This window comes from Strongylocentrotus purpuratus, unplaced genomic scaffold (assembly GCF_000002235.5).
Source record: "Strongylocentrotus purpuratus isolate Spur 01 unplaced genomic scaffold, Spur_5.0 spur5_scaffold_1, whole genome shotgun sequence".
Taxonomy (NCBI): Eukaryota; Metazoa; Echinodermata; class Echinoidea; order Camarodonta; family Strongylocentrotidae; genus Strongylocentrotus; species Strongylocentrotus purpuratus.
This window is the reverse complement of record NW_022145594.1, coordinates 35,542,901-35,677,468: the sequence shown is the minus strand read 5'-3', so window position 1 is coordinate 35,677,468 and position 134,568 is coordinate 35,542,901. Positions and strand designations below refer to the sequence as shown.

The following is a 134,568-nucleotide window of genomic DNA, read 5'->3' as shown; positions in this document are numbered from 1 at the left end:
GTGAGGTTATTGCTAAATGGTAAATGGATTATGTGTAAGTGACAGAAGACATACCTATTTCATGGTACAGGGTGAATGGGTAACTAGCTTGTAATTTGAGCACTGCATATATCATAGTTTTGGCAAAAATTAAAATATTGCCATATTTAAGATATACGCTAACATTTTCATTAACGGTTAAAAGGGTTAACGCTCAAATTTCATTTTTATACAAACATATGTTAATAAATTTGGTGAAAAGTGTTAAAGGTTTGATGTTTTGTGAGATCTCGCTCTCTCTCTCTCTCTCTCAATCTCTCCCTCTTTTCCTTTTATTTTTTTTATTCGCATGAAAAAGATTGATCTCTAAATAGTCTCATATTTCAAACATGCCTAGAGGAACAATTCACACATATACACTGTTTTATGTTTGTTTAGTCCCGCGCGCCTACGTATGTATTACAATTAGAATCTGTCATGTACTATAATTAATCATATTTCCTGTAAGTTCCCACCTTAAATTCTATATTTAATCAGTTTTATTGTGTATACCCTTGTTTGCACTTTCAGTATGCATATGATGAGTGAGCGCAAGGAAGACTATGTTAGTTTCATGAACACATTTTGCATGATATGTAAACTGCCATATGATTTTAATGTTGCGGATATAATCATATCGCGTGATATGCCTGGCCGATGTGCAATTAATGTTTGTACTGGGCGATGTGCCAACATAATGAGACAAACATCGCAAACAAAAAAAATGAAAAAGTAGACTTTGCTCCCTGGCTGCAAAGCATGCACGCACGTTTTGGGACTATCAATCAGATATGATTATTTACGTCTGGGACCGACCTTTAAACGTCACCATCCGAAAGACGTGACTCAGTTTCGAACCCGTGTCCTCGGCTGAATAAGTTTGTAACTTCCACTTTTTAGCTGGATTACAGGCGCACGCCTCAGGCCTAGTGACGGGATGAATGTAACAATGTTCGATGACTTGAATGGGTTATAGCGCGCAGTCTTTACTCCAGACCCGGTTATTTAAAAAAAAAAAAAAAAAATCTTCAAAACTAAGACCCCATAATCCTTTTCATGTGGAATAACATGAGAATCGAGCGTAGTCTTACCTCCAGACCCGGTTATTCAAAAGTTTAAAAAAAAAAAAAAAAAAAAAAACTTTTAAACTAAGACCCCACCATCTTCCAAACTAAGATTCGGTAATAAAGCATTGGTTTAGAGCGTAGTTTTTCTTCCGGACCCGGTTATTTCAAAACTTTTAACAAATCTTCAAAACCAAGACCCCATCATCTTATTTCTGTGGATGAACATGAGTATTGAGCGAAGTCTTTCATCCAGACACGGTTATTCAAAAGTCAAAAGTTAGAATCACCCACAAATGTAATAATGACTTTACCCAAAAATGTAATATATTTGAAGTGATATTTTGTCGAATTTGTTCAAAACTAAAACCCTGATATAAAGCATGGGTATAGCGCGCAGTCTTTACTCCAGACCCGGTTATTTAAAAAAAAAAAAAAAAATCTTCAAAACTAAGACCCCATAATCCTTTTCATGTGGAATAACATGAGAATCGAGCGTAGTCTTTCCTCCAGACCCGGTTATTCAAAAGTTAAAAAAAAAAAAAAAACCTTTTAAACTAATACCCCTCCATCTTCCAAATTAAGACCTGGTAATAAAGTATGGGCTTAGAGCGTAGTCTTTACTTCAGACTCGGTTATTTTTTTTAAAAAATCTTCAAACTAAGCCCTCACCATCTCATTCCTGTTGAATAACATGGGTATGGAGCTTAGTCTTTCCTCCAGACCCCGGCAGTTATTTTAAAAGAAATAGAAATTTAAACATATCTTCGAAACTAAGACCCACCATCTTATTCCTCTTTTTCCACACATATATAAACACATACTAGTGGCATGTTGATATATTTCTGTTTTTCATTGTATGTGTGTGTGCGTGCGTTTGGTGTGTGTAGGAGCGTTTGTGTGTGTTTGTGTGCGCATATGTTTTGTTGTGTGACTGCGTCGCGTGCGTGTACCCTGCAAAAGATAAATAGTGATAAGAGTCTTTATTTGTACATGCGATCAGAACGATGGAAGTAATTTTTACATGGATATTTCCAAAAGACAGGTAGTATGTCATATAATGAACATGATTTTAATATACAGGATGTTCAAGATGGTATTGGAATTGCCATTGATCGAGTTCATTATTTTTGTGAACAGTTTCGATCGTGTTCTCTCTCTCTCTCTCCCTCTCTCTCTTCTAGATCCACCCCACCCTATATATATCTACCCCCCCCCCCCTCTCTCTCTCTCTTCCTCTCCATTTGTTCTACTTGGGATTCTATGAACACGCAACAAGGTTAGAGCCATCTGTAGACACATTTTGGCCTAGTTTTACTTGGTCACAGCATGGATTATATTGTATTATGTTGGTTTGTGCTTGCACACCATAGCAGTCATCACTATAGTGTGCCAAACTTTAACCGGGTTGGCAAAACTCTCCTAATCAATAAGTCGGAGAAAGGTTTCGGAACGGCGCCATCTCGTTCTATATGGGCGATATAGAAACTGACGAACAAAGCAACATCAGCTCGAATAATACATGTACATTTCGACACATCAGTCGGTGTAACCAAAACATAATGGCCCGAATTCGTCATAAGACGCGTTTCGACGCGTTTCAAACCAAGGTAAACTTAGTCTTATGTGTGTCATATAACGCACATAAACCTAGGTTTGTCGACTTACCTCCTTTGTGAATTCGAGCCAAAGAGTTTCATAAAAACGACTAAATCGTTGTGGAAGAAACTTGCTAAATATGTCATGTGTATTATTAATTCTGATATTAAACGTCATATTTACATCAATTAACTTACAAATTATACTCAACCGTTGCGAGAGTATCTAGGAAGGCCAGATTATATTCAAAATTGTTTATTTGTATCCATATACCAATATTATTTTGTATTATTATTATTATCATTATCATTATAACTATCTTTCTTCTTTTTTTTTCTTTTTTTTTTTGTATTTTTATTTCAACATCTTTATTCAGGATAAACATGATCAGCAAAGCTGTGTCTCAAAATTGTCCTGATTAAAATGAGTAAAAACCACGATGAGTATTCGTAAACAATAAGATACACTTCACGGTTTAAAAGAAAAAGTGGATAACAAAAGGAGAGTTCTTTAAATTGTAAATGCATGTAGATCACGAGATAGAACAATTCAGATGAGGACCAATATATGTAAATCCGTGCCATATCAAGAGAAATACAAAAATTGTAGATGAGAATAATAAAGGCAAGAAAGAAAAAAATCATTGTCGCCATCCCGGCCCCTCCACTCAGTGTTATTTAGGGTACGCATATGCGTGTTCCAAGCGCCGCCCCCCCCCCCCCCCCTTTCAGCAAAAGTCCAGTGTGTAAAGTCAATATGGGTCGACCTTTTTATTTTGTTATTCGAGCCTTTTTCGGCACCCCCCCCCCCCCCCCTTTCAGCAATAATCCGGTGTGTAAAGTCAATACGGGTAGACCTTTTTCTTTTGTTACGAGCCGGAGAGTTTGGGAACACGCATGGTATCCCTCCGTTCATGGAGTAGGTGGGGGGGGGGGGGGTTACCATCCGACACGCTTTTACTGTACTCACATCATCTGCATTCAATTTTGAAAAAAAAAATTGTTTGAGCAAGACAGACAAGTACGGTAGCGTTAAAGTGCCATTCTACTTGACGACATGACGAGATATTTCATCTTGTCAAGTCGACTTAATATCCACATAATATCCACATGAACTTTTTGTGAAGTCGACTTGGCAAGATTATTTATTTCGCCATGTCGACATTACTTTTTGGGTAGTCGACTTGGTAAGATAATACATGTCGCCATGACGACATTTATGTTTTAGAAGTCGACTTGGTAAGATAACTTATGTCGCCATGACGACATGAACTTTTTGTGAAGTCGACTTGGCAAGATAATTTATTTCGCCATGTCGACTAATAAAAGTTGATAAGTCGACATGGTTGGTTAAATATCTTTACATGTGGATATTATGTGGATATTAAGTCGACTTGACAACATGAAATATCTCGTCATTTCCTCAAGTAGAATGGCACTTTAACGCTTCCGTCGACAAGCAATGCACAGCCTGATTTAACAATGGATGAGCCGGTATTTTCCCGCCTCCTTGAAAATATGGAAATACTTTTGTCGGTGAAGAACATGAACTTTGTACCGGACCGAGTGGGCACCCCGGGGCAATCTTCCTGTTTGACTTCTTTATGTCAATAGGCGCATTTATACTGTCAAATGATTTCCCTTGTACGCAAAACACGCTCTGTTATAACCCTATGATAATCGCAATGTGCATACATGATGAGGGCATCACCTGGCGTAACCATGCATGTACAAAAGATTTCATGATTGTACATCTCTCTCTCTCTCTCTCTCTCTATTTCATTCTACATCTATGGTCCTTGTATACTATGCTTATAATAATAATAATAATAACATTTAAGATGTATATAGCGCTGGTATATAAGTACAGTTTCTAAGCGCTTTACAAAACAAGTGAAATGAAAAGTACGGTTAAACTAAATATGTAAAGGATCAACAAGAAACGTGAAATGAACAATGCGCTTAATTTGGACGAATTACTTAACTAACAATGTATAACAATAACATGATAATGAATACTTAAAATGTAAATACAATGATTAAGTATCATTAATGAAACTGCAATAATTATGTACATAAGACAATAAATAAATTACAAGAAGATAGGGCATGTGGTTATATATACGGTACGGTGATGGACAATTACTTCGTGTTGAATAGATAGGTCTTAAGTCTACGTTTAAAAGTGTCAAGAGTTATGTATGAATGCACTGAGGAAACTGATGTTTACTTAAATACTTCTCAATGTGTTCCGGTTCTCAACACACAAGACCACGCATTTTCCTTTTCACGTTCACTTGCACAAATGAAAAGCAATTATTACAAATCCTTTAAAGGCCAGGACAATAAAACTTGTAAAGATTTGCTAATATACATGTAATTTAACAAAATATAAAGACAGAGAAAATAGCAATGACTGCTCACTGTGGTTTTAAGTAATATTAAAAGGAATAGCCTCAGCTGATTAGCCTTTATCATTCATAATGTACACATTATACACAGTTACCAACAAAATCATTCATACCCCTTGTAAATTGTTATGTTTTAAGTGTTATTTAAGTTGGACTAGATGAATTAAGCCCCCTGTTTAATACTTTTATATGTAAGCTTTGACATGAAACATTCTCAAATCATCTTAATCGGAACAGACCAATTATACACACACTTCAAGGATTATAAAGTTCTGCACATGTTTAAATAATTTAGTAGTAGTGTAAACTGGAAACAATTGCCTCAACTTTGTCACCGTTAATCCTGAACTCACTCCCTTGCTAGTTAACTACTTTCGAGAATACATTTCTATCATACCCTTTATAAGATTGGATAATGCTTAAAATCACATGTTAATCAAAACAATAATGGTTACAGTGGCGCATCTGGCATCTTGCAGTGGGACAAGTAAGGGAGCGACATGAGCGACTGGGTGTTAGGTAGGTGTACCCCATCAAATTCAACAGCAGAGTTAACCTTATCAAATTGCATATCAAATTACTCGTCTGGTCATGAGGATTTCAAAAATGTATAGTTTGTATACCTCCGATCTTCAATGAGGGCACTATGATAAAAATAAAAATAAAAGGTCAATGTACTTTAGACTGGAGGTATAGCAAACTATACATTTTTTGAATCATGACGAGACAAGTTATTTGATATGCATATCGACACGATTGGAATATATTTGAATTTCTACTCCTGCATGACCTTTGTTGACCCCTTACGAAAATGCCTGGGATTTCCAAGGGGCAACCCAAGTCAAAATTGTTCGGTATTCATTAGGGAACACAAAAACACTTTCAACCCTTTGTTTCCTGAGATTGGTCACGGGACCTACAGGCTGGTCTCCTACTTTGGGGAATACCAAACCGTTAGTTGCTGCTGTGGATTCTTGTCGCGCACTTTTCTGTCGTCATGCGTGTGTTGTAGGAATTAAAACATGAACCATCTATATGGGAAATCCCAAGCCGTAAAGTTTGCTATTGACTTCAAATTCATCCTATGGTAAAATGAGATTCGGATCCTTGCCGTCTCGTAAATAAAAAATGGCAGCCCGATTTGTCATACAGTTGCTCTGCGTGTCATACAATGTATGCATGATACTTCATGTCTGCTCGCTACAGGGTAAGTCTACTCTAATTGAGATGCAAGTAATATGCATGTTTATTTATTTATTTATGTATTTATTCATGTCTTCTTTATAAAAAGCAGGGTAGTAATATCAGATTCGAGCTATTATACATGTAGCAATGCTAAATGAGCATTTTATTTCAAAGTCCTTTGTCGTCATTTACAAATTAATTATAGCGAAAAATTTACTTATAGCACGAACAGGAACCTGATCATACTCTGATGAATCCCAGATTAATGCAGGGACAAGATTGGTGCCTGAATCTGTAAATGACCTCTCGTTTGACCGTAAATTGAAACAAAACACGGCACCCTGGGTGAGTAAGTTGGACAATTTGAACAAAAGAGTTAAGGGTGTAACTAATCAGATTGAGTAATGCTAAGAATTTTACTTCAAAACATTTGAATATTGATATTTGCACAATTAGATGCTTTATTTACACCCTCAATATGATGATGTTGCATGCAGGTGTGTGTAGAACATGTATGAATAATCTTTTAATATGTATGTAGCTTATAATTTGAATTCGCCGTTTGAAATCATTCTTAAGACTGAAAATGAATGATTTTATAGCTTTACAGTAGGCATCTCAACAAATCACGCTACACAATTTAAACATAATGATATGTGATTTTTTTTACAAAATGTTTAAATGGATTTCTATCCATACGAATTTGTGACCCCCGATTTCTTTCACCTAATTTGAAGCTTTTAATCAGCTGGGGTCAGCTGCGCGCACATACAGAACCGACTACGCGTACAATGTCCGCGCATCTGTGCGGCTGAATCTGATTGGCCCTGATTGGATCACTTTAGGTTCGCGACCGTTCTATTTTGAGCAAGGTTGACACGGGGGTGGGCATTGTGGAAGGGTCACGTATGGCAATTAATTGAGACTGTTTATGCTCAGCATGCATGCAGGCATTTTTCTTATCTTGACAAGGAATGTGAGATACAATTCACTCTTGCGCTCTGCCTACGTAATTATTTACTAAAAATTTATTACACTCTTATTTCCATGGCGTCATTTCCCTCGAGCAAGAATGGTACGACCCGGTCCGCTGGCTGCCGTACCTACGTAAATCAATTGGGAAAAGGCGATCGAATGCGGAAAGTTCCCAAAGTCAGACGGAGGTACCGATTAGTTTAGTCTTTTGACGGTGTTTTTTTTTTTCATCCAATGAGAATCATTTATATATCAAAATGTTCAGAATGAACTGAATGACATGAATCTTTTTCCGGTGGTAAAAAATAGCCCTATCCCGTCAAGGAACCGCCAGATACAGCCAGGAGCGTTTAGTCAAAAAGTTCGATACCACATAAATTTTGACCAAATTGATGAAAAAGAATCAATAAATGACGGTACGATAGAACAACAAAATATCGTGATTTTTAGATCACCCTAAACAAGAAAAGTCAAATTTTATAATGCTTTTTCCGGTGGTGAAATAGGCCGAACGGATTAAAAGATATAGATGAAAGGAGGCGATTTTGGCACATTTTTAAAGCTGTTCACGTCGGTGCGCGGTGTGTTTGAAGACTTTGACGCTTCCCAGATAGCAAAATATCTGGGGCCCATCTGGGTTTTGTATGGGCTGACTAAAGCCAACGTGGCCCATACAAAAACCAGATGTATACCAGATGGGCCTTCCCACCCAGAACCCACGCATATGGGCCCCATGTGGGTTTTTGGTGGTTAAAAACGCACGTCGAACATCGAATGGGCCCAGCTAAAAAACAGGTGTATACCAGGTGGGTCTTCCCACCAAGAACCCACAAGTATGGGCCCCATATGGGCCCCATGTGGGTTTTTGGTGGTGAAAATCGCACGTCGAACATCGGCTGGGCCCAGCTGAAAACCAGATGTATACCAGATGGGCCTTCCCACCAAGAACCCACAGGTATACGGAGCCCAAGTGGCCCATATAAAAACCAGATGTATACCAGATGGGCCTTCCCATCCAGAACCCACAAGTTCCAATACATATAGGCCCCATATGGCCCCATGTGGGTTTTTGGTGGTGAAAATCGCACGTCGAACATTGTCTTCGCCCAGCTGAAAACCAGATGTAAACCAGATGGGCCTTCCCACCCAAAACCCACAAATATATCCCAAAATTTGTATAATGAATATGGGGTGCGTGGACATGTATGTTTTTTTTACAATTTATCTGCATTTACAGGATATTTCCTAATTACTGATGATTTAGTTATATGCAATACATTTCGAAAATACTACAAAATGTAAATTGCTAATATTTAGGACATTTCACTTCTTTGTTTAAATGTCATTTAATTAAACATGAATTAGGAAAAACACTAACTATGATCTAAAACAGATTCAATAAAATACAAGTACGTGGAAATGTCTCAACACAGTAAAATAACCAAGTCTTCTTAACACCAATGCCTTTACATTGGAAATTTGAGACGATGTGTTGTTGCCATTGGCAAAATTAATTAGTACAAGTGCTACATAAGCTACTAATTAAGTTTGCTAATTGGAGCTTTTAATTGGTTGAAAGTTGTGCCAAATGGTACGACTGGTCCAGTTTAACCCAACTGGTAACGTCCCTGGAAATTGAAATGGGATAAATGAATTCAACTGGGTAAAAATTTAAACGATAGGAAGCCCATTTAAAACCGCATTGGCCCATATGGGACCAGATCAAACCCACTTGGCCCAAATGGATCCCATATATAAACCCGCTTATAGCCCATATGGGGCCATATAGAACCCACTTGACCCATATATAGAATGTGGTAGGTCCCACATAAAACCCACATGGCCTATTTGGTGCCCAATAGGTAACGATTGTGTATATTGATGGGCAAATATTATTGTGGGGCCCATCTGGGTTCCACGTGGGCCCATCTGGGCCAAGTGGGTCCAATCTGGGCCGCCCATCTGGGGCCCTTCTATAACCCGGGTACAGATTGCTGGGCCCCACAAGGAGCCTATCTGGGACCCATCTGGGCCAAATGGGCCAAGTGGGCAATAGATGGGCTGGCCCATCTGGGCCAAGTGGGCCAGCCCAGTTGTAACCAGATAAAACCCAGATGGGCCCCACAACATTTTGCTATCTGGGTTAAGTGTATGGGTGAAATCCGTGTGTAGAGGTCTAATATATGTTGGAACCATTGTTGACTTGAAACAGGTGTTTTGTGCGATGTACCAGATGGTTTCGTGTACACTGATTTACACAAAACGGTACGCAAAGGAGACAGCGTTGTACTGACATGTCAGTTCCGTGGGACACCTTTAGCTGTCTATTGGAAGAAAGGGGGTGACCCAAGAACAGCACCAAACCTTGTTTCATGGATTCCAACTGATAATGTGACAGGATTATGTGAAGGTGAAAGGCCATGTCAGATCATGGAGATGAATGAAAACCGCTCTTTGGTCATCAAAGAAGTCAGCATAGCAGAACAAGGTCGATACATCTGTAGAGTTTCAAGTTACAAGAGGGGACTGATACACAACTTTACGGACATCAGTGTATTTTGTAAGTAATGCATTAAGCCTTTCACATCCCACACGATTCTCCTAAGGACAATCACACTACTGGTCTAACGTCACTTCGATTTTTAGCCGATTAAGTTTTTTCCTGATTTTCAGATCGTATTAATCATGTTTGTTTTGTTTTACCTGACTGCTAAGAGAGCATGCGTATGCTTTTAAGTAAGCAACCAGGGTACCGACGGCTTAATATTGAGATCCTTGATCTTAATAATTTTACAAGTTTTATAGCGATCATATCAAATGCCATTGAAAATTCTTCAAAAATAAGATGGCAGTCAAGTCGAGTAGTGTGCGCCGGGCTATAGACTCATCTTTCAAGAATATAATTATGCGAAGTCATAAAGAGATGCTTTAGTTATAACACCTTATAAATGTCCATAGGTATATCCAGTACACCAGAATCGACCGCACCTTTCATTCAATCCAACATCTACGCTTGTACAACATAACATAATTATATTCCTTTGTGTAATCGCTACGCTCTCTCTCACGTTTATTCTAGGCTTTATTACTCTATTTAATGTCTGTTTAATAAGATATATGTCAGTCATTTCTAAGATGATTAAATTAATGAAAAGAAGCACAATGGAGGGAAAATGGGGACTCAGAAAGCACTCTTTAAATGTTACCAGATTATTTGCATGCGAAGTATTACGTTAACAATTGCTACGGATATATCTTTAGCAAAAATTGTTCGTTTGTAGTTCCTCTTTTACAGGGGAAAAAATGTATTGGCAACATTATTTCTGATAACATTATAGCTCCCCCGATGGAACCCTTCCCAATCATCAATGAATGTCAAGCGATCTCTCGAAACGACACTAAAACCACATGTACTATTTCAACGAGCCAATCAGTCGAGATAAGCTGCTCAGCTTCAGGTTATTTTCCAGATATCGATCTTTACTTTCTACATGGATCCACAAGTCTTCACACGAAAGACACGATTGAAGTAACAAATCTCGACGGGACGAAAAACAAAACCATATACGCAAACGCTACAGTCAGTGAAATCAGCTATGTTTGTTTCTCGTCTGATATTCCTGGATTGGAACAGCAGAGAACAGCAACTGTTTTAGTTAAACGACCAGAAACCACTTCCCGCATTACCCCAGTTGGAACTGCAGCTAAAATAGGTAACAATCTGTGAATTCTTCCTTTTCATTATTTCAACAATTTAAACAAATGACACAAGAAGAAAAAATTGGAAGAAAATGATTTAAAGGGATGTGTTATAATAAACATCTGTACAAAGGTACACGACAATAAAGCAATTTCACTTCAAGCATTATAATTTACAAATGTTCGTCGAAGAAGAAGAAATCGAGAGCTTCATGATCCTTTAAAAATATATTTTTTTGTTCTCGTTCAATCGCAGTTGTACCAGTTATCGTAGTCATTGCTCTATTGGCCGCGCTTTCTATTTGCGTTGCCATCGTCGAATTTTGGCGTTGGAGGAAACGGCGGAGGGATCAAGGTATGTTTATATGTTGATGGCTCGCCATCACTGGGTGGGGTTATGAACACTCATCGGCATCAATTTTTTTTTTTAATTTGTATTTTTCTACATTGTCATTTTCATATGACGATTAAAATGAAGCTCATATACATGCAGAAATATACTATTATGTTACTTTGTATTTGAAAAAAACCTTTTCTCATTACGAAATAGAATCTGACTTTAAACGAAACATCTTTGAAAGAAAAGATAATTTTAAAATGTTCTGGGGTTATTTCAATAGATTCAAGTCTAATTCGTTAATATCAAGACCAACACATCTTTCAAGTACACACACACTTCTCCGAGTACTTAATTAAAGGTAAAACATTGAACACACCAAAGAGAAATATCTTGAAGTTCTGCCATATCATAAGATCGCACAAGGTAAAATAATTGTGCAGTTATTATGAGTTCATATAACTATAGGCAAGTAATAATAATAAAAGATGTTTCATTTATATATCACATCATATCATACTTTCAATGCCCTTCACATGGAATAAGACAAAATGGGTGGGACGCCCCTGATGAAAAAGGCTTTCGACCGCATAAATTCAACTGAAATGTGTCAGGTTGATTTCCGCTAAAATTTTGTTTCCGTACAGAAGTAGACGACCCGGATTCCATGCCACTGCGACTAGACACACAGATAAATGGTAACTCCTTATATTTATCTACATTTATCATACAAAAATAAGAATCCAATTTCTTTCTTGCAGATAAGCACTTCAATGTTAGTCATATATGTACTTCAGAATATCACAATGCTTGAATCATTGTTATTTTCAGCGATGGTATTTGCTTTTCTACTCTCTTATTTTATGTATATACTATACAAGATTAAGTGTGAAGTTCGTGCAGTTGAGTGTTGACATTATTTCAGCGTAAGTTATATGAAATAACATATTTCTGCAATTTCTGGTGCGACTATGAATAATACTCAACAATTTGTGGGTCGTGATTTCTCTCAGGGAAAGTATCGTTCTTTGAACTCTGGTACCTGGTACATGCCATGGATGAAACAAACTTGAATGCCCTACGGCACGCCCTCATCGATCTTAGTACTCCTGGGGTCGATGAAGAACTAACCGCAGACAAGGCCTATGACCTACTTTGTGACTGGAAGGATGAAAATAGATTCCACAATGAAGGAATGAGGCTGAAGGATGTATTACATGTATATGGACTTGACTGTTCCTGGAACGAGATTTGTGGTTGGTATTGATTTAAATTGATGCTTAATGTAATGATCCACAGTGTAAGAGGTTAATTTAGTTGTTCTTATTTATTTGTTCGTTATTTGTTTTAGAAGGTTTTACAAGGCAAGCAATGCAGAATCAATTGGACCATAAAGTGACATTGATTGAAAGCTTTTATAAAATAGATGAGGAAAAGTACACTAAATACAACTTAAACTATTTCGAATAAATATATCAACAAATGTATAATTTAAAGTATTTTTATGTTTAAGTAAAGAGAATGCGTAAAAATAAATGCGTCTTAGAGACTTATATCAAACATGACAAAAATAATAAGTTTCAATGTTTTTGAATACTCACGAATATTAATACGATATTGTTCAATTTATGTAGAACGGAGATATGATGTAATGTCTGCGGTTTCTGAAGAACTGCTGGATCATGTTTTACGGAGCATTGGTGATAAAACAAAGATTTGCCGATTCCTTCGTGAACTGATCCCCGAGAAACGTGAAACTCGACCCAATGTCTCAGGAAATAAAGGAGAGGTTATTGAGGAATGTATGGTTGTCTTGAGGGAATGGCGTGACAAAGAACACAATGTAAGACAAGTCATTCAACTAAGTTTGGCTCTAGAAAGAGCTAGGTGTAAGCCACTAGAAAGGACTTTCTTTCAGGGTAAGTTCCATGTGTTTTCGTTGAACGTTTCGAATGATACTATATTTGTATGAGAAAAAAATATTGTTTATGTTTCTTGCGTAATTAAAACTGTCATGTCGCTCACAAATATAACAAAACGTGCTCAATAGAGTTTTAAGTAAAATTGTAATGCCCTGAGGTTTATCAATAACACTTAAGGTACACCATCTAATGGATAAAACCTGGAAGAAGATTGTGTTATCTTATTCTTGTGTTCTTTCTCTTATCCTCCCCATCTCCCTGTTTCTCTTGATTCGTTATGATTTCCACTTTGAAAAGGGTGCACCCGTGTGTCGCCCACTAGCTGCTCCACTGGGTGTCAATGTTATTGATATTATTTCAACCTGTTTATTATTGAATTCCCTCTATCCCATAGGCATAATACAGGGACCACTCGGTTCCCGGAGGCAATCCCTTATGGAACAAGCACAGTGTTGCCACACTATGTTCACACAATAATGTGTAAACTGTGTGGACATTATGTGTTCACCTTGTTGTCACCGTGTGGAGTTTCAGACCATTTGGTTTACCACATACTATTAAAAAAAATGACATACCTAACACAGAGTACCTCATATTTATCACAGTTATATATATATATATATATATATATATATATATATATTGAACTATGTGTTGACTCTGTGGTCACAGCATTGTCACAGTGTGGGGTTCAAATCATGAAGTTTACCAGAGAGTCGTACATATCTAACACAGGGTGACACACATTTACCACAGTGTGGTATGTAAAGAACCATGTGTAAACTCTGTGTTCACAGTATTGTCACAGTGTGGGGTTCAAATCATGAAGTTTACCAGAGAGTTGTACATATCTAACACAGGGGGAAATATATTTACCACAGTGTGGTATGGCTTTAACTTTGTGAAAACTCTGTGCTCACATTATTCTCACAGTGTGGGGTTTGGTTTACTACATAATCGGTCATATTTAACACAGAGTGACACAGAGTGTGGTATGCATTTAACGATGTGCAAACTCTGTTATCACAGTAATGTCACCGTTTAGGGCTTCAGATCATGTGGTCTTCCACATTCTCGTACATATTTAACACAGTGTCCATATATTTACCACAATGTGTTATGAATCACTATGTGTAAACTCTGTGTTCACAGTATATTGTCAGTGTGAGATTTGTAGACCATGTGGTTTACCACAAAGTAATATCCACATAGTATGTGGTTTTTTTCCAGTTGAACCGGTTTATACCTGACTATTGGCATATCTCCAGTTGCACCAATTGAAAAATGGTCCATAGGGTATATTTCCAGGTGAACCAGTTGACTCCAGTTAATTTACATAATGGATATGGGGTGCATAAATTACATTTTAATTAAACATAAATTAGGGAAATGTTAACTATAAACTTAAAATATATTCAGTGATAATGTGTTAATTGTTGCAAGGGCAAAAATAATTAGTATAATTGCTACTTACATCATCTGGAGGGTGAAGTACACTATGTGGTGGATGCAACAGTGTGGTAGACTATGTGGTAATTATTTGTATGGTCCCAGAGCGTGCTACCACATGTGGCCCACATGTGGTTCAGGCTGTGCTACCACACTGTGTTTGACGATGTGTGGTTCTCCAAATGGTAATACTGTGATTGTTCCATAATGGATGGGCTTAATATTATTTACATCTCACTGAGGAGTGCATTTTTTAGACGAATGTATACACATACATATGACACAATGTGAGGGACTTAGACAAGAAGAGGGGTTTGGTCATGTAATTATGATGTTCATCTTCTCCTCCTCTCTTCTTATCACTCTTCTTATCACTCTTCTTCATTTTTTCCTTCCAGCGCTGCTGGGTTTCAATGCTCATTATTTGTATCGTTCAGAGGTATTTATACAGTATAAACACTGGATATTTCGCGACTTCTTATTTCTTTTTCCGTAGTTCCTGAACATCTTCTGAAGGCGATATCCCCACAAGAGGTAGAAGGGTTCGTCTACAGACTGACAGAAAGACATTGCAAGAGGCTTGCTAAGGCCGTAGGAATCACCGATGAGAATAGAATCGCCACCATCATGGACGAAAACAATGAAGATCTTGTTCTCATTCAGTCAATGGTCAACGACTGGATAGACGGACAGGAATGCTGCAACTTCGAGAAGAGATGCAGGCTTGATGATGCCACCATTAAAATTGGCCGCCATGATTTGACGGGTAATGGTTACATTAAATAATAGTTTTAACTTGGTTTTAGACAAGTATGTCTATATAGTTATTATTGACATTCAAGTGCGTTATTTATAGCTCGACTTGTTTTTTGGTAGGAACTACCGTCATTCTGTTTCTTTTTTCAGATTCATTTGGGACAACCAGCTTCCGGGTTGAAACAGGAGGTATTTTTGAAAGACCACATCCCAGAGCCGAGACTTTCAGTAAGTTTGATTTTAGTTGTACATTTGAGTACCAAATAAACCCTTTATTTCTCAATAACTGTTTTCTTGTGACAAACGAAAGGAACATTCTCTAGCACTTAAACCATTCAAATTTTGTTTTACTATTATTTGATTTTGATTGACTCACAGATAGCAGCAGTATATTCGATGACGATCTGGCATCTGTGCTGAAGCATCTTCCTACATGTGCGACACCGTTGTTTCTTGAGAAGCTAGGCATTTCAGTTGACGAGCAAGGTGACGATTTGAAGAAGCTGCGATGTTGGAGAGACCAAAATATCAACGAATCTAACAGACATACCCTGCAGGACCTTGTTTTGATTCATAGTTATGCATTGAAGGAGACGAATGACAGTCATGGTAATTGTCTAAAAATAGATAGTAGGTTATAGGTAATAATTCGATAAAAATATGTTTCTTACAAAGCGTTTTACCATAAACTGACCACTTTGCTTGGCAATCATTATTATTAATACTTCATCATTGGATTATTAATACTCCATCCTTGGATGCAATAACTACCCTTTACATTACAGTGTACATTCTCCACCCTGGGGGAGCATTCCAGCTAGTCGCAGACGCTAATCGAACCAATATGCATGCTACCTATTTCACAAATGGGCAGAGAAGAGCAATGCAGATAAAATGCCTAGCTCAAAGACATAAATGCCGTGTCAGGACTCAATACCACGATATTTGCGTTTTCCTGTTAATCAGTTAACCACTCTAATACGACACCTTTGATCATTAGGCCTTGGGAATTTTACCAAAAACTGAGCCTCTGGTTAGATGAATCCTTTGAAAAGTGTGCTAGATTATTGAATGAAACAAATATTGCGTGGAGGTGTATTGGCACTCAAATCTCTGCAAGTGGCCCTTTAAAAAATGGCGACTGGCTGGAATACTCCCCAGGGAGAGGAAAATGTGCAGACATTGTGTTGCGAGTAAAGCCTGAATCCGTTGACCGAGGTAATAATATGTGCTGCGCCTAGAAATAAAGTATTAGGCGCATTATAAATGTGAGCTATTATTATTAGTAGTAGTAGTAACGCAATTTACATTTAAAAGATGCCAATCTACTCTCCACCCTGGAGAAGCAAATACCTTGTCAGCTTGAGCGCATAAGATGGTAACTCAGCTAAAGTTTGGTACTAACAACATATTCCTTGCTCATTCCTTGATTTCTGGACCTCACGAAGAACATAATTAAACATGGCGAGATGTAGTTGTAGAATTACGACAGTGTTATTATTATTATCAAAATTATAATGTTGTTCTTGTTTTTTATAAAAATAATACACTTTGAACAACTAAAATTTGTATTTGCCAATTGATTTGAACTGTGCATTGTAATGGAAAATCCCCGTAAAATTGGGGTTCTTTCCTTATTTCATCAGCATAAAACATGCAGTGATTACTTTAGAACACACAATACTTATGCTTTCAGTCGGAAGCACAAGTTGCAAAGAGTGTTTCTTATTATAATGATGTTAATCACGGTAGAGGTTTACGGTACACCATGTGTAAAGTCCTAGAAGGACTAAGGAAAGTGGATAGAAAATAGAAGTGAAAATAGAAAGGCGAGAAAGTGGAGATTGGAAGGAAGAGTATCTTTCAGAAGTGAGTATAGTCCTGAAAAGGACTGTAAACCAGAAAGTTGTAGATAGGATGAGAGGTTTGAGTAGAAGACTGGATTGAGTTGAAGAGTTGAGTAGAGTTGCAGAGCAGGAGCAGGAGAGTAGACTCGACGTTTCGGAAAGGTTGACTGTCCGTCTTCAGGAGTGAAGACGGACAGTCCTGAAGACGGACAGTCAACCTGTCCGAAACGTCGAGTCTACTCTCCTGCTCCTGCTCTGCAATTCTACTCAACTCTTCAACTCAATCCAGTCTTCTACTCAAACCTCTCATCCTATCTACAACTTTCTGGTTTACAGTCCTTTTCAGGACTATACTCACTTCTGAAAGATACTCTTCCTTCCAATCTCCACTTTCTCGCCTTTCTATTTTCACTTCTATTTTCTATCCACTTTCCTTAGTCCTTCTAGGACTTTACACATGGTGTACTGTAAACCTCTACCGTGATTATTCATACCACCATGCAAACCTTCAAACATCATATAATGATGTTGTATGTATACTTTATATTATCTATTTTCTGTAAAGTATTTGACGTGAGCGATGATGAACTTGAGAACCTGATTGGAAGCATGACCTCCAGGAAACAAGTGGAAGAACTTACCTCAAGACTCGGGATAAAACTCGACAAGGAACAATCACCTCTACTAAAGCTCAAAGAATGGAGGAATAAATGTAATGGAGACGAACGCCGTGAAACGCTGAGAAAAGCTCTCCATGCTATGGAATTATCAGGTAATTATCAGTTTTGATTTTCAAACACCACCTGTCAAGTCAAAATATTATAATGTATTTCGAAAATATATTTAAACTACAAACAAAATTGGAAAATATGAGATTTCAAAATGAGAGAGAAAAAGAAAATTGTATATAATAATATCTGCTAAATGTACAAAATTCTGCTCACTTTTTTTACCGTAAAAGACACGAAATAGAAAGAAAACTATAGACCCACCCCCCCCCCCCCTCCCCCCAATTTTCTCAATCGCCGTTCTATTTTCTTATCTCTTATTGTTAAAGAAATTCTGAAGTGTTTTGTAATTGCAAGGAAAAGATGCTATACCATATTATATGTGGATTGAACTGGATAAGGTTGCGTTGGATAGCAAAATTCATAAACTTCATGAACGGTTTCTAACACATTTGCACTTTTTTATCCGCGTCTTGGAAGATTTCATACTAAATGGTGGCAGTATTTGATATAGGCACAGCCTACGAGACCGATCTTTGGGTCTGTCTGACAATTCTGTAATGTCCACTGGCTGATGTCGATCGAGTTTGTTTTTCTTTCTTTGTTAATCGATTAGTTTCATTGTTTAGTTGGTCTCGTGTGATGTTCGTCTAGTCGGCTGTCGGTCTCTCCGATTTCTCTAGATGTCGTTCAGTCAACTAGAATGCCCTTTGGCGCATGCAATAACTACTGTAGAACTTATCCCCAAACAACGTTCTCATGCCGATCCCAAAACGTCCTGAGTACGTTCAAACATAAATTAGTTGGTGTTATTCTCCCTAGTTTCATATTTCACTCTCCGTCTCTTTCCATTTAGGATGCATCGTTGACCACCTTCCTGCAAAACATGTTGACCAAGCTGAGCTGGTACGTTTGGCATGGACTTTGTTTTCTATCGACGTTTGGCCATTGGCAACGCTTCTTGATATAGACATCAACAAAGGGAAAACGGTCGGAGAACCACAAATGAGGGGAACTGTACATCTTCTGAATTTACTATTGGAGAAGTCGAAGGGTCTTGATGAGCATCGCCGCCGTGATTTCTGTGTTGCCATTAGAAATCTTGGTTACTTGGATGTTGCTCGATCAGGCTATTTTGGTAAGGAATATTAACCGATTTAACATGTTACCTATGTCAAGAAACATTCTTGATTTAAGGTAGCTTAGGAATTTTTGGCATTCAAAGACTTGTCCGGAACGCAAAATGCATTAATGTGGAAAAACACAATTTGTGTCGTAGAGATAGAACCAAATAAATATAAACATTATCAGATGGAGCTGGTAAAATAACGATATGACGTGTATTAGGCTCATTGACGCCAAACTGTCATTCAGATTATCTGAAATTGCACACTCTTATTCACCGATAGCAAGTACATTTATAACTATCGGACGCGTCTATTTAGGACGCTACACTTTGTAATCTAAAGCTATGGTAAGTAAGAATCCCATGCATATATATGAATGAATGTATGTATGAATTCCTATAAAATACGCATTTTAATAAGGAGTTAGCGTTAAATAGATGCCTGGATTCATTTAGATGTTCAGTTTTCGGCTATCATATAGTTTCTAACAATATGGTTTTCCTCGTCACAATTATTTGTAAACTGAAATAACCAGTGTGACCTTCGTTTGTTTCCGTGAATTTAATTTTACGTCTTTCTTAAAACTGAACATTATCTTTCATCAAGTTCTGAAAATGACATTAAAACCTTAATCTATCCTCCCTCTGAGAAAATGTTTTATATAGAGTCACTCTTTCATTTTGCAAGCAAAATATCTCATTTGGATCCATTTCACGAAAATAGCACATTCGTACAAGATCTCTGCTACTTTTCCCCAGCCTGGGTTTTGTTTTCTTTACACATTTAAAACTCTCAAATCCATGCCTGAAGGTTATGACGCGAGCCTCAGTGAACTTTGCAACATGACGTCGGGATTGTCGGAAGCAGAACTTGTAAAATTTGTCGACCATCTTGGATTAGAGAAAGATGTTCTTTCAATCTGTCAAGGAACAACAGGAGCATACGACAACCTCAAACTGATGAAGGTCTGGAGAAACCAGCTTAGACTACAGCCACTTCACTTCAGATTCGAGCTAGCTGTGGGTCTTCGTGCTGTTGGAAGAACCGAGATTGCCAGTAAGATTCTCGCCGGTAAGCACTATTAAGAGAAATTAATGCATAATATAATCTTTTTTATATCATTCGTACTTTTTTATAATTTACTAATTTAACTGTTAATGTATTTCTAAAATATTTAATAACTTTTTTCCAACTGATGTGCTGACTTTGAGTTATTAGCAGGTAACTGATGTCTTGTATACCTGATTGGGAGGGCAAACGCAATCACTGCAAGAACCTCACCCACGATTACTGCATGTAGCTATAGGAGATAGCTCCATGATGACTATAAACCTCTTAACCACTACACACAGAGGTCCCACTAGCATCGTCTCTTACCTTCTCCTACCCTCCAATGTAAATCGAATAGTGCTGTGGGTTCTTAACGGGCAATTATTGATTCTCATATCTTTAAGCATACCTGTTTTTATGTTTTTACTGTGAGAAGAAGATCGAGATACAGAGAAAGTAGGTGAGGAGTAGCTTTATGAAGGCTTTACACGTTTTTAAAATATCTGCTTCATCATAATAAAACATGACAAAAAAGACTATCTTACAAATAAAATAGGTTCTGTACCATTCTTTGAAATTTCTCTGATTTCCCTTAATCTTATAGGTAGGCATCATACTAATGAAGTAGGTTCCAGCGTTGTCGAAAGCATATGCAACATTCTAGAGAATGATAAAATGAAAAGACTCCGTGAACACCTTAGACTGAAGACTCGGGATGACCAGAGTCCTACAACGGTTACACCAACACTTATGACGGAGTGGGTACGAAACTGGTTAGAAGAGTTTGAAAACATTTCAGTGATGAAATTATTCATGGACAAGATTAAGTGTCTAGAAAATACTAGCGACAATGAATCTGAAGTCTAGCCAGCATAAAAACAAAAGTGAGAAGACAGTTAGCAATCTTGAATCTGAGCCTAACAACTGAATAAACATTGACATTTCATGAACTTTGTTTTAAAAAAAATGAGAGTTGTGCTGCATTTTGTTTGCTTCCTTTTTTTCTTCCTCTCTTCTTCTTTTCCATCTTCTTTTTCTTGTTCTTCTTCTTTCGTAAAACCCTTTGGAGCTAAATTGATATATCAAGTTTGGAGATCCACTAAAGGGGGTAGAAAAGGGGTATCGAATCCATGTCGCAGCACTAATGTCCTTTTTGAAGACTTTAATCTATACAGTCACCACACGCCACCCAGGTAAGGTTAATAGGTACCTGCCAAGAATAAATTCCTTAGAAATGCTCGGGCGCTGTAATGGCAGCCGTGCTAATGCCGTTGTAATAATAACAGAGCGCCAGGAGTGGCATAATGTACGCGACTCCACTATTATTAATTTGTAACGTGACCCAATATGATGAGGTTGCTTGATGCCTTATATGAACCTTGTCGAAATGGAATCGTTGATGACGTGCGTCATCATCCGGTATTGATGTTTGGTTGTATGATTTATTAAAATACTGAACTTGGAATTATATTAAGTGTACAATATAGAAACAATTTCACTTGCAGATCAATTTTGTAACAATTATATTAAGGAAACTATCAACATTCATAACAGTAGGAAAGGTGGTGACCACAGGTGCATGCTGCCGGCATTCTCTCTGTATTTTAAGTTTATTTAGCTCAGTCCTGGCATGCTCAATCTCGAGTATGTTCATGTGCATTGTCACATAGCTTGCTAAATTTCGTTGGGGTTGTATTGCAAAGATTGGTTATTTACTTGACAAATAACTTGGGTATTCAAGCATGCACTTTGATGAGAAGGTTAAGTTCTGGGAAGAGGTGAAAAATCATTTGTAAGCGTTATTATTGTATTATGCAAGTGTGGAAGAACATCTGTTAACAAATGTTCCCTGAAAAGCATGGTTCTTCAAATGCATTCTAAATATTGCATGTAACATCAAACAAGTCGGGACGGAATTTAATGCCCCATGTTTGTGTAGTCCCATATCTTTCTGTGTACAGTGCTTGTAACTATACTAAGACTGGGCTAAATGTATTGTGATTTTTCATGACTCCAGAACCTTGCAGTACTCTCTAATACGTATATGCTAGATGATTACCTTTTTTTTGATCGATTCCACAACGTTTCTTTCACAATGATTTTGAATGAACAGAAATCAACTTTATCTTCAATTTAATTACTACATTCCGTAGTATATGTTTTATCGTTATAATTTTTTTTTTGTACATGTTTTGTTATATGCAAATGAAACAAACTGTATGAAGAGTGAACTATTATGTAGTCAACCCTATTTAAACTAATTTCAACGACGCAGCATTTCCTGTATACGATGTAACTGTATAATACAGTATTCTCCAAACTTTTCTAAAAACAGCCCTTCAAAGGGCCCCTCCTTCCGATGAATCGCACAAATCCTTCTCATCTATCAACACGGCGTGGAATATATATATATATATATATATATATATATATATATATATATATATATATATATATATATAGTGTAATATAAATGTATTGTGGGAAAGGAGAACAAATAAGTGCTTTCTCTTTTCATTTAAAAAAAAAAATACTATTCATTCATTATACACTGCCGCTTCCACTTGTAAAGTGACAATTATAATGTCAGTACATTTTTAGCAAGTATGAAAACCATGTGTTAATATAGCATTTATTATGTCAATCGTACTTTATCCTTTTTGTAAATCATTCTAACTCATAGTTAACGATTTTGTATTACCTTAGTTTTATACTTTTTCCTTTTCGAATCTAATATTTGGACAAAGGGTATATATAGGGAAAAGGTCGTGTTCATCCTTTTAAAAGTCGTAATCCGTTCAAAATACATTGATATTTTTGTTCTTTAAAGCCCCACTGTCCTACTTGTAGCTACTTGCTCCCTCTATATAGAAAACTTCCCAAATCGGTGCCTGTTGGTCCCCCATGATCCTCTTCTTTTTATGTTAGCTGAGAGCCGAGTTAATGAGATAGCCACCTGTCAGTGACCGTCTAATCCCTTCTGGCCCAGTAGTAACAACGGTCTTTAAGTGTTTGGTTTTAGAGTGTGACTTTGATGAAAATACTCATCCAGTATATACTCATCTTTTCTTTACTCAGATAATGACTCACAGATTACATCAATATCAAACTCTATGGGAAAGCTTGCCAGACCGGCCAATAATAATAATAATTATCCTTGATTATATAGCGCCTAAAGCAGAAGTCTCTATTGCGCTCTACAATAATGCAGCCAGCTTTTATTCGAGTTGTTTCTTTTTTAACAATCTTATATAAATCTAAACATCAAAATAATCAGTTTTTAAGCTCATTCTTGTTTTTTATTTTTATCAAATGTAAACATTCTTAACATTGCATAATTTCAATCTCAATCGTCAACGTTCACACCTAAGTACATACTGACGTTGTATACAACATTGCAAAATATTAAATTCGATCTGCTTTGATCCGTAACCTGCATGGGGCATTGCCTTTTTGCCCTACTCCCGGACCGATTCCCTAGGTTGAAAAAAACAGAGATAAACTAAATAAGGCAAATGCTCTGGAAAAACCTAATGGCCAATCGTCCCAATCAAAATGATTTATTCGAATCTCTATTCCACCAACAAAAACACCAAACTATTGTTCTTTATTAAAATGTTCAAGTAAAATTTGTGTCGTGTATCTAGTGTCTGACAAAGCTAGAACGGCTACCACACCCATTTCCCTCTCTTATTATGCCTTTCTGAACATTCCTTTCCCTTTCAATACAATACCCTCTCTTGTATTTATGTGTGAAATGATCTTTTGTGGAATTTAATGATATGTTTGTATGACCGATAATATATTTATTTCGATAACTTGTTGCTAGTACCATCTGTATATTCCCAGGACAATGCTGTCGCATAAAGATGTTGTCTGTTTGATGATTTTGCTTGTTCTTAATGATATGTACCCGCTGTCTATTTTACAATTGTACTTCGTTATCTTTATGATGTAATCACAGACACAATGTACAGCCCAATTGATGTAACTTTCTCTTTATAAGTGAACATGCCTTCCTATACTTAAGTCTCTCCTCTCTTCCTTTCACTATTTTTTCTTTCCTATCAACGTTCTGTTATATACAATTTAATTTTCATAATAATATCTATAATGTTCTTTCGGTAACTGTGTTAATTTATTATGGGCGTTCCCAACTCAAGCTATGCTTTCCGGGTTTTCGCCTCCTTCCGTATCTGAATTATTTACTGTATACTCTATGTTGAAATAATTGTTACAGATATCATGTATATATACATTGTGTTTTATATTGTGCTGTTGAGAAGGAAATAAATGTTAATGAATACAAATACAAAATAAAAATAACTTTCACCTGCCTTCAGCTATTCAAACTATCCCGCCTCACGGGATCGTGGCGTCTCGCCACTCCTATAATACGTAATCATTAAACGGATCCGCATATACAGCATTTTCCTGCTATACGTTGTACCGCAGAAAAATACAATGACCTTCAGAGCATAAAGCAAACCATGAAAAACACGAAACCTATAGCTTTGTCTTTACAATACCCACCGACAAATGTATATATTTTTAAAAGTAGTTTAGGATTCATCCACATGTAAAATTTCTATTTTAGGCAATGAAATGAAGTTACTGCTGATTGTGGAAAACGTTAGATACATTAGAAACTCTGGTCAAAAGACGATTATCAATAAAACCTGAAATTTTTGCCATACCTTTATAGATCAAAACGTGGATGGAACGTGTATGTAAAACATGCACAATTCTGACCAGCGGTTTACGTCTATTCGTCAAGTGAATGATTTTAATCTACTTGATACGGCCGATTGCCAGATGGACTGCTTGTCTTTCCTCAACATTAGTACAAACTTGTTTTTACACATTTTGCGTTTTGCGTTTATAGTTCCGATTGCTATTAATATTTTTCTTTCTATTCGTTCGTTTATTTGCTTTGGGGGATTGACGGTTCATCTATGGTGTGCGGTGATGTAAAGGTGTTTATTGTAGCTTTCAAATCAAATATGTGATTTCCGAATGCCAATAACAAAGGGACCATTTACTCTCATATTTCTTCTCGAGATATACTCTAGATATATTCGCATTTACATAACGATATAAGAAGAAAAGGGACATGGTGAATGGAGATATGTAAAAGGAAATGTCACTTTGATAATGCACACAAAAATTTTATTTATTTTGGATTTTGTTAAAATGTCGTACGGTTATTTCGAATCATATCTGAAGAGTATTTTGATTGCCATTAATGGACTGACCTCAACCTAATTTAAAGAGTGTCATATGTAATAGAGACAATCTGGAGCAGAGTAGACTTGAATCCTATTTTGAAAGTGATGTTGGTCATATTTTTGGTTCTTCTTTCTTTTGTAAAAACAACATAATTTTCAAGTTAAATGAAATTGTACTAAGAAGTTACATATTTTCATTATTGAGATGTGTTTTCTCATCAGGTATGCTCATGTTAAAAGAGCATAGGATGCGAAGTGTTGATAGGGGATATAGATAGGTTAGTTCAGAGCCTGCTTAATCTAAAAGAATTGAATTATATTGTGAGACATAAAAAGGGATGCTAAACAAATGTGTAGAAATATAGGTCAATTACTGGAACAAGTTCCAGAGAGTCAGAGAAGGAGGGGAGGAGTTGCAGTTATAATAAGACTTGCAAGTCTTGAGTTGATAATCTGATTTCGATGTTATGTGAAGTGTCAGCCTAAAGGTTAACCTTTGGTGAGTTTTGTGTTCGTCTTTGTTTATATTTCTTTGTTGAAATATCAGAACTTATTGTCTTTTCCCATCACAGGGACTGGTAAATGTGTTTCAAACCCAGGATAAAATGAGGTTGTTGCTGTATGGTAAATGGCATGTGTGTAAGTGCAATTATTTAAGTTACCATGTCACAGAAAAAATAACTCCTTTGTGGTACAAGGTGAAGTGGTAACCAGTTTGTTATTTTGAGCACTGCATATATTAAAGTTTTGGCGAAAATTAAACTAATGCCATATTTAAAATATACGTTAACATTTTCATTAACGGTTAAAAGGGTTTACGCTCAAATTTCCTTTCTAAATACAAACATGTGTTAATAAATTCGGTGTTAATAAATTCGGTTAATAAATTTTGATAAAAGTGTTAAAGGTTTGATGTTTTGTGAGATCTCTCTCTCTCTCTCTCTCTCTCTTTGTCAATCTCTCCCTCTTTTCCTTTCATTGTTTCATTCGCATGAAAAATATTGATCTCCAAATAGTCTCTTATTTCAAACATACCTAGAGGAACAGTTCACACATGTATACTGTTATATGTTTGTTTAGTCCCGAGCACCTACGTAAATATATTGCAATTCGAATCTGTCATCTACTAGAATTAATCATATTTCCCTTGAAATCCAAAAATGCTAAATTTAATCAGTTTTGTTGTGTATACCATTGCTTGCAGTCTCAGTGTGCATTTGAAGCGTGAGCGCAAGGAAAGCTACGTTAGTTTAATGAACACATTTTGTATGATATATAAACTGCCATATGATTAAACAAAATAATGTTCCGGATATAATCATATCACGTGATATGCCTGGAGGATGTGCTCGTTAAGTGTGTACTGGGTGCTGTGCCAACACAATGAGACAAACATCGCAAAATGAAAACGGTGGACTTTTCACCCCAGCTGCAAAGCATTCACGCAAGAGATTCGGGGCTTTCATAAAAATCCTTTTTCATTTGTGTATTCAATAATCGTTTGAAAGAAGCGCGATTCTAAGGGGTTATTTGCCTCTAGGACAAGGAGCACGAGTCAAGCCATTTAGGGGCAAGTGCATGCTTCTTCTTTTTCTTTCTTTTTTTTTTTTTTTTTTGGGGGGGGGGCACTAGTGTTAGTAACTATCTTTCCAAAGTCCTACTGCCCCCCCCCCCCCATATAATTACTTTCCAGTCTCTCTCCTACTTCATCCTTTCTCATTATATTTCACTTGCGCCTTGTAGCGACGTAACTGTCATTTATCTATACCAAAACTCTTCTCACTAAACAGGGGCAGAATATAAATGAACCCGAATCTACTATACAATACTTTGCACAGAATGTGAATTTTCAATGAACCATCATCAAAGCTGTCTAGGGAGAGTGAAAATACATAAAGTAACAGGTATTGAGAGAGAGAGATGGGGGCAAGGTCGAAACTTGTTTTCATAAATACTTTAGCAATGGATCAATGGATCAAAGCGTTACAACTAAGATGAGGTTATTGTTGTTAGTTGCCGGCGTGTTGTCCCTGACTCCTGGTGACCCAAGTCTGCAAGCACAAACCCTAATTTGACACTTTAACAAAACTATGATTGTGCCTTGAGAGAAGCCTAGCCCAGCTACCTACTGGTTGTGTCAATATAGTCAGGAACAGCTATAGTACATGGCCTATTGTAGTCTTATAGTTCAGACTCTCTTTTACGACTGATCAGGGTTTGGGCCTGCAAACTATGGTGACCCCGTGGAAAACCCCTCTAAAGGCCATTCTGTCCTGTGTCAGTGTGTATAACCATTTCACTGACTTGCCTGTTTCTTTGGTTACACCTTTATCCATCTAATCCTCTACCTTCCTTTCCGCTAGGACAACTACCCCCTAGGACACCTACGGCCTAGGATAATTGTCCCAGGGGTTGTTGTCCTAGCGGATGATAGTAGTCCGAGTGGCAGTTGTCCGGGGTAGTTGTCGTAGGGGTAGTAGTCCAGGGGGAGTTGTCCGACCGGAAGTTGTCCTAGGGGGTAGTTATCCTAGATGATGGTTCCCCTAGGGGTTAGTTGTCTTAGGGGCCAGTTGACTGGGGACAATTATCCGGGGTAGGATGTCCAGGGGATAGGTGTCCTAGAACCGAGTTTGGCCGACCCGTTCGCAAAACAGCGAATACAGCTCTGGGCAAGCTTAAACTAAGAATATACGCCATGTTGTGACCAAGTGAAATCAAGTAGGTTGAGCTGAGTTTAAAGGTACTACGTCCCATTTACAGGCCAAAAAAATGAATAGGTTAAATTCCAACGGCATTTGAAAGATGATACTAATTTAGAACTTCCCTGAAAAGGGGGAGGGAGGGGGGGGGGGGGGCTTGAAAATGTCTTTAAAGTGTGAATATAACGTCTAGGCCTATTAGTTGTCGAATCGATTTTAAGAGCATTAGAGCCAGTAAGTAATAGTCTGATTTTCAGACCCTTCTACCGAATGGTCGTACGTTTTATGCTGCACAAACATTTAATCAGTTTAATGTTGGTCATTACAAGAAGTGGGTTAGTGATGTAGACAAAGGCTTATATGTACTCTTTACAGCTCAGTTTATGTACGGTATAACCAAAGAAGAAAAAAGCCAGTCAGTCACTCAATAGTGTCTGACAGTGAAGTCTAGCAAGTAAACGGGTTTCCTAGCATGATTTGAATATTAGGACACTGCTAACGTTTGACATATTCATGATTCCTGCAAAGTTCTACAGAATTTGATGTTGGCTGCAAAAGGGACATAGTATCTTTAAAGAGGACTTCATTGTACGTGTAATATCCAGAGAAAGAGAGCCAGAGAAAGAGAGAGAGAGAGAGAAAGAGAGAGAGAGGCAGAGGCAGAGAGAGAGGGAGGGATCTTTCATTTGCATATGTTTTGAAAAAATAAAGAAAAAAACCTTTCATTTTCACCGTTAGACACGTTTCCACTTTTCTTTTAAAATTATACTCACATCATCTGCATAAAATGTAGACAAATAACCTTGTTTGAGCGTGGCAGACAAGCAATGCACAGCCTGAAATAACAATGAACGAGCGGATATATTTTTCCGCCTCCTGGATCGTGTTGAATGACTTCTGCCGGTAAAGAAGATGAACTTTGTACCTAACCGAGTGGGCCGCCTGGCGGCAATCTACTCGTTTGACTACGTCACTTGTATGAATTCTTTCAATTGAACAAAACAACAACGCGCTCTTTTAAAGCCCTATGGTCTTCGCAATATACGATCTAAACAAATCACGAAACTTCGGATGAGTCCCAGGGAGACAAATTTCTAATAGGAATATGATATAAGTGAGATATTTCATAAAACGGACCATATATTTTGTTATCGTAAAATAAAGCCCCTGGGAATCATTCTAAGATCAAGAGTAATCATGCAAGTTGGACAAACTTCTGGCATAACCATCCACAAGGGTTACGTGATTCTTCATCTCTCTCTTTATCTTTCTTTCTTTCTGCCCATTTATTTATTCTCCTTCTATATTAATGTTTATGTATGACTTATCAGTGTGTTCTGACTCTCAATACACGATACCACAATATGTTGTTCACGTTCACTTACACAAATGGAAAGCAATTATTAAAGATCCTATATCAGCCAGGACAGTACAAACAAATATATGAATCAAATGATTTTATTTCTCATGCAAAACATAATACAAGAATAATTATATTACAACAAAGTATGCAATGAAACGATAAATATAATGGATATAGCACGGGAAAACGAAATATTAGGACGGAGAATACAGCAATGCTTACTGTGGTTTAGTAATATTACAACGAAAAGGCTCAGCTTATGAGCCTTCATCAAAATTATGTTCACATTACCAATTTTCACACACTTCAAACATTACAAAGTTTGGTAAAGTATAAATAATTTAGATGTTAATTGTATATTTGATTACTTGCATCAACTTTGCCACGTATTCAATGTTTCACTTTCTTGCTAATGAATGTATTTATGTCATGCCCTTTATAAGATCGGAATAATGCTGATGATCAGATGTTAATAAAAACAGTTGGTTAGTAGAGTGTGGCGTTTCTTTGATTTAGCGTAAGGGGGAGAAGTGAGCGAGCGAAGGGAGCGAGGTGAATGTTGTCGGTGACGTGTTTTGTGGAGCTTTTTGTATTTTGATGTTTGAAATTATGCATTTTGGTGCATATGTATTTATGGATTGTTTCATCAACTTGAAAAGATCTCCATGGTTTAAAAAAGGTAGGAATTTTGCTCAATGGAAGTCACCTGCAGATTATTCGAGTGAACGTAATCATCAAACAGTTCACTACCCATCTCTTGTTTTTTTTTTTAAAGTCAAATATTTAGCGGAGAATATGGTCATTTTTGCGAGATGTTCAGCTATCCTTAAATTAAAGTGTTTAACGTTACATCAATAACACATCATACCCTTTAACAAAAGGTGAAGTATATATATGTTTTACAACTTTAACAACCACAACCACTACTGACAACAACAACCACAAACACAAAGACACAAATAATATTCTCAATAAATGTCATAAGTATCATTTAAGTATTTCCCTGTCAGTTTTTCGAGATTGATTTCGTATGACGGATGCCCACACCCATTCGTATACGCTAGTGTAAGTAAAGCCTTATACACTGAAGTATGTCTTTTTTTTCTTCTTTGCTCTCAGGAAAAAAAAAAGTTATGTAATAAATCCCCATCCTTTAAGACATCAATAATAGGTAGATAATTATGATAAATTCTAAGTATTTGTCATGGATATTTAGCGCAGAGTTTTTACTATATACATGTGGGTCTTTTGTCCACCTATGCCGCTCATCGATCCATGCAGTTACTATATAATGGTGGGTTGAAAGCATCGGTAAACAAATGCCGCACGAACTTTTTGTCGTCATGCATATATTGTAGTGAATGACACATAAACCGCCAATTTGGGAAATCCCAAAGCGTAATGTTTGCTATTGACTTCATGCTTTGGTAAAATGAAATTCGGATCCTTTTGTCACATGAATAAAAATGGCCGCCCGATATATACAGTTGCTCCGCATGTCATGCAGTGTATTCATGATAGTACAAATTTGCTCGCTACAGGGTAAGTCTACTCTAATTGAGATGCAAGTCATATACATGTACACTTGGTCATAAAGGTGGAATAATTTTGTTTTATTCCCATTTATGGAATGATTTTGACAATGATCTATTTCTAATTGAATACATTCTCAGATTGTATTGATGTGCAAGTTATATGCATGTTCATGTGTGGCCATGCCTTGAACTAGAATTCATGGCCGTACAGAGGAATTATTCCTGTTGGGGACCGGGGAGAAATAGAATGAATTATTGATAACTTATTGAATTTTCTTTGTTTTTGTTATTTGTGGGGGCTGCCCCCTACCCTAGCCCGCGTTGCTTACAGTCACGAATTCAGTGGCAAAGCAACGGCCTCGTTAGTGTGAGGCCCCAGGATCAAAACCGTGTCGATGTGCTATATTAGTGTCCTTTTATCAGGTATTAATCCTCATTACTTTCAGGTATGACTTAAGGACGTAGTTCCCCTAGTTGATAAGCATAGTAGCACTCACACGCTTTAGTAGTCACGCAAAACAAACCCTCGCAATATTATTCAAAAAAATCTGAAAATGTATATTATTATTTAGGTCTATTAGTAAAAAAATCATTGTACAAAAATCTATAAATTGGGATTTAAAAAAAATTATTCCACCATTATGACCAACAGTGTATTTATTGGAATCGAGTTATCATAGCAATGCTGCATCATATACATTTTATTTCAAAGTCCTTTCTCGTCATTTACAATTAAATTATACCGATGAATATTATAGCAGGGATATGGACCTAATCATAGGCTCTGATGAATACTAAATTTTATACAGGGACATGATCGATACATTAATGATTATATAACCTCTCGTTTGACCGTAAACTGAAACAAAAAACGACCCCCTAGGTGAGTAAATTGCAAAATCCGAACAAAAGGGTGTAACTAATCACATTGATTAATGCTGAGAATTTCACTTAAAAACATATGAATATTGACATATGCAAAAGTAAATGCTTATTGTCTACAATAAATGTGGTGGTGATGCAGATGTGTGTAAATCATGTAGGATTAATATTTATGTATGTAGCTTACAGTTTGAATTCGCCATTTGAAATCATTCTTAAGACTAAAAATCAATGATTGTATAGATTTACAGCATGTATCTCAAAAATTCCCGCTACGCTTCATAATGATTTGTGATTTTTATTTGATTTGTTGAATTGATTTCTGTCTGGGGGGCTAATATCTGTGAGAACTATTGTTGTCATGGTACAGGTCTTTTATGCGATGTACCAGATGGTTTCGTGTACACTGATTTACACAAAACGGTACACAAGGGAAATAGCGTTGTACTGACGTGTCAATTTCGTGGGACACCTTTAGCTGTCTGGTGGAAGAAAGGTGATGACCCAAGAACAGCACCAAACCTTGTTTCATGGATTCCAACTGATGATGTAACAGGATTATGTGAAGGTGAAAGGCCGTGTCAGATCATGGAGATGAATGAAAATCGCTCCTTGGTAATCAAAGAAGTCAGCATAGCAGAACAAGGACGATACATCTGTAGAGTGACAATCAGGGGGATACTGATACACAACTTCACGGACATCAGTGTATATTGTGAGTAATGCGTTGAGCCTGTCACACCCTACACGATTCTTCTACGATCTGATTTGTGTAGAGAGTGCAATTATATTACACATATAAATCTCAACAACCACTAGTCTCCTTGTTTAGGTTCTGGATAATGATAAGAATTTAAACCACCGTAATTGTTGTGCCTTTAAACTCTTCTAGTCCGAACGAAAGCCGAATTGGCTGGAAATGCCAGACAGTCACACCACTGGTCTGACGTCACTTAAACTTTTCCTGATTTTCAGATTGGATTATTTATTTTTGTTTCATTTTACCAGACTGCTAAGAAAGCATGTGAATGCTTTCAAGAAGCAACCAGGGGATCATCGAGACGGCTTAATATTGAGATCCTTAAACTCATCAGTTTTATACGTTTTTTTACAAATAACTGATCATATCAAATGCCATTAAAAATTCTTCAAAAATAAGATGGCAGTCAGGTCGTGGAGTGTGCCCCTAATGTAATTATATTCATTTCTTTTATTTCAATTATGCGAAGTCATCAAGATATGTGCTAGTCATAAAGCTGTATAACTGACCATAGGTATATCCAGTGCACCAGAATCGACCGCACCTTTCATTCAATCCAACATCTACGCTTGTACAACATATTACATATATTCCTTTGCGTAATCGCTCCGCTCCTTCTCACGTATATGCTAGGCCTTATTACTCTATTTTATCTCTGTTTAATAAGATATATATCAATCATTTCTAAGATGATTAAATCAATGAGAAGAAAAAACAACAGTGGGAAAATGGGGACTCAGAAAGCACTCTTTATATGTTACTAGATTATTTGCATGCGAAGTATCACGTTAACAATTGCTGCGGATATATCTTGAGGAAACATTTCTCGTTTGTAGTTCCTCGTTCACAGGAAAAACAATTATTGGCAACATTATTTCTGATTACATTATAGCTCCCCCGATGGAACCCTTCCCAATCATCAATGAATGTCAAACGATCTCTCGAAACAACACTAAAACTAGCTGTACTATTTCAACGAGCCAATCAGTCGAGATAAGCTGCACTGCTTCAGGTTACTTCCCAGATATAGATCTTTACTTTCTACATGGATTCACAAGTCTTCACACGATAAACACGATTGAAGTCACAAATCTTGACGGGACAAAAAACAAAACCATATTTGCCATCGCTACAGCCAGTGAAATCAGCTATGTTTGTTTCGCGTCTAATATTCCTGGATTGCAAGGGGAGAGAACAACACCTTTTTTAGTTAACCTACTAGAAACCACTTCCCTGGTGCCTACTGGATCCACAATTCCTTTTGGAAAGGCAAATGGAAATGCAGCTAAAGTCGGTAAGAACCTGTGTATTCTGACATTTCATTATTTCGACAATCAAAACAAGATAAGGAATTGAGATAAATATTAGACGCTAAACGAATTTCATTTCGTGAGACGTGTACTGTTTTTTTAGTTCACGACAATAGATTTCTCTTCGGACAAAGAATGTTTCATGAGCTGATGATTTAATTATATATCTATTTGCAGTTGTACCAGTTATCGCAGGCATTCTTATACTGGCTGTGATATGCGTTTGCGTTGCCATCAAATTATGGTGTCGGAAGAAACAACGGAGGATTCAAGGTATGTTTATATATATATGGCTCGTTATCACTGGGTTGAGTAATTAATACCTATCATAATCTTTTCTTCCAAAAAAAAGAAATTATCTCATAGTGCAAAATGAAAGGAAAATGTTTCTTCTTTTTATGGAGCCCTATTTTCCCATTTTTCTATGACTACAATGTCATTTATTATGACGATGAAGTTTAAATAGATGCAAGTATATCCTAATATATGTTATTTAGTATTTGGTGAACCTTTGAATATCTAGGAATGGAATCTGAAACAAAACAACTTCGAAAGAAAAATATCATTTTCAAATGTTATAGGGTACTATCATTTGGATTAAACCGTATTTGTTTACCAAAACAGCAATACATAGATGAAGTACGTACATTTCTACGAGTAACAAAATAATAATACTATAAAATGGAATACATTACTGTAAGATCGCACAAGGCAAAAGAATCGTAAAGTTATGTTAATTATGTTATACTATAGACAAATAATGGTGACAAAGAATGTTTCATTTATATATGGCATTATTTTGGACTTTCTATGCCCTTTAATTAAGAGTGCAACACCCCTGAGGAAAAAGACTTTTGACCTCATAGATTAAATTGGAATTTATCAGGCTTTTGTCCTCTAAATTTTTTTTCCGTACAGAAAAATACGACCCGGAATCCATACCACTACGGCAAGACCCACAGATAAATGGTAAGTCCTTATATTTATCTATCATACAAAAATTAAGAATCCGATTTCTTCAAACCAACGCACCAACATGTACAAACGCGTACATACACGCACACCAGCGCGCGCGCACACACACTTTTGTTTTGTTAAGTCATTTTGTTTTATTCTTCCAATTGCGTAATACAAACATACAATAAAACGTAAATAAAATAAATAAACGTTTTTTTTAGACATAAACATACTTTAACTAATTCTCATTTGCAGTAAATATAACTGAGCAAAAATTGAAAGTAAACTTAAAGTATGAAAACATAATGTATAAGTCAATTGTACATATTATTCACTTATATACAATTTGAGTTTTTTGTTTACTGGTACTCCCAGCTCCCCCTCCCTCACACCAAGACACACACGCATACACACGCACACACACAAACATGTACACACATACCCCCTCCAACTTGCAGAATTAATCGCTAACAAATTGCTTTGGAAACATTTTACGAACATATAAATCAGAATATCACTTATTATATGTGTGTGTATATATATATATATATATATATATATGTATATATATATATATATATATATATATATACGCATACACACATATATATATATATATATATATATATATAAATATATTAATATAATAAAACTTGATTATTTGCTATTTTCATTGAGGGGATTTGGTTTTCTTTTTTGTTACGATAAGATATGACGTATGTATTAAAGGGAGTGCTGACATTATTTCAGAGTAAGTTTTATGAAATACCAAATCTCTCTATTTTGTATGTAATTTCTGATATGGTAACGAAAAAATACTCAACAATTTGTGGGTTATAATTCCTTTAAGAGAAAGTATCCTTCTTCGAACTGTGGTACCTGGTACAACATATGGAGGAGACAAACTTGAATATCCTACGGGGCGCCCTCATCGATCTTGGTATTCCTGGGGTCGAGGATGAACTCACTACCGACACGGCATACGACCTACTCTGTGAATGGAAGGATGCAAATAAATTAGACAATGAAGGAATGAGGCTGAAGAATGTATTACACGGACATGGACTTATCCTTTCCTGGAAAGAGATGTGTGGTGGGTATTGATTCACTTCGAAATTATCCACAGTTTAACGGGTTTATTTATTTGTTTTTATTTATATGTTCGTTTTGTTTTAAGAGGGTGGTTCTCTTAGGTTTGAAATGATAAACCAAACAACAATTTGTTTACAATTAGTCTATGCAGTATCATGGGACCATTGATTGAAAGATCCAAGAAATAGATGTGGACAAGTAGATTAAAATGAATACAATTTATACCATGTCGAATGATTATATTTACTAGTGTGTACCTTGAAGTATGTATATGTTTAAGTAAAGATAATGTGAAAAATATTGATGCGTCTTTTATAAACAAGAAAAATAATAAATTTCAATGTTTTTTCATTGAAATACTTACGATTATGATTATGATGGTGTTCATTTTATGTAGAACGCAGATATGATGCAAAGTCTGAGGTTTCTGAAGAACTGTTGGATCATGTTTTTTGGAGCATTGGCGATGAAAGAAAGATTCGCCAATTCCTTCATGAACTGACCACCAAGAAACGTGAAACTCGATCTAAGGTGTCTGGAAATAAAAGAGACGTTATCGAGGAATCTATGGTTGTCTTGAGGGAATGGCGTGACAGAGAACACAATGAAAGCCAAGTTATTCAATTAAGTTTAGCTCTAGAAAGAGCTAAATGCAAGCCACTAGATAGGACTTTCTTTCAGGGTGAGTTCCATGTGTTATTTCCGAAGGTTTCAAGTGATGCTATTATTTGTGAGAAAATTATTGTGTATCTTTCTTAAGTAAAATTGTAAGGCTCTGGAGTTTATCAATAACACTCGAGTGACATCAGGTGATGAACTGATCCTGGAAGAAGTTTGTTTGAACTTATGTTCATGTTCTTCTCCCATCCTCCCTATCTCCTCTGTCTCTCTGTCTTCGTTATGCTGTATACTCTGGAGAGGGTGCACCCGTATGACGCCCAGTAGCTGATCATGTGGGTTTCAGTGTTATTAGCTTTGGTTGATATTACTTTAACCCGTTTTCTACTGAATTCTCTCTTTCTCATGAGCATACTACAGGGACCACTCGGTGTCTGTAGGCAATGGGTTAAATTGAATTTACATCTCACTTAAAAACGCATTTTCGAGACATTTGTTTATTTACATACATGGGACAAAATGTGAGGGACCTAACCAGGAAGTTGGGTTGTTTTATATAATTGTCATGTTCTTTATCTCCTCCCCTCTTCCCATCACACTTCTTCATATTTTTCTTTATGATGTTATTGTAATTAGTGTAGTCATACAGAAAAAATTATACAATGTAAACACTGAACTTTTCGCTTCTTCTTATAACTTGTTTGTTCTTATACATGTAGTTGCTGATCATCTCCTGAAGGTGATATCCCCACAAGAGGTAGAAGGTTTCGTCGATAGACTGACAGAAAGACATTGCAAGAGGCTTGCTAATGCCGTAGGAATAACCGATGAGAAGAAAATTAAAACCATCATGGATGAAAACAATGAAGATCTTGTTCTCATTCAGTCAATGGTCAACGACTGGATAGACGGACAGGAATGCTGCAACTTCGAGAAGAGATGCATGCTTGATGATGCAACCATCAAAATTGGCCGCCATGATATGACGGGTAAGATTCCATTACAAAATCAACTTAAACTTTGCTTTTGAAAAGTATGTTTGTATAGTTATTACTTATCATCAAGTATATTTTAGATGGCGCGAAGCGTTACTTTGTAGCACCTATCGTGGTTTTCCTTTTATGTTTTCCAGATGCATTTGGGACAACCAGCTACCGGGTTAAAACAGGTGATAATCTTGAAAGACCACATCCTGATGCTAGGACGTTCAGTGAGTATACTTTTAGTTATATATGTTAGTAGGTAGTGCACTCTTTATTTATCAGTATTTATTTTCCTGTGACAAAAGAAAGGTATATGATCTATTACTTGAACCATACACATTATTTTATGCCATTATTTGATTTTGGTTTACTCACAGATAGCAGCAGTATATTCGATGATGATCTGGCGTCCTTGCTGAAGCATCTTCCTACAGGTGCAATACCTTTGTTTCTTGGGAAGCTAGGCATCTCAGTTGACGAGGAAGGTGACGATTTGGAGAAGCTGCGATGTTGGAGAGACCAAAATATCAAAGAATCAAAAAGATATTCCCTGCAGGCCCTTGTTTCGATCCATAGTGATGCATTGAACGAGGCGAATGACAGTCATGGTAATTGTCTGAAAATAAATGTATTATGTAGATAGTAGGCCATAGGTAATAATTCGATAAAATATGTTTCCTACAAAGCGTTTTACCACAAACTGACCAATATTTGCTTGGCAATCATTATTATTAATACTCCATCAATGGATTATTAATACTCCATCCTTGGATTCAATTACTACCCTATACATTACAGTGTACATTCTCCACCCTGGGGGAACATTCCAGCTAGTCGAAGACGCTAATCGAACCAATATGCATGCTACCCATTCACAAATGGGCAGGTAGGAGCAATGCAGATAAAATGCCTTGCTCAAAGACATAAGTGCCGTGCCGGGACTCGATACCACGATTGTTGCTTTCCTAGTTAATCGGATAAACCACTCGAATACGAAACATTTTTCTCATAGGCCAAAGGAATTTTACCAAATCAAAACCTCTGGCTAGATACATCCTTCGAAAAGTGTGTCACGGTTCTATTAGTAACATCATTTACATTTAAAAAGATATCAATCTACTAAAATAATCTACTCTCCACCCAGGAGAAGCAAATACCTTGTCAGCTTGAGCGCTTAGGATTGTAACATTATGGCAGTATTATTATTATTATTGTTATTATTATTATTATTATTATTATTATTATTATTATTATTATTATTATTATTATTATTATTATTATTATTATTATTATTATTATTATCATCATCATTATAATGTTGTTCTTGTAGCGATCATTCCTATTATGAAATAACACGCATTGAACAACTCCAATTTTTCATTTTTCAAATGATGTAAACTGTGCATTGTAATGGAAAATTGCCATAAAATCGGGGTTGCTTTCCTGATGTCATCAGCATAAAATATGGATTGATAACTTTATAACGTATAATACCGGTCTACTTTCAGTCGAAAGTACAAGATATGACGAGTACCATAAATATTTGATTTTATCTCTTGTTTTTAAGTACTTGACGTAAACGATGATGAACTGGAGAACGTGATTGCAAGCATGACCTCCATGAAACAGCTGGAAGAACTCACCTCAAGACTCGGGATAAAAAACGACAAAGAGCAATCACATATTCTGTATCTCACAGAATGGAGAAATAGATGTAAAATGGATGAACGTCGTAAAACGCTGAGAGAAGCACTCAATGCTATGAAATTACCAGGTATGTTCTTTTCACATCCCACCTGACAAGTCAAACTATTAAAATGTCTTTAAATAAATTAAACCATACAAAACAAGTAGAAATTAAAAAGAGATAAAACAAATTGTGTTAATCATAATATGTGTTAATTGTACATTTGACCGTAAAAGACACGGGACAGTGTCAATTTCTCAATCGCCGCTCTATACCCACCCATAATACCACAACGTTGTGGAACAAATTCTGTAGCCCTTTACAATTGCAAGTAAATGGCGCTACACCAAATAATTTGTGGATTATACTGGATTAAGTTGCGTTGGATGGCACAATTTATAACATTCATTTGATGTAGAGGTGTGGTGGTCTAGTAGATATGTCACACGACTAATGTCCTTTGGCAAGACATCGATCTACATTTGCCACACTCAACCCAGGTAATGTAAATGGGGACGTGGCAGGAATTAATCCTGAAAATGCTAGAGCGCCGTAATAACAATCGGGAGCGCCAGGAGTGTCAAGTCTAACCGACATGAGCGCTATAGAAGAACCCACTATTATTATCATTATTATTATTACAAACGGTTTCCAACACGTGCACTTTTTGAACCCGCCTGTCGAGAGATTTCATATCAAATGGTAACACTCTTTGACGGAATTTGTGTGGCCTTTTAAAATGTTGAATGTTCACTAATTGACTGCCCCAAGGACGAAGCTGTTTTTATTTATTTGCTTATCGATTTATTTTGTTGTTTGTTGGTTATGTGTGATGTTGGTCTAGACGGCCGTCGCTATCTCCGATCTCTCTTGCTGTCTCTAAGTCGACTAGGAAGACCATTATCTACTATACAACATAACTTGCAAACAAAACACCGTTCTCATGTCGATCTTAAAACGTCCCGAGTTCGTTCAAACACACATAGAACGCTATTTATTTCGTGTTATAAATGCTCCCTCGACTCATATTTCACTGTCTGTCTTTTTCCATTTAGGATGCATTGTTGACCGACTTCCTGCAAGACATGTTTACCAAGCTGAACTGGTACGTTTGGCATGGATTATTTTTTATATCGATGCTTGGCCACTGACAGCGCTTCTTGATATGGACATGAATAAAGAGAAATCAGTTGGGGAGCAACAATTGAAAGGCACTGTACATCTTTTGATACAACTATTGGAAAAGTCGAAGGGTCTTTATGAGCATCGCCGCCGTGATTTCTGTGGAGCCATTAGAAATCTGGGTTACTTGGATGTAGCTCGATCAGGCTATTTTGGTAAGGAACATTAACCGATTTGGCATTTTAAATATGTCAAGAAACATTCTTAAAACATTTAAAGGTAAAGATCAGTTTTGGAAACGCCCCCCCCCCCCTCAAAAAAAAATGAGGTGAGGGCTCTTATTACTATTCATGTGAAAGATGATGTTTTGTCTAATACGTGATGATACAAATTTTACCGGAAACCGCCTACTAATTAATATACAGTGTGTATTTGGTAACTTATTATATCTATTTGAACCTTGCTGCAGTACACACCAATACTTATATGCTAGATGATCAACCTTTTCGGATCGATTCCACAACGTTTCTTTCGCAATGCAATGGCATGACCAGAACCGGTCTTTACCTTCAACGTAGCTTAGGGATTTTTGGCACTCAAAAATGTGGAAAAACACAATTTTGTATCGTAGAGATAGAACCAAATAAATATAATCATTATCAGATGTAGCTGGTCAAATATCGATACGACATGTCTTAGGTTAATTGACACCAAACTGTCGTTCAGATTATCTGAAAATGCACACTCTAATTTACCGATAGCAAGTACGATTATACTTATCGGACGCGTCTATCTGGGACGCTTCACTTGCTAATTCAAAGCTATGGTAATTAAGATTTGCATGCATATATATGAATGTATGTATGTATGAATTCATATAAAAGATGTATTTTAATAAAGATTTAGCGTTAAATAGATGCTGGATTCCTTTACATGCTCAGTTCTCGGGTATTATATATTTTCTAACAATATTGTTTGCCTCGTCACAATTATTTGTAATCTTAAATAACCAGTTTGACCTTTGTTTGTTTCCGTTAATCTTATTTTCATCTTTAAAGGAATCGTTTAACAATGTTAAATCTAGAATACACGGCAATACGTGTTATCAGTGTCTGTGATATGGTCTAATAGTGAAGCCCTAAACAAATTGCGCTTTAAAATGATCAAGAAATGCCTCAAAAAGTACAAATCTTTGAGTGACCGGTTTTTACCATACTCGTTTTCTCCAATAGACTGTAGTGTTGTGAAAACCGTTCGGCAAACGGTTTTCAAAATTCATAATTCCAATCATAACTATCTTGATAATCAGACAGGCGCTCGGCTTGTAAAAGTCATGGGGTTTCTGAATGACCTTAATGTTTATAATTATCATTGCAGAATGAGCTAAATCCAGAATTTTGTTTAAGAATCTGAGACAAAGTTACCGGATCCCTTTAACCCTGATGAGGCCGGGCTATTTGAAGTCTTACTACGGCCGGGGGGGGGGGGGGGCATTATGCCCCCCCCCCCCCCAAGATCTCGGCCGTGAAAGGGCCGATATCCGCGAAAATTTGCACGCATGTCAAGTGACGTGTACAGAACAATATGATAATTTCAATTTTTTGAAAAAAATCACTCATTTGCATATTTATGGTAATTTATGCAAATAACGTCATAAAATCACATTTTTACCCATAAATCATATATTATTCATATTTAAGCATTCTTTTTCACTACAAATATTCATAAGACCATTTGGAACAATAATACGACAATTTTTTTTGGAAGAGCCAGCTTATTCCTTATGTTATCTCTTGTTTTGATAATTTCTTATGTATTTCATTGTTTTTTTAACTTATTTATGCTAATGTTTTTTTGTTTTGTTTTTTTCTTCCTACAATTCAACTATTTTGACTCCCAAAACAACCACCTAAACTTTAAACAAGACCCAATAACCAATGTTTGATCTATTTTTAGGAAAAATGACATTCCCATATGTTTTGTACACAAATCACAAAAATGAGCGATTTTCGGGCTGACATGCAAAGACAAAAGGTCACGTGACCTTGTAACTATAGGTCCGATTTTTTTTTTTTTTTTTTTTAAAGATGCGCAAGACTCTTAAGAAAAAAGTCAGCGAGCGGCGAGGCGCCATCCATATGCGTTCTCGAACAATCAGAAAAATCGTGGAGGGGGGGGGGGGCATGATGGCCCCCCCCCGGCCTTATTAGGGTTAAGAGAACTGAAAATTATGTTTTATCAAGTTCGGATGAGGACTTCAAAAGTTTGATATGTTCTCCCTCATGCCAAAACAAATTAATTATTGTATAAAGTCAGGCAGAGGCCATCATGGGTAGAACAGAGGGTCACTCTCTCGTCTTGTGAGCAATTTTTTTATTTTGGATCTATTTTACGAAAACAACAAGTTCGTACAAGATCTTCGCTACTCCCCCCCCCCCCGCCATGGTATTGTTGCTTTACCCCTTTAGAATTCTTACATCCATGCATCAAGGTTATGACGCTAGCCTCAGTGAACTTTGCAACATGACAACGGGGTTGTCGGAAGACGAAATTGTAAAATTGGTCGTCCATCTTGGATTGGAGAAAGATGTTCTTTCAGTCTGTCAAGGAACAACGGGAGCATACGACAACGTCAAACTTATGAAGGTCTGGAAAGACCAGCTTAGACTACAGCCACTTCACTTCAGATTCGAGCTAGCTGTGGGTCTTCGCGCTGTTGGAAGAACCACTATTGCCAGTACGATTCTCTCCGGTAAGCGCCATAAAGAAAAAAATCAATGCATTAGGTATAATGTACTTGATTTATATCGTTTGTTCCTTTTTTAATTTACTGATTTAATTTGTTTTGTATTTCTAAAATATTGAATGACTTGTTTCCAACCGATGTGCTGGCAGGCCTGTGTGCTGGCATTGAATTATTGGCTGCCTGGGAGGGAAACGCAATCACTACAAGAACCCAACCCGTGATCACTCTTAACCACCGGACCACTACGCACCAATGTCCACTCCTCCCCCCCCCCCCTCTCTCTTTCATTACCTCCTCCTCTTCCCCTCCCATGTTAATCGAATAGTGCTTCTTAATTGGGTTCTTAACAGGCACATTTAGTGATTCTCCATTATGTATTTATAAGCATACCTGTTATTAAGATCGAGAGACAGAGAAAGTAGGTGAGGGTATCATTATGAAGGCTTTTGATTCAAGTTTTACAATATCTGCCTCATCGTAATAAAAATACCGTAAAGGGACTTTCTTTAAAAAAAAAGTAAGTACCATCCTTTGGAATTTCTTTGATTTCACTTCCTCAATAGGTCGGCATCACACACCGGAAGTCGATTCTAGGGTTGTGGAAAGCATATGCAACAATCTAAATGAGGACCAATTGGAACGGCTCCGTCAACACCTCGGATTGAAGGCTCAGGAAGACCAGAGACCTACAACCGTTACAGCAACACTTGTGACGGAGTGGGTAACATACCGGTTGGAAGAGTTTGAAAAAAAATCAGTGATGACGAAATTATTCGTGGACAAGATTAACCTTCGGAGAAAGGAGATTGACAGCCTGTTTAGTGCCGGATTTTTCGAACTTGCGGAAGAAGTCATGCTACTCGAGATGTCCAGAATTCTATATGGCAAATCAGCCGATAAAAAATCTGATGATAATGAGTAGTATCAGTGGCATTTATGTAGCAAGCTTCTGAAAGCAAGCAGGCTAATGAGCAGTACCTTAAAAAACCATAGCGATTTCGAATCCGGAAGCAAGTCATCCAATGAGCAGTGTCTCGGAACCCTGGCGAGCCGCTCGTTGCCGTAGCCTGCGCCTAGTATCCCTGGGGTGTAGTGCACAACTTTGTGGTTTACTTGACCAATACTTAGGGTATTTAGGCATACTTTAAGACATATTAAGTAACAATTCAACTACTTCCTTCCTTAATATATTTGTTATACTATTAATTATTGGTTCTCATGTTTTGTTACAATATTCAAATAGAAAAAATGTATGTAAGGAGTAAGAGAAAATGATCGATGGTCCACCCTATCTTAACTGATATCAACAACGTGGCGCTAGCTCTATACGATGTCACTATATAATGCATTGATCTTCAAAATTGTCTACAAACGGCCCTTCGAACGGCCACTCCACCCGAAGCATTGGGAAAACTCTTCGCATCTATCTCATCAATGTGGAATGTATATTACATTGTAAAATATATATGTATCGTGGAAGTAGCAAATCAATCGGTGTTTTCTTAAGTCATTTTGTGTTGTAATAATATGTATACCTTGTACAAATTTGTACCCCGACGTGAATAGTACGAGTATATTTTAGCAAGTATGATGAGCATGGGATAATTATGGCATACTTCTCAATGTAAATCACCCTTACTTTAATAGCTAAAGAAATAGTATTCGTTTCCTCAACTCTATGAACTTTGCTTTTAGAATCTAATATGAGAACGTTCAAAGTGTTTTTTATAGAAGGTCGTGATCAATCCCTTCAAAATTAAAAGTGAACCTTTTTTAGTGTTTGGTTTCAGGGTGTGGCTTTATAATATTCATCCACGATTTTCAGAGCATAAAAGACAAAGTGTTGAAAAAAACACGAATTTGAAATCATCGACAATTGCGGTGTCTCCCCGAACGAACCACAAATGTATTGCTCTGTATTTAACATACCAACCGACAAATGTATATTGGTTAACACGCAGTCTTTGATTGATACACGAACAATATCGTAATTTCAGGCAATGAAAAGTGAAAGTGATTGCTGATTGTGTAAAACTTTAGGGACGTCGAAAACGATGGCGTCTTCTCACAAGACTATTATCAAATATTACCTGTACTATTTGCTATACTTATTAAACAAAAGTTTGTATATGAAATGTTAATTATTATATTCCTTTTACAGTACTGACCCTCTAACATGCAAAAAATCCTGAAAAGATTATCAAACCACACAGATATTTATGGTTTTCTTTGAAGGCGTCACTATACAACACCCTCTAACATTGTAACAGTAAATTCTCCCAACCATTTTTGAATTTTCCTAACTTTTGTTTCATTTATACATTTCATAAGACAGGCTTTTAATATTTGTTCATCCATTTATTGTTTAGAATTGTTTGTATAGAGCCAATTCATCGCTTTGTGACGATTTACATTCACCTCAAATTTAATGAACTTGTTATATTATAGTTGGGAGAAGTGAGGAATCGATCAGATCAGCTTTTCCCAATTTTTATCATTAATAATGGTCTGTTTTCACTCAAACTTTCGGATTATCTTTAATTGTACAATAGCATTGAAGTTAGTACCTTAGCTCCGCTTTCTCTCATCTGAACAATGTTTCTAAGTCACTTTAAGAGCAAAACGTGGACGGCTTGTGTATCTACCACATGCACAATGTCTGACCAGCAGCTTTAATATGACTATTCAAGTGAATAATTTCAAACTACTTGATACGACTGATTGCCTAATGAATGGCTTTTTTACCTCAACATTAGTACATTGTCAAAGTTTTTTGTTAACGAGATATGATTTAGTTCCTGCTTGCTAATACGTAATGTTCGTTCGTTAATTTGCTTTGGGGATTGCCTTTTCCTTTATTGGTTTGTGATGATGCAATGGTGTAGCTTGTAGTTTTCAAATTAAATATAAGAGTGCCAATAACAAATTGACAATTTACTCGCATATATAATCTCGAGATATAATTGAAATATGTTTGCATTTAAATAGTGATTTATGGAAAACGTAGACAAGGTGTATGTATGTATTGTATTGTATTTATTAAACTTCATTGATGTACAACAATATTATGTTTATAAACATATAATCACTTTACAATGTAATGTAACAATCAATATTCTGTTTGGGAACATATACATCATATAATTCAATTTATAATGTAATGTAACATATCAATATTCTGTAAACATATAAATCAATTTACAATGCAGTGTTTATAGCAAAACAGAAGGAAAATTATATCCAGCAGAAACACTTTTTTTTCTTCTTAGTAATAACATGACATAATGCATATAGTAATATAATGTACCATAAACGCCGAAGATTTAGATATATAAAAAACATAATACAGCACTTTTCTAAATAAATTATAACTCATGCAATACAAAATAGTTTTGAGGTACATGAATGCCTAAAATAAATGACGTAATAGTACTTCTACATAACTGCGACCTACTGCAGAACTAAAACCAAAAGCATAAGATTATATATTTCTACGTTGTTATAACATAATTATAGTATCTAAACATTACCCCTCATTGCAATTATGTTTTTGTTGAACAAAGAAAAACTATCTATTACAACTTCATTGTCTAATCTCATTATAAATATGAATTTTTCTTGACTATCCAAATTACTCAGAAAAAAAATCCAGATTACAATTTTTTTCTATAGAAATACTCGTAAATCTTTATACTTGTCACATTTCATAATTATATGGAATTCAATTCAGTCGAAGGAGGAGAGGAGGAGTAGGAGTTATAACAAGAATTGTAAGTCTTAAGTTAATAATATTATGTTGCTGCAATGTACAGTGTTACCCTAGAGGTAAACTTTAGGTGAAGTTTGTACTGGGTCTTGTCTATATTTCTTTGCTGAAATATCTGAACTTATTTTCTTTGCGTATAGCACGGAATTGTTTGTGTGTTTTAAACCCAGAATAAAGTGAGGTTATTGCTGTATGGTAAATGGCATGTGTGTAATTGCAATTATTTTAGTTACCATGTGACAGAAGACATAACTAATTGATGGTGCAGGGTGAATTGATAACAAGCTTGTTATTTTGATTAGTGCATATGTTATAGTATTGGCCCGAATTAAACTATACCATATCTCAAATATAAAGTGACCTCTTCCTTAACGGTTAGAAGTGTTAAAGCTAAAATTTCCTTTCCATACAAACGTGTGTTAAAAATTCGGTGAATTCTTGGAAACAAAAGTTGTAGAGTTTTAAGTTAAGTGATCGGTTTCTTCCTTTTTTCCCTTTCTTCTTTTTTTCTTAAATTAAAATGGTCCCATTCAATATATAAACCTATTAAAAGAAAAATTTGACATCAATTAGATTTAATCATATATTCCTGTTAGTTTGAATCTATGATTCAAAATTAAATCAGTTCCGTTTTGCATACCTTTGTGTTTAATGTCAGTGTGCATATGGTGAGTGAACGCAATGTTACGTCAGTTTCATAAACATGTCTTTGAATGGTGTACATGTATTAATTGCCATATCATTTTAAAATTAATGTTACGGATATAATCATATCGCGTGAAATGCATGGCGATAATGTGTATACTGGGCGATGTGCCAACTAAATGAGACAAACATCGCGAAAATGAAAAGGTGGACTTCGCTCCTAAGCTGCAAAGCGTGCATGCACGAGATTTGGGGCTTTCAATACATATCCCATTTCATTTGTGTGTATGCAATAATCCTTTCAACAGGAAAGAAGCGCGATTCTATGCCAATTTGCCTCTACACATAATGTATGTTAATATACACAGTGAAGTATCATGGGTCCATGCTATTTAGGGGGCAGCGGTGTGCTTTTATTTGGGAGGAGGGCACAAGTGTGAGCTAGTGACTATATTGCAAATTACAAGTACAAGCCTAACCAAAAAAAACAACCACTACCTCTGTCTTCTTTGGCTCCTAGAAATACAAAGCTATTTACCACTTTTAGATTCCCACTGTTCAGTTTAAAGCTTATTAATGGTCCAATTGATATTACTTTTGTCTTGAGATGATAACAACTTCCTGTTTTCAATTTTTCGTTTCAATTATTTGCAGACCATTGAAAAAAAAAATCATCAAAAAGGAATCCATGAAAAATGTCATAAATATGTAAGCGGATTTTTATATTTTTCTCCAAAATTTTTATTTCTAAATGGTCAGGATTTGAAAACCTAAATCGGTTATCGTTAAGAAAAAGAATAAGAAGGATTTCATTACAGTGAAAATATACATGAATCATCAATGAATAATGACATCACATTGACACGTTCACTTTAATCTATATCAGCTACTTTCTTTCTGACTCCCAAATCCCGAGAGCAAACTGGCTTCCAATCCTTTCAATCCACTGCCCTACGTCTTTGGAACATTACTTGCATTTCTGAAAAAATGTACTTCATTTGACTTATTCAAGTATTCAAGGAAACATCTGAGAACATTACCTCTATCATTTATAAATTATTCTTATACTATTGAATGGACAACACATTGTGTCTCTGGAAAAAGGCGCTATACAAATCAAACTATTATTATTAATATTCTTGAACACAAAAGTACAAAGCGACCGTCCCTTTGCCCAAGTATTAGTAATTTGAAGGTTCTAAGCGATTGCTGCCTACCAGAACCCCCCCCCCAAGCACCGCCCGAGTTATATTGAGCTAACATTTTAAAACTATGAATTAAGTTCTCATTGTGAAGATGTTCTGTAGTGAATATTACTAGAGCATATGTAAACGTATTACAATTCATGTTGTGATGATATTAAATGAAAGTATGTTGAACTCGAATTGTCTCTAATCTGTGTCTTCTTCTTTAGGTAAACCTAACATCATTAGCTAGTTGCGTATAAGAACATGCCTCAACAAGACATATATTTAAGATCAAATGCATTTTGGTAATATTGAGATATGCTTAAAACAACACTGAACTGATAAACTTTCACAGCGCCATCTCATGGTCAACTGGTTACTAAAACATACTGCTACAGCTGACCTAGGATGACGCTAGAGGTAGTACTATAGTACAGTCTGGTTTTGAAACATCTGGTTATGCTATGCATCTTATGATAATGTACAATTAATATTATGATAAAGTGCTAATCAAGAAGAAACGGAGCGTATAAGCATGATAAATGCTGATATCATCAAGGCTTCTTTAATAAATATGTGATCAATATCCTTTGGAGTTCTAAAATGTTATACTTTGTATTCATCTGAGCATATATTTCGGTGTTAATTTATTTGTTTTATCTGTCCACTGTTTACGTTTGTTGATAATGTGACATATTCAAGATAGCAGCCACAAATATCCAACAGATAGCCTAATTCAACGTTAAGTTTTAAAAAGAACATCACCTTTACAAGGAATATGAATTATTCAATTGATATCCATGTCCATTCAGTTGTATGGCTACGATGATGAAAATTGTCCTCAATAAAACCCGTCAATCAAACAATCAAGAAAAGGATTTCCCACTGTTAACACTTGTAACCTTAATTGTGTACCAATGGTTAATCGCTAGACTACTTTTATCAATGGATAGAAGAAGCGCAGTATGTTCCTTTTCTCAGAGGGCTTTGTCATCGCTTTATGTCCAGTGGTCCGGAAACGAATCCTATACGAGCATAAGTTGTGATTAAAGAACGAAATCCCATAATCAGTGTAGCACTTCAAAACGCTATGTCATATTGAGAAATTAGCTTGCTTCACATGATTTTGTGGTAGGATTGTGATGATGGTGAACTTTCCCTCTAATTAATAATAAGTAATAATAACAATAGTACAGTTCTTATAAAGCGCATAATACATTTGTTTACATCTCTACGGGCTATAGGAAAAAGTAAATAGGAAAAGTAAAAGAGAAAAATACTACATGGTAATATTCTACACAGCAAGGTCAAATTCTACACGAAAGGACCTGTGTGTAGGATTTGTTCACCTCTTATTAAAGAGATACGTTTTTTAAAGATGTCTTGAACTTATCCATGGTATCCGTATGTTTAATATTATAAGGGATGCTGTTCCACAATTCAGGGGCAGTATGCCCGAAACAACGTTTACCGTAAAATTTAGTTGAAATGTGAGGTACTACATACAAGTGCTTCTGTGCTGACCTCCGACTTCTCACTGGTTGGTATTTTGCAAGAAGGTCTGAGAGGTATATTGGAGCTATTTTATGAAAGCACTGATACACAAGTAACAATATCTTAAACTCAATTCGTGATCGGATAGGCAACTAATGCAAGACCCGTAATATAGGTGAAATTGACTCATATCTTTTGGTCCTTGTCACGAGTCTTGCGGCAGAGTTTTGAATAACCTGAAGTTTCCGGATCTGAGTGTCTGGTAAACCATACAGGAGACTATTACAGTAATCGAAATGACACATTACAAATGCATGTACTAATCTTTTAGTTGTCGCTTTTTTAATATAAGGTCGGATTTTGTTAATATTATACAATGCACACGAAGCTAGTCTAATTCTAGAGCTAGCATAATTGTTCGATGTGAAGTGATTATCAAAAATAACCCACAAATGTCTTGCTTTGTTTACGGGGTGAACTTGTGCGCCTTCAATTAATACGGTTCTGGACACCTCCCCCGTGGCCATCCACCCTCGGATAACCACCTCCAGTCAACTACCCCGTGGGCAACCACCCTCTAGGACGAATACCCCCTGGGACAACTACCCCCGGACAACTAGTCCCCAGTAAACTACTCCCTAGGACAACTACCCTTGGACAACTACCCCCAAGTAAACTACCCCCAAGTAAAAAAGCCACTAGGACAACTACCTCCGGACAACTACCCCCTAGGACAAATAACAGCCGGACGGCTACCCCCCGGACAACTATCCTAGGGATTAGTTGTCCGGGGTAGTTGTCTAGGGTCGTTTTCCGGGGTTAGTTGTCCTATAAATGGTTGTCCTAAGGGGTAGTTTACTTGGGGGTAGTTGTCCGGGGGTAATTGTCGCAGGGGGTAATTGTCCTAGGGGTAGTTATCTGAGGGGTAGTTGTCCGGGGGTTAGTTGTCCCGGGGTAGTTGAACAAGAGGGTGGGTGCCCTAGGAATAGTTGTCCTCAGAGTTAGTTGTCCTAGGGGGGTAGTTTACTGGGGTGGTTAGCCGGGATGGATGTCCAGGGGTTGGTGTCCCGATACGAATTAATACATGATAAGAAACTGGAATAAAGAATTCCAACACGAGTTTTCGTCTAAATCTGAAGTATTAAAGTATTACAATTTGATTTATTCAAAGCTGTTCTTTAGGCTCTTTTACAGCATGAATGAGACCAACATGTTAAGATAATTAGTATTCTGTTTGATGCCTTTATAACAGGTATCAAATACTGCTAAGTGTTTTCTTCAAAACACTTTTGATAAACAAAGCAAATAAAACGCAATTTCTTAAATTTGTTCTCTGGGGTTTAAATTGTTACTGTGTGATTTAGCAGTGCAAACTGTGAGCAAATCCAGTTAATCCTTGAAACTTATTACCCCGCAATCGCGTGGGTGTCAAGTTCAAGTGTCTATGCACGTGCAACAAACAAATACACGATATTTTTTCTTATACATATTGAAGAAATTACGCTGCTTTGAACTGTTTTGTAGCTATGGTCTCTCTCTCTCTCTCTCTCTCTCTCTCTCTCTCTTTTCTCTCTTTGTCTCTCTCTCTCTCTCTCTCTTTCTCTCTCTATTTGTCTCTGTCTTCCTTTTGCAGAAATCGGAGGCAAACACAAACGTTCGGATAGTTATCAGTAGGGTATTTGAGGGGTCAGAGGGGCATATACCCAGGACTGCGCATGGAGGGTGCGAGAAAATGCAAAAGGAGAAATGCACAAAAAGCCAAATTGAAAAAGAAAGGGTGAGCAAATAATAAAAGTATATGGTAATATTTACGAGTATATTCGCCACAATGCGCATGGTAGGTGGCATTAGATATGAGTTCATATGGGTTAAAAATACGGAAATTGTCTAAAGCTCGGTAGCTTCGTTCTCCTCGCATGTGTTTTTTCTGAATCTTGTAATTTTCGTCCTGATAAGTACCTGTTTTAATGTGTTTAATAAAGAAAATGTAATTCATCAACCTGTGGTATGATATTGCCCTACCTTTCCTGAATATAGAACCATGAGTATGAATTAGCATTTGCAAAGGTTCATCATTTGAAAAAACACATAACTTTAGGTTGCGTTATTTAAAAAAAATCTTCGTCCACATCCTCGGTTTCGTTTAAATTTGCGCCCCCACTGGAGGAATAAGTGAAACCGTTTATCAGTGTTCGCAATCTTACCGGTCTAGTGCTGTGCTCTGATGGACTTTACTTTTAGTAAAATGCAAGCAAATTTCGTTATTTACAGTTAAAAAAGCAAAAATCTACCGATCCGTCGCTTTGTTCCCTCACATTTAAGGAAATTTAGCTAAATTCATGCGCAATCGCATCGTTTCCTTCCGGCGCCATATTCCCTCGAAGCGCAACTAACTTTGTGCACATGAAAATTACTTAACAATTATTACATGGGCTAAGATTTTTGTAAATTTATTAGTATAGTTTAATCACAAGGAAAAATGGAACATTGCAAATTCGCTTTTTATGTAATGTTGGATAGAGACCAAATGTAAGGAGGTGGGTAAAAGGCAGAAGCATTCCTATCCCAATAAAACAAATTGTGCTCTTTATTACAAACTGGTGTACAATTGGCAGAGGGTCCAGAGATGGAGCCACGTCGTGAACGTTTCCAAGGCCAATTATCATAAATTACAAATAATGGATAGAGGGGAAATGTGCTGCACCCCTCCCCCCCCCCCCCCCCCCCGCAGGCGGACAATATGCATCCCCAAATCAACCTGGAAAGGTAGGAAGGCTTGTTCGTTTACCTTTTCCTTTTTATTGGGAAGGGAGATGATGATGGCTGGACATAGAAATATCAGACTTGTATCTCCCTTGCCCTAGATTTCTGAATCCGAACAATTTCGCCGCCGGAATTATCGGTTACAAGTTCAACGAAATGTAAATAAGTATAATGGCTAGCACGCGTTATTAGATAATTAATTATTAATATTCAATGTAAACAGGCGATAACTGTGCACCAGGTATACTGATTGCTTGTATATATTTTCAAGATTAATCATTATTTGTGTAAGTTCGATATGACAACCATCTAAGACCAGCAACTATGAAGATGTCGAATCCAAAGTTGCCCCTGTTTATCCAGGCGTTTGTCTTCTCTGTTCTACTTCTTTGCTGCTGCACAGGTGAGTAATCTTTTGCATAAATCTTTCTAAAATGACGATGTTTTAATTTATATAATACGATAACGACATGGCACTTTAAAGATTACGTTATCAATCCTCAGCATACTCATATATATTCATTTGCGTAGTTTTCATTTTTGCGCTCTGTTATTGTGGCTGTACTGCAGGTCATAGCATACTAAAATGCATTACTTTTATCGCCAGGGGGTGTTTCATAAAGACTAAGATCAATTTTAAGTTGTACTTAACTATGGCAGGCTGTTCATGCCACTGGTTGCTCTCAAACTCTATGGGAAAGCTGGCCAGAACTACCAATAATAATAATAATTATCCTTGATTATATAGCGCCTAACACTTCCTAAGCAGAAGTCTCTAAGCGCTCTACAATAATGCAGCCAGCTTTTATTCGAATTGTTTCTTTTTTAACAATCTTGAACAATCTTATTATATAATTTTGAACATCAAAATAATCAGTTTTTAAGCTCATTCTTGATTGTTATTTTTATCAATTGTAAAAATTCTTAACATTGCATAATTTCAATCTCAATCGTCAACGTTCACACCTAAGTACATACTGACGTTGTATAAAACATTGCAAAATAATAAATTCGATCTGCTTTGATCCGTAACCTGCATGGGGCTTTGCCTTTTTGCCCCACGCCCGGACCGATTCCCTAGGTTGAAAAAAAAAAAAAGATAAACTAAATAAGGCAAATGCTCTGGAAAAACCTAATGGCCAATCGTCCCAATCAAATGATTTATTCGAATCTCTATTCCACCAACAAAAACACCAAACTATTGTTCTGTATTAAAATGTTTAAGTAAAATTTGTGTCGTGTATCTAGTGTCTGACAAAGCTAGAACGGCTACCACACCCATTTCCCTCTCTTATTATGCCTTTCTGAACATTCCTTTCCCTCTCAATACAATAACTTTCACCTGCCTTCAGTTATTCAAACTATACCACTTTGCGGGATCGTGGCGTCTCGCCACTCCTATTCCGTAATCATTAAACGGATCCTCATATACAACACTTTCTTGCTATACGTTGTACCGCAGGAAAATACAATGACCTTCAGAGCATAAGCAAACCATGAGAAACACGAAACCTATAGCTTTGTCTTCACAATACCCACCGACAAATGTATATATTTTTAAAAGCAGTTTAGGATTCATCCACATGTAAAATGTCTATTTTAGGCAATGAAATGAAGTTACTGCTGATTGTGGAAAACGTTAGATACATTGGAAACTCTGGTCAGGATACGATTATCAATAAAACCTGAAATGTTTGCCATACCTTTATAGATCAAAACGTGGATGGATCGTATATGTAAAACATGCACAATTCTGACCAGCAGTTTACGTCTATTCGTCAAGTGAATTATTTAGACTACTTGATATGGCCGATTGCCAGATGCATTGCCTGTCTTTCCTCAACATTAGTAGATCTGAAACTTATTTTAAATATTTAGTATTTTTGTCAGTGAAATATGATATAGCTCCGATTTGCTATTAATACTTTCCTTTTTTTCGTTCGTGTATTTGTTTTGGGGGATTGACGGTTCATCTATGGTGTGCGATGATGTAAAGGTGTTTATTGTAGCTTTCAAATCAAAAATGTGTTTTCCGAATGCCAATAACAAAGGGACCATTTACTCTCATATTTCTTCTCGAGATATACTCTAGATATATTCGCATTTAGATAACGATATAAGAAGAAAGAGGACATGGTGAATGGAGATATGTAAAAGAAAAATGTCACTTTAAAAATGCACACAAAAGAAATATTTTTTTTGATTTTGTTAAAATGTCATACTGTTATTTCTAATCATATCCGAAGAGTATTTTGATTGCCATTAATGGACTGACTTGAACCTAATTTAAAGAGTGCTATATGTAATATTTCTAAGAGACAATCTGGTGATGTTGGTTATATTTTTGGTTCTTCTTCCGCTTGTAAAAACAACAGAATTTTCAAGTTGAATAAAACTGTATTAAGAAGTTACATGTTTTCAGTATTGAGATATGTTTTTATTTTTATCAGGTATTTACATGTACATGTTAAAAGAGCATAGGATGCGAAGTGTTGATAGGGGATATATTTAGGTTAGTTCAGGGCCTGCCTAATCTAAAAGACTTGAATTATATGTGAGACATAAAAAGGGATGCTGAACAAGTGTGTGGGAATATAGGTCAATTACTGGAACAAGTTCCAGAGAGTCAGAGAAGGAGAGGGGAAGTTGCAGTTATAACAAGACTTGCAAATTTTGAGTTGATAATCTGATTCGATGTTATGTGAAGTGTAATCCTAAAGGTTAACCTTCGGTAAGTTTTGTGTTCGTCCTTGATTATATTTTTTTGTTGAAATATCAGAACTTAATGTCTTTTCCCATCACAGGGACTGGTAAATGTGTTTCAAAAAACCCAAAATAAAATGAGGTTGTTGCTGTATGGTAAATGGCATGTGTGTAAGTGCAATTATTTAAGTTACCATGTGACAGAAAAAATAACTCCTTTGTGGTACAGGGTGGAGTGGTAACCAGTTTGTTATTTTGAGCACTGCATATATTATAGTTTTGGCGAAAAATAAACTAATGCCATATTTAAAATATACGTTAACATTTTCAATAACGGTTAAAAGGGTTTACGCTCAAATTTCCTTTCTAAATACAAACATGTGTTAATAAATTCGGTGTTAATAAATTCGGCGAAAAGTGTTGAAGGTTTGATGTTTTTTGAGATCTCTCTCTCTCTTTATCAATCTCCCCCTCTTTTCCTGTTGTTGTTTCATTCGCATGAAAAAGATTGATCTCCAAATAGTCTCTTATTTTAAACATACCTAAAGGAACAGTTCACACATATATGTTTGTTTAGTCCCGCGCACCTACGTAAATATATTGCAATTCGAATATGTCATCTACTAGAATTAATCATATTTCCCTTGAAATCCAAAAATCCTAAATTTAATCAGTTTTGTTGTGTATACCATTGTTTGCAGTCTCAGTGTGCATATAGTTTAATGAACACATTTTGCATGATATATAAACTGACATATGATTTAAAAAAATAATGTTCCGGATATAATCATATCGCGTGATATGCCTGGACGATGTGCACGTTAAGTGTGTACTGGGTGCTGTGCCAACACAATGAGACAAACATCGCAAAATGAAAACGGTGGACTTTTCACCCCAGCTGCAAAGCTTTCACGCAAGAGATTCGGGGCTTTCATAAAAATCCTTTTTCATTTGTGTATTCAATAATCCTTTGAAAGAAGCGCAATTCTAAGGGGTTACTTGCCTCTAGGACAAGGAGCACGAGTCAAGCCATTTAGAGGCAGGTGCATGCTTCTTCTTTTTTTTTGAGGGGGGGGCACTAGTGTTAGTGACTATCTTGCCAAAGTCCTACCCCCCCCCCTGCATAATTACTTTCAAGTCTCTCTTCGACTTCATCCTTTCTCATTATATTTCAAGTGCGCCTTGTAGCGACGTAACTGTCATTTATCTATACCAAAACTCTTCCAGCTAAACAGGGGCAGAATATAAATGAACCCGAATCTACTATACAATACTTTGCACAGAATGTGAATTTACAATGAACCATCATCAAAGCTGTCTAGGGAGAGTGCAAATACATAACGTAAAAGATATTTGAGAGAGATGGGGGCAACTCGTATAATTTGAAGGAATGGATGTGTGGTCGAAACTTGTTTTCATAAAAACTTTAGCAATGAATCAAAGGGTTAAAACTAAGATGAGGTTATTGTCGTTGTTAGTTGCCGGCGTGTTGTCCCTGACTACTGGTGACCCTAGTTTGCAAGCACAGACCCTAATTTGACACTTTAACAAAAAATGATTGTGCCTTGAGAGAAGCCTAGCCCAACTACCTACTGGTACGGTTAAATTCCTAAGGCATTTGAAAGATGATACTAATTTAGAACTTCCCTAAAAAAGGTGGGGCTTGAAAATGTCTTAACGTGGGAAAATAATGACCATTAGTTGTCAAATCGACTTAGGAGCTATAGAGCCAATAAGAAATAGTCTGATTTTTAGACCATTGTACCGAATGGTCGTACGTGTTATGCTGCACACAAATTTAATCAGTTTAATTTTGGCCATTACAAGAAGTGGGTTATTGATGTAGACAAATGCTTATGTACCCTTTACAGCTCAGTTTATGTATGTTATTACCAAAGGAGAAAAAAGCCAGTCAGTCACCCAATGGTGTCTGACAGTGAAGTCTAGCAAGTAAACGGGTTTCCTTGCATAATTTGAATATTAGGACACTGCTAACGTTTAAATTTCATATATAGGACATACATGACATATTCATAATTCCTGCAAATTTCTACATAATTTGATGTTCGCTGCAAAAGGGACATAATAGTATCTTTAAAGAGGACTCCATTGTACGTGTAATATTCAGAAAAAGAGAGCCAGAGAAAGAGAAAGAGGGTGAGAGCGAGAGAGAGGGGGGGGGGGGGGGGACAGAGAGAGAGAGAGGCAGGGATTTTTCATTTGCATATGTTTTAACAAATGAAGAAAAAACTTTTCATTTTCACCGTTGGACCCATTTCCACTTTTCTTTTAACATATACTCACATCATCTGCATAAAATGAATACAAATAACCTTGTTTGAGCGTGGCAGACAAGCAATGCACAGCCTGAAAAAACAATGAATGAGTGGATATATTTTCCCGCCTCCTGTATCATGTTGAATGACTTCTGTCGGTGAAGAACATGAACTTTGTACCGAACCGAGTGGGTGCAGTCTGGTTGTTTGACTACGTCACTTGTATGAAATGCTTTCAATTCTACAAAACAACAACGCGCTCTTTTATTACCCTATGATCTTCACAATTGACAATCTAAAACCATAATGAAACTTCGGTTGAGTCCCAGGGATACAAATTTATAATAGGAATATGATATGAGTGAGATATTTCATAAAACGGACCATATATTTTGTTATCGTAAAATAAGGCCCCTGGGCATCATTCTAAGATCAAGAGTAACCATGCAAGTTGGACAAACTTCTGGCATAACCATCCACAAGGGTTACGTGATTCTTCATCTCTCTCTTTATCTCTCTGTCTTTCTGCCCAAGATCTCTGGTATCATTTATTCTCCTTCTATATTAATGTTTATGTCTGACTTATAAGTGTGTTCTGACTCTCAATAAACGATACCACAATATGTTGTTTACGTTCACTTACACAAATGGAAAGCAATTATTAAAGATCCTATATCAGCCAGGAAAATACAAAAAAATATTTGAATGAAATGATTTTATTTCTCATGCAAAACATAAAACAAGAATAATTATATCACAACAAATATGCAATGAAACGATAAATATAATGGATATAGCACGGGAAAACGAAATATTAGGACGGAGAATACAGCAATGCTTACTGTGGTTTAGTAATATTACAACGAAAAGGCTCAGCTTATGAGCCTTCATCAAAATTATGTTCACACTACCAATGTTCACACACTTCAAACATTACAAAGTTTGGTAAAGTATAAATAATTTAGAAGTTAATTGTATATTTGATTACTTGCATCAACTTTGCCACGTATTCAATTTTTTTCATTTTCTTGCTAAAGAATGTATTTATATCATGCCCTTTATAAGATCGGAATAATGCTGATGATCAGATGTTAATAAAAACAGTTGGTTAGTAGAGGGTGGCGTTTCTTTGATTCAGCGTCAGGGGGAGAAGTGAGCGAGCGAAGGGAGCGAGGTGAATGGTGTAGGTGATATTTTGGGGGGAGCTTTTTGTATTCTGATGTTTGGAATCATGCATTTTGGTGCATATGTATTTATGGAATGTTTCATCAACCTGAAAAGGTCTCCATGATTTAAAAAAAAGGTAGGAGTTTTGCTCAATCAAAATCAGCTGCAGATTTGTCGAGTCAACATACTCATCAAACAATACACTACTCAATGTCTTTTTTTTTTCTTTTTAAAGTCGGTTACTTGTCATTAAATCGGGTAATGTTTGCGAAATTTCCAGCTATCCTTGATTAAATGTGCTCAGTTAATTTTAGATCAACAAAATATCATACCCTTGAAACAAAGGTCAAGGATGTATGTTTTATCCTTCTAACGAATGATGTATAAAGTTAGAGCACTTCTAATTGACGTTTGAATACTGGAGTCACCCATTCGCTGTAAATTCTAATAACGATTATAATAATGGCCCGAGCAAAGTCGATGCCAAGCAGTGAAACAGAAACAGACTTACAAACAACAAGTATTACAACCATGCATAACCACTTTTGTGAGCAACAACCACTAATACAAAACACGATGAATATTCTAAATGAATGACATAAGTATTATTTAAGTATTTTTATGTCAGTTTTTCGAATGCGATTGTGTACGAGGGATGCCCACACCCCTTTGTATACGCTAGTGTATTGCCTTATGCCTAGGTCACATATAAAACGGGCCCCGTGTTGTGCATATCACTGGGGCTCTTGAGTGGCTCTTGAGGGGCCGTGAGGGAGCAGTAGGATACACGTACTGCACCCTTGAGCACCGCAAAGCTGCAGCCAACTCACCACCACGGACCCGTACGGCTTCAAAACTGTCCCGGCGCCCGGAGAAAATTTACGGCAGCCGGCCGGACACCGGCCGAAAATTACCACAATGTCTGTTTTTACTCATGGCTCGCCGTACGGGCCCCGGAGTGTATATGTGAAAGCCCCATTATCCATCAATAATGACGTAAGTTCGCTATTGAAATGTGCGGACATGATATTGACGTAATATGCAATCCTTGTTTTGTTATGGGATGTAAAATATTTTAATTGAAATTTCCATTGAGTTCTTTTCTTCCCTAAAATAGTTGCGCTCGTGTTTTACTCTATTTGTTCTCAATCTCTCTTCTAGACCCCCTCTCCCCCTCTCTCTCTCTCTTCTCTTCTTCCTCCCTCTCGCTCTCTCTCTCATTCTATTTCTCTCTCTTTCTCTTTCTCTCTCTTCCTCTCCATTGTTCCTGCTTGGGACTTCATGAGCACATACAACGGTCAGAGACATCTGTGCACACAGTTTTGCCAATCTGGTTTCACTTGGTCACACATTGCGTATATCATTCTGGAAAAGCTTTCCAAATGAAACAGTATTCGCAATATTGTGCTTAACTGGAACCGGGTGGACCAACCGCTCATAACCAATTGCTCTTGAAAAGGTCTTTGAATAGCGCCACCGTATTTGTGGGCGGTATAGCAAATGGAAAATAATGCAATATCAGCTTGACTAATACATATCGACATATCAGTCAGGTAACCAAAACATAATCAGTTTCATGAAAAGTAAAGAATTTTGCAAAAACCTAGATGTATGTCAATAGTTCTGAAAGTACATATCATTTTTTTTTTATAATGAACGAACATGCAAAGTTATATATTCAAAACGTTGCCCGGCTATCCTAAGAAGACCAAACTCCATTCCAGATTTAGTATTATCATTATTATTATTATTATCTCCTTATTGATAATATTGTTGTTATTATTATTATTATTATCACTAATATTATTTTAGAAATTATAATTATAATTACTATTATTATTTTTATTTTCATTATTCTCATAATCATTTTTATTCTAATCATAGTCATTATTGTTACTATTATTATGATCATTAATATTATTATTATTTTGATCATTATTACTAGCAGTAGTAGTCGTAGTTGAATATCGTCCCCATTAAGTTGTTGTCAATTAGCTTTTGGTTGATAGCATTGCCATGGTAGTCAGCGCCCCCTCCCCCTCCTTTCCCGAGTCATGAACCTCAAAAAACATTTTCGTATTCTCTAAAATGCCTTTGACTGTTCCTTAGTAACAGCGCCAAACTGACCTCAACGCGATTCCAAACCGACCGAGTTATGATAATAATGATGATAGTAATCAAGATAATTTTAGTAGGGATAATGTCATTCATAATAGCTACAATACAAATAACGATGGTGAAAATTAAAAAAATAATAATAAGAAGAAGAAGAATAGTGATAATAATGAATACAAAAATCGTAATGAATAATTCGGAATATAGTCCGGCCTTCCTAGGATGGTCTTGCACTGTTTAATCATAACTCATTATGTTCGTTGGTGTTAAAAAGACGTGAACTTTCATAATTATGTTATGGATATTAATAATAACTCACAAGCGGTCGCATACTACGCATATCCCTATGAAGTAGACCCAACACTTTGTTAAATAGCTGTTTAAGCTTTGCATTCGATGCTAGTGTGAGCTTTGTATTTAAGTGGTGAGTTCAATTTGATGGTTAATTTGACCTTACTGCTATTAGAAAGCAGGTGTTTGCTTGTAAGTAAGTAACCGGGGGACCTTCAACCTATAGGTCCTCTCCGAGGGATGAGGTAAGGAGGATTAACTCATTACCCAAGGGCACCAGCACATTGATTTGGTTTCGAACCCGGGGCCTCCCGGTTACGAACCACGAACCATGATTAATTATCATATCGGGCAAACGGTTCTAGGACACCTACCCCCTGGAGATAACCACCCCCAGTCAACTACCCCTAAGGCAACCCCCTCTAGAACGAATACCCCCAGGACAACTACCCCCGGGCAACTACCCCAAGAGAACTACCCCCTAGGACAACTTACCTCTAGGACAAGTTCCCCCGGACAACCACCCCAGACATCTACCCTCTGGATAAGTACCCCCGGACAACTACCCCAAGATAACTACCCCTACGACAACAATTATCTAGGACAACTACCCCCCTGATATCTATGCTAGGGGATAGTTGACTGGGGTCAGTTGTTCTAGGGGAAGTTGCCGTAGGGGATAATTGTCCGGGGGTAGTTGCCCTAGGGGGTCGTTGTCGGGGGGTAGTTGTCCTGGGGTAGTTGTTCTAGGGGATTATTGTTCGGGGTAGTTTTTCTAGGGGCTAGTTGTCCGGGGTAGTTGTCCCGGGGGTAGTCGTCCTAGAGGATGGTTGCCCTAGGGGTAGTTGTTCGAGAGGTAGTTGTCCGGGGGTAGTTGTCCGGGGTTAGTTGTCCTGGTGGTAGTCGTCCTAGAGTGTGGTTGCCCACTAAGAACATGACTGACAAAATATACAGTTCCCCAGGTAGACAAAGGAACATCCCTTCACTGCTATTATGTACAAATGTGTAGAACAGGTGTCACATGCATATTCACTTTTTTTTTTACATAATAGCAGTGAAGGGATGTTCCTTTGTCTACCTGAGGAACTGTATATTTTGTCCGCTTTCTTTGTCAGTCATATTCATAGTGCCAAGTTGTTCAAGTCAACAAAAACAAGGAGAGAAAGAGAAACAGAGATCCTGTATAAATTTGCATTTGCTTTGAAAAGCCCAGTTCATTGTCACCATCTGACATGCTTCAACGGTTTCTTTACATTTTACTTCCATGATCTGCTTACAATTTCGACAAATATTCTTGTTTAGACTGGCAGACAAGCAATGCACAGTCTGCATTTTTTCTTGCCTCCTGGAGCATGTGGAGTGACTTCTGTCATGAACTTTGTACCCAACTGGGTTGGCCACCCCGGGGCAAACTGCCTCTTTAACTACTACAATTGTATGACATGCTTTCAAATGTACACAAAACACGATCTGCTATAACCATATGGTCTTCACAATGTACATTAATGATGAGGCCCATGAAGACCTAATTCCCAATCAGGATAGAATATAATTGTAGTCCCGTCGACGGTACCATATACCATGTACATGACCTGGAGTACAGGGTGAAGTACAAGGTGTTTTTTATATTCGTGTTCTAGATGGGTATTGAAGTAAATTCAGTTTGGTTGCCAGCTTGGTAACCTTGGGCAACTTTTTGTATAGCCTATTTAGCATAATCATCTAATTAGCATATGTGCAATATGTAAAAATGTTGCTAATCTCAATCCAAGGAAGCCTGAAAACATGGATAATACGACTTGTCAAGGGTTTTTTATGACGAGGAATTCATCTATGACACTAGTTTTTTTATTCCAAGAAATGCAATTGTCTTAAATAGCATAAATAGCATAGTGAGCTAATAAGCATGTGTACAATATATGGACTTCATTTTCATTGTTTATCTTATAAAGCATAAAAATGGTGCTATGCAACATTGTTAATCACTTTTGAAAGACTGATCATTAATTCAAGAGAAGATATTCCATGTAGATTACTGATGTAGTATAATTACCCTAATTAGCATAATAATCTAATAAGCAGATATGTACAATACTGAAATAAATTGAGGAGTTTTGATCTAAAGCTACAGTCCCATATACGTCCCGGACCGTCCCGGACCATCCCGGACCCCATCCGGGGTGATCCGGGATTCGGTCCGTGTTGACACCGTGTTGGCACCGGGGTGGTCCTGGATGGTCCTGGGCGGTCCGGGAGTCGACCCCGGATGTTTTTGACGGTCAAAAACTGCCGGGGTGGTCCGGGACGGTCCGGGACAATAGTTTGATCCGGGGTGATCCGTGTAGCCACCGTGCTGGGTCCGGGGTCATCCGTAGTGGCGCCGGGGCGGTCCGTGTTGATCCGTGGCAGTCCGGGAGTGAGTTATTGACCGCCCAGGACCATCCAGGACCATCCAGGACCACCCCGGTGCCAACACGGTGTCAACACGGACCGAATCCCGGATCACCCCGGATGGGGTCCGGGATGGTCCGGGACGGTCCGGGACGTATATGGGACTGTAGCTTTTAAAGCATCACACTTTTTTGAACAAAACATCCCGGACCATCCCGGATCACCCCAGACCATGGTCCGGGATGGTCCGGAGTGGTCCGTGCTCGTCCGTGCTGGTCCGGCTTTATATGGGACTGGGGCTTAAACGGAGTAATCATGCAAATTACACACATGCGTAATCATGCATAATCATGCATGACCAAAAATGTTCCACGATTGTACACCATCGTTCTCTCTCCCTCTCTCTCTCTCTCTTTCTTTCTACCCGAGATCTCTGGTATTATTTATTCTCCTTCACTGTGCCAAGTTTGATAACATTTCCTTCTTAGACACATAATCCACTCATTGTTCAGCATTTCAATATGTCTGGGCTGACACAAGCACTAATCTTTAGAATTTATCTGTGAATGCTAACTTGTCACAGTGCACCTTTCACATGGTGGACAGCAATGCTTTGTTATTCAGTAAACTGTGACAGTAGTAGTATGATCGGGGTGTCATTAACAAGAGGACATTCTGTCCTTTACAACAGACATAAAATGCTTGATTATGAAATCAGTAGTTTTCATATAAATCGTCATTAAACTTCAATATCCTTTATTATGATACGCCCTGTATATATTGTTTATTGTGTTTTGGCTGTCAACACATGATACCACATTTTGGTTTTGACGTTCACTTGCACAAATGGAAAAACAATTATTAAAAGTCCTATGTCAGCTAGGACAATACAAACATAACAAACTTATAGGATTTACAAGATATACATTTGTTATTAATAATATGAAGAAAGAAAACAGTAATCACTACTCGCTGTGGCTTTATAAATATTACAAAGAATATGCTCAACCAATGAACCTTTTACATGTACACATTACACATGTTTTATTGGTTCACTTGTATCAACTTTAACGCCACATATTCATGTTCTCGCTCCATTGCTATTACAGTTTTACCGAGAATGTATTTTCTATCATATCCTTTATAAGAACTTCATAATGCTGATAATGAGATGTTAATTAACAAATGTTGCTTAGTAGACAGTAGCCTATATGTGATCTGACGACAGAGGGACAAGTGAGCGAGCGAAGCGAACGAGGGGAGGGTTAAGGCGTGTTCCACAGTAGGGGTTTTTGCATTCTGATGTTTGTAATTCGTACATTTTGGTGCGTATTTATGTTAAGACTTGAAAAAGTAGGAGTTTTGCAAATACTTTTTTTGTGCAAAATAACCTGTATATATTTCGGCTAAACATACTCACTGAATCAGTATCAATTGCTGTTTCGTTTCATTTGTTAACCCGTTGACTACTGAATTATCTTATTCCCATAGGCTTAATACAGGGACCACCAGGTTCCAGTAAGCAATGGGTTAATGTTTATTTTGCGAAATGTTCAGCTATCCTAATAAACCAACGAATTTAAATTTAGATCAAAAACATGTACCCTTAAACATATGTGAAGTGTGTACAATTGTATATCTCTAACGAATGATGGGTAAAGTGGGAGCACTTTACACGTTTAAAAAATGAAGTCACTCATTCGTTGCAAATTCTAAAAATAATTTTAATCATAGCCCAGGCATACTAGGTCGCAAGCTGTTAAATACAAACAGACTTACAAACAAGTCTAACAATAATAACCACTACTTCAACAATACCCCCATTCACACACCAACAAATGGATCTTTCCAATTATGTCATAAGTTTTATGTTTGTATTTCCAGGTCCGTTTTTCGAAAATAATTTTCTCTCCCCACCCCCATTTTCGTACACGCCAGTGTTAATGCATCCTTATACATAGACACTATGGTATGAAACATCTTTGCTATCAAGGGAAAACAAACTATATGTAATGTATCATGAATATCAGGTGCAGAGTTGCACCGTACAGTTTGACGCGCGCATTCTCTCATAATGCGTGTATTGTAGGAATTGGAACATCAACCGCCAGCTTAGAAATCCCCAAACTGTTTGTTTGCTTTTGAATTCATCCATTGATAAGTTGAAATTCGGAAGTTTGTCGTCACGTGAATAAAAATGGCGGCCCGATTTATGCAGTTGCTCCGCCTGTCATGCAATATAGGCATATGCATGATACTTTACGTGTGCTTACTACAGGGTAAGTCTACTCTAATTGAGATGAAAGTTATCTGCAAATATATTATTAAGATCGAGCTATTATAGCAATGCTGCATGTACATTTGTTCGTGTTTTTTATCGTAAGTTTTGAAATCATTATAACGAGATCACTTAACATTAAGTATATGCATATGATTGAACAGATGACGGTATAAAATACCGTCTAATGGCATAGAATAACGGCAACCTTACTGTTTTGGTTGCAAATCCGGAGATAGGGATGTAGCTAATCAGATTGAGTAATGCTGAGAATATCACTTCCAAACGTTTGAATATTGACATATTTGCACATATAGATATGACGTTACAGGTGTGGGTAAAACATGTATGATTAATCCATATGCCTGTATTTTATAGTTTGAATACGCCGTTTGAAATCGTGTTAATGCCTACTTGTGCATTAAAACCGAAAATGAATGATCGTTTAACTTAGGTATGGTATCTCAAATATTGACTATACAAGTTTTTTACGTTATGTCAAGGCTTTCTACGGATAAAACGTGAACACCGGGTAGCTTTAAAGCACGGTTGTGTCCACGGTATAAAAAAGACGTTTCAAGTAATAGAAATATGTATCCTTGATACAAGTGCCTCGTGTCAGACCGCAGTAGAACCTAACGCGCCTTAGCACGCCGGACCCGTAAACCATTCTTATACGGACCACCTCCAAGTTTTTTTCACAGCCTTCACTACGTAGTGTCACGTTTTATTGCGTTCACCCCGTTTTAATACCGCCTACTAGGTTTCTCATTCGCACCGTGACTGACGTAGCAATTTTGTTGACAGTTTACAAATCTGGCCCGGCATCCAGGGCAATCATGTCATGTCGCGTTTGCCCATTCCGCCCCCCCCCCCCCCCTACGCGTTGTATTACGTTGTGAAACGTGATTGCCGTAGCCGCCGGGAACATAGTACAAACGAAGCATTAAACTGTAAAAACAATTGTCAGTTAGTGTTAGTTATTGTTTGGCTGTAATGAATAGTATTATTACATCAAGAATGTTAATTGATGATTGATAATTGATTCCAAGATTTCTATATAGTTTTTTTTTTCAAACAAACATATTCATATGCATCTACATGTATGTAATATGATATTTTACATTTGATTTCATTTGCATGTGCTATATTTACCAATACGTTGTACTGCATCAGTACAACATATTTTATTGAAATTTGAAAAGATATATGATATTAAGTTACACGCTTAATGCATTAACATGATATACGAGGGCTACATCGTATGCATGAGGCTTGATGTGCATGCACCCCTCGGAAAGAAGGACGAATGTAAGATGTAAAGAGGCTTACTGCTTTACATCTGGCCGAGGCTGTAGTTACAATGAGATTAATTTGTTAGTTTGTTGGGGTTAAACAGCTGTATCAACCATTGTTGTTTTGATACAGGCGTTTCTGGCGATGTACCAGATGATGTCGTGTACACTGATTTACACAAAACGGTACGCAAGGGAGACAGCGTTGTACTGACATGTCGATTTCGTGGGACACCTTTAGCTGTCTGGTGGAAGAAAGGAGATGACCCAGAAACATCACCAAACCTTGTTTCATGGATTCCAACCGATGATGTGACAGGATTATGTGAAGGTGAAAGGCCATGTCAGATCATGGAGATGAATGCAAATCGCTCCTTGGTGATCAAAGAAGTCAGCATTGCAGAACAAGGACGATACATCTGTAGAGTAACAATCAAGGGGATACTGATACACAACTTTACGGACATCAGTGTATTTTGTGAGTAATGCTTTGAGCCTATCGCATCCTTCTCGATTCTCAAGATCTTATTTTCGTAGAAAGGGCGATTATATCAAAAATAGAAATTAAAAAAACACTAGTCTCCTTGTTTGCAGTGGCGATCACAACTATAGTGAATTTGAATCCTCTTAACAAATCCAAATTCATTCAATTTTATTTTACATCTCTTTAAAAACACATCAAAAGATCAGTACAAACATCAAATACAAACAAATCAGTATAAATTAAACAATATAAATATAAAACATTAATTGACATGGTACTGTGAAAGAAGGATGAAGGGTGGTGGATTTGAGGGATCAACAAATGCCATTGGCCTGTCAAGGTTGATCCCCTATATTACCACCCTTCAAGAGAAATACATTACACAATATATACAACATAAAAAACAATCAAACAAACAGAAAATATAACATAGCATATTCACATAAAAACACAACATAACTACTTACATAAATCACATAAAAAGCACATTCAAATAAAACTACTAACAATTAAGAAGATAACATTTATATTTTTCCTGAATGCAAGAACAGTCGATATTTCTTTTAATACATTTGGCAACTCATTCCAAAGCTGTGGGCCTTTAAAACTTACTGTATTTCTTGAAAAGTTAAAATTATAAAAAGGTACATACATTTTATTAGAACTAGAACTTCTTGTTTAATATTTATTGATGTTACTATTATATTCAAAATAGTCATGAAAGTTATTGGGTAATAGTTGTGTAGAATAAGAAAACATAAACGATGCTAGTTGTAATTTATTTATATCAAAAATATTCAACATTTGTAACTGTTTAAATAATTGATGATACGTGTTAAATAGTTTGATTTGGTAATTGCTCATATTGCACGTTTTTGTCAATAAAATGAGCAACCGCCCCATACAATATTAGAATACATAAGATTTGAAAGAATCATACAGTTATACAAATTTGTTAAAATCTTCAGTGGTAAAATGTGTTTTTAAATATTAAAGACTCCAGTTGATTAATATATTTTTAAAAACAATGTAATTAACATGTTCCTTCCAGTTCAAGTTTTTGTCTATGATTACGCCATGAAATTTAGTACTGGTTTCTATCTTTATACTTAGTTCATTAAGTTCAATATTTATTTCATTATCTTGTATTCTACAATTCCTACTCTTAAATATCATATTACATGTTTTATCGCGATTAATGTAGAGTTTATTGGCTGTTAACCAAGTATGTATATTTTTTATTTCTGAATTCTATAGATTATTTAATGCAACTGGGTCTTTACCTGATACAAATAAACTTGTGTCATCTGCAAATAAAATGACTGACAAAATATTGCTAACATATTGCAGATCATTAAGATAAAGTAAATATAAAAGGGGGCCGAGTTAGATCCCTGAGGTACACCTACTGAAATACATTTATATTCTGAATCAAAATTATCAACGCTTAAATATTGCTTCCTATTGCACAAATAACTTTCAAACCACTGTATTGCATTTCCCATTATTCCATAATATTTCAGTTTGTTTAGTAAAATTGAATTGTCAATACAGTTTAACGCCTTTGACAAGTCTAAAAAGAGAGCTATCACTATGTGTTTCTTTTCAAAGGCTTTGGCAATTTTATATGTTAATTCAATCAATGCATGGGTAGTATTGTATCCTTTTCTAAAGCCAAATAGTTTATTGTGCAAAATATAGTGTTTTTCGATAAAAGATATTAATTTATCATAAACAATTTTTTCTAAAATTTTACTAAATATTGATGAAATAGAGATTGGTCTATAATTATTCAACATATTTTGTTGCCATTCTTATATATTGGTATAACTTTAGCTATTTTTAATGCATTAGGAAAAATGCCTTTTTCAAGAGAAGAATTAAATATATTGTTGCATTAATAGCAGATTTAACAATTTTAGCACTAATTTCATCGTAACCAGGACCTTTACTGACATCAAAACTCGAATTATATTAGATTCGATTTTATGTTAATACCTGTGAAATGTATATGTTGTTTTATCACCACGAAAGAAAAGTATGAATGTCATATTTATTAAACTATACCATTTAATGTTACTATTTTAATGATAATTATATATTCAATTTGAAAATTGAAATTGGAGGAAATAACTTTTTCCGTTACATGATAGTTCTCCTCATTAAGGTGTGATGATTTTCTTTGTTAGTCATTTAGTATTATTTTACATTTTCAGCTCCTCCGATGGAACCCTTTCCCCTTATCGAGGAATGTCCAGGAATACTTCCAAACGACGCTGAACAAACCTGTAGTCTGCCAACCTTCGATATCATCACTATCACCTGCTCAGCCTCAAGCTACTTTCCAGACATCGATCTCTTCTTCTTACATGGATCCAAAAAGACAGATGCAACAAATATCGAGGAAGTTGCAAACATGGACGGGACGAAAAACAAATCAATATCCATCGTCGCTGAACCTAGCGAAAGCCCTTATTTTTGTGTCGCTTCTGATATCCCGGGATCGCAAAACCAAAGAACAGTGACCGTCACCGTGACCTTGTTAGAATATGCTGTTACCATGACATCCTCCTCTCATCAAACCAGTTTAGCTCCGAGTCCGAGAGGAGATGTAGCCAAAGTTGGTAAGAATTCACGAGGAATTTTCCTGTTTTTATTTTGTATTCGACCCGTATTCAAGAGTGGATAGATAGTATACAGCTGCTATCATCTAGGGTAACAGTAAACATTATCCACACAAGGTAACCAACCAGTTAGGAGGAATTGTTAATGACGGGTGACTAGCATTTGTAAGGAATGGTTACTCTTTAGGACAAATTCATGTTTTGTCACATATCCGCTCTCAACCAACCACGTGGTATTAAGTATCGGGGTCATAATTCTATTGTGACTAGCGATCCGTTACAAAATGCAAAGGTTCGATGTCAGACATTTTATTTTATTTCTCCTTACTGAATTGACTGAATACAAGCAGGATTTGCCACATAAGAAAACATGTAAATGTGTTTTGTAAACGAATTGTATAAGATGTTAAATCGCCATTTTAAAACGGTCAAGGAATGGCCACTTTTTTTAAATGTCAGATCAACACTTTTGATACGCTAAGTGTACATGTAGATACAACCTATAGGTCAGGCCTTCTCAACTAGTTTATTCGAAGCGCCAAAACAAAAAAATATTGAGGTTTAAGTGCCAACCTGTATGTTTGGTGACTGTGTTGCGAAGGAGCGTAGCGACCGAGCCGATACCGGGTGGGGTCCAGGGGGCAAAGCCCCCGGAAGCTAGTGGATTTTAGGGCTTTTTTAGGCCCAGTTGTGGCATTCTTAACACCTTTTTGTTCCATAAAACATTAATCATAATTTCATTTTGATTAGTACAATTCCTGGCTAAAGTTAATTTATATGTAGTTATTTTGATGCAATAAACACGGAAATGTCAAAATGAAGTGAAAATCAAACAAACAAAATGGCTTGCTTACATTTTAGGCTCAACTTCGACTGCGAATTTTTGATTTTGCTGAGTTTTTTTTATTTTAGAATATATTTTTTAAATTTTTTCTTTCTTAAATTTTATTTTTTAATTTGTATTTTTTTTTTTTTTTTTGGAACAGCCGCGCGCCACTCTGACTGACCGCAAGCGCCACGAGCAACGCGCGCGCCGCCAGTTGAGAAGGCCTGCTATAGGTTATATATATAGGATCCAGGATTGTTAACGTTTCAAATTAAAATTGTCTAAATGGTGAATTAACTCTTTTAGCATTCTAGGTAAACGAGAAAATAGAACGACGAGAACTTTGATTCGCTGAAGATATTATTTAATCTATTTGCAGTTGTACCAGTTATCGTCGTCTTTCTCATATTGGCTGTGATTTGTGTTGCCATCATATTTTGGCGTCGGAAGAAACAACGGAGGATTCAAGGTATGTTTATATAAAAAGTATAGGGCTCGTCATCACTGGGTCGAGTTATATATACTCACCAGCTTCAGTATTTCAACGAAAAGAAAATACCTCATAGTAAAAACGAATGGGAAAAAAAATCCTTTCTATGGAGCCATATTTTCTAATTTTTCTATGACTATATTGTCATACAATATGGCGATAAAGCTCAAATGTATGCAGGGATATACTATTTGTTATGATGTATTTGGCGAACCTTTGATCTTTACGAAATATAATCTGAATTCAAACAAGAGAACTTTGAAAGAGAATATCATTTCATAATGTTCCGGGTGTAATTGTAACAGATTCAAGCCTCATTAGTCAATCAAAAGACCAATACTTAAAGAGAAGGTTGAGTTGTGAAAGAGGTGGAAAATAATTTCAATTCAATTCAATTCGTTTTATTAAACCATTTAAAAACAATATACAAATTATGCGTGTATGAACATTATTGATACAGTGTAAATGGTCAGGGTGCCCCTAAAAGCCAAGGCTTGATGAATGGGGCACCCTATACATAAAGAAATATACATAGCATAAACATGAAATACAAACAAACTTAGTTATACACAAATAAAAAAAATAAAAACAAAAAACTTCAAAACATTAAGCAATAAACAATACAGGTAAAGGGGAAAAGGAAAAGGCGAAATAAGAAAACGTAGGGAGGAGAGATGAAATTACATGTTTATTTGACGTAGGTAGTTATTATTGAACGTTTGAGTTTGGTTTTAAATAAAGTAACATTAGAGCTGGAGATTACATCAGAAGGGAGGGAATTCCATATTCGAGGACCAGCAGATTTAAATGCAATAAGAGTCGATTGATTATGTGCTAATGGTAAATGGAATTTGGAGTGGGAACGGGTATTATATTGGTGGTAGTCTTTATTATACTGAAATAGATTTGTTATATTAAGAGGTGCTAAATTATGTTTCACGTAATACATCAGGATCGCAATTTGGATTTCATGAATATCAAAAATTGTCAATGTGTGTAATCTTGCAAATAATGGGCGTGACGGAGCTAAGTAAGGGGAATTCAAACATATGCGTAAAGCCTTTTTTGCAGTCTATGTAAAGGGGTCAATTTATTAGTGCCACAACTTGCCCAAGTAATATTGCCATAATAAATATAGGAAAGTATTAACGAGTTGTAAAGCATTAACAGGTGCTTTTCTGTAAGGATACTACGTAATTTACATAATATACCTATGTTCCTTGACATCTTATTATTTATTTTAAAAAAATGGTGTTCCTTAAATGATAGATTATCATCAAGTATAAATCCTAGGAATTTGACAGAGTTAACAAGATTTAAAGTAACATTTTTCATTTGTATGTGAAAATCTAAAGAATTGTGTGATACATGAGGTTTTCTAAAATACATAACATTAGTTTTCTCATAATTAACAATAAGTTTGTTAGCATCGAACCAATCGGCTATTTTACATAATTCAGTATTGGTTTTTTTCTAACAAAAAAAAGAAATTGATATGGGTTGAAATGATAGTTGTGTCGTCTGCAAATAAGACATAATAAAAAAAATTAAAAAAAAGAAGACGCTGTACGTAAATCATTAATATAAATTAGGAAGAGGAGCGGGCCCAGTATGGAGCCTTGAGGGACACCATACTGGGCTGTCGAGTAATGGAAATTATAATTATTAAATGAAGTATAGTTACGTCGATCAAGTAAGTAGCTCTGGAACCATTCCCACACTGCTTCCCTGATACCATAATGGGATAATTTATATAAAAGTATGTTGTGGTCTATGAGGTCGAAGGCTTTTGACAAGTCTAGAAATATACCAAATTAGTGAAAATTGTTATGAATATTAGTTAAAAGAGTGTTATTTAAATTAATTAATGCATGTTCACACGAATGTCCTGCCTTGAAGCCATATTTTATTTCTATCCAAATAAGAAATTAATCTTTTATAAACAATTTTTTTCTAGGATTTTGGAAAAACATGGTAATAATGTAATTGGTCGATGATTGGAAAAAAAGTGTTTATCGCCTTTTTTAAATACAGGAATGATCTTTCCAATTTTCAGATTATTAGGTTCTATTCCTGAACATAAAGATAGGCTAACTGTATGGACTAGAGGGGTTAATATGGAATAGATTACTTTTTTTTACAACAAAAGTATTTATATCATCAAAGCCAGTGCTATAACTCATTTTCATATCTTTAACAATTTTGATGATTTTTAACTCATTGGTTGGATAAAAATATATAGAAGTTTGACATGGATTTTTAAGTTAGTGACTAAATTTTTGTCTAGAATCATGACGAATTTGCTTTAAGGTATTTGCAGCAATATTAGAAAAGAAATTGTTAAATTCTTTTACTATATCTTCATTTTTATATACTTTTACATTATTTTTCATACAATATAATGAATTAAAAAAAAAAAATTCTTACACATTAAATCGTTTATAATTTGCCAAACTTTCCTAAGGTTATGCTTGTTCTTGGTTAACAAGTTACAATAATACTTTTTACGAGCCGTTCTTAGGATTTCATTTAATTTGTTTCGATATTTCTTATATTTCATTTCAACCGATTTAGTACGATTTTGGCAAAATAATTTATGTAGACGATTCTTTCTATTAAAACATTTTACCAATCCTTGAGTTACCCAAGGTTTTTTAGCCGAAGACCTAGGTTTTTTCTTCTTTTCCATTTTACAGTTAACATTAAACATTAGTTTGAATACTTCAAAGAAATTATTATATGCATCATCAATATTACGTAATGATAGTATGTCAATCCAATCAAATGAGAGTAAATCTTTATTAAAACCATCAATATTTTCTTGGCTAATACATCTTTCAGTAAAATGTATATTGTCTTCAGCTTTAGGATAGGACCTTGTATTATGGGTAACATAAAAAATTGGTAAATGATCAGTTGTATCATTATATAATATTCCAGAGGAAATTTGTCTTTCACAGACATTTGTTAATATATTGTCAATAAGAGTTGTCGAGCCTCGTGTTATTCTCGTGGGTCTGTTAACTAAGGGTCGAAAAGAATTATTATATATAATATTAACAAAGTCATTAACATTTGCAATTGATGAGGCGTTCAGTAAGTTTATATTCCAGTCACCCATAATATATATGTCCTTGTTTTCATTTAACATTTGATTAAGGCACGAATTTATATCATCATTAAAATCAGCTATATTTCAACTAGGATCACGATAAATAATTCCGACAATTACATTTTTCCTGTCACATTTTTCAATTTATAGAAAGAGAAACTCACATAAATTTTGCGCCAAAATTATGTCCGCTCTTTCTTTTACATTTAATGAATCATGGATTAACATAGCTACTCCACCACCTCTACTCTTTGTTCTGTCACGATGAACAAAACTGTAATTTTCTAAACGAAATAATTCTTTTGGTGTCAACGGGTGTATCCAGGTTTCACTGAAACCATATATTGAAAAGTTAGTATCTATATGTTTCGTGATAAAATCATGTATATTATTAACATTTTTGTTTAGGCTTTTTGTGTTAAAATGGAGTAAACTTGATGAATCATTATCAAAGTTCATTTCAGAATTAAAATCAGCTGGTAGCCAGTATCTATTTGGACTATCAAGTACAGAACAATTAACGTCAGGGTCTATATCCGATAAATGATCCTCTTCATTCGGGTTCAAATTCGTATCATACGTGTTATTTTTGTTATTATTATCAAACTCATTTTGCGTATCTTGAAATAAACAGTCAAATTCTAAGTTGGAAAGGACTAAAAGGGAAAGGGGAGTCACAAACTACCATTATTTAACAGTATACGTAAAGAAGCAAAAACAAAGAAAAAAATAAAGTAATGTAATAAGGAATAAGGATTTAAAAAAAAAGATTATAAGTAAACCACTTAAAGTCCACGCCGAATGTAAAAGTTCATTCAGTCACTATCCAATGAAACGACTAGAGTTCGACGACCAGCGTGTGCATTATGACGCCCTGTAGCGTTCGATCCCTTGTCTGACATGGGTGAATGGTCCTGTTCAGTGTGCACACAGCAAACGAACAGATAATGACGTGTACTAAAGGTTTGGCCAATTAAAACTGCTTAGGAACTTATAATGGGCGGAGGCTTAAGAAGCGTAAAGAATAGCTGTGTTGTAGTCAAAGTAACTAGTACAGTAATTATAGTACACATTCCGGAAATGTGTACTAAGAAGATGGTTTAATCCGCTTTAGATGATCTCTGTTTGTGAGCGTTACCCGTCGATCATCACTAGTTACAACTTTGATGCGGCCATCTTGAGTCCAAACATGCTTGATGTCGTTTTTCAGTTTTGATTTGATTTCCCAGAATAAATCAGTCCTAAGTGTGGTGAGGTTTTCCTGGATGAAAATGGGAGGTCCTTCTTGATCACGTAAATTCCCCCTACCTTGGGAGACACGATTACGAACGTTGTAATTTGTGAATTTGGCTATTATTCCACGGGGTTTTGTTCTGTTCTTCCCCTTGGATTGACCCAAACGGTGTGATCTATCCAAATCCTTGGCGCTGATGTCAATGTCCAGCCTATCCTTGCATAGATCTTTCACTATAGCATCTGTGATTTCTCCTTCTCTCTCATTAACACCATGAAAAATCAAACAATTTCTCCTGGAGTATTCTCCATTTCATCCTGCTGACAGCGACATTCATTTAGCTCCTTCTGTAAAACAGATATCTTTTCGTCTCTCTCAGCAAGATCAAACTCCATACTCTCCTTCATAGATTGAGCAACCTTGTCAGCAATAACATTTGTCAATTCATCAATGAGAATATCTTTGATCCTTAGCGTAAGAATGTGTACCAACTCACCGTTGATGTCAAGCACTTTACGCACTTCATCTTTTATATTCTCCGACATGTCCGTCATTGAAGACCGTGTTGCGCGTTTAGTCATATTTCACAGTGACTCACAAAACTTCAGGATAGTGAACGTACAGGGTATTCCAAAATTCCCCTAGAATCAGAAGCTTGTCAATATAAAATTCCTCTGAAGATCACCATATATACAATTCTAGCACAAATTCCAGGAAAATATGAAGTTTAGGTCAATTTCGGCGTAGCATAGCGAAGGAAATTCAGAGCGGCAACGAAACACGTCTGCACTCCGTCATGGTCAACAAATCAAAAAACTAGTGAGCGTAATCATTGTATTATGCAAATGTGGAAGAACACCAGATAACAAAATGTTCCCTGAAAGGCATGGCTCTTCGAATGCTTTAATATTCAAAATGTGGCATGTAACATCGGGTGTTTATGCCACATGTTCGTGTAGTCCCATATACATCTTTCTGTGTACAGTGCATTTAACGTTTCCAAATGTGCCAAATTTCTTTTCATTTCGATGATTCCAGAACCTTGCAGTACACACCAATACTTATATGCTAGATGATCAATCTTTTCTGATCGATTCCATAAGGTTTCTTTCACAGTGCAATCGCATAACCAGAACTCAACTTTACGTAGGACGTAAATTTCCCGAGTCTTGAAATAGCAAAGGTGTAACATTAAATACAACAAAAACAAATTTCTTGAAGTTCTGTCATATCATAAGATCGAACAAGGCAAAATAATTTTTCAGTTAAAATGAATTCTGAACAGCTCCGTCAACGACTTCTTCTAGCGAATCGCCGTAGAAGCTTCCCGTCTCGCTCAGTACAACTATAGACAAATAATGATAACAAAATATGTTCAAATTATATAGCTCATTAAATTATACTTCCCACGCCCTTTACACGAACTTAGATGCTATGAGTGGAGCACCCCTGACGAAAAAGACTTTTGACCGCATAGATTCAACTTGAATTTCTCAGGCTGTTTTCCTTTCAAATTTGTGTTCCCGTACAGGTAACGACGACCAGGAATCCATGCTACTACGTGCAGACCCACAAATAAATGGTAACTCCTTATATTTATCTGTCATGAAAAAAATAAGAACCCCGATGCTTTCTCCCACATACACACACAAACTCACGCACGCACACACCAGCGTGCACACACACACACACGCACACACACGTACACACACACATACATATACGCACATGCCCCCTCGAACCTGCAGACAAAATCGCTAACAATTTGCCTTGGAAAATTTTAGTAATATATACTTTAGAATATAACTTTAATATATATATATATATATATATACATATACATAAATAAATTGATAAATATATATATAATGCTTGAGTTCTTGCTATTTCTAGCGAAGGTATTTGTATTGTCTTCTTTCTTGTTTTATTTGTTTATACGGTAAAATATTAAATACGAAGTTGCACGTGAACATTATATCAGTGTGAACTTTAAATGTTAACTTCAACCTCTATAAGCTTGTTTTTTTTCTTTTTTATGTAGTTTCTGGTATGGCTATGAATAAAAACTAAACAATTTATGAGTTGTTATTATTCCTCTCAGTGAAAGTATCTTTCTTTGAACTATGGTGCCTGGTATATAATATGGATGAGACTAACTTGACAATGCTAAGGGACGCCCTCATCGATCATGGTATTCCCGGGGTGGAGGAAGAACTAACTGCATACAAGGCCTATGACTTGCTATGCGACTGGAAGGATACAAATACTTTTGGAAAAAAAGGATTGAAGCTGAAGAATACATTCATCAGACATAAGAATACTTTTGATAAAGAAGGATTGAAGCTGCAGGATACACTCATCAGACATGGACTTGACCGTTCTTGGGAAGAAACGTGTGGTGAGAATCGAAACCAATGTAAATTTCATGATTTGTTAATTCTATTTGTTAAACCAGGGTGGCTCTCTCAGTCGGAGATGATAAACCAAACAACAATTTGTATTATTAGTCAATGCAGTATTATTAGTATTATTAGTATTATTAGTATTATTAGTATTATTAGTATTATTAGTTTCAAATGAAGATGTGTTGCATCGAGCTCAAGAAAAGCGGGTGTTGATTCAAACGATTAGAGAGAAACAGAAGAAATGGCTTGGACACATAATGCGGCATGATGAGGGCTTGTTGCTCAGAGTCATAGGAGGTCGTATTCATGGAAAAAAGAAGAGGGGAAGACCTCGTCAAGGCTTTCTAGACGATGTAATCACAGAATGTGGAGCAACAGGGTATGAAACGCTGAAACTGATGGCTCAAGACCGAGGAACTTGGAGAGACACTTGATATAGAATTTTGATTGGGTCACTGAACCTGTCATAAACTGACAGATCACTATTGATGATTGATGAGTATTATTATTGATGGACCTATACAATAGATAGGGAAAGTGTATTAGACACAATTACCACTATTTCGAGCGATATTATCTAACAGTGTATACTTGAAGTATGTACATTTGTGAGTAAAGTGAAATGCGTAAAAAATAACGCGTCTTAGGGACTTCTAAAAAACATGAACAATAAAAAGTATCAATGTTTTGTAGAATTTTTACGATTTTGATTACGTATTGTTCATTCTATGTAGAACGGAGATCTGATACAGAGTCTAAGGTTTCTGAAGAACTGCTGGGTCACGTTTTATGGAGCATTGGTGATGAAACAAAGATTCACCAATTTTTTCGTGAACTGATCCCCGAGAAACATGAAAATCGATCTAACGTGTCAGGAAATAAAAGAAACGTTATCAAGGAATATATGGTTGTCTTGAGGGAATGGCGTGACAGAGCACAGACTGAAAACCAAACCATTCAATTAAGCTTAGCTCTAGAAAGAGCTAAGTGCAAGCCGCTTGATAGGACTTTCTTCAAGGGTGAGTTTCATGTGTTATTTTCTAAGGCTTCAAATGATGCTATTCATTTGTGAGAAAATGCTTGTATCTGTTTGTTGCGATATCAGAACTGTACGGTCGTTCGCCAAGATAAAAGAAAGTACTCAGTAGAGGTTTACGAAAATTTGTAATGCTCTGGGGTTTATCAATAACTCTCAAGACGCTTCATGTGAGGGACAGAACCTGGACAAATGTTTTGTGATCTTATTCTCATGTTCTTCCTCTCCTCCTCTCTTCTCATCACTCTTCCTCATATGTTTCATATATTTCCTTTTCATGGCCAGTACCTGCTTTGCTAAAATGTTAATTATATTAATAATGCAGAAGTATATTTTAACAAATATTGGACATTTTGCGAATTATTGTTGTTTGTAGTTCCTGAACATCTCCTGAAGGCGATTTCCCCACAAGATGTAGAAGGATTCATCTACAGACTGACAGGAAGACATTGCAAGAGGCTTGCTAAGGCTGTAGGAATCACTGATGAGAAGGTGATTACCGCCATCATTTATGAAAATAATGACGATCTGTTTGACACACAATCAATGATCATTGACTGGGTTAATGGACAGGAATGCAGCAACTTCGAGAAGAGATGCACGCTTGATGATGCCGTCATTAAAATTGGTCGTCATGACATTACAGGTATTGGATCCATTAAACAAGCATTCATGTTTTTTTTATGTATTACTTATTCATTTATTCTTCTATTCATTACTTAATCGATTTATGATTTGATTAAGTTATTCATTCATCTATCTATCTGTTCATATATTTATAATAACAGTGAAGCGCCCAGCCTTCTTGGCTAGACAGACTTAAGCGCCATACAAGGGATATTTTGTATTATTATTATTAATATTATTATTATTATCATTATTATCATTGTTGAAATTATTATCAATATTTTCATTACGGAGGTCTCGTAGTATAATGGCTAATTTACCTGGTTTAAATTCCAGCTTGAGAGCATTTTCTCTTGAGCCTTGCAAAAAGTTACGTATTGTGATTGTTTGGGCATGTTTATTCTTATTCAATATGTCTGTTAAAAAAAAAAAATTACCTTTAAGAAAGGGCATACGCATTTTTTGATTTTATTTCTTGTGTTTCAGATTCATTTGGAACAACCATCTATCGTGTTAACACAAGAGGCACTGTACAAAGCCCACATCCAGATGCCAAGAGTTTCAGTGAGTTCAATTTTTTTCTAGTAAATAGCAATTTATTTATATATTTACCTCCCCACCTGTTAAATGGATAAATAGACTCCGATTAAAAGAAGAAGAAAAGTATTATCCCATCATTCCCGAATAATCATATTCTATTACTTCAACATTCGCTAGAAGAGCAAAATGGCGTAGGGAAACTACACTTCTCCCGATTCTGATATAGAAAAGATTCATTCTTTTCAGAATGATGAATCTTTACCGCTTTATCATTACCACATGCTATAGAAACTTTAATAGTCAAGGATGTGAGGCAAACATAAAGCCAAACTTTTTATTCATTTAATAGTCAAACATGCTGATGGCAAGAGTTGTATTTCCCCGCTTGTTTTGGAAGCAGAATACGCTTGATTGTCAAATAATCGTGTTATTTGTTCTCCTTGTTTACATTCTACTCCAAAATGAGAAAGACAAAATATATCCTTTTTTATGACAGTGCACTGGTAGACGAACAAATGTAACTGTCATGTCAGCACAGTTTCCAGATGCAAGACTTAATTTTACCAAAAACTGGGAAATATTGAAATATCATAGTGCCAAAAATATGTTTATATATAAGAATCACTCAATACATTATGTTACTTGGTTTGAACCCTCCGACGCTCAGAAAATCATCTAAAGCTAATAAAGGTTCAAACAGTGTCATAAATATTTAAACATTTAGCATCCTTGCATTGTTATTTTAGTACCGTGACTATAAACGGACCTTGTTTTTATACACACAGATAGTACTAGTGTATTCAATGATGATCTACATGCGTTGCTGAAGCATCTTCCTACAGATGCAGTATTGGTGTTTCTTGAGAGGCTTGGCATCTCTGTTGATGCGGATAGGGACGATACGGAAGAGAAGCTGAGACGTTGGAGGGACGATAACCTGCGAGAATGTAAAGCATGTTCTTTAAAGGAACTTGTTTTGGTTCACAAACATGTGCTGAACGAGACAAATAACAATAATGGTAAGTGACTGTACCGATGAATCTAAAGAAGTAGAAAAGTTGGTTTTCACGTCCGGAATTATATTGCCTGATACTGCAACGGACAAATACTGAAACTGTAAATCATTTTTATTTTCTTTATAGATTATCATTGTTTGTTTTATTTCGACAGAAAGCCGGACTTTTCATTTCATTTCATTTATTTATTTAAACACGGTAACTCAGTCAGCATAAACGGCTGATTTTCAGAAAGTCTGTGTTAACTGAATACAAAGTATACAAATCATATCACAAACAAAAACCAGTAAAAAAAAGATAACTTCCATACGAAAGTTTCCATATTATATCATTGATATGGTTTGAAGGACCTAGAAACTAGTTGATTTATTCAGATACATTTGGAAAATATTCTTGCTTCAAACAACATAATATATGCACCAAAATATATTTCCGCATACACATGGCAAATTGATGTTTATTTGTGCTGTACATTTATTCAATCAATTGTTTTATAAAAAAGTTCTGGACTTAAAAGATGAGGAACTAGAGGACGTGTTTGCAAGCATCTCTTCAAGGAAACAGATGGACCAGCTAACGTCAGGGCTTGGATTAGATACCAAAGAGGAGTCATTGACTCTTCAGCATCTCAAAGAATGGAGGGATAGCCAAAGCATGGGGGAACGTCGAGAAACTCTAAGACAGACACTTCACGACATGAAATTATCAGGTTCGTACAAAAACATTAAAAGGCAATGTTCAATCTACAATGCAGATGTCAAGAAACATTCATGTCAAACGAATACCCATTATAAGAGAGATCACCACACATTTTCTGCAATATAAGAATCTTCCGAGTCTCACAAGTAAGACACCTTAAGTTAGATGGGCTTTTGCCTTCAAACTAATCTCAGTACATTTAGATTATTGTAGTATAATGACTATCGAGCTAATTACTGAAGTCTACTCTTTTATCTTCTAGGATGCATAGTTAATCGGCGCCCTCCACAACATGTGTACGAAGCTGAGATGGTACGTTTAGCGTTCAGTATACTATGTACTGACGTTGTTCCATTTTCCGCACTTCTCAACATGAATACGAGCAAAGGAAAAATAGTGCGGGAACCCAAGAAAGGAACTGTAGGTCTGTTACTACAACTATTGGAAAGATCGAAGGATCTCGACAATCATCGCCGCCGTGAGTTCTGTGTCGCCATTAGAGATCTTGGGTATCTGGATGCTGCTCGATCAGCCTATTTCGGTGAGGAAACAATGTACATTTTGGGGGCAATTTATTTATAGCCGCTTGTCCGAATTCACTAAACAAAGTTTTCCTATTATTTTTAATGCGAAATTAAAATAAGATGTATGCATAAAGAGATAGATGGTGAGTTGATTATTTAAATTTTCTAGTATGCGAACATGGGTGTCAAATCGGCTAAGAACTGTGAACCTAGAAGAACAGTATTGTTCAGCGTAACATAATAGTCATTGAGTTTTCCTTTGCCATGGTAATTGAGGGAGACGGGGCATTTGCTTTGTCCAAAGACCGGTGCCTTTGCTTGTTTAATTCGCACTTAACATAGCATTCGATAACAATTATGCTCAGAAAGCCATTTTGCGTGAGATATTCGTAATATGGTCAAAATGGTCAACCTCTGCTGCAGGTTTACACGGAGATCAGATTCTCTGTTCTCGTTCAATGGAAATTAAGGGGGCCGATTTTGTAACGGGTAATATTAAACGTGTACGTGCACATGTGTTAACCTATAAGTCCATAATCGGTCATGACTGCCCTACCATGACCTCTGAATTGTAAATGAAAAGAAAGACATCCTTCCTATCCAATACTGGGATCAGTTCAAGTATGTTAGCATTATGTGGAAAATGGCATAAGTTTCATCATTAACAAGATCTACCGAACATTACGAGGTCCAATGAAGTAAGTTATATCGAAGCAGGTACGTATAAGCAATAGTTCTCCGTAATAACTACTCTGTAAATAGGTATGTGTTAATTTTATTTAAAAGAAAAAAAAGCTTGCATCTGGTCTTTTAGAAACAGCTTCCTCTAGTACCCCAAATTTACCAGGAAACAAAAAGATGCTGGGATGTTATATATATTTTTTCTTAAACATTACATCTTCTAAGATTTTGATGAGATTAGGGTTGCGGGGAATTTTCCACAACCTTTAAAAATGCCGATGATTTAATTAAATGATTGTATTTATTTTGCCCTAATATGTTATGCATACAGACTACGATGACAGCCTCAGTGTACTCTACAACGTCACTTTAAGCCTGTCACAACAGGAAAAGGAAGCGTTAATGGAGCATCTTGATTCTGATAAAGCAGTCCTGTCGATAGGTCGAGTTAGACAGTGGAGCGCGGGGACAAACGACAACCTGGCACTTATGAAAAGATGGAGGGATCAGTTCAGACCAGAGCCTTTCCACCACAGCTCGAAGCTTGTTCAGGGTCTTCGAGCAATTGGGCGAACGGAAATTGCAGATGAAGTCTTGGGAGGTAAGTGACATATCGACACACCCTACATGCCCAAATAATATTAATAATAATAATAATAGCTCACATTAATATAACGCGCCTATTCCTTTGGATCTTTAGGCGCAGCACATATTATTACCCGGGTCATCGGATTCAGGCTTACCCGAACACAATGTATGCACCATGGTATAGTAATATTTACTGCTATGAGAGACATCTAATTTTTTTTTATATACGCTCAACGGAAGATTACATGATAGTGCTATGGCGTGTCAAGAGTTGCCGAAAAGGGTCATAGAATACATGTGCAACTTACCAATCATGGTAACCAAGTTTGTTTACGCTATCGAGACCTAGTCTAATACTAGGGTGTCTAATCGCGCACCACTCGAGTTTGTGTGCTAAAATCCTTCCCATTGAGATTGCACGCATATACGTTAAATGCTAAAAAACGCTCAAAAGTCTTTTGAAAAGTGCCATATGGCCTTTTTTTTCAAAAGACTATTGACCGGTTCTTGGCATTTTAAGTGAATGGCTAAAATCACGACTCCAATTTTGACCAATCAGATGGCTGGAAAGCCAAAAAAAGAGGGGGATCACACCATGTTTTTAAAGAAAAAGATTATGTTGTCACCCTTTTGGGGGCGTTCCCACTATCAAGATTGACCCCAGGATTGAAATCGCGGTCTTAATCGTTGAGTAATCGTGGTGATTCTATCACATCTTAAGGTCAGTCGTTGCAATCGCTTTGATCGTAGGAAAGTTTTGGACTATTAAACAAAAAATATACAATCAACACGATTAATTGTAAAAATAAGAGGACTAATTACCAATTTTGGAAATTTACGAGGCGATGCTGTTTTAAAATGCCTGGCCAAGAAAATGATTTCCATTACTTCACCTAAATGTTTCCCCATTCTTCTATTCCAAGCTTTATCTAGTCACTTCTTTTCATTTCCCAGTATATTTTTTTTTTCATTTCCTCGTTGATTTTGTCTGCGATGTTATTGCTATTGTGTACATTATTTAGCTGTTTCTAACCAATTGTTATTGTATTTTAACATTATTGTTTTTCTTTTGTAAATTCAATTCGTTTAAGCCTTTTGAATGCAGATTTTAATCAATAAACCAGTTTAATTAAGTTCAATACAGTAATACAATTCAAGTCTAGGAAAAGGGCACTTTCTCTAGGACGCTCTGAACAGAATATATCATTTATTTTTTGGTGTAAACGTGATAACTATCCGGGAGTAGTAATTGAGAAGAGCAAAACATAATTATTTCAAATGATTTCTTTATCTGTATAGGTATATACCAAACAATGGAAATGAGTACAGCAGTAGGAATAAACATTTGCTCCAATCTCGAGGACGATCAACTGCAGCGACTATACAACCATCTTGGAGTACATACAACGGAAGGTCAAGAGGATGTAACGACCGTGCTAGAGTGGATACAGAATTGTGTAAAGCACTTTGACAAAATTCCTGCGCTGAAAGGACTAGTAAAGAACAAATTCGATTTTCGAAAACATGAGAATAACGAAATTTTCAAGGCAGGATTTTTCGAACTTGCAGAGGAAATCATGCTCCTCGAGCTTCCAAGATTCCCTAGGATTGGAGAATCAGTCGCGGCAATAATGTCCTTTGACAAGACATGAATCAACATTTTCGTCAATTCTCTTGAGTCCGCCGAATTTTATATTAACTTTTGTCTCCGGTACGCTGGGTCAGAGATTATTTTTAGTTTAGAACGTAAACAGCAATTAAAAGTGGTAATGAATCGTGTGAATCAATGGTACACTTTGGAACTGCACAGGTAGATTTTGTATTTATTTATTTATTTATTTTTTATTTTTTGTTGGGGGGGGGGGGGTGGGCTAGGGTTCTTTATACTATACATGTATTATCTTCCAAAAGTAATGCAACATTGTAAAGTGACTCTTTATCCTGGTCATACTTGTTGTATGTTTTATCGAAATACACGAATATACCGGACATGATAAACGGGGAGTTAGCCTCAACTCTAAACTTGTTTATACCGAGGAAAAAAATACTATACCGAGACTGCTTCTGTTTATACAAAACAGTTATTCAACCTGTCTTTGAAAAAATTCCAAACACTTCAAAAACAGACTTGACACTCAAAATCGTTTTACTTGTGGATTCTCGATTCACCAGCAGTGTACTATATTACTCATTGTCTATGCAATGTCTGTAGTTAGAGAGTTTGTTAACAAATGTTAAATGATTCGTACCCTAATGTATTAAGTGTTAACATTGAAGTTCTATCGAACTGATTACTTATATCGAACTAATCGTTCTCCTTTCCTGACTCCACACTATCTTCCTGAAAAGTAAGAATTACCTGTTAAACACTGATATAAGAAAGTAATTCTTACTGATGGTGAGAATGAAATCTCACCGTTTGGCCATTGTCCCATACACGCTCATTTCTCACGTTTCCGCCAGGGTGACCAGAATTTGAACGTTGAAATACCGGACATTTTAAGACAGGATTTTTGTTTTAACTTGCAAAGGAAATCATGCTGCTTGGGTGCCCTATAGATTTCCAGGAAGGAGATTATTCCATCCTTGAGGAGTTTGAGAAAAAACGTACTTTTGAAAGTATAAAATGCATTTAGATGGATCGAATTTACATTTAATATAATGAATGTTGCTGTGAAAAGCAGTGATATCAGTGCAGTGGATATCATGGATCGTGTAGTTTGCGCTGTGAGACTCAGTCACGGCTATTTTGTCCTTTGGCAGGACATTAATCTACATCTTTGTTTCTCTCAATGTATATGAATTGTATTGACTATCGGTGCAGGGTATAAGGTAATTAATCGAATGCTTAATGAAGGGCAGCATAACTAAATACATGGTTATCATGGTAATATTAAATTGTACAGTATGAAGGATGTGTGGGCTGTAAAAGTGAAACTATTATTGCCATTGTTATTATTAGTATATAGTATACGGTTGTAAACATGTGGAAAACTAGTTTAGTCTTCAATAAGTTTCGTTGCAGTAGTCCACACTATCACATAGCCTGCTCCAAGTTTCTACGGGGTTGTAGATTTCAGATTGGTCCTTTACTAGACCAATACGTAGGGTATTGATACATGCAATCTAAGCTTTAAGACAATATGTAGTGACAATTAACTACTTCCTTTCTTAACATATTTGTTATAGTTATAGGTTTTAGTTGTCATGTTTTTTTGAGTATTCAATTACTAACATTTTATGAAGGGGGAAGTGTAAACTTGTAGGTTATCTACCCTATTTTAACTCCTGTCAACAACGCGGCGTTTGCTCTATACAATGTTCAAATAAAATGCATTGATCTTCAAACCTGTCTACAAACGGCCCTTGGAAGGGCCACTCCACCCGATGCATCGGGAAGATCATTTGCATGTGTCAGTCCGGTGTGGGTTGTTTGTTATACAATGTAATATAAATGTATTGTGGGGAAAAGAAAATAAATTGGTGATTTATGTGTAATTGTTAAAATGATGTATACATTGTACAAAGTTGTATCCTGTCGTGAATAACACGAGTACCTTTTAGCAAGTATGAGAACCACGAATCTAATATTTGAGAATTCAATTTGTTTTGATAGAAGGAAGTGTTCATTCTTTTAACATTTATAATCCTTTTAAAATTACAATTGAAACTTTTGTATTGTTTGTTTTCAGGGTGTGGCTTTACAGAGTATAAAAGACAAAGTGATATAAACACGAATTTGAAACCGAGAATTGCGGTGTCTCCCCAAACGAATAACCAAACGTATTTTTCTGTCTTTATCATACACACCGACAAATGTATTTTTTTAAGCAAGCAGTTTAAAATTGAATCACGAATAATATCGTAATTTCAGGCAATGAAAAGTAAGAGTTGTTGCTGATTGTGGAAAACGTTAGGAACATCGAAAACGATGGAGTTTTCTCACAAGACGATTATCAGTATAACCTGTAATATTTAATGACTCGGTAACATTGTTAACTCTTATCATGCCACAGTGCTAATACCCATTTTGCTAGACCCCAAATCACCCAGTGCCAAATTTATATTGAGATAATCTGATTAACGCGATGGTTCTATGAATAGCGCGTGCAAAACGCACATCACACTACAGTGAGCATGCACAAGGCAGCATAACAATGGTTTGCTCGCATGTACATAGCACTATAACGATAGTGTGCATGCAGCTTTATGGGAGGCTATGAGTTAAAGGTTGATGAAAAGAACTGCGTAATTTTTTATATGAAATGTTACTAATTATATTCCTTTTGCTGTACTAACCCTGTCATATGAACAAAATCCTGAAAATATTCTTAATCCACAAAGATAGGTAAGACTATTTAAAGGTAATACAAATTTTTGGTATGGGGTCGTGAATTTGGTTCAAACGAACATATTGAAAGCATATTGGATTCTATAATATTCACTGATCGTTGACGCGGTCGAAATCGACTCTAAAGTTATGAAATTGTAAATAATAAACACTTCATGTTGTATAGCTCTCTCTCAAGGTCAAGATATTAATTAAGCTATAAAACAATGTTTCTTGACTAAAATCGACCGATTAGCTATTCCCGTTCGGAAATTATATACCACAACTACAATAATTCTGAGATTTTCATGGTCGCAGCTACCATTGTACGGCCGTAGGAGCCATTTGAAATTCATCAAAATATACCGGGAGCACCGGTAAATCTTTATATTCATTTTTTCTCGAAAGCAAAAGTGTTTTAGGGGCTAAAGATTTTAGTGTTTTAATACACTCCACAGGGGCATCCAAATATATCAAAATTGTAAAGAATCACTATCCACCCATTTTTCAAAATTTCCCAAAACTTTGTAATACCTTTAAGACTATTGAAGTGATTAGTTTAAAAGTACTTGATACGACTGATTGCCAAATGAATTGCCTTTTTTCCCTCAACATTAGTACAATATTTCTGTTAACGAGATATGATTTAGTTCATATTTGCTGTTCATATTTTAATACGTAATGTTCGTTTGTTAATTCGCTTTTGGGGATCGACGGTTTGTGATGATATAATGGTGCATCTTGAAGCTTTCAAATCAAATATATGAGTTCCGAATGCCAATAACAAAGGGACAATTTACTCGCCTATATAATCTCGAGATATGATTGAATTTTTCGTTTGCATTTAAATAGTAAAATAAGGGACACGTGGACAAGGTAAATAAAGAAATGTTAAAGAAAGTTAGGAATTAAAAGATGTCACTTTATAAATGCACATAAATATTATATTTCATTTTGTGTGTGTCCAAAGACGTCGTACGGCTAAGGGCGCGTTCATGCTTGATTTTGACGGCCAGAATCAGGCATCTGTTACGCGTTTAGTTTAAAACACGCTTGCGTTCATGCTCACTTTTGTAGAATCACCGAAAAACGGCGATCACAATCGCCGATCGTAAACTCACAAAAAGATGCGTTTACAATTTGTAAACGCGTTTAAATGGGGTCAACGCACTGACCTCTAGTGGGTCTACGTAGCATGCGCACACAGGTTTGCGAATCCAGCTGAAGGCCACCCAAGGAGAATTGCCTGGAGAAGTGAGCATGAACAGTGCACCGTGGAACTGCGATTACGATGAGCGTTTACGATGAGCGTTACAAATCGCTCATTCTGCCTTCAAAATCAAGCATGAACGCGCCCTTATTCAGATCATATCCGAAGAGTATTTTGATTAACAATAGTTGAATGACTTCAACATAATTTTAAGAGAGTCACGCTTAATATTTCAAAGGTATACTCTGGAACAGGGTAGACTTGAATTCTCTCTTGATAATGGTGTTGGTAATAAATATTTTGTTCTTCTTTCTTTTGTAATGACAAATCAAAATATATTGTGATTTCTTTACAAATTTAACAAAACAATTTACGCGTTTAAAAGGAATTGTACTATTAAAGAAGGTTGATTTTTGTAATATTGAGATCATGAGCTGTGTATCGTCTTCAGGTCTGTACAGGTTTAAGGAGCATAGGATGCAAAGTGAATTGATAGGGGATATGAATAGGGATGCTAGAGAAGTGGGGAAATATAGGTCAATTACACGACCAAGATCCAGAGAGTCGAAGGAGTAGAGGAGGAGTAGAAGTTACAACAAGACTTGCAAGTCTTAAGTTAATAATCTGATTTCGCTGGAATGCACAGTGTAACCCTAGAGGTAAACTTTTGGAGAAGTTTGTGCTGGGTCATGTCTTTATTTTTTGTTGTAATATCTGAACTTATTTTCTTTGCGTATAGCAAGAAAAGATGTATGTGTTCTAAACCCAAAATAAAATGAGGTTATTGCTGTATAGTAAATATCATGTGTTTAATTGCAATTATTTGATTTACCATGTGACAGAAGACCTAACTACTTAATGGTACAGGTTGAATTGATAACAAGTTTGTTATTTTGATCCGTGCATATGTTACAGTTTGAGCCCAAATTTAACTATAACATATCTACAATATACGTTAATCATTTCCTTAACGGTTAGAAGGGTTAAAGCTAAAATTTCCTTTCCATACAAACGTGTGTTAAAAATTCGGTGAATTCTTGGAAACAGAAGTTGTAGAGTTTTAAGTTTAGTGATCTCTTTCTTCCTCTTTTCGCTTTCTTCTTTTTTTTCATGAATTAAAATGGTCCCATTCAATATATAAACTTATTAAAAGAAGAATTTGTCATCAATTAGATTTAATCATATATTCCTGTTAGTTTGCATCTATGATTTAAAATTAAATCAGTTCCGTTTTTCATTCCCTTGTTTTTAATGTCAGTGTGCATATGGTGAGTGAACGTAATGTCACGTTAGTTTCATAAACATGTTTTTGAATGGTATACATGTATTAATTGCCATATAATTTTAAAATTAATGTTAGAGATATAGTCATATCCCGTGAAATTCATCGGCGGTGTATAATTAATGTGTGTACTGGGCAATGCGCCAACATAATGAGACACACATCGCAAAATGAAAGAGTGAACTTCGCTCCCAAGCTGCAAAGAATGTATGCACGAAATGTGGGGCTTTCAATACAAATCCCATTTCATTTATGTGTATGCAATAATCCTGTCAACAGGAAAGAAGCGCGATTCTATGCCAATTTGCCTCCACACATAATGTATGTTAATATCCACAGTGAAGTAACATGGGTCCATGCTATTGAGGGGGCAATGGCATGCTTTTATTTGGGAGGAGGGTACAAGTGTGAGTGATATTGCAAATTACATGTACAAGCCTAGCGATTGGTGGGGTACGTAGGGTCCTTTTTTACCCCCACAACTACTCACCTGCCTCTCTTTAACTTCATCCTTTCCACTTTTTTTCTTCATTTACTTATCAGATGGGAGGAGGGGTGCATGTGGTCATTTGCGCTGTGTAGCTACGTAACTGTCATTAATCTATGTCTAAACTCTTCCAACTTGACAGGGGCAGAATATAAATCAACCCGAATATACTATACAATGCTTTGCACAAAATGTGAATTTAAAATGAACTACAACGGAAGCCATCTATGCGAATGGGATCCTTCACATCCTGCGCTGACACTAATTACATTTCAAATGAGTATACTGTACTTTACTGTCCATCAATCAGTTCCAAACATCAATACAGGAAAAGATAATGAAGATATCATTCTTATCTTGTTGTTTTGCTCACATCTCTGTCCTTCATTATCTTTTTTAGCCAAGACATTGCAATTTTCCTTCGTTATAAGCGCCGTCCTATTTCAGCATCACAACTCTACATCCTTCTACTTTGGCTGCAAGAAAAACAAAGCTATTTACAACTTTTTTTTTATTTTCAATGCTCAGTTTAAAATTTATTAATTGTCCAATTGAAATTATTTTTGTTTGAGATAATAACAACTTCTGGTTTTCGATTTCTCGTATTATTTGTTTATTCTTGTGTAAACAAATATTTGCAGAAATTGTTCATAAAAAAAAAGAATGCATGGAATATGTCGCGAATAGGTGATGCATACTTGTTTAAATATTCTTCGCAATTTTGTTTCTGAATAGTAACTATTTGAAAACTTAAAGCGATTATCGTTAATAAAAATAATAATAATAATAATAATAATGAAAATGATAATGATGATAATGATGAAGATCATGATAATAATAAGAAGAATAATGATGATGATAATAACAATAATATCAATGTTACAAACAATTAAAACAATAATAAACTTAAAATACTACTGCTAATAATAATAATAATAATGAAAAAAAAAAAAAAATAATAAATTATCCAGAATATAATTCGAGTCTAATATATAAGTCGAATCGTTTGAAAATAATTTATAAATATGTTCATTGATTTAAAAATGGAGTGAACTTTAAGAATAATTGAAAATTATCCCCTCAGGAGGACACTCAACCCTAGGAAATTTACCACCTGGTCCATGGTATAATTACCATTAGGATAACTGCCAAAAGCATGTACATATCCTCCTCCGCTCACACACAAACAAACACACGCACATGAACACATGTATAAACACATACTGGTAGCATGTTGATATCTTTTTTGTTTTTCATTGTGTGTGTTTGTGGGTGCGTTTACGTGGGTTTTGTGCGTGCGTGTGTGTGTTTGTGTGCTCGTGCGCGTGAGTGGGTGTGTGTGTCTCTCTGTGTGCGCGCCTATGTACCGTTGTGTGACTGCGTCGCGTGTGTGTACCCTGGAAAAGATAAATCGTGATGGGAGTCTTTATTTGCACATGCGATCAGAACGGTGAAAGTAAGTATATTACATAAAAAATAAAAGACAGATAGTAAGTCATATAGTAAACATGATTTATACAGGATGTTCAAAAGGGTATTGGAATTGCCATTGATCAAGTTCATTATTTTCGTAAACAATTTCGATCGTGTTCTCTCTCTCTCTCTTCTAATTCCACCTCACCCTCTATATATCTAAACCCCCCCCCCCCCTCTCTATCTCTCTATCTCTTCCTCTTCATTTGTCCTACTTGGGATTATATGAACACGCACAAAGGTTAGAGCCATCTGTATACACATTTTGGCCTAGTTTCACTTGGTCTCCTTCTTCTTATCGAGTCACTACACAAGTCCCGTCCAGTGGTCCACACAGGTTTTGGCACGGCATGACTTATATTATGTTGGTTTGTGCTTGCACAGCATTGCAGTAATCACTCTAGTGTGCCAAACTTTAACCGGGTTGGCAAAACCTTTCCTAATCAATGGGTCGGAGAAAGGTTTCGGAATGGCGCCACCTCGTTCTATATGGGCGATATAGAAACTGACGAACAATGCAACGTCAGCTCGAATAATACATTTCGACACCTCAGTCGGTGTAACCGAATCATAATGGCCCGAATTACACTATGGAAGTTTGTCAACAAACCTAGCTTTATGTGCGTCATATGACGCGTTTCAAACCAAGGTAAACTTAGTTTTATGTGGGTCACTGAGTTTCATAAAAATCACTAAATCGTTGTATAAGGAACTTGCTAAATCTGTCATGTGTATCATTAATTCAGAAAGTATTGTCATATTTACATCAATTAGCTTACAAATTATATTCAAACGTTGCGAGAGTATTCTAGGAAGGCCAGATTATATTCAGAATTGTTTATTTGTATCCATATACCAACATTTGTACTTTTATTATTATCATTATAACTATCATTCTTCTTCTTTTTTGTATTTTTGTATTTTTATTTCAACATCTTTATTCAGAATAAAGATGATCAGCAAAACTGTGTCTCAACATGTTCCTGATTAAAATGAGTAAAAACCACAATAAGTGTACGTAAACATTAAGATACATGTCACGGTTTAAAAGAAAATGTGGATAACACAAAGAGAGTTCTTTAAATTGTAAATACATGTATATCACGAGAAGGAACAATTTAGATGAGGACCAATTTATATGTAAATCCGTGCCATGTCAAGAGAAATAAAACAAAAAATGTAGATGAGAATGATAAAGGCAAGAAAGAAAAAAATCATTGTCACCATACCGGCCCCTTCACTCAGTGTTATTTAGAGTACGCATATGCGTGTTCCCAGCGACCCCCCCCCCCTTTCAGCAAAAGTCCGGTGTGTAAAGTCAATACGGATAGACCTTTTTCTGTTGTTATACGAGCCTTTTTTCAGCAACCCCCCTCCCCCCTCTTTAAAAAAAAAGTCCGGTGTGTAAAGTCAATAAGGGAGTTTACAGATAGCAAATGGTACAAATGACCCCAAATATCCACATATCTTTTTACACATGGAGAAGTTCCACTTTGAGGATCTTAGAATAATAACTGCCAAAGTCCTAGATGTGCTTCATGAATACCTTTTGTTTGATACTTCCACATGCCTTTCATAGAATGTACCGTTGGTGCATAAATGAATAATGTTACATAACTTTCATGAGCGCATATCCAGTATTCATCTCTGTGGGTTTTACCATTTTGGTACAAATGACCTTTATCTGCCCATGCGCAGATTGTATCTGTAAAAACCCTTATACGGGTAGACCCTTTTCTTTTGTTACGAGCCGGAGAGTTTTGGAACACACATGGTATCCCTCTGTTCACGGAGTAGGGGGGGGGGGGTCACCATACGACACGCTTTTACTGTACTCACATCATCTGCATTCAATTTTGACAAAAATAACATTGTTTGAGCGTGACAGACAAGCAATGCACAGCCTGATTTAACAATGGATGAGCCAGTATTTTTCCCGCCTCCTGGAATATGTGGAATGGCATCTGTCGATGATAACATAAACTTCTACAGTTTCATTTAATTAATACTCGCATGATGTACATACGATTTCGGCAAATTATCTTGCTTGAGCGTGACAAACAAGCAGTGCACATCCTCATTTAACAATGAATGAGCGGGATTTTTTTCCCGCCTCCTTGAAAATATGGAAATACTTTTGAGAACATAAACTTTGTACCGGACTGAGTGGGCCGCCCCGGGGCAATCTTCCGGTTTGACTCCTTTACTTGAATGGCATGATTTCCCTTGTACGCAAAACACGCTATGTTATAACCCTATGGTAATCGCAATGTGCATACATGATGAGGGCATCACCTGGCGTAATCATGCATGTACACAAGGTTTCATGATTGTACATCTCTCTCTCTCTCTCTCTCTCTCTCTCTCTCTCTATTTCATTCTACATCTATGGTCCTTCTATACTATACTTATGTGTGAATGCACTGAGGAAACAGGTGTTTACTTACATACTTCTCAATGTGTTCCGGTTCTCAACACACGAGACCACACATTTTCCTGTTCACTTTCACTTGCACAAATGAAAAGCAATCATTAAAAATCCTTTAAATGCAAGAGCAATAAAACTTGTAAAGATTTGCTAATATACATTTAATTTAATAAAATATAAAGACAGAGAAAATAGCAATGACTGCTTACTGTGGTTTTAAGCAATATTACAAGGAATAGGCTCAGCTGATGAGACTTTATCATTCATAATGTACACATTATACACAGTTACCAACAAAATCATTTATACCCCTTGTAAATTGTTATGTTTTAAGTGTTATTTAAGTTGGACTAGATGAATTAAGGCCTCTGTTTAATACTTTTATATGTAAGCTTTGATATGAAACATTCTCCAAACAACTTAAATCGGAACAGACCAATTATACACACACTTCAAGGATTATAAAGTTCTGCAAATGTTTAAATAATTAATTGTAAACTGGAAACAATCGCCTCAACTTTGCCACCGTAAATCCTGAACTCACTCCCTTGCTAGTTAACTACTTTCGAGAATACATTTCTATCATACCCTTTATAAGATTGGATAATGCTTAAAATCACATGTTAATCAAAACAGTTGGTTAGTACACAGTAGCGCATCTGGCATCTTGCAGTGGGAAAATGAGGGAGCAACATGAGTGAGGGTGAGGGTGTTGGGTAGGTGTACCCCATTTCGCATGATGATGTTTGTAATCGTACATTTTGTTGCATAATAATGGCATTTGTTATCAAATTAAAAAGGTCTTCGTAATTAAGAAAATGTAGGATTGTTCTCAATCAAAATGTGTTGCATATATTTTAAGTCAACATAATCGTCAAACAGTAAATTACTCATCTCTTGTTTTCATTTGTTTAAGTCGGTGTGGTGTATGATTTGGCGAACCAACCCAGTTGCCCAAGACCCATAATAAAGACACCATGCACCGCTGTAATTTGGTTACACACTGTAGCAGGCAAGGTTCAATCTGCAATTTAATAAAGATAAACACTAATAAATTATCTTGCATAAACTGACATGAATATAACACATCATGCATCAAATTAAATATACCCTGACAATCTTAATAACTATCTGTTATCCAGGGGCGTAAATCCGGGGGGGGGGGGGGATGGGGGGCTGCATCCCCCCTGGCTTGAAGTAGGGGGGCCTGTACAATCATCCCCCCCTGATATTACAAAACAAAGAGAGAAAAAAGGAAGAAGAAGAAAAAAAAATTGTGATTGTTTCAATTTCAGCATAATGCATGAGAAATTAGTTTTCTTTATTTTTATGTATGTACAACTGTATAGCCTACACGTATACAGTATGTCACGATCATTAAGAGTAGTTTCGCGACGTGCGCGAACAAGCACTTCATAAATTTCAGAATAATTTTTCGTTATTTTGCAAGGTATTATTATAGCCCAGACGTAAAGTGCGCCAGCGCGCGAGCGCTTAAAAAGTGCAATCATGTACAGTAGATGCCCGGCTCCGTGTTATTTAGGGTACGCGTATGCTCGTTCCTTCCCTTTGAAAGCACCCCCACCCTATCTCAGGACTGCCAACATTTCTGAATCCCCCTTTCGCCGGCTTTTCGCTGGCTTTTCCTGCATTGGAGACCCCCCCCCCCCCCCCCCAAAAAAAAAAAAAAAAAAAAAAAAAAAAAAAAAAATCCGGAAAACTGCTAAATGTACCACCCCCCACCCCCCATTTCAGGTGGGCTCTAGTCGATCGAGGGGGACTGGGGGCCAATGCTTTTCCTTTTCAAAATAAAATAATCCTGAATGAGCTTTCAAAGCTAGCAGGAATTTCAGGAATTTGATCCCGGGATTTGATCAATTTTTCTATGATATTCAAGGTATTTTATAACCTCCTTTTTACAGTTCTCAGGAGCAGGCGCGTACGCAGGATTTTTTTGAAGGGGGGGGGGGGGTTTAACATTAATAAATCGGGTCGAAAATTTCGCAACGACTCAGCCAGCCGCTGAATAAGCGGGGGGGGGGGGGGGGGGGGGGGGGGGGGGGTAAGAGGACACTTTTTTTTTTTTTTGGTGTCGAAATTTGAAAATTTGACATTTTGCTCCGTTGGGGGGGGGGGGGGGGTAAGGTCATCTTTTTGAGGTCAGCCATGGGAATATTTTTTTTTTAATAAAAACAATTTTAAAATTTAAAAAAATCCAAAAGGGGGGGGGGGGGTTTTAGGGAAATTTAGGGGGGGGTTACAAACAAAAAAATACCAAAGGGGGGTTTAACCCCCTAAACCCTCCCCTGTGTACGCGCCTGCTCAGGAGTCCAAAGAGAGAGAGAAAAAAACCAACCCTTTTTTAAAAGAAATTAAGAGTCGAGAATGGTACAACGAAACGTCTTCTTTCTCTAATGATTTAATGAAACGTAAAAGCTTCCGCGCTTCGCGCGGGCGGGGAAGGGAAAAACTGAATTCAGATGAGGATTAAAAGTCGAAAACGGTACAACGAATCGTCTACTTTCTCTAATGATTTAATAAAACGTAATAGCTTCCGCGCTTCGAAGGGGAGGGAGGGGGGGGGGAGGAAAAAAACTGAATTCAGATGAGGATGAAAAGTCGAGAACGGTACAACGAATCGTCTTCTTTCTCTAATGATTTAATGAAACGTAAAAGCTTCCGCGCTTCGCGCGGGAGGGGAGGGGGGGGGAAAACTGAATTCAGACGAGGATTAAGAGTCGAGAACGGAACAACGAATCGTCTTCTTTATCTAATGATTTAATGAAACGTAAAAGCTTCCGCGCTTCGCGCGGGAGGGGGGGGGGGGTGGGGGGTCTGAATTCAGACGAGGATTAAGAGTCGAGAACGGTACAACGAATCGTCTTCTTTCTCTAATGATTTTATGAAACATAAAAGCTTCCGCGCTTCGCGCGGGAGGGGAGGGGGGAACTGAATTCAGACGAGGATTAAGAGTCGAGAACGAAACAACGAATCGTCTTCTTTCTTTAATGATTTAATGAAACGTAAAAGCTTCCGCGCTTCGAAGGGGAGGGAGGGGGGGGGGGGGAAGGAAAAAACTGAATTCAGATGAGGATGAAAAGTCGAGAACGGTACAACGAATCGTCTTCTTTCTCTAATGATTTAATGAAACGTAAAAGCTTCCGCGCTTCGCGCGGGAGGGGAGGGGGGGGGAAACTGAATTCAGACGAGGATTAAGAGTCGAGAACGGAACAACGAATCGTCTTCTTTATCTAATGATTTAATGAAACGTAAAAGCTTCCGCGCTTCGCGCGGGAGGGGGGGGGTGGGGGGTCTGAATTCAGACGAGGATTAAGAGTCGAGAACGGTACAACGAATCGTCTTCTTTCTCTAATGATTTTATGAAACATAAAAGCTTCCGCGCTTCGCGCGGGAGGGGAGGGGGGAACTGAATTCAGACGAGGATTAAGAGTCGAGAACGAAACAACGAATCGTCTTCTTTCTTTAATGATTTAATGAAACGTAAAAGCTTCCGCGCTTCGCGCGGGAGGGGTGGGGGGTCTGAATTCAGATGAGGATTAAGAGTCGAGAACGGTACAACGAATCGTCTTCTTTCTCTAATGATTTTATGAAACGTAAAAGCTTCCGCGCTTCGCGCGGGAGGGGGGGGGGGAACTGAATTCAGACGAGGATTATTTTTGAGAACGGTACAACGAATCGTCTTTTTTCTCTAATAGTGTTTGTTGTTTGTTCGTTTGTGTGTGTGTGCGTGTGTGTGTGTGTGTTGTGTGTTTGGGCGTGCGCGATCGCGCGCGCTTGCGTTAATTAGTTTTGGCGTCTGCTCGTGCTAGTATGTGATGGCTATCGCCGATCATCCCCCCCACTCCTCGGTACGGATTTACGCCCCTGCTGTTATCATAACAAAGGAAAACAAACAATGCCTTCTTCACTATATATCTGACTACGGTAAATACATGCAACAATTAATGACTCACCGACGGTGACTTTGTCATTCTTCAAGGTCATATCATTCATGTTACTACTACGTATATGTAATACGCACTACCGTGCACCACAATTACGTAACCTACATACACGTGTACAATCTGAACAACTCATTCATATCATTATTTCATCACCTCTATTGGTGTCATAAACATCATATTTCATCAAGCTATCTAGCTGTAAAGACAATATAACTCATAAACTTCAAGATAACACATTAATTTCTACTTACATCATTTGGCTTGTATCACAAAATTAAACGAAAACATAGGCAACTCTGGGCAGCAAACTATCCCATGACAAGGAAAATCAGCAACACACAAAATCCAGTACGCCCTCAAGCGGCCTAATCAATACACTTTCTACAAAGCGACGCCTGTGACATCACAAGCATCGTCTTCAAGCAGAACGTCATCCTGTACTCCACAGTCGGTTTTTTGGCGGAAAACCTGCTTAATTTTGCAAGATTTTCAGCTCTCCTTGAATAAAGCATCATGATAGTACGCGTCATGACGCGCGCCCTTCTGTTGTCATATATAATTTATATGCATGTGTTGTAGGAATTGAAACATGAACCGCTAGAATGGGGAATCCCAAACCATTAATTTGCTGTCGATCATTGTCGCGCACCATTCTGACGTCTTGTGTGTGATGTAGGAATTGAAACATGAACCGTCTATAAGAGAAATTCCAACCCGTACAGTTTGCTGTTGACTTCACATTCATGCTTTGGTAAAATGAGATTCGGATCCTTTCCGTCTCGTAAATAAAAAATGGCAGCCCGATTGTTCATACAGTTACTCTGCATGTCATACAATGTATGTGTGGTACTTCATGTGTGCTCGCTCCAGGGTAAGTCTACTCCAATTGAGATGCAAGTTAAATGCATGTATATTATACGTATCTACCTATTATAGCAAGGTTGCATGTAAAATTTATCCACAAGTCCCTTCTCGTCATTCACAATATAATAATAGGGACTCTTAGATACGCACGAAGACAATAGGTCTATGCTACGCTCGACGTCCTTTTTAAGCACTGCCTTGAATGGACGTCACACGTATTAGTCCACGCAAATCTAAAAGTCCCTATTATCAATAGCGAGACCTTACCACATATTAACGTATGTATGTAGGCCTGAATATGATGGAACCAGTGGCGTACGCAGGATTTTTTTCAAGGGGGGGGGGGGGGGGGGGGGGGGGGGGGTAAGCGGACATTTTTTTTTGGGGGGGGGGTCCACAAAAAAATCGCAACGACTCAGCCAGTCGAAAAGTCGCTCAGTGGGGGGGGGGGGGGGAAGCGGAGACTCATTTTTTTTTTTTGGTCCCAAAAAAATCGCAACGACTCAACCGACCGCTGAATAAGCGGGTGGGGGGGGGGGGGGGGGGGGAGGGGGGGGGGGGGGGGGGGGGGGTAAGAGGACACTTTTTTTTTTTTGGTCTCGAAATTTTAAAATTTGACATTTTGCTCCGTTGGGGGGGGGGGGGGTAAGGTCACCTTTCTTAGGTCAGCCATGGGGGTAATTTTTTTTAAAATAATAATTAAAAAAAAAAAAAAAAAAAAAAAAACAAAGGGGGGGGGGGGGGGGGTTAGGGATTTTTTTAGGGGGGTTTACATACATAAACATACCAAAGGGAGGGGGGTTTAACCCCCCAAACACCCCCCCCCCCCTGCGTACGCGCCTGGATGGAACAGATAACAGTGTAAGAGGACACCTTTTTTGGGGGGGTCTCGAAATTTGAAAATTTGACATTTTGCTCCGTTTGGGGGGGGGGGGGGGTAAGGTCACCTTTCTTAGGTCAGCCATGGGGGTTATTTTTTTTTAAAATAATAATTGTAAAAAAAAAAATAAAAAAAAAACCAAAGGGGGGGGGGGGGTTTAGGGATTTTTTTAGGGGGGTTACACACATAAACATACCAAAGGGGGGGGGTTTAACCCCCCCCCCCCCAAAATCCCCCCCCCCCCCCCCCTGCGTACGCGCCTGGATGGAACAGATAACGAAAGGAAATACTGCTATCCAGTGCGTCAATCTGATGAAATAAAAGACTTTAGGGATGGCGGGGGATATTATAGCGGGGACATGAACCTGATCATACTCTGGTGAATCCCATTTAATGCAGGGATATGATAGACTCTATTTGGTTCCGATATCCGGGAAAAAGGGGTGGAACTAATTAGATGGAGTTCTGCAAAAAATATTACTTCTAAATATTTAAACAATAACACACCTATTCTGTATTGATGTTTTGTTCATACAACGAATGCGATGGCGGAAACGAACGATTAAGCATGTTAAATGTGTGGTTCAAACACGTACTGATAACCCTAATATATGCGTTTCATGACAAGGGTTTTTAATCCAATAAACACTCTTCAAATTTGATTTCAGACTCTTCTGATTTGTCATCCAAAGTGTGTTATTCTTGTCACTAAAATATTAAACATTTAGTTTGTGTATGCTATTGCTGTATGCATTTGTTTTCCCTCTTGATAATGTAAGTATAGTTGTTTTGTTTACCATCATTTTTTTATGTTTCGAACGTTTATTGTTAATGCATTTTAAATAATGTCTTTCATTGAAATTGGTCTTGTGTAATTATTTGCCCGCTGAACAGGCTACTCTGTGCAAAGAAGTAATTTAAAGGAATGAAATAAAAATAAATAAACATGTTCGCCAAATCTTAATAAATGTTGCCTACTGTATAAGTTCGCCAGGTGTATAGTCTTACTGCAGTATATAGGGTATATTTTTGTCTTATGTAGACTGAACACTAATGAAAGTGAAAGTGAGTACACCGGGAAATTGTCGAAGAGAGTGATACCTTCTCTGTATTTTGTTCTTACAATACCACTGCTGGCCTGGTGAGAGAGGCTGATAAATTTAATCCTGACTCTACATAATTCCAATAGAATTATATTTCATTTGAATTTGTTATCTTTCATTAATTTATATCTTGTCAAGTACAAATTCCTGTGATTAAATGGTTACGTTCGGTTATCTTAGTGTGATCTACAATGAATAGTTTCGCCAAGGAGTTTGCTCGCTGTGGTAACTCCTTGGTTTAATTTCAAAATACAAATGTTTTTTTGCCAATGTTTTTTCCCCTTCACTTTGCAAACAAAAAGCAAACAAAATAAACAAAATGTTCATGTACTTTGTGCTTGCGAGAATAATTACTGGCAACGAACTATGCCTTAATAGATGGAAGGCTTATAATGTTTATAATTACAACGATACATACATGTATTGAAAATATATCTAACGCTAGATTATAAATGTACATCAAGTATTTGTTTCCTTTTCTGCTACACAACACGAAGTATTTAAGAACCTTTGATACTGTTTGGTGTCATTGCAAATTAATTTCTAAGTGGATCATTTGTATGTGGTTTATTTTTGCAAGTAAGCTTTTGTTTGGCTTTATGGAACTACCTTATTACGTAACGAATTAAATAAACCATAGTATAATATATGTTAATATACAATAACACACCTTTTCTGTATTGATGTTTTGTTCATACAACGAATGCGATGGCGGAAACGAACGATTAAGCATGTTAAATGTGTGGATCAAACACGTACTGATAACCCTAATGTATGCGTTTCATGACAAGCGTTTCAATCCAATAAACACTCTTCAAATTTGATTTCAGACTCTTCTGATTTGTCATCCAAAGTGTGTTATTCTTGTCACTAAAATAGTAAACATTTAGTTTGTGTATGCTATTGCTGTATGCATTTGTTTTCCCTCTTGATAATGTAAGTATAGCTGTTTGTTTACCAGCATTTGTATGTTTCGAACGTAATATTGTTAATGCATTTTAAATAATGTCTTATATTGTAATTGTTCTTGTGTAATTGTTTACCCGCTGAACAGGCTTCTCTGTGTAAAGAGGCGGTTTAAATGAATGAAATAAAAAGAAATAAACATGTTCTCCAAATCTTAATAAATGTTGCCTACTTTTATAGTTCGCCATGTGTATAGTCTTACTGCAGTATATAGGGTATATCGTCTTATGTATACTGAACACTAATGAAAGTGAAAGTGAGTACACCCGGAAATTGTCGAAGAGAGTGTTTCCTTCTCTGTATTTTGTTCTAACAATACCACTGCTGGCCTAGTGAGAGATGATGGTAAAATTAATCCTGACACTACATAATTCTAATAGAATGATATTCCATTTGAATTTGTCTTGTTTCATTAATTTATATCATGTCAAGTACACATTCCTGTGAATTAATGGTTACGTTCAGTTATCTTAGTTTGATCTAGAATGAATAGTTTCGCCATGAAGTTTGCTCGATGTAGTTACTCCTTGGCTTAAATTTAAAGTCAATATGTTTTTTGCCAATGGTTATCTTTCCCCTTCACTTTTTAAACAAATATCAATAGCATTATCCATGTCTATCCAGAAAATTAGGTTCATTGTTCTAAGCTAAAAAGGGTCCCATGTTTGTGAGGATAATCACTGCCAACTAAAATGCCTAAAGATATGGAAGGCTTATATGTTCATAATTACAACGATACATATTGAAAATATATCTAATATAACTCTTGATTACAAATGTACATCAAGTATTTGTTTCCTGTTCTGCTACACAACATAGTGCATTTAACAGCCTTTAGTACTGTAAGGTTTTATTGCAAATATTTTTCAGTCAAGGAACCCGATCTCTATGCTGTTTCGTTGCTAGTATAAGCTACTGTTGGACGACATAGAATAACATTATTATGTCGTGAATTAAATAAAACGCAGTCTATATGTTAATTCTTCTGTTATGATTTCAGGTGTCTATTGTGATGTACCAGATGGCGTTGTATATACCGACTTACACAAAACTGCACAGAAAGGAGATGAGCTTGTTCTGAAATGCCAATTCTATGAAACGCCAATCGCCGTTTACTGGAAGAAAGGAAATGATCCAACGAACTCACCCAACCTGATCACGTGGGTGGAAGGAGAATCCGCCTCCGGGTCATGCGTTCATGACGGGTCTTGCAAGATGAACGCTACCTTCTCTCTCATCATCAGAAATATTACAGTTTCAGATCAAGGATCATATATCTGCAGAGTTTCAAACTACAAAGGGATCTTGATCCACAACTTTACAGAAGTAAGCGTCTTTGGTAAGTGTTTAATTATGTGTACATTTTACAGAATGACTGAGAACTACCCTAAATAAATAGGATTATTTCCATAATGAAATCTGTTGGACATTTGCTCTTGGAAATTGCGTGCGCATACGTGTACGTCGCTACAACACGTAAACTACTACTACTACTACGAAATATGACATTGTTGCATGAATTCGACCATATCTTAAGTTACCATTAACGTTATAAATTGGGGCGAGTCGCATTTGAAAGGGGAGAATTTCTGCTATTTTGTGGAGTAAAAATTATTTATGGGGACCTTTTAACCTCTCTGCCTTTTGTTCTTGAATGTTGTTACGCATTCATTCTCTGAGACAGAAGTCTATGGCAGATGCCCCAATTTTGTGTTGATAAGTGTGTACGGTCATATGCTCAAATATGGCTATAACATCTGAATGCGTCAACGTATCAAATTGGGGCGAGCAGATCTAGAGACTTCAAATCCTAAGCTAAAGGCTGATGTCAAAATCATTGTCATTGGTCCAATAACCTCTCTGCCTTTTTGTTTCAAAGGTTTTCACCAATTGACGAAAAGCTTTGATAAATCGAAAACTAGCCAAGACGTAGTGAGAGATTCCATTATTGGTTTGAGGGGTAGCAGCATTATAGCCATTCAATCCCCCGTCAGGAAACGACAGTAACTTGCGATAAGCCAATATTCAAGACCGAAATCATTTGAAAAGTGTTTGATTTCTTTAATTTTGGAGCATTATGTGAATCCTGCAGGAAAGATATTAGTTCAATAATGTTCTAAGTTTCATTAATTCAAGTATTACTCATAAATAAGAGATACAAAGGAAAAAATAGAGCTTTTTCTTCGCCATGCTCCGCAGTCAATCATGTTTTCATTCTCACGTCGCGTATATGTCGATCGCGATATGTGTACCTAATACGTACACTACAATGACTGTGGGTGCATGCTCTACGTGTAGTGACGTGTAAATTTGTGCTTGTAATGTTTGTGAGTAAAGTGATTGGGGAGTGATTGTGAGCCTGCACGTGTGCAATGTATGAATACAACATATACCCAGGGCATATACATGAACGTGTGTGCTAGACGAGGCGAGGGATCAGGCTTTTAATAGTAATTACAACAAACACCCCTATTTACTGTAATGGAGCAGTCCAATCACTGCTCACTAAACCGCTGTAGCGTGATGAAGTAAACAAAACGTTCTGGTGAATGCAACGGACGCGTAAGGGATTTGTTGTCCAAATCGGGCCTAAAGTTTTCATTATGTAACTATCTCCATGCTTTAGAACTATGCTACTGCTACATGTTAATCTAATAGTTGTAGAATATTTATTTAAACAAAAAACAAGACGAAAACAAAAGTATTACTATCATATTTAATATGAAATAACATTTACTTGTACTATTATATTAATTAATCAAATGAAATTGAAAGAAAAAGCTTTATGCCTCTCATTATAGTTTTTACCTCATGAAGATATTATGATTTTCCTTGATTGGATTATAGTATACTTTTTCATTTTCAGCTCCTCCGATGGAACCCTTTCCACTTATCGATGAATGTCGAGGAATACTTCCCAACGATGCTGTACAAACCTGTAGTCTTTCAACTGCTAATAGCATTACCATCACATGCTCAACCTCAAACTACTTTCCTGACATCGATCTCTTCTTCTTACACGAATCCAACAAGATGGGCGCAACAACTATCAAGGAAGTTGCAAACATGGACGGGACGAGAAACAAATCAATCTCCACCGCCGGTAAACCCAGTGAAAGCCCCTATGTTTGTGTTGCTTCTGATATCCCGGGATTACAAGACCAAAAAACAGTGACTGTCACTGTGACCTTTCTTGGATCAACTGTTGCCATGCCAACACCATCCAATCAAACCACTTTACCTCCAAGTCAGAGTGGAGATGTAGCCAAAATTGGTAAGAATTTACGACGAGTTTTTTTTTTTTTTTTTTTTTTTGGGGGGGGGGGGGTCGGGGGGGGAGGGAGGGGGAGGGAGTCTTTATATTCGACCCATGGTCAAGAGTGGATAGATAGTATACAACTGCTATCATCTAGGATATCAGTAAACATTATTCACTCAAGGTACCTCTGAATGTGTCCGAAATGAAGGAACTAGCCGATGGTGTTTGGACTAATTTTGAAGGTACCGATGGTTGATGTATCATAATTTAAGATCATGTGTACCATTTGCTTGATACAAAAAGGTAGCGAGAATACTTTTCTTTCCGTTTTGAAAATCGCATTCTTTAATAAACCGACCGGTCAGGAGGAAATGCTGTAGGACGTATGATAGTATTTCTAAAGAATGGGTACTATTTAGCAAAACATGATGCTTTGTCACATGCCCTCTTACAACCAATCATGTGGTAATGATGTACGTTATAACTAGCGCCCCTGTTACAAAATAAATACTGTGTGATATCAGATATTAAATTTGATTTCAGATTAATTTAACATTGCATGTGACTAAATATAAACCGGATTCACCACATCAGAAAACAATAAAATGTAGTCGAAACACTCACCTTGTGAAAACAAGAGTACGACGATAAGTCTTATTCGCTGATTATATTATTTTATATATTTGCAGTTGTACCAGTTATTCTTATACCGGCTGCGATTTGTGTTGCCTTCGTAATTTGGCTTTGTATGAAACAACGGAGAAATCAAGGTATGTTTATATCTATGACTCGTTATCACTGGGTTAAGTTATGAACACTCATCATCGTCAGTATTTCAACGAATAGAAAGGGCCTCGTAGCAAAAACGAATGGAAATATAGATTTTTGCTATGGAGCCATATTTCAATCTTTCTACGACTACAATGTCATTTGATATGGCGATGAATCTTGAAAACTTGCAGAGAAATCCTAACCTGTTACTCTGTATTTGATGAACATTTGATCATCACGAAGTAGAATCTGAAACAAAATAACTTTGAAAGAAATTATCATTTGTAAATGTTCTGGTGTAATATCGATATATTTTAAGCATAATTTTGTTATCAAAGACCAAAACATAAATGAAGTACGTAAACTTCTACGAATACCAAAATAACACTCTTGCTATGAAATTTAAAGGTATAGTTGAGTATTGGTAATTTCCAAAGTGCCCCTCCAAAACAAATTTGGTTTATTTCAGTACCATATGAAAGATCATCGAAAAAAACATGGGAGATGATAATAATTCCAAATCAAATGCTCTAATTGTTGTGCAATTTGCTTTCAAAACATTATATAAAAGTGTTTGACGTCCGGACATCACTTTTGACTTTCGACGGTTTATTTTTTGAATTTACGTGTTTAGCTCCCTCTATGTCATTTAACAACCAGCGTATTTACAACGAGTGTTTGAGTTCGTTGGTACGTACAGTACTACAGGTAGCTAGCAGGCGGGTATCCGACCGCGCGCTAGTAGTACAGCTGATCAATTCCAATACGCTGCTTTCACGTAAAGTATAATACACACAGCTCATATCAGATTATCACCGGCGCCGATCGAACGCTAGACAGCTACAGACAAGCTTTGATTGAAATACGATAACGAGATCGAGATTGGAAAAGGAGCTCGAGGTCACGGACGATGGCCGACTCGGACTCGGGCTCGGACTCAGCTAGTGCTAAGCCTAAGGACAAGGCTAAGGCTACGCTAAATCGGAATAAGACTAAGTAAGACGGTAAGAGGAAGGAGAGAAACAAGCAATGGCAGCTCGACCATCCAGCCCAGAGGAGGCGCGGGAGTGGCTGTGGCTGTGAGCTGCAGGCGGCCTTCTCGTTGCCGAGTCTAGAGGATGCAATAGACATGCCAGCTCACTGAGAGGTAAGTTGAAATGATATACGCCCCACTGCATTGGGTAGGCCTACCGTTTTAATTTGATCTAGTCTAAGTTAGAGACTAGATGCATGGAATCGGCAAATTTAAGAAATTACGTTTTGTTATCTCTTGCCTTGGATTTTTAATTCAGATTTCATGAATCATATATTGATAGTCTAGCCTAGGTCTACAGTAGACCGAAAGCTTCAGTCTCTATATCGTCGGTTGTTCCACTGAGACTACGTCTGGCTCCACTAGACCTCCGGATGAATTTGGTTCAAATGAAAATATTGGAAGCATATGCGATCCTACAATATTCAGTGAACGTTGTCGCGTTGAAATCGAGTCTAAAGTGATGAAATTGTAAATAATAATCTCTTTATGGGGTATACTATAACTCTCTCTCAAGGTCAATATATTAATTCAGCTATACAACAAGCTACAATTGACCGATTGGCTATTACCTTTTTGAAATTATATATCACAACTACATATTCCGGGATTTTTATGGTAGCAGCTACCGTTGTACGACCGTAGGCGCTATTTTAAATTTATCAAAATTTACCGGGAGCACCGGTAAATTTTTATATTCAATTTTTTTCGAAAGCAGAAGTGTTTTAGGAGCTAAATTTTCTAGTGCTTATAATACTTCCACAGGGGCATCCAAATATATCAAAATTGTAAAGAATCACTATCCACCCAATTTTCAAAATTTCCCAAAACTTTGTAATAGACCCTACCTTTAATGTCCCTCGTTACAACTGCAGTTTTCTTTGTAATGATGACGTGCAGGGCTAGTCAACCGGGTAAACATCCTGCTCTTTTTAAAAGTCGACAAGGTTATACTATAGCTTGCTTGAGATGTGACTGTCTCATCTATATTTATCTCTACCAAAGAGTGTCTCAACTTCACATACATGACAGAGAACCAATGCATCAGTTATTAGTCATGCAAATTCCAAATCTGGCTAGCTGTGATAATTATTAGAGAATGCCATCTTCAAAATAATTTCTTTTGGTGATTTAAAATCTGAATGTTTTTTACTTTGTGAATGACTTTCGTTTCTTCACTTTTTACAGATATGAAGAACAGACAACACAATCCATCCCCAGCGAAGAAATTCCAAGCAGCAGTAGGGGAATTAGCAGGTGAATAGTACAAGTCACCTTTGACCGCAAATTCATGGAGAACTTGGCCTACTCTGCTGATTTGCTCGCTTCAGGTAGGATTCTGTATACATGTACGAAAGGCTCTGTAAATTGAGAGCAATTTAATGAGAATGCGTTCATTACGTACATGTTTGCAAGATTGAGCTCTTTTTCGGTTATGACCTATAAAATTGGGACATATCAGCAGGTCAAGATAATGCATCTTATTTGCTCATGTGTATGACATGGGATTTTCAATATTGATTTTGTGGTATGAAAATAATGAAATGCCCTATCATTTATATCAGTTTTTATTTTGTTTTCATAATTCCTTAGGCACACCAGCATGCTTGAGTGTTTCCACAACCATATACTGATGTATGCTTCCAAGCGGTATTCCTTTGAGTAAGTATTTTTAGTATCATTTTGTATGTTTGAAGTAAGATTGTGGAAAAGTTGAAACATATCATTACAGTACGGTTACAGTTACAATATCATATTTTGAAGCAAATAGCAAAGTTAATGAGAAATTATGAATGACATCTATATAAATGCTGAAATCACTTTTGGATGCATGCAGAGTCTTGAAACAGCAGACTTTGTATCGTACTTGTGTCGGTACCTGATGTTAAGTCAAGTTGGAGTGGTTGTAGCAGGGAAATGTAACTACCTTTAATTAAGAGTCAATAATTTACAACACAAATCCAGAACTGAAGTGAATGGCTCGTATTCACAAAGGAGGTTTGTACAAACCATGGTTTGGCCAAGGTTTACATCTATGGAATGCCATTTGTAAACTGATGGAGAAGGAATGTAAACTCCATACTTGTTAACAATGTTAATTTACAATTTACGGTATGCGAGCAGCATTCCATAGATGTAAACCATCGTCAAACCATGGTTTGTACAAACCTCCTACAAACCTCCTTTGTGACTACGGGCCAATGAGTCTGAGATTTGTCTAAAGCATTTACTATTCATTCATCATGGTAGTGGTAATACCAATTGTTTGTCTTATCCATCCAGCTACCCAGCAAACCGGGCAAGGAATTTGCTTGCGGTCATCGACTACATGGCACACAAGGACAGGCCCGACCAGATTGATGAACAAGGCAATACAAAGTGAGTGGAAATTAGAAAGAAAGAAAAAAAGGTTTTCTTTTCTTTCTTGTTTTTCCTATTTTTATTTGTACATTTTTTTTTAGATGGACAAGGCAATCCAAAGTGGGTGGAGTAAAAAAAACAAACATGATTTTTTGTTTTCCCTGTGTAGTTGGACAGGGCAATCCGAATTGGCAGTTCTTTCCCATGAAATTTATCAATTTTGGGGAAATTATTAAATATCTAATTGTCCTTCCTGGGAACGCCCCTTTTAAATCGCCAAAATATGACGTCATCTAAAGAAGTTGTCCCTGTACACGACGCACATCTAAATTATGTAGATGACGGACTGTAAGCTGATGGTTTGTCAATCATGCTGCTGATTTTGGACCCTAAATGCGGACTTGGATTCAGTGTAATAATATACTTGGTGTGTAATGCAAGGTTCTGGAGTCATCAAAATCATCATAAATTTGGCAGAGTTTTGGTAAAGTAACAATCACTTACACAGAAAGATGTATATGGGACAACACACATGGTGTCGGCCTGTCGGGGCTAGTACTACCCTGATTTCCTTATCTTTCTATGCTCATTACTCAGCCAGTATACATTTTCTTCCAAAATTTTTTGGCACATGACATTTATTTGTAATCTTGAACATTCAGTGTAAGTTTCGTTAGATTCTGTGAGAATTCATTTTCTTTTTTTACCAGAACTCAAGTTTATCTTTAAGAGATATGAATCATTTCCAATTGACAAGAATGAGTGTGCATATAATGCAACTTGTTACATTTTGCATGTTCTTTTATTTTATGATACAGATATGTTGCAGTATGGTCAAAGCGTGCCAACAACTACGTGGCCCGGAAGGAGAAGGTCCCCAAGACCTACCCCTACATGTATGTACAAGGACTCATCGGTGCGATACTGGAACGCAGAGAACAGGACCAAGGACCACTGTTCTCGAAGGCTGTTCTGCTCCCTGATGACCCTAGACACACAAGGCCCCGGCTTGCACCATTTCCTCCACCACAAGTTGATGTGATCCTAGCCAGGAGACTAGGCCGATTAGAGAAATCCATGTAATCCTCTGTAGTGAACATTTGGGATTGTCTGACTTGAGAACTGCTTTTTTTCGAGCAGAGACTAAGGGATCCAAATGGCGTCCTTCCGTCCATCCTCCGTGACTGTACACAAATTTGAATGAAGTCTAATGTGAAATCTTACCTGCAAAAATCAATTAGGGTTGCTAACTTTCCAACCCTGCATCTGTTTGTAACCATACTTGATTGGTAGATGCCCTTTATTGGCCTCCATGATATTCTGGAGTTGAAGGTCACATAAGTAGGTCAAAGGTCAAATGAGGTTCATTGTTGCATGATTGCATGCAAGACTCTTAATCGCCTCGATTTAATTTGTCCATGTGGCATGTTTTTAGGCTATCTTGAGGATTGGTTGGAACTTAACATTTTGGACTCATTTGGTTGCTAATGATTTTGTGGTCCGGAGGTGAAAGATTGCATGGCTTAGCATTACGAGCATGTATTCTTGATATGTCAGAGACCCTTTGACAAAATACCCCCAAACTTGATACTAGAGTGTCCCTGGGGATCATGGGGATGTGGTTATCTGGAGAAAAAAAATCACATAACACATGATATACATGTACCAGAAATAAATTGTTATTGTTGCTAGATTAGCCACCATGCTTGGCACTTGTATATTGTATTACAATAAGAGGTTGGCAAGTTTACAAATGGAAGAAATGTAGGAATATAAAAGACAAATTGTGACATCAGTGTATAAAAGCTCTATGTGATTTATACAATTCATAATTTGTGATAAAATCAGTGCTTGCTCATGTGGAAATGGTGGATATTTCAATTTGTATCTATTTGGCAACCTATATTCCTTGAAGAAGTTACGGTAGTAATTATAAAATTTACAGCCAAGAGGTCAAACCATGAGTCAACAATGTGTTTGGTTTTAGTGACTGTGCATGTAACTGAGGTGACAGTCGATCATGAAAAAGACTATACTTCGGAACCTGTTGAAAATCAACATGGACAGAAGAAAGATTTGTAGAATATCTTATTGTAAATAGTCTTCATTTTTTGTTTAATGCAATCAATGTGACTAAAATAATGCAAGCGAAAAAGAGAAATGATCACAAGACAGCAAAACAGTTGGTTTCATGCATCATTTGAATCAATGAACGTGAATCAGCTCAACGCCAAAGTATTGCGGTTCAAGGTTATACCATCAAGAGATATGCTGCCTGTAACTACTTTGTAGTTTGAAAGGGTGTATAAAGGAATAAGGATACAGTTGGGCAGGCGAGTCTTTCTGTTGGTCTATCGTAAAAAACTGGGTCAAATTTTTTCCAATTTTTTTGCAAATTGTAATAAAACTTGGTATACCGATTGACCCGAGGGTGTGCAAGACACATTTGTTGTGTCTGTCTGTTAAGGTACCTCCATGGTAACCAAGCTTTGCACAAAGAATACAATTTTGTTTTAATAATCTTGTGGAGCATATTCTTTCCAAGTTTTAGCAATTTTATAGTTTTGGTATCTTTGATGAGGCATTATAATAACAGTATAAAACTCAATGCATGTGCAGTGTGTAAAATAAGTATGTGAGCAAACTATTGGAAGTAGTTTGATCGATTCATATGAAACTCAGTACACACAACGCAGAATTGTCTTTTGTGTGCGTATAGGACATGACCAGTTTTGAAATGTCTGTGCTATTTTTTTGAAAAACCTTATGTTGGATGTTAATCACTTGAGGTGATATTCATAGTCGAGCATTAGGGAAGATGAAAGACATATATGTACCTAACTATACTTAATTTTGTGCTGAAACTGATATGATTCAGGATTTGAGATCGATATGGAGTATGTATACATGTATACTCGTACACATTAAGGAAAAGAATCACTCAGACAATTTTTAAAGCATTTATATATAAAGTAAGATGTGAAACTTAAAAGATAAAACCAGTTATGGTCATGCGACTGCATTGTGAAAGGATTGTTGTGGAATCGATCAGAAAAGGTTGATCATCTAGCATATAAGTCTTGGTGTGTACTGCAAGGTTCTAGAATCATCGAAATGATAAAAAAATTGGCCCAGTCTTGGTAAAGTTACAAGCACTGTACACAGAAAGATGTATATGGGACTACGCACAAGTGCGCGACACATGCGTTATATCTATCAAGTCCAAATAGATATAATAATTTACCAAATATATCAATTAGTAGGCAGTTTCTCGGCAAAATTTGTATGATCACGTACTAGTCAAAACATTGTGTGCGGGCAAGCACTGAATCAAATGACCGGGGTAATAGTATATTTGTCAAGCGCGTAGAAACATTACTGTTATATACTTTTCTTTGGTAAACTTATCTACACATTGCCTATAGAGTATGTCAAGTTTTTATGAAAGACACAAGATAAGATGTATATAAATAAGCAGTAACTAATAAGTAACAAGACATGGTGGTATACAAATAAAGTATATTGCTCCTTCTTAATGACAACGGTTAAAGTTGTCATAGCGATAGATGCTAAATAAAAATGTGCCTTTTTTAATACACATGATCTGTTTGTATGCAATGGTTGAAATCAACATCACGTTTAAATATTGCCTTCAGTACAGCAATTATAATTTGTATTCATCTCAATAATGTTGTGTAAATTTAACTGTTAGTTATGGCCGAATAAAGCTTTCAATGTACACCATAAAAATATGTTATGTATCTTCATTTTAGCATTACTATAATTATATTAAAATCTTATGTCTTTACACATTTACAAGTTATCACGTACTGACGTAGGTCATGCAATACACAGGCACTGTAGAACACAACTTATTTACAAGAAGTTACAATCACTTTTTTTTTTAAACTTTACAATTGCATGCAGTACCAAAATAAGAATACTGAAAAACACTGCATTATGGACAAGTATGAATCAAGTAAGATGTTAAATTAATTCACTACTGTTATTCATTATAGTATACTGATACAACAATTTTTAATATTTTTTTTAATTTATTTCTTTTTATTTCTCCACTTTCCCTTTAGCCATGTACCTTCATGTTGTTATATATGTTAAAGGTGTCGCTCTGGACCTATAACATATGATAAGACAAAAAATCCACCAGTTATTTCTGATTTCTATCAAATTTTTAGATTTTGTGTTGTTGTTGTTGTTTGGTATTATCGGCGTTTCATTCTTTTTTAGAATATTTACGCCTTTCACTTTATTTCTTTTTTTTCTTCTATTTTTGGTACTATTTGTCAATTCATATTCATCTCTTTTTTTTGGATAATATAATCTCAGATCTACTGGTCCATGAAAACCCCTCACCGCAATTGGCACCTTCCTGCCAGACCGGCGCGGTACATTGCGCAATCTTCTCGGCCATCATTGGCCTAGGCAACTCTGGTGCCGGTGAGAGGATTCTGGGGTAGATCTTTTGAGTCTCTTGTTTGGGGTTTACCGTCCTCAATCCGTCTTTACTCTTTCTTACCTTTTCTCTTCTAGTATTTTTCCATTTTGTAAAACCTTATTTTTCTATCAAAGTGGGTATCAACATCTTAGGGCATTTGGTTGTCGTGCGATATGTGCCAAAAAAAAAATGTGGATTTAGTAATTCCTTTTTGAATGAAACATGGATTTAGCTTCTTTTGGAATTGAATGGATTTAGCTCCTTTTGGAATGAAACTGTAATAATGTTGTTTACTTTCTTTTCGAAAGGTTATATTTATGTGTGATTGCACTATTATTATTTAAAAGGAAAGGTTTGCTGCTAAATTTGAATAAAATTTCAGTGACTTTATTGAGAAAATATGATTTATTTTTTATTTTTTAGGTACAATAACATGTTTCATTCCAAAAGGAGCTAAATCCACGAAAATAAAAAATCAAAAAATTTAGTAAACATCAGAAAAGCCGAAGGGAAGATTTTTTCTTATCATTATTGGCAGATAATCAGGTCCATGCAGGGTTAACATATATAACAACATGAAGGTATACATGGCTAAAGGGAAAGTGGAGAAATAAAAAAGGCAATTTACTCAGAAGTACCCAAAGTGGATTTGGCTCCTTTTGGAATGAAACTCTTCACATATTATAAAAGGAAGACAAGTAATATAAAAGGAAAAACGAAGGCCCACGTCATTTACATAGAAGGTAGGTGGACAGATAACCTCGATGTTTTTAATCTAATTTCATCTGGGAGATCATTCCACAGCTTTGTTCCTACAAACGAAATACAAAATTGCCCTTGCGTTGTCTCACATATTGGTTGATAGATAGAGTAAGCCACTTTCTTTACACTGTAGAAGTAATCAACTGGGTCATACGACGAACAATACATACACATACACTACTACTAGGTCGAGCGTACTCGCACTACATACACATACAGTATTCGCATATCGCGCTCAAAAACAATAGCGCTACCAGTACCACTGCACAGACCATGCAATTATGTGCAGGCCTCGCATACCATAATGTGTACAATATAAATCAGTCATTACTTGCACGCCCATATCCGATCGTCGTCTTGGCGAAAATTCACGGTGTGCTGCCGCTTGACCGAGAGGTGGCGCTATACAATTACACTGAACACGCCTCGAAAGTAAAATTTTTGATAAATAAAATCATTTGCAGTCGAACAGGTTTTTTGCATATAAATTCACTCTAATGTAATATTTCGGATTTATATCTTCAATGATGCATTCTTAGACATTTATTGTATGTTTTTTATGTTTAGATCATAGTTTCGTTCGCTAATGTGAGTATTGACCAACACTCAACTATTCCTTTAATACGCCAAAGAGAAAATAATGTATTGAACCTTTATCATACTGTAAAATCACATAAGGCAAAAGAATTGTACAGTTACTATGGATTTCGTTATACTATAGACACACAATAGTGACAATTTTTTTTTTATATATATCACATCATATTGTACTTTCGATGCCCTGTACTTGTAGGCTAAGATAGAATGAGTGGGAAGCCCCATTGAGGTAAATACTTTTCACCGCCTAGATTTAATTGGAGTTTTTCAGGCACTTTTTCTCTAAAACTCTTCTTTTTGACGTACAGAAAAAGACGACCCGGAATCCATGCTACTACGTCCGGACCCACAGATAAAGGGTAACTACTTATATTTATCTATCATGAAAACAAAAATCTGATTTCTTTCTGATAAACACAAAAACACGCACACACACACGCACACACATACACACGCACTTACACTCAAACATATTAAAACGCGCATACCCTCTCCCACATGCAGATATAATCGCCGACAAGTTGCTTATATTACTTATAAATATATATACTTCAGAATATCACTTTTAAACATAATATAATACTTGCATCCTTCCTTTTTCAGCGAGGGTATTTGCTTTTCTTTGTTCTTGTTTTATTTTTCATAAAATAAGGTAAAGTCTAGTGTTGACATTATTTCGTGTTAGCAACATATTTCTGTAATTGTTTAACGTAATTTATGGTATGGCTATGAATAAGTACTTAACAATGTGTGTGTTATGATTCCTCTCAGGTAAAGTATCCTTCTTTGAACTCTGGTACCTGGTACATAATATGGATGAGACTAACTTGAATATCCTACGGGGCGCCCTCATCGATCTTGGTATCCTTGGGGTCGAGGAGGAACTAACCGGAGACGACGCCTATAACTTACTCTGTGACTGGAAGGATACAAATACATCTGACAATGAAGCAATGAGGCTGAAGAATGTATTAATCGGACATGGACTTAGACCTTTCTGGAAAGAGATGTGTGGTGGGTATTGATTAACTTCTTAATGATCCACAGTGTACCGGGATTATTCATTTGTTTAGATTTATGCTTTCGTTTTGTTTTAACAGGGTGGTTCTCTTAGGTTTGAAATGATAAACAAAACAACAATTGTTTATAATTAGTCTTTGCAGTTTCATGGGACCATTGATTGAAAGATCCAACAAAATTAATGGATGAGGACAAGGAGATTAAAATTAATACAATTTATACCATGTCGAATAATTATATTTACTAGTATGTACCTTGAAGTATGTATATATTTAAGTAAAGATAATGTGAAAAATATTAATGCGTCTTTTATAAACAAGAAAAATAATAAGTTTCAATGTTTTTTCATCGAAATACTTACGATTATGATTATGATGGTGTTCATTTTATGTAGAACGGAGATATGATGCAAAGTCTGCGGTCTCTGGAGAACTGCTGGATCATGTTTTATGGAGCATTGGCGATGAAAGAAAGATTAGCCCATTCCTTTATGAACTGACCGCCAATAAACGTGAAACTCGATCTAAGGTGTTAGGAAATAAAAGAGACGTTATCGAGGAATCTATGGTTGTCTCGAGGGAATGGCGTGACAAAGAACACAATAAAAATCCAGTCATTCAATTAAGTTTAGCTCTAGAAAGAGCTAAGTGCAAGCCACTAGATAGGACTTTTTTTAAGGGTGAGTACCATGTGTTATTTTCGAAGGTTTCAAGTGATGCTATTTTTTGTGAGAAAATTATTGTGTATCATTCTTGAGTAAAATTGTAAGACTCTGGGGTTTATCAATAACACTTGAGTGACATCATGTGGTTGACAGATCCTAGATGAAGGTTCTGTTGACTTCGTTCATGTTCTTCTCCCATCCTCCCTATCTCCTCTGTCTCTCTTTCTTCGTTATGCTGTCCACTCTGGAAATGGTGCACCCGTATGACGCCCAGTAGCTGATCATGTGGGTTTCAGTGTTATTAGCTTTGGTTGATATTACTTTAACCCGTTTTCTACTGAATTCTCTCTTTCTCATGAGCATACTACAGGGACCACTCGGTGTATGTAGGCAATGGGTTCAATTGAATTTACATCTCACTTAAAAACGCATTTTCGAGACATTTGTTTATTTACATACATGGGACAAAATGTGAGGGACCTAACCAGGAAGTTGGGTTGTTTTATATAATTGTCATGTTCTTTATCTCCTCCCCTCTTCCCATCACACTTCTTCATATTTTTCTTTATGATGTTATTGTAATTAGTGTAGTCATACAGAAAAAATTATACAAGTTAAACACTGGACATCTCACGGCTTCTGATATTTTGTTTTGCCGTAGTTGCTGATCAACTAATGAAGGCGATATCCCCACAAGAGGTAGAAGGTTTCGTCTACAGACTGACAGAAAGACATTGCAAGAGGATTGCTAAGACCGTAGGAATCACCGATCAGAATACAATCGCCACCATCATGGATGAAAACAACGAAGATCTTGTTCTCATTCAGTCAATGGTGAACGACTGGATAGAAGGACAGGAATGCTGCAACTTCGAGAAGAGATGCTGGCTTGATGATGCCACCATCAAAATTGGCCGTCATGATATGACGGGTAAGATTCCATTACAAAATTAACTTAAACTTTGTTTTTGAAAAAGTATGTTTGTTTTAGTTATTACTTATTATCAAGTACATTTTAGATGTCGCGAAGCGTTACTTTGTAGCACCTATCGTGATTTTCTTTTTATGTTTTCCAGATGCATTTGGGACAACCAGCTACAGGGTTAAAACAGGTGATAATCTTGAAAGACCACATCCTGATGCTAGGACGTTCAGTGAGTATACTTTTAGTTATATATTTTAGTAGGTAGTGCACTCTTTATTTATCAGTATTTATTTTCTTGTGACAAAAGAAAGGTACATGATCTATCACTTGAGCCATACACATTATCTTATGCCATTATTTGATTTTGATTAACTCACAGATAGCAGCAGTATATTCGATGATGATCTGGCGTCCTTGCTAAAGCATCTTCCTACAGGTGCGATACCTTTGTTTCTTGAGAAGCTAGGCATCTCAGTTGACGAGGAAGGTGACGATTTGGAGAAGCTGCGATGTTGGAGAGACCAAAATATCAAAGAATCAAAAAGATATTCCCTGCAGGCCCTTGTTTCGATCCATAGTGATGCATTGAACGAGGCGAATGACAGTCATGGTAATTGTCTGGAAATAAATGTATTATGTAGATAGTAGGCCATAGCTAATAATTCGATAAAATATGTTTCTTACAAAGCGTTTTATCACAAACTGACCAATTTGCTTGGCAATCATTATTATTAATACTCCATCTTTGGATTCAATTACTACCCTATACATTACAGTGTACATTCTCCACCCTGGGGGAACATTCCAGCTAGTCGCAGACGCTAATCGAACCAATATGCATGCTACCCATTCACAAATGGGCAGGGAGGAGCAATGCAGATAAAATGCCTTGCTCAAAGACATAAGTTCCGTGCCGGGACTCGATACCACGATTGTTGCTTTCCTAGTTAATCGGATAAACCACTCGAATACGAAACATTTGCTCATAGGCCATAGGAATTTTACCAAGTCAAAACCTCTGGCTAGATACATCCTTCAAAAAGTGTGTCACGGTTCTTTTAGTAACATCATTTACCTTTAAAAATGTATCAATCTACTTAAATAATCTACTCTCCACCCAGGAGAAGCAAATACCTTGTCAGCTTGATTGTAACTCAGCTAAAGTTGGTACTAATAACATATGCTTGGTAAGAATATGATTGCTGGACCTCACGAAGTAAATATAACTAAACATGACGAGACTTGGTTGTAAAATTATGGCAGTATTATTATTATTATTATTATTATTATTATTATTATTATTATTATTATTATCATAATTATAATGTTGTTCTTGTAGCGATCATTTCTATTATGAAATAACACGCATTGAACAACTCATTTTTCAAATGATGTAAACTGTGCATTGTAATGAAAAATTGTCATAAGATTGGGGTTGCTTTCCTGATGTCATCAGCATAAAATATGGAGTGATAACTTTATAACATATAATACCGGTCTACTTTCAGTCGAAAGTACAGGATATAACGAGTACTATAAATATTTGATTTTATCTATTGTTTTTAAGTACTTGACGTGAACGATGATGAACTGGAGAACGTGATTGCAAGCATGACTTCCATGAAACAGATGGAAGAACTCACCTCAAGACTCGGGATAAAAAACGACAAAGAGCAATCACATATTCTTCATCTCACCGAATGGAGAAATAGATGTAAAATGAACGAACGCCGTAAAAAGCTGAGAGAAGCACTCAGTTCTATGGAATTATCAGGTACGTTCTTTTCACATCCCAACTGACACGTCAAACTATTAAAATGTCTTTGAACAAATTAAACCATACAAAACAGGGAAAGGAAGAAATTAAAAAGAGAGAAAACAAATATTGTTAATCATAATATTTGTTTATTGTACATTTGACCGTAAAAGACACGGGACAGTGTCAATTTCTCAATCGCCACTCTATACCCACCCCTTACTACCACGTTGTGGAACAAATTCTGAAGCCCTTTACAATTGCAAGTAAATGACGGTACACCAATTAATGTGTGGATTATACTGGAATAGGTTACGTTGGATGGCACAATTTATAACATTCATTTGATGTAGAGGTGTCGTGGTCGAGTAAATATGTCACCGGACTAATGTCCTTTGGCAAGACATCGATCTACATTTGCCACACGTAACCCAGTTAATGTAAATGGGTACCTGGCAGGAATTATTCCTGAAAATGATAGAACGCCGTAATGGCAGCCGTGCTAAGGCCAGGGTAATAGTCGGGAGCGCCAGGAGTGTCAAGTCTGACAGACATGAGCGCTATAGAAGAACCCACTATTATTATTTGTATTATTATTATTATGAACGGTTAACAACACATGTGCAATTTTTGAACCCGCCTGTCGAGAGATTTCATATCTAATGGTAACACTTTTTGATGTAATCTTTGTTGCCTTTTAACATGTTGAATGTTCACTAATTGATGTAGATCAACTGCCCACGAGGACGATACTATTTTTCTTTATTTGCTTTACGATTTATGTTGTTGTTTGTTGGTTATGTGTGATGTTGGTCTAGACGGCCGTCGCTATCTCTGATCTATCTTGCTGTCTTTTAGTCGACTAGGGAGACCGTATCTACTGTACAACATAACATGCAAACAAAACACCGTTCTCATGCCGACCTCAAAACGTCCTGAGTACGTTCAAACACCCATAGAATGCTAATCATTACGCTGTATACTTCTTCGGTACAAAATTTGCTCTCTGTCTCTTTCCATTTAGGATGCATTGTTGACCGACTTCCTGCAAAACATGTTTACCAAGCTGAGCTGGTACGTTTGGCATGGACTACGTTTTATATCGATGTTTGGCCATTGGCAACGCTTCTTAAAATGGACATGGTCAAAGAAAAAACAGTTGGGGAACCACACATGGAAGGAACTATACATCTTCTGAAACAACAAATGGAGGAGTTGACTGGTCTTGTTATGAATCGCCGCCGTGATTTCTGTTTTGCCATTAGAAATCTTGGATACTTCGATGTTGCTCGTTCAGGCTATTTGGGTAAGGAACATTAACCGATTGAGCATTTTACCTATATCACGAAACATTCTTAATTTAAAGTAGTTTTTTGACGTTTGTGGCACTCAAGTCATCGTCCAGAAGGCAAAATGCATACATGTGGAAAAACATAATATTCTGTTGGAGAGATAACACCAAATAAATATGATCATTATCAGATGGAGCTGGTAAAAATAACGATGTGACATTTATTAGGCTAACTGACATCAAAACCGTCATTCAGGTTTTCTAAAATTTTAAACTTAAATTTGCCTAAAGCAAGTACGGTTACACCTTTCGGACGCATCTATTCAAGGCACTATACTTGCTAATTTAAAGCTATGGTAATTACGAATGCCATGCATATACACTGTTGGTCATAATGGTGGAATAATTATTTTTTTACCCCAATTTATGGAATGATTTTGACAATGATTTATTCCTAATATATCTATATAATAGAATACATTCTCAGATTGTATTGAATAATAATCTGTGATTGTTTGTTTTACGTGACTACTAAAGCAAGTGTATGCTACTATGTTAATCAACTAGGGGACCTACGTCATTAAGTCATAACTGACAGTAATGAGGATTAATGCCTCCTAAAAGGGCACTAATATAGCACATCGACACGGTTTTGATCATGGTGGCTCACAGTACCGAGGTCATTGCTTAGTCACTAAATCATGACCGTACGCAACAGGGGCTAGCGTACGTCGCCGCCCCCACAAATACAACAAGCAAAGAAATTCGATAAATTATCAATAATTCATTGCATTTTGCCCCGATCCCTTTCATAAAATTAATTCCATGTGGGCATGCCTTGAATGCAAGGCCCTACAGAGAAATGTGTCCTGTTTTGGACCGGGGGGATTGCAATTAGTTATTGATAATTCATTGCATTTTCTTTGTTTTTGTTGTATTTGTGTAGGCGGCGACGTACCCTAGCCCTCGCTGTGTATAGTCATGAATCAGTGGCTAAACAATGGCCTCGTTACTGTGAGGCCCCAGACTAAAAACTGTGTCGATCAGCTATATTAGTGCCCTTTTGTGATGCATTAATCCTCATTACTGTCAGTTATGACTTAAGGACGTAGGTCCCCTAGTTGATTAGCATAGTAGCACACACGTGATTTAGCAGTCACGCAAAACAAACACTCGCAGATTATTATTCGATAAAATCTGAGAACGTGTATTATTATTTACATCTCTTGGGAATAAATCATTGTCAAAATCATTTCATAAATTGGGGTAAAAATAATTATTCCACCTTAATGACCAACAGTGTATATGAATGTAAGTATTTATAAGTTCATGTAATAGAACGCATTTTAATAAAGATTAATTTATTTCAAAGCTGTTACATGCCTTTATGTTTCATGAAATTCGGATGAGGACTGCAGCGCTTTGATATGTTCTTCCTCATGCATGAGCAGATTAATTATTGTATAAATTCAGAATGATTAAGACAAAGGGTCACTCTCTCGTTCTGTATAAAGCAAAGTAGCTCTTTTGGATCTATTTCACGAAATGTGCACATTCTTACAAGATCTTGACTACTTTCCCCAGCCTAGGATTTGTTGTTTAACCCCTTAAAAAATTATCTAATCCATGCATCAAGGTTATGACGCAAGCATCAGCGAACTTTGCAACTTGACAACGGACTTGTCGGAAGACGAAATCGTAAAATTGGTAAAGCATTTTGGATTGGAGAAAGATGTTCTTTCAGGTTTTCAAGGAACTACAGGCCCATACGACGACGTCAAACTTATGACGATCTGGAGAAATCAGCTTAGACTACAGCCACTTCACTTCAGATTCGAGCTAGCTTCGGGTCTTCGCGCTGCTGGAAGAACTGACATTGCCAATAGGATCCTCGCCGGTATGCAACATTACAAACAATCAGCCCATAATGTACAATATACAAGACTGACATAATTAGCACCTTTTATAATCTACTGATTTATTTAGATTTGTATCTTTATAATATTTTGTTTTGTATTGCAACTGATATGCTAGCTTTGAATTATTGGAAAGTATTAGCAGGTATGCGTCACCTGATCCTGCCTGGGAGGGCAAAAGCAAACTAAGTCACTGCAAGAACCTTACCCATGATCACTGTTAACCACTGGACCACTACATACCGAGGTCCCCCTCTTCCATCCCCTTCCATCCTCCCTCCCCTTCCCATGTGATTCGAATAGTGCATTAAGTTTATTTACATGCTTAGGTATTGATGTATATTGTATATTGTCCATAAGTTATCTTTACACATACCAGTTATTAATTTTCTGCTTTGTCATAGTTCACATTTTATTTTATTACAAATAAAGTAAGTGCCAATCTTTTGGAATTTTTCTGATTTTCCTTCCTCAGTAGGTGGGCATCACACAACGGAAGTCGATTCCAGTGTTGTAGAACGCATATGTAACAGTCTGGAGGGTGACGAACTGGAAAGGCTCCGTGAACACCTTGGACTGAAAGCTCAGGATGATCAGAATACTACAACAGCAACACTTGTGACGGAGTGGGTGAGAAACTGGTTGAAAGAGTTTGACAAATTATCACCGAAGCAATTAATCACGGACAAGTTAAAATCTCGTGGAAACAGGATTGACAATCTGTTCAGGGCTGGATTTGTGGAACTAGCTGAGGAAGTCATGCTACTCGATAATTCCAGAATTCTACTTGCCAAGCCGGCCGATAAAGGGCGTAAAGATAAATCAAGCGGGGATGAGTCTGACAACGAAGCGGACAGTGAGGAGTATCAGGAGGTATCTGTCGAACAGGCATCTGACACCATGCCAGTCCATGAGAGGGGGTTTGAAAATGCTAGCGACAACGACCCTGAAATCAAGCCTAACAATGAGGAATGCAAGGAGGCATTAAGCAAGCATGAAAGTGGTAGTCACGTTGACCAATGAGCTGTTAGAGGAGACATCTATGGACATAAATTGGAAGTCAACCGGCCAATAATGCAAAGGGGCATCTAGGAGCATGAATTATAAGCGGAGTCGGCGAAAAAGAGTAAAAGGAGGCAGGCATCAAACGGGCATGAATCTGAAATCGAGGTAGCAAATGAGCAGAGTGAAAATACATTAAGCAATCACAATTCTTATTCTAACAACTTAAACAAAACAAGATTCCAAAAACTTGACTTGCAAAATTGACAATTGTGCTACTGCTCTGTCTTCTTCTTCTTCCATTCTTCTTCTTTTCTCTTCTTCTTCTTCTTCTTCTTCTTCTTCTTCTTCTTCTTCTTCTTCTTTTTCTTCTTCTTCTTCCTTTTCTCCTTCTTCGTGTTCTTCTTCTTCGTTCAATTGTCTTCTTCTGTCGTATAAAATGTTGGAGCTAGAGTGACAAATCATATTTTGGAGGTATCCGGGCTGTGAACCACAAGATGCGGGATTCGAGTCCCTTTCGCCACACAAATATCCATTAGTAAAAATGGGTACCTGGCAGGAATATATATCTAAAACTGCTCGGGCGCTGTAATGCCAGCCGTGCTAATGCCGTTGTAATAATGACAGAGCGCCTGGTGTGGCATAATGTACACGACTCTACTATTATTAATTTATCACGTGACACTTTATGATGAGGTTGCTTGGTGCCTCATATGAACCTTGTCAAAACGCATTGATGGTTGGTTGAATACATTATTAAAATACTGAAATTGGCAGCCCTTAGGCTGAATTTTATTACGTATAAAATATATAAACAACTCCACTTGCAGCTCAATGCTGTAACAATTATCAGCATTATATTAAGGAAATTATAAAAAAATTCATAACAGTAGGAAGATGGTGACCACAATAGCATGCCGCATTCTTTCTGTATTGTGCCCGTTTTTGCTCAGTCGTGGCATGCTTAAGCTCGTGTCTGCCCAAGAAAGTCTGTGCATTGTCACATTGCTTGCGCCAAATTTCTTTGGGGTTGTATTGCAAAGATTGGTTCTTTACTTGGCCAATAACTTGGGTATTTAAGCATGCACTTTAAAGAGAAGGTTAAATACTTTGTGAGCGTTATCATTGTATTATACAAGTGTGGAAGAACATAAGATAACAAATGTTCCCTGAAAAGCATGGCCCTTCAAATGCATTCTAAATATGGCATGTAACATCATAAAAGTCGGGACGGAATTTTATGCCACATGTTCGTGTAGTCCCATCTACATCTTTTTGTGTACAGTGCTTGTAACTGTACTAAAACTGAGCTAAATGTATTATCATGTTGATGACTCCAAAACCTTGCAGTACACACTAATACTTATATCCTAGATGATCATTTTTTTCTCATCGATTCTACAACGTTTCTTTCACAATGCAATCAAATGAACAGAACTCAACTTTATCTTGAAATCAACTACTCCATTCCTTAGTCTATATTGTTATTGTTTTATCAATTATTTTTCATATTTTGTTGGGATATTCAAAGGCAAAAACTGTATCAACATGGTTATAGTAAGGATATATTGACTGCTTCGAGAGGCATAGTGGTTTCTATAGGGTCAAGGGAAACTCACAACCTGCTATGACCCCAAGGCGCTTGCGCCGCGGGGTCATAGCAGGTTGTGAGTTTCCCGAGACCCTATAGAAACAACTATGCCTCGAATATTAAAAGCAGTCAATATATATTTTATATACCGAAAAAAAAGGAAAATGTTGACTCACCCATTTAGGTTTCCATCTCTTTGAAGTCATGAATATTATCACCAACAATAACTTGTGTACAGTATGAAATCCAACAAGCTGTGCTCCAGTAGAACAGGGAATACCAAACACGTTTACACGAACAGTAACTTTTGTAGAGGATGAATTCACCAACAAGCTGTGCTCCAGTAGAACAGTAGAACATGAACAGTAACTTTATAAATTCACAAATTCGCAACATATTTACACAGACTGTGATCTTGTCCAGGTCTGCATTCGGAAGTCTGTTTACATCTCCGAGGTCCGTGTTGACATTTCGCAAGAACTCTTCAAATATTTTAATGCCGTATTTTACTGCATACTTCGTATTTTTGCTATCAGCAGAAGCGATTAAGTCTTGCAGCTGAATGTCATCCATAAGTTGAAATCTTGGCATAGCTGTGTCCTCCATTTTGCCTCTTTATTGACAAAAAATTGGAAACAAAAAACCCCAGTATTTTGCGATCGAGATTAGTACACAAAATGGCGATCGGTCGTCTGCGCTGCGTGGATTGGTAGATTCGTCGCCTGAATGCAGCGACCAAAATCGAATTGCACTCAAACACCGTTAACGGTATTGCGCATCGGTCATCGCACAAAAGAAACTTATACGGTAACACGTAAACCAAAATGGGGATCGCAGCAAAATGACGTCACGTTTCACAGCCATGGAAAAAGTGCTATGAAAAATGGATATAAACCGGTAGAGCCGGGAAAAATGACTATGAATTTCAATTAGCGGGCATGGTTAAGAACATGACTGCATTTTCAACCAATCAGAAGACAGGATTAGTAAAGAATCTTAAAATGAGGTATATAATAAGTATTAGGTAGTCAACCATTTTTTTAAACTAATTTCAACAACGCAGCATTTCCTGTATACGATTTTCTAAAAACGGCCCTTCGAAGGGCCACTCCTCCCGATGAATCGCACAAATCCTTCTCATCTATCAACACGGTGTGGAATATATATATATATAGTGTAATATAAATGTGTTGTAGGAAAGGAGGAGAAATAGGTGCTTTCTTTTTTTCATTTGTATATACTATACATTCATTATACACTGCTGCATCCACTTGTATAGTGACGATGATAATGTCAGTACATTTTTAGCAAGTATGATAACCATGTGCTAATACAGCATTTAGTATGTAAATTGTACTTTATCCTTTTTGTAAATCATTCTTACTCATAGTTACGATTTCGTATTACCTCAGTTTCATACATTTTCCTTTTCGTATCTAATATTTTGACAAAGGGCATATATAGGGAAAAGGTCGTGTTGATTCTTTTAAAAAGCGTAATCCGTTCAAAATACATTGATATTTTGTTGTCTTTAAGTGTTTGGCTTTAGAGTTTGACTTTGATGAAAATACTCATCCATGATCTTCAGAGCATAAAGCAAACCCGGAAAAAACAGGAAACCTATAGCTTTGTCTTTACAATACCCACCGAAAATGTATATATTTGATAAGCAGTTTAGGATTCATCCACATGTAAAATTTCCATTTTAGGCAATGAAAATGAAAATACTGCTGATTGTGGAAAACGTTAGATGCATCGGAAACTCTGGTCAGGAGACGATTACCAATAAAACCTGTAATTGTTGCCATACCTTTATAGATCGAAACGCGGATGGATCGTGTATGTAAAACATGCACAATTCTGACCAGCAGTTTACGTCTATTCGTCAAGTAAATAATTTTAGACTACTTGATACGGCCGATTGCCAGATGGATTGCCTGTCTTTCCTCTTTCCTGCTTTTACATATTTTGCGTTTTGCGTTTATAGTTTTTCTATTCGTTCGTTTATTTGCTTTGGAGGATTGACGGTTCATCTATGGTGTGCGATGATGTAAAGGTGTTTATTGTAGCTTACATATCAAATATGTGTTTTCCGAATGCCAATAACAAAGGGACCATTTACTCTCATATTTCTTCTCGAGATATACTCTAGATATATTCGCATTTAGATAACGATATAAGAAGAAAGAGGACATGGTCAATGGAGATATGTAATAGAAAATGTCACTTTGAAAATGCACACAAAAAAAGTATTTATTTTGGATGTTGTTAAAATGTCGTACGGTTATTTCGGATCATATCCGAAGAGTATTTGATTGCCAATGTTGAACCTAATTTACAGAGTTTTATGTGAAATATTTCTTAGATACAATCTGGAGCAGAGTAGACTTGAATCATATTTTAAAAGTGATGTTGGTCATATCTTTGGTTCTTCTTTCTTTTGTAAAAACAACAGAATTTTCAAGTTAAAGTATTATTAAAGAAGTTAAACAATTTTTAGTATTGAGATGTGTTTTTCATCAGGTGTGTACATGTTTAAAGAGCATAGGATGCGACGTTTTGATAGGGGATATAGATAGGTTAGTTCAGGGCCTGCCTAATCTTAAAGAATTGAATTATATGTGAGACATAAAAAGGGATACTAGAGAAGTGTGGGGGAATATAGGTCAATTACAGGACCAAGTTGCAGAGAGTCGAATGAATAGAGGAGGAGTAGGTGTTTTTAACAAGACTTGCAAGTCTTGAGTTGATAATCTTATTTCGATGTTATGTGAAGTATAACCCTATAGGTTGACTTTTGGTTATTATTTTGTTGGGCCTTGTTTATATTTCATTGTTGAAATATCAAGACGTACTGTCTTTTCTTATTGTATGGACTGGGGTATATGTTTTTAACGCCATAACAAAGTGAGGTTATTGCTAAATGGTAAATGGATTATGTGTAAGTGACAGAAGACATACCTATTTCATGGTACAGGGTGAATGGGTAACTAGCTTGTAATTTGAGCACTGCATATATCATAGTTTTGGCAAAAATTAAAATATTGCCATATTTAAAATATACGCTAACATTTTCATTAACGGTTAAAAGGAGTTACGCTCAAATTTTATTTTTATACAAACATATTATGTTAATAAATTCGGTGAAAAGTGTTAAAGGTTTGATGTTTTGTGAGATCTCTCTCTCTCTCTCTCTCTCTCTCTCAATCTCTCCCTCTTTTCCTTTTATTTTTTTCATTCGCATGAAAAAGATTGATCTCCAAATAGTCTCATATTTCAAACATGCCTAGAGGAACAATTCACACATATACACTGTTTTATGTTTGTTTAGTCCCGCGCGCCTACGTATGTATTAAAATTAGAATCTGTCATGTACTATAATTAATCATATTTCCTGTAAGTTCCCACCTTAAATTCTATATTTAATCAGTTTTATTGTGTATACCCTTGTTTGCACTTTCAGTGTGCATATGATGAGTGAGCGCAAGGAAGACTATGTTAGTTTCATGAACACATTTTGCATGTTATGTAAACTGCCATATGATTTTAATGTTGCGGATATAATCATATCGCGTGATATGCCTGGCCGATGTGCAATTAATGTTTGTACTGGGCGATGTGCCAACATAATGAGACAAACATCGCAAACAAAAAAAATGAAAAAGTAGACTTTGCTCCCTGGCTGCAAAGCATGCACGCACGTTTTGGGACTTTCATAAAAATCCCTTTTCATTTGTCTATGCAATACTCCTTTCAACAGGAAAGAAGCGCGATTCTATGCCAATTTGCCTCTACACATAACGTATGTTAATATACACAGTAAAGTAGCAGAGGTCCAGTCAATGAGGGGGCAGTGGTATGCTGTTGTTCGGGGGGGGGGGGTGTTACATCCACAAATGTAATAACGCCCACAAATGTAATAACACTTTACCCACAAATGTAATAACACTTTACCCACAAATGTAATAATTTCACCCACAAATGTAATAACCACTTTACCCACAAATGTAATAATTTTGAATCACCCACAAATGTAATAATGACTTTACCCAAAAATGTAATATATTTGAAGTGATATTTTGTCGAATTTGTTCAAAACTAAAACCCTGATATAAAGCATGGGTATAGCGCGCAGTCTTTACTCCAGACCCGGTTATTTAAAAAAAAAAAAAAAAAAAATCTTCCAAACTAAGACCCCATAATCCTTTTCATGTGGAATAACATGAGAATCGAGCGTAGTCTTTCCTCCAGACCCGGTTATTCAAAAGTTTAAAAAAAAAAAAAAAACTTTTAAACTAAGACCCCACCATCTTCCAAACTAAGATTCGGTAATAAAGCATTGGTTTAGAGCGTAGTCTTTACTTCAGACTCGGTTATTTTTTTTTTTAATCTTCAAACTAAGCCCTCACCATCTCATTCCTGTTGAATAACATGGGTATGGAGCTTAGTCTTTCCTCCAGACCCCGGCAGTTATTTTAAAAGAAATAGAAATTTAAACAAATCTTCGAAACTAAGACCCACCATCCTATTCCTCTTTTTCCACACATATATAAACACATACTAGTGGCATGTTGATATATTTCTGTTTTTCATTGTATGTGTGTGTGCGTGCGTTGGGTGTGTGTAGGAGCGTTTGTGTGTGTTTGTGTGCGCATATGTTTTGTTGTGTGACTGCGTCGCGTGCGTGTACCCTGCAAAAGATAAATAGTGATAAGAGTCTTTATTTGTACATGCGATCAGAACGATGAAAGTAAGTTTTACATGGATATTCCCAAAAGACAGGTAGTATGTCATATAATGAACATGATTTTAATATACAGGATGTTCAAGATGGTATTGGAATTGCCATTGATCGAGTTCATTATTTTTGTGAACAGTTTCGATCGTGTTCTCTCTCTCTCTCTCTCTTCTAGATCCACCCCACCCTATATATATATCTACCCCCCCCCCCTCTCTCTCTCTCTTCCTCTCCATTTGTTCTACTTGGGATTCTATGAACACGCAACAAGGTTAGAGCCATATGTAGACACATTTTGGCCTAGTTTCACTTGGTCACAGCATGGATTATATTGTATTATGTTGGTTTGTGCTTGCACACCATAGCAGTCATCACTATAGTGTGCCAAACTTTAACCGGGTTGGCAAAACTCTCCTAATCAATGAGTCGGAGAAAGGTTTCGGAACGGCGCCATCTCGTTCTATATGGGCGATATAGAAACTGACGAACAAAGCAACATCAGCTCGAATAATACATGTACATTTCGACACATCAGTCGGTGTAACCAAAACATAATGGCCCGAATTCGTCATAAGACGCGTTTCGACGCGTTTCAAACCAAGGTAAACTTAGTCTTATGTGTGTCATATAACGCACATAAACCTAGGTTTGTCGTCTTACCTCCTTTGTGAATTCGGGCCAATGAGTTTCATAAAAATGACTAAATCGTTGTGGAAGAAACTTGCTAAATATGTCATGTGTATTATTAATTCTGATATTAAACGTCATATTTACATCAATTAACTTACAAATTATACTCAACCGTTGCGAGAGTATCTAGGAAGGCCAGATTATATTCAAAATTGTTTATTTGTATCCATATACCAATATTATTTTGTATTATTATTATTATCATTATCATTATAACTATCTTTCTTCTTTTTTTTTTCTTTTTTTTTAATTTTTTTATTTCAACATCTTTATTCAGGATAAACATGATCAGCAAAGCTGTGTCTCAAAATTGTCCTGATTAAAATGAGTAAAAACCACGATGAGTATACGTAAACAATAAGATACACATCACGGTTTAAAAGAAAAGGTGGATAACAAAAGGAGAGTTCTTTAAATTGTAAATGCATGTAGATCACGAGATAGAACAATTCAGATGAGGACCAATATATGTAAATCCGTGCCATATCAAGAGAAATACAAAAATTGTAGATGAGAATAATAAAGGCAAGAAAGAAAAAAATCATTGTCGCCATCCCGGCCCCCTTCACTCAGGGTTATTTAGGGTACGCATATGCGTGTTCCAAGCGCCCCCCCCCCCCTTTCAGCAAAAGTCCGGTGTGTAAAGTCAATATGGGTCGACCTTTTTATGTTGTTATTCGAGTCTTTTTCGGCACCCCCCCCCCTCCCCTTTCAGCAATATTCCGGTGTGTAAAGTCAATACGGGTAGACCTTTTTCTTTTGTTACGAGCCGGAGAGTTTGGGAACACGCATGGTATCCCTCCGTTCATGGAGTAGGTGGGGGGGGGGTTACCATCCGACACGCTTTTACTGTACTCACATCATCTGCATTCAATTTTGAAAAAAATAAAATTGTTTGAGCAAGACAGACAAGTACGGTAGCGTTAAAGTGCCATTCTACTTGACGACATGACGAGATATTTCATCTTGTCAAGTCGACTTAATATCCACATAATATCCACATGAACTTTTTGTGAAGTCGACTTGGCAAGATAATTTATTTCGCCATGTCGACATTATTTTTTGGGTAGTCGACTTGGTAAGATAATACATGTCGCCATGACGACATGTATGTTTTAGAAGTCGACTTGGTAAGATAACTTATGTCGCCATGACGACATGAACTTTTTGTGAAGTCGACTTGGCAAGATAATTTATTTCGCCATGTCGACTAATAAAAGTTGATAAGTCGACATGGTTGGTTAAATATCTTTACATGTGGATATTAAGTCGACTTGACAAGATGAAATATCTCGTCATGTCCTCAAGTAGAATGGCACTTTAACGCTTCCGTAGACAAGCAATGCACAGCCTGATTTAACAATGGATGAGCCGGTATTTTCCCGCCTCCTTGAAAATATGGAAATACTTTTGTCGGTGAAGAACATGAACTTTGTACCGGACCGAGTGGGCACCCCGGGGCAATCTTCCTGTTTGACTTCTTTATGTCGATAGGCGCATTTATACTGTCAAATGATTTCCCTTGTACGCAAAACACGCTCTGTTATAACCCTATGATAATCGCAATGTGCATACATGATGAGGGCATCACCTGGCGTAACCATGCATGTACAAAAGGTTTCATGATTGTACATCTCTCTCTCTCTCTCCCCCTCTCTCTCTCTCTCTATTTCATTCTACATCTATGGTCCTTGTATACTATGCTTATAATAATAATAATAATAATAACATTTAAGATGTATATAGCGCTGGTATATAAGTACAGTTTCTAAGCGCTTTACAAAACAAGTGAAATGAAAAGTACGGTTAAACTAAATATGTAAAGGATCAACAAGAAACGTGAAATGAACAATGCGCTTAATTTGGACGAATTACTTAACTAACAATGTATAACAATAACATGATAATGAATACTTAAAATGTAAATACAATGATTAAGTATCATTAATGAAACTACAATAATTATGTACATTAGACAATAAATAAATTACAAGAAGATAGGACATGTGGTTATAAGTACGGTATGGTGATGGACAATTACTTCGTGTTGAATAGATAGGTCTTAAGTCTACGTTTAAAAGTGTCAAGAGTTATGTATGAATGCACTGAGGAAACTGATGTTTACTTAAATACTTCTCAATGTGTTCCGGTTCTCAACACACGAGACCACGCATTTTCCTTTTCACGTTCACTTGCACAAATGAAAAGCAATTATTACAAATCCTTTAAAGGTGAACTTCAAAGAAAATCACAAATATGTCAACTAATGTATCACTAGAAACTGGTAAGCTAACAGATAGCCACCGTACAAGTTTTAGGTCAACTACATATCGGGTGATTTAT

The 134,568-nt window shown here is 36.6% G+C and overlaps 5 protein-coding genes across 6 annotated transcripts; all 5 read left to right on the top strand.

The window, feature by feature from the left end:
- Nucleotides 1-11,838: 11,838 nt before the first annotated feature.
- Nucleotides 11,839-21,033, top strand: LOC105440235. The gene is made up of 10 exons (XM_030978735.1): nt 11,839-11,842; nt 12,301-12,543; nt 12,922-13,206; nt 15,155-15,424; nt 15,565-15,642; nt 15,793-16,044; nt 17,827-18,033; nt 18,846-19,127; nt 19,927-20,187; nt 20,771-21,033. Exons 1-10 carry the CDS (start codon nt 11,839-11,841, stop codon nt 21,031-21,033), a joined length of 2,145 nt encoding a protein of 714 aa, XP_030834595.1.
- Nucleotides 21,034-35,791: 14,758 nt separating this feature from the next.
- LOC105443839 lies at nt 35,792-80,553 on the top strand. The gene is made up of 11 exons (XM_030978734.1): nt 35,792-35,993; nt 37,330-37,599; nt 37,743-37,820; nt 37,971-38,207; nt 39,161-39,367; nt 42,894-43,154; nt 67,653-67,997; nt 70,220-70,627; nt 79,429-79,713; nt 80,107-80,376; nt 80,519-80,553. The coding sequence occupies exons 1-11, from the start codon at nt 35,792-35,794 to the stop codon at nt 80,551-80,553; spliced, it is 2,598 nt and encodes an 865-aa protein (XP_030834594.1).
- A 19,625-nt stretch (nt 80,554-100,178) lies between these two features.
- On the top strand, nt 100,179-117,657 carry LOC105438439. The gene is made up of 6 exons (XM_030978733.1): nt 100,179-100,451; nt 104,394-104,732; nt 106,260-106,667; nt 107,342-107,422; nt 116,941-116,991; nt 117,404-117,657. The coding sequence occupies exons 1-6, from the start codon at nt 100,373-100,375 to the stop codon at nt 117,655-117,657; spliced, it is 1,212 nt and encodes a 403-aa protein (XP_030834593.1). The 5' UTR covers nt 100,179-100,372.
- LOC115921078 lies at nt 108,209-113,741 on the top strand. Its single transcript, XM_030978145.1, has 5 exons — nt 108,209-108,570; nt 109,645-109,787; nt 110,050-110,118; nt 110,740-110,835; nt 111,636-113,741. The coding sequence occupies exons 3-5, from the start codon at nt 110,060-110,062 to the stop codon at nt 111,898-111,900; spliced, it is 420 nt and encodes a 139-aa protein (XP_030834005.1). The 5' UTR covers nt 108,209-108,570; nt 109,645-109,787; nt 110,050-110,059; the 3' UTR covers nt 111,901-113,741.
- Nucleotides 117,658-118,986: 1,329 nt separating the features above from the next.
- LOC100893097 lies at nt 118,987-125,565 on the top strand. 2 transcript variants are annotated; one of them, XM_030978144.1, is made up of 7 exons: nt 118,987-119,247; nt 119,393-119,470; nt 119,621-119,851; nt 120,809-121,015; nt 122,022-122,303; nt 123,925-124,185; nt 124,683-125,565. In XM_030978144.1, exons 1-7 carry the CDS (start codon nt 118,992-118,994, stop codon nt 125,225-125,227), a joined length of 1,860 nt encoding a protein of 619 aa, XP_030834004.1. In that variant the 5' UTR covers nt 118,987-118,991; the 3' UTR covers nt 125,228-125,565. The 2 variants fall into 2 exon arrangements, with proteins under 2 accessions (XP_030834004.1, XP_030834003.1); XM_030978143.1 differs by having other exon boundaries at nt 124,680-125,565.
- The last annotated feature ends 9,003 nt before the right edge of the window (nt 125,566-134,568 follow it).

Coding starts and splice junctions, on each gene's coding strand:
- LOC115921078 (XM_030978145.1), top strand. CDS start 110,060: ATGCTTGAGTGTTTCCACAACCATATACTGATGTATGCTTCCAAGCGG. Junction 110,119..110,739: donor TCCAAGCGGTATTCCTTTGA/GTAAGTATTTTT, acceptor TTATCCATCCAG/CTACCCAGCAAACCGGGCAA. Junction 110,836..111,635: donor GATGAACAAGGCAATACAAA/GTGAGTGGAAAT, acceptor TTTATGATACAG/ATATGTTGCAGTATGGTCAA.
- LOC105438439 (XM_030978733.1), top strand. CDS start 100,373: ATGGCAGCCCGATTGTTCATACAGTTACTCTGCATGTCATACAATGTA. Junction 104,733..106,259: donor TACAGAAGTAAGCGTCTTTG/GTAAGTGTTTAA, acceptor TTTCATTTTCAG/CTCCTCCGATGGAACCCTTT. Junction 106,668..107,341: donor TGGAGATGTAGCCAAAATTG/GTAAGAATTTAC, acceptor ATATATTTGCAG/TTGTACCAGTTATTCTTATA.
- LOC100893097 (XM_030978143.1), top strand. CDS start 118,992: ATGAAGGCGATATCCCCACAAGAGGTAGAAGGTTTCGTCTACAGACTG. Junction 119,852..120,808: donor CGAGGCGAATGACAGTCATG/GTAATTGTCTGG, acceptor ATTGTTTTTAAG/TACTTGACGTGAACGATGAT. Junction 124,186..124,679: donor TGCCAATAGGATCCTCGCCG/GTATGCAACATT, acceptor TTCCTTCCTCAG/TAGGTGGGCATCACACAACG.
- LOC105440235 (XM_030978735.1), top strand. Junction 15,425..15,564: donor TGGCCGCCATGATTTGACGG/GTAATGGTTACA, acceptor TTCTTTTTTCAG/ATTCATTTGGGACAACCAGC. Junction 18,034..18,845: donor CCATGCTATGGAATTATCAG/GTAATTATCAGT, acceptor CTTTCCATTTAG/GATGCATCGTTGACCACCTT.
- LOC105443839 (XM_030978734.1), top strand. CDS start 35,792: ATGGAGGAGACAAACTTGAATATCCTACGGGGCGCCCTCATCGATCTT. Junction 35,994..37,329: donor TTCCTGGAAAGAGATGTGTG/GTGGGTATTGAT, acceptor TTATACATGTAG/TTGCTGATCATCTCCTGAAG. Junction 70,628..79,428: donor AGGAGATGTAGCCAAAGTTG/GTAAGAATTCAC, acceptor CATTCTATGTAG/AACGGAGATCTGATACAGAG.